General features: G+C 41.2%; 1 protein-coding gene across 1 annotated transcript; it reads left to right on the top strand.

Annotated features, from left to right (window-relative positions):
- Positions 1–29993: 29993 nt before the first annotated feature.
- On the top strand, positions 29994–136494 carry iglon5 (IgLON family member 5). The gene is made up of 8 exons (XM_085423553.1): positions 29994–30619; positions 115325–115403; positions 120398–120630; positions 122313–122432; positions 128053–128184; positions 128419–128539; positions 129937–130088; positions 133441–136494. Exons 1-8 carry the CDS (start codon positions 30559–30561, stop codon positions 133542–133544), a joined length of 1002 nt encoding a protein of 333 aa, XP_085279679.1. The 5' UTR covers positions 29994–30558; the 3' UTR covers positions 133545–136494.
- The last annotated feature ends 7685 nt before the right edge of the window (positions 136495–144179 follow it).

Genomic DNA, 144179 nt, shown 5'->3' with positions numbered 1-144179 from the left:
CACTCACCTGCAGTCTAAAAACAACTGGCCCTTATCTGCCCACTATCAAATGTCCAGCAAACACGATTAGAAACTGGCAGGTGAACATAGCGGTGCATTCAGCAGCTAAGTGGCTAGGTATTTCCCTCAGCACCTGGTGGCAACCAAAACCAGGAGTAAATGAGAACTATTACTTCATGCTCATGAGACCTCTGTATCAAATTATAAATATTGTTGTGTTCAAAGGTTGTTTTCCTGTCCCCAAATGTCCCGAGAATCAGTTCAATAAGGACAGATCATTCGAAAGAATTGGACATGATTTATAGAAGAACAGAGTTTGAGTAAAAAGTTGTTTGGTGATTACGCCAAGTTACACAGCAGAGTGGAGTCCAAAGTGGTAGAAGTAGGTCAGGACCCCCCGGAATCTCGACACTGGTTGTAGCGGAAGAAATGTGGCAGGTGGAGACTTGGATGAGGATCTCTAACTGGCCAGAATGAGCTGGAGGCAGGAAGGATGCAGGTTGCACGAATGAGACCTGACAGGTGGAATGACACTGCCTCTGAGTTGTGGAAAATGCAATTAGAAAGACAGTAACGATAGCTGGTAACTTGGTGGGAATTGCATTACCAAGCTTAGAAAACATTTATAGGGACCAGGCAAATAACATTGTGAGTGATTTGAGACACCCACTTGCCTCCTCCTTTGAATTTCTACCATCTGCACAGTGCTGTTGCTCACCCATTGTTCACCAAAAACAGGTCCAAATGGTCTTTTATTCCTCAAGCCATCAAACTTCTGAACACGAGCAACACATAGGCTGCCAAGCTGGCCAAAATCGTCCTTAAAATACAAGGAGAGTGAAAGCCTCATCATGTGCTTTATGTTTTTTGTTGATTCATTTTTTTCCTTTTCTTTTTTGTCCTGTCCTGTCCATGTAGCAACCAGAATTCTAGCATGAAGGCCAAAAAAATTCCCAACAGATTAACTTTTCCAAGTGGACCATTATGGCATTTGCTATAATGGTCCTCTTAATAGTTATTAGATCTTTATTAGGAGTTTTTTTATTTTGAGTTTTTACAATTACAGCGGACAAGACTGGGAGATGGAAAAGAAAAGAATAATGAAAGAGAAGTTGGAGAGAAAGTTATCAGAAGGGGAGGGAGAGGGAAAATGGAGAAGAAGATGGATAGAGAGAGAAGACAACAACAACACAGCTGACAAACCACAGCAACAACCAACACATGCATTAATTATAGTAAATAATAAATATTAAATGTTCCTGAACAGAATACTTGTTTTACTCATTTAGTGAGTAAATGAGCCTCAGTCATTTGACATCGTAACAGATGAGGTTCCTCTTGCTAAACACCTTGGCCAGCATACACTATGAAAAAGTCGGTTTCTTCTATAGTAGATTAACAAGGAATGGCGTAACCATGATGGAGAGGAGACAGCAGCCCTGACCATATTCGGTCTAAGTTGAGCAGGTGCAGGCTCACCAGCACTTTCAGGTTAGCATTTATAAGAATGTCTGAATCTAGCAAATGTTGACAGTTAACCATGTCACCCAATGCTCAAGCCTTTTTAATTCAGTTCGTTTTTTGCTATTGTTACATTTTAATATACTTTTTAAAAATTTTTTTAAAGCACTTATAATGAGATTAATCTTAAACATATACTGAAGCAGTAATGCTAATCCATTTAACACCGATTTAAGTCTTCAGCCAGGATGGAGTGCAGAAAGGTGAAGACGTCCTGGTGGGGTACTGACAGGCAGCACAACGGAGGTCATTTCTGCTTGCCTTTGTGTAAAAGTCACTGCACGCCACTGACATGGTGTATACAAATGTGTAATGATTTCTGCTGTAATCAAATTTCTTGACGGGAACAAATAAATTGATCTAGCTATCATTAGAAACACATGAAACAGAGACTGACTGGTTCACAGAATGCGGGCCAGAAAATGATTGGGCCAGAGTGATGACGACAGAATTACGTTGTTATTATTAATGTAGATAAGGGTAAAGAGTTAGACTTCTGCTAATTAAATCAAAATGTATTTCAACATTTGGTAGATTAAAAATATTCCACAGATTACAGAGCAAGCTTAGCTTCAACTTTACAGATGCAATAAGTAAACTTTTTTTGTCTGTTTTCCCATCCTTTGGGGGCCTATGCAACGTTCTTCAGTGGCTTACAAAAGTCATTTTCACTAAATCTAAAATATTCTGTCATCACCAAAGACTTCCCTTGCAGAGCCTGAAATAAAGCTGGATGAGAAAAAGTTCATTCAGCAGAGCCAAACTTCAAGAATTCACACACACTTGAGCATATAGGCACTATACTTTATCATTCAAGTAATGCAAGCAATTTCTCATTTTATTTGTACTCCCCCCCAACCCCCTTTTGATGACAAGTTGCAAAGCCAGGCCCTTACATGACACACTTTCTTTTTGAGCCTATAACACCTTATAACCCCTCTTGAGTTCCAATTTATTATCAGGCAGCTGAATGAATAGTAGTTGAGGGACTTACAACCTATGATGTTCCCTTTCTTCCTTTTGTAGTCAAGGTAAAAAGGACACAGCTCAGCAATAAAGCCGTAAAGCTAATTTACTGACTAGAATTTCCAATTAACTTCACCCACATCAAAACAAAACGTTTAATCGTTTGTGAATTAAATAACATATTTGGTCCTCTTTTCTTTTATACCACAATATGTATCTGTTTGGAGAGTTTGGCCTGTCAAAAATGCTACTTAATCCGCCTCCCTCTCGATTTAGTAAAGACCTCGCTTCACCTCCATCACTGCACTGTGAAACATTTTGTTCTGAATACAGAGCCTTCTGCTTCTGCCCAGTGTCTGCCTATTTTTCTTTTTTCATTTACTTCTTTTCTTCTCTTTTGCCGCAGGGCACAGCATGTCATTGTGCATAGCCGGTATTGCTGACAGAGTGTGACGTTTAGGTGAGAATGCACAATGGCCTTGCAGGTCACTTTTATTCATTATCAAACTTAGATCACAGTGAAATATTCAGCACAGCTCTTAATACGCGTCACCTGCATTGTCACTGTCGAGGTTGAGTCAAATCTCCCGAGTGTAATATCTGCCAATAGCCAGATGAGCTGATCACTTATTCTGAAATTACTTTCCACCTTCCCCAGAGCTCTCCTGTTGTGCTTTGAAATTATCTCTCTGGGTTCTGATATGCTGCTTTCAGAGGTAATCTAACAACATTACAATGTTAAATTGCTTTTGCTTAAGACTTGTGGAAGTGGTCACTATAATAAATCATTTTCTTTATGCAATGAAGTCAAATGGATGCTTTTGTTGTTAGCGCAGTTACTTTACAATCACTGCTGAGGAGGTGCAGGTGTTTGCTTTGACTTATTTATTCCTTATGAATATATGAAATGTAATCACTCAAAATAAATATTCTGTTTGTTGACAGCCACTGCGTCTCCTACATTAATATTCTTAAATGTGACCAAATGTAGATCCAAATAGTGTGTGTGTGTGTGTGTGTGTGTGTGTGTGTGTGTGTGTGTGTGTGTGTGTGTGTGTGTGTATATATATATATATATATATATATATATATATATATATTGTTTTCATTTACAGAATTTGATCCATTCAGTTCATTAGGACTAGAAGACTGTTTTCTCCCATTGATGTGTGTGCAGTGCAGCAAATGAAGGATACTAATGCGTATGCTCTACAGGCCTTAAATTGAAGAGTCCAGCATCCGGTATTCATTTCTGCATAATACATTAATAATGAGTCCTTGCAGGCAGTGAGCGTGATGGTGTTAGCTTTTGGTTAGACCAATCTGTAATGTAGGTACGCCTTTTATTATTCTGATTTGATCTGAATCACTAGGTGTGTGAGCGTTGAGAATGACTCAGTAGGTTTTGAAATAACAAAAATGAATAGGCCTAATAATGTTATACATGAGATGATTAAGTTTAGATGTTATTAAATACAAACTGTAATTTAGGCTGATGATAAGCATTTGAGTTTATTTTAAATCCATGTTTTTAAGAATCTATTCTGTACACATGTACTTTTGAATATAAGAATATGAAGGATGGATGTGACCACCATGACATTTGTGATCTTTAAAACTTTTCAGTTGAGCCTTATGGCATTGACAGACCATATTTAAATGAGAGGGTGGAATGCTAAGTTATCAACTATTACTATCAAGTTAGCAAGCTGCAGCTATTAAGTGTATTATGAGTACAACGCAGACTATTAAAATTTCATTTTCACACACCAAAACATGACTACAGACTTCTTTGTGAGAGTATACTTCACAGCAAGTTGCATTACTTCCATTAAAAAGCCATCAGCGCCACAAACACAGTGGAGAGGTCCAGCTCAATTACTTAAATTAGAGGACTTAGAGCTCAGCAGACAGCTGTTGGCTACATTTACTCGTGTCGGCACACCTGACATTTTAACACACCTAACTATAAACCTTGAAAAATTCCAAATATAGGGATTTACACAAAAAAAATAACTCACCCACTGTACATTTGTTGTGAAGGGCCAAACCAGCTATAGATGAAGTTCTTCCCTGGAGTTGGACTTTTTAGAGGCAGTATCAAATCATCATTTCATGTTGAATTGCTGCTTTTGGGACTTCTGCACTGGCTTCGTATTCATTCATCCAGCCACCCATTACTGTCTGCCACTGGTCTATCTGTGTTTTGATCTTTTGTCTTGGAAGTGCAGAAGCTCTCCACCCCTTTAGGGTGGAATTGGAGCCTTTTCCACTCCCTGGCTGGACCACCTGTGCCTCATCAGTTTAATCAGCTGCAGTGCAAAGGGACCAGCTCAGCCACTCAGACCTTGTCAGATTATCACTTAACTCAGTGTGCTAAACAGGCCAGTCTCTTTGCTGATCCTTTTGTAATAATTTCCTTTGAGAACAAACAATGTGTTCATTATCTCTAGTGTCTGCCTCTGCCGGTGGTTTAGCCATCATACTCACCTTTCTCCACAGAACGTTGGTTATCTCTCTTTCCTTAACCAATCGGACACTCAACTGCTTCCTTCACTGATCGTCCTCCTCAAACTAACACCTGCCTGCTCACTCTCTGATGGCTCCTTCTTTCTCACCGATGACAGTACTCCTCGCTGGTGCACTGGCGATGCACTTTGCCCGGTGCAGTGGAAACCGTTATTGCGTGCCGCAAGCAATCGACCCTTATCCCCTCTCCACCATAAGACTCATGTTTGTGTGTTTGTGTGTGTGAACCACAAGGACCACACTGCTGTCCTTGTGCAGTTCTTGCGCTTGAGTCCATTAGCCTCCGGTTTAGCCGGTCATGACACCATCCATCCATCTTCCGCTTATCTATGACCTACCCCAGCTGTCATAGAGCGTGAGATAAGGTAGACTCTGGACAGGTCGACAGTCTATTGCAGGGCTAACACAGGGAGATAGACAACCACTCATACTCATAGCCAACTAAATGCCTTCTTACTGTACCAGAGAGAAGCCACACAGACACAAGGACAACATTGACCCCTTATTGCTAATATGAGGAATTTGGAGATACAGTGGGGCAAAAAAGTATTTAGTCAGCCACCGATTGTGCAAGTTCCCCCACTTAAAATGATGACAGAGGTCAGTAATTTGCACCAGAGGTACACTTCAACTGTGAGAGACAGAATGTGAAAAAAAAAAATCCATGAATCCACATGGTAGGATTTATAAAGAATTTATTCGTAAATCAGGGTGGAGAATAAGTATTTGGTCAATAACAAAAATACAACTCAATACTTTGTAACATAACCTTTGTTGGCAATAACAGAGGTCAAACGTTTACTATATGTTAGGATGCCTGGGTCGTTGACCCAGGGTATTTGAGTTTATTATATTATTTAGACTTTTTAGTCTTTGGTTTCTTTGAGTTCTGTCTTATGGTTTATGTCTCTGTCTTCTTTAGTTGCTCTGTCTCCCCTATCACCTGTATCCCCTTGTCTAGTTCGCGTCTCTGTGTATCCTTAGTTCCTATATCCCCGTGTTCAGTCAGTGTTTGTGTCTGCCCTGGTCCCACGTCTCTGTTCCCTCTGTAGTGCCTGCATGTGAGTCTGTGTTATGTGTTTCCTGTTTTACTTTGAAGGTCTCTGTCTTATCTCAGTGTGTTCAGTTTACGCTTCCTTTTGTCTCGTCAGTTCTGATTTGCCCCAGCTGTTTTTCCCTCCTGTTACTCATTCCCTGATTGCTCCCTCTGTGTATTTAAGCCCTGTGTTTCTCTGTGTCCATGTCGCGATCTACCGTTTATTTGCTGTGTGTTTTTGCCAGTCCACCGGTGTTAGTTTATTTGAGTTTTTTGCAGTTATGTTATGTTTGCGTTCAGCATTAAAGCTGTTTTGGTTTAAGTTTGGCTTTGGAGTCTGCATCTTGGGTCCTATCCCTGTCCGCACACAGCCGTCACCTAACACTATAGGTCTTTACCAGGTTTGCACACACAGTAGCTGGTATTTTGGCCCATTCCTCCATGCAGATCTTCCCGAGAGCAGTGATGTTTTGGGGCTGTCGCCGAGCAACACCGACTTTCAGCTCCCGCCACAGATTTTCTATGGGGTTGAGGTCTGGAGACTGGCTAGGCCACTCCAGGACTTTCAAATGCTTCTTACGGAGCCACTCCTTTGTTGCCCGGGCGGTGTGTTTTGGATCATTGTCGTGTTGGAAGACCCAGCCTCGTTTCATCTTCAAAGTTCTCACTGATGGAAGGAGGTTTTGGCTCAAAATCTCACGATACATGGCCCCATTCATTCTGTCCTTAACACGGATCAGTCGTCCTGTCCCCTTGGCAGAAAAACAGCCCCATAGCATGATGTTTCCACCCCCATGCTTCACAGTAGGTATGGTGTTCTTGGGATGCAACTCAGTATTCTTCTTCCTCCAAACATGACGAGTTGAGTTTATACCAAAAAGTTCTACTTTGGTTTCATCTGACCACATGACATTCTCCCAATCCTCTGCTGTATCATCCATGTGCTCTCTGGCAAACTTCAGACGGGCCTGGACATGCACTGGCTTCAGCAGCGGAACACGTCTGGCACTGCGGGATTTGATTCCCTGCCGTTGTAGTGTGTTACTGATGGTGACCTTTGTTACTTTGGTCCCAGCTCTCTGCAGGTCATTCACCAGGTCCCCCCGTGTGGTTCTGGGATCTTTGCTCACCGTTCTCATGATCATTTTGACCCCACGGGATGAGATCTTGCGTGGAGCCCCAGATCGAGGGAGATTATCAGTGGTCTTGTATGTCTTCCATTTTCTGATGATTGCTCCCACAGTTGATTTTTTCACATCAAGCTGCTTGCCTATTGTAGATTCACTCTTCCCAGTCTGGTGCAGGTCTACAATACTTTTCCTGGTGTCCTTCGAAAGCTCTTTGGTCTTGGCCATGGCGGAGTTTGGAGTCTGACTGTTTGAGACTGTGGACAGGTGTCTTTTATACAGATGATGAGTTCAAACAGGTGCCATTCATACAGGTAACGAGTGGGGGACAGAAAAGCTTCTTACAGAAGACGTTACAGGTCTGTGAGAGCCAGAGATTTTCCTTGTTTGAGGTGACCAAATACTTATTTTCCACCCTGATTTACGAATAAATTCTTTACAAATCCTACCATGTGGATTCATGGATTTTTTTTCACATTCTGTCTCTCACAGTTGAAGTGTACCTCTGGTGCAAATTACTGACCTCTGTCATCATTTTAAGTGGGGGAACTTGCACAATCGGTGGCTGACTAAATACTTTTTTGCCCCACTGTATAATAACTACATTTGTTTAATTCAGTTTGATTTATTTTACAGTTGCATTAAGACAACTGAAAAGAGCCACATTTTGTGAACAGCCTTTGACCTCTGATGGGTGAGTATGTCTGATGAATGAATAATAAGCACACCCTAACTGGTCAGATGTCTTTTTGAGTTTGCCTTTGAACACATTTGTGTAACAATAGCTAGAATATATGTTCCTGCTTCATGACTTCTGTATTTCAAACCTATAATTACTTGATATCTTTTTCTCTTGTGTATGAAAACGTTGCCTGTGATTCTATAGTTTGTGGTTCAAGTCAGACCTTAACTTGTATCAGATCTCTTGTGACCTCATATTAATTTGAACTCCTTCCTAAAGTTACTTACAGCTAGTTAAAAATACTTATTATAAAAAAAGAAACTAAAATATTTATTCAGCTGACAGTTAGACTGTGTAACTGGACACCATAGTCAAGCTAATTTTGCCATATGGATGTTAATGAGTTAAACATATTTTTCTCTGGCAGTAAATTATAAGGGTTCAAGATTGTGTGACTCACAAACCATTTGGAGCAAACTGAAGCCACACTCTTAGTCAAAAATATGAGGGAACTGAGTTCAACAGGGAAATGCATCCTACTTGGATGGAAGACCAGCAGTGCATCTTGAAGCTAAGCTTTTGGAAGCAGCCACCCAGAAGTGGTGCCTGAAGCTAGAATTATACTGCTCCACTCTCAGAGTCAATCTTTGCTGTGGGGAAATTGGCACTTTTGGCCTCCTTAAGCAGGCTCAGCATCCAACACCTGCTGCAGTCTTGGGTTACAGGTGCATTTCTGTCCCTTTAGGGCACTAGTTAGCAGCTCAGCCCATCATCCCAAGACAGGAATGATGCAAACTCATGTCAAATGTTATCTGAAAGACAACAGAATCCATAGCATGAGATTAGTGATTATTTGAAAATGCATTTGACATGTACAAGCATGCAAGCTCTTGGGAATATTTTGCATATAAAATACTTTTTGTCACCCACATTTTTCATTTAGTGTATCCTGGGAGTATATCCCCATTTGAATTTTGTGATTTTTATCACAACACAATCAGCAGAGCAATGTGCTTATGCAACTGCCTTAAAAAAAAAACATGTCTTTCTGGAAAACCTTGAGAGAAATGTTTTTCTCAAGGCAGCTTTTTCATTGCCTTCACAGTGAGAAACCTTTCACAGCAAGCCTTAAATGCTTGGGCCTGAACATGAGGGCCATCACTCACTGACGCCTTCTGCCAAAGCCACTTTCTACCAATGAAGCTTGGCACATCTTCTTTTTAAAAAAAGTCAAATTCTAAGCAGTGTTTTTAGAGTGTCAAGACCTTGTGTCATGTCGGTTCAAAGACAAAGGACCAGAGGAGTCCCAGAGAATCAGATTCTCCACTTTTATTCTGTCAATCACAGCGTCGCAAGCATTTCTGCTGTGGAAGGATTTTTTGAAGGCACTGGAGGGAAAAAAAGGGGACACAGAACGAGATCAGTGAACACTTCTCCACTTTCCCAGGGAGGACTTCTCCAAAGGTCACAGTGCCCATTCACACACCAATTTACATTGAGTAGCACTCTCCACAGTTCTTCTGCGCCAAGAGTTTTGCCCAGAAAGCCCGCCATAAATCAGTCATGGACTGAATCCAGCATCAAGTAAAATCTAAAATCTCTTCTTCCATATAGACAGTAGCTGCAAAGGAAGCTTTTTTTTCTTGAGATATTTCTTTGTGATGTTAGATATCGCTTGGTTTTGCTTCTCTAAGTTTAGTTTGCAATTGATGTAGATCAAAGCACAGAACATTTCACAAAGAATCAGACTGTGAATCCCAGCGGTCACTTGAAAGCACTGACAAAATCAGTAAATAAAGAGTGATGATAAATTCTCCTGACATTTATTCAGTTAATCTGTGTTTGAACATTGTTGAGCTGTTTGTATGATTAATATATCACTGCACGCTTGTCTTAATTGAGGTAAAGTGAACAATTATTATGATGATCAAGTCAGAGTTAACCCTCTATTTTGCTGTGTCTTCTTTTTGTTGCTCTGCACCTTCAGTTGTTTTCCCAGGACACCAGATATTAGACTTGCATGTGCATCTCAGCCAGCTGAATATATGCATACTACAACACATGCAAGATCATGAATATGAAAACTGAGCACACCAGGTGGTGAGAACCTAACGATGTATGATTTTTCTTAGTATATATGTAACAAATGTGTAGTCATGTGGAACTCGGCACCAGAGCAACTGCTTCAGCATCACCACATAGACAAGCAGCATACAGAAAAGCCATTATCGTCTGTCATCACTCTCATAGTTATTGTTTAGACATTTTTGTTGCCAATACAGAAGGTGTGTTATCTTGCTGTGATAAACAGAAAACAACAAGTATGTGGTACACTTCAACCTTTTCAAGTGAATAAGTCAGTGAAGAGTTTCTGTGAAGTTATTAAATGCTATCCTTGAAAATGTTTGTAGAATGAAGTTGATATTGTGAAAAGTTGATGTTTTTCCAACTCCAATCAAGTCATTGTTAGTACTTATTAATTACCTTAGTACTTATTTAGTGCCTTATTAAGTAGTTTTGTTCTCCAAACCTAACCAAAAGACTGACATTGTGAAACATTAATTTTAAAATCAGGTGTCAAAGTCATGTCACTGTCATTATACTGATTAGTTGTGGTAGAGGTTTTCGTCTAACTAGAGCTATAGAAGTAATATCAACTGATAATAGCTATTAATTTCAGGTATTATTCAAAATATGACACAAAAAGCTATAGGCGGATACAGTTAGCAATTTATGAGATTATTTAATAGGAAAAGAACAAATACATGTGTTATCACAAGTTCAAATACTTTCATGTATGTAGATAGAGAGTAGCAACATACTTACCTTATGTCACTTCTAATGTAAAAATCACAGACAAGCTATAAATGCCCATATAACATGTCTTTCTTGTCCTGCTCTCTCCCTCTTCCCTTTCCACCTCATCCTCTTCCTCCTCTTCTCAAGCCTCACTTCCTGAGCTGAAGTCGGGGCTCTGACACATGAAAACGTGTATAAACATTTTTATTTATTCTTGATATTATTGCAGTTACTTACAGGGCTTTGGAGCGTGATGTCACGGGGGTGGGCGTGGAAAGGATTTTGGCCTGATGCGCCATTTTCGGGGTCAAAACATCTTATAGCCAACAATATGGCTGTATCTTGGTCATATTACCCAGCAAAACCCAGTATGCAGGTTCATCTGTAACAGTCCTTGTGCCACGATCAACACTGTTGCTTCTACATTAAACAGAAGAGCAGCGACATGGGTGCAGGTCTCCACGACTCCGGCCATACAGGTGCAGTGGGCGGCTTCAACCTTTCCTGTGATGCTCACAATGACCCATGGCTGCAATGCTGGTTCATTCAGTCTTTGAGAGTGCAGTACCTGAAACACACACAGACAAAGTTCATTTAAAGACAAGAACTATGAGCCAAGGCCAACACAAATGTGTTTCATCTACTTTATCATAAATGTAACAAAGTGTAATTTTTCATTTTTTTATGTATTCATCTATAGAACGCTGCATGTTATATTCTAACATGCGGCGGGTTCTCTGTCAGAAACCCACCTGCAGAAAATGAACCTAAAGTATCTAATGCAAGGATGTAATCACTTTAGAGATGGAGAAAGCATAAAGTGACAATTATGAATCCCTTAATATGATAAGGAGATTCTGCAGGTCATTAATCAATGTATAAAATTAAAATAAAATGTATTTTTTAGTGACACAGGATACAAACATGGAAGCAATATGTATTATTAGAATTATTTATAATAAATATAAATAAATCATTGGAATTTCTTTAACCATAAAGAATAACTAAATCCTTCAGGACAATGTCACATCAATGCACTGAACTCACTATGTTATCCCTCTAACAGAGCCTCCACATGTTCTCACTGTAATTTCCCCCTTATGAATGAATTTATGCTGCACTAATCTGAATGTTTGGAGGGAAATCAAACGCATTTCACACGTAGTACCTGAGCTGACTTACCTTTGTTTGAATGACGACTTGTAAGCGCTGACTCCACAGACAAGGTACGAAAATATGTCAGGCTACATCAATAGCGGTTGGTCTTCAGGGTTTCTACTCCACGGCCGTATTTCATACGGGTCCACATTTCCAATGCACGCTATTTTCTGCGAGTACCGCCACTTCGCCTCTGAACGCAATCGGTCTCCATACAGTCCATTCTCTTTTGAGCTGCTTTTAAGCATCTTTCTTGTAGTCGTCGTTCCAACACAATGTGTTTGTTTTGATTTGTAGACCCCGAAAATGGCGCCACGCTCCCACAATGCATTGCGGCGTGACGTCAACTCCAAAGCCCTACTGTCAGCAGATTAGACACACGACTCTCCCACCTCCATTCAGCAAGCTAGCTACAGAACAACAGTTGATTATAAGCTAAGTCATGCCGAGCAATGTAAGGCTTGAGTATCCTATAAAATCACATTTTTCCTCTAATAAACAGTTCAATTACATTCTCACATCATATGAGTTTATTTGCTAACCATCCAAGTCCAGCAATTTTAGATCTACAATGAAGAAACTTTGACTAATGCTGACTAACAGCAGCTAACAGCGGCAAAAACAACAGCACTTACTGACAGACAGCCGCCTCCAGAGTTAATGGACATCGACACCAGACATATTGCTAAGGTAAATGGCAGGCTGACAGTCTACACTCACTACAGATGAATGGTCTCCATAACTAGGATAATACACTTGATTTAGGAAGGGTAAAGTCGGCTGGTTTCGGTCATTATGCAAATGTACTGTTTATAAGATTGGGGAAACCTGCAGTCAGCTGAGACTGAAGAAGTCACTTGGATGAGTGACGAAACGTTTCTCCCACTGAAAACGCTACGTCCAGATTAGCACAATCAACTTTTGGAGATTTACTTACCTGCATGATTGAGCATGCATCAAGACATAATCCAGTAGATTGAAGTATGCAATGTATTGATATCTAGTATTGACATTTTACACACCATACCTTTCATAAATCATCTGATACATCCTAATTCTGATTAATATGATGAACTGACAAAAAATACATAACTAAACTAAACTAAAGACAAACTGTGAGAGCAGGAACACAAAGCAGAGAACCAGGAGAACATAGGAGGTAGACTCAGGAAGGCGAGCAGACAATCTGACAAAGACAGAGTGAAAGACAAAACTAAAGGCTTTTCTCATATCTCTAATTTGTGCCTTATTGTCTCCTCTGTCCTCTGTCCTGTGATCCAGAAATCAATCTCAGTGTGCCATGCTGAAGAGTGTCTCAGTGATATTGCAATTCCTAAAATGCATCTGGAGGACAGACGAGATTTGAGACAGCAGGCTTGCTAGTTGTAATCGAGGATGCACAGGTGTGTCCTTTGCAGAAATGTTCTTACCTTTGATGACAGCATGACACACAGCTGCAATAAACACAACACAGTGGGAGGAGGAGTCTTCTGAAAATCAGTCCTTTGTATTTATAGCTCGTTTCAGTTAGTTGATCAACTGCATGACTGAAATGACTGAACTGCATTTCACTGTACGTCTGTGTGGGTGATTAAAATTGGCCTCATATCGTATCATATTATACCGCATTGGGAACTTAATCAGAAGTAGTCCCATATATAAAAAATGTCATGAATGCTCTGAGATCATAAAATACAGCAATAGTTTATTGATTTGTTGAGCTAGAACAATTTATGATGCAGCTGAGCCTACGGTCATATTTAATTGACATGGCTTTAAAATGACAGCTCAGAAGCAAAGATGTCTCATTCAGTTAAACAACGCTGTTGCCACAGCTTCTCTCTCCTCGTGTATATTCCTCATCTCCCCCTCTTGCATCTTTGGTGAGAGACACTAAGGATGTGCTCACAAATTTCCCTCAGAAAGTTCTTAACTGAGTGAAGTAACCCAGAAGTTTCTGCTTAGCCGACTATTTGGAAAGGTGCTTCAGTGCTTTCTTATTTTAGCACAGGATATACTGGCACATCCTTTATGAAAGGAAAAGCGATAAGGCCATCCCATAATTCATAGCAACACATCATCAAAGAAACCAACTTGTGGCAGTAATGGCATGTGAGTATTCATTTTTATTTGATGCCATAAGCTGCTGATGTGTTTTTGCCTTGTGGTGTTTTCAGTCGAGGTCAAGGAAAAGCAATTAGGAAATGGAGGCAGGGAGTGAATTTTATTTTATTTTTTTGAAAGAAACAAGGAGATAAATCTAGGATGTATAACTGAGAAAGAGGTTAAATATCCACAGAGGGTTGATTGAGATAGAGGTGGGAACAAATCACATGTGAAAGCACTTAAGGTGGGGCAGATGGTCAGTAAACGAGGGAAAGGAACAACGGCACAAAGTAAACACCACAACAAGAAACAAGGAAACCTTGTAGCACAAAAACAAGCAAAAGTATTAAAGGGACATGTCAAAACCATCATATAATAACATTTGAAGCAGGTGAATAAGACCTTGATTTCCCCCACTTATTCTATAGTTCATTATAGTCATGAAAATAACAAAACTGATGTCTTAGAGCCAAAGCCTTTAGCATCTTTATCTGCCATTGTCCTGCATTTCCAAAGCGCTATGAACACATGTAAGTAAGCCACACCTTGGGCTGCGATTCTTAAATTGTCATAAGTAAAAGTATCAAGGTGGTATATCTGATATGTTAACATGTAACACGATTATATGTTACTTGTCTAGGTATGCTCTGCTTTTATGTGTATATATATATATATATATATATATATATATATATATATATATATATATATATATATATATTAGGGGTGCAACGATACACAAAATTCACGGTTCGGTTCGGTTCGATACTTTGGTGTCACGGTTCGATATTTTTTCGATACAAAAAAATGTTCATGCATTTTTAATTTGTCATTTATTAAAATTATAAATATATATTTTAACTCAAAAGTACAGTTTTTAAATTTAACCCTAACCCTTGTGCGTGTTTTTTTTTCTGACAGTGAATGCACACCTGCGGACCACTTATGTGCAGCCCTGGTTATTTAGCTCGTCATATCGCAGCCACAGAAATTCTTTTGTCCATGAAACCATAAAGCTGCACTTTCTTTTTGCCTTATAGTCTGATTTGTCATAACTTCTCCGTTTTGTGGTAAGCTTTTCTTTGGCTGTCACTTCTTCACCCTGACCTGTCTTATTTGGCTCAGCAGAACTAAAATATATATCTGTCTGTGAAGGTTCTCAGTCATCCAGGTCATCGTAGTCAAATATATATCCTGCTGCTTTTACACACGCACTCACATAAGCTCAGCGATTCTCTGCGCGATCAACCTCTCACATGTTTAAGCTGCGGGAGATTTCACTTGTCATGTTTGCATAGTAAGCTAACAATTAATAAGACGATGTCAGAGGAATTGGTGCACAAATTATCATCACTCACAGATCAGTGCTGTCGCTCTCTATACACAGTTCGCACGATTGCAAAGTGAAAGCAAAAAAACAAGCGCAAATTCAAACGCAATTTCAATACGTCACATATTCACAGTGGCTTACCGATGCCAATGACATAATTACCCAGCTACATTTCTGAAAGAATGCAAAAGCATTGACATATGTTTTTCCTACAATAGCCCGACGGGCAGGGAAGAGCTAGATTTTGGTAGCCCGACTGAAAAAAATCGCTAGCTCCGGGACGTCGGGCTAGCGATATTGCAAGCCCTGTATCTGATTGAGGAATCACTCATCTTTGGAAAAGAGAGTTTATTACAGAGAAATGTCTCTTTCCAAAATAAAAGCTATACTATCCGCTTCTTCTGGGCTATATTCTCAGCAGCATAAGGAGAATCATGTGCTAACAGCTGTCTAAATGACTCGGCTAAAGTTAGTAGCATGCTTGCTTTTTTTTGTCTGCTTCCACTTGTCTTTGCACTGGGATGATGTCGGCGTAAATGTGCAGTCATATTCGTTGTGTTGCCACTAGTGCTTTCAGGTTAATCTCGTTGAAATGACCTTAACGCCACAACACGGCAAATCTCCGTTAACGAGCTACCGCCGATCGCTCCGTGCATGGGGCTAGACGGCCAACACGTTAACGAGCTAACTGCGCTAACACACTAGTTCACACCAATGTAATTGAGCATTGCATGGCACATCCAACATACTGTTTTACTTTAGTCCATGACTCGCTTACCTTCAGGGTCATACGTCACATGAAAACCAAAATAATTCCAAACGCCAGATCTGAATGAGGGTGGGGGAGGTGCCCTGCGCTCTTCCTTCTGTCTATGCTGTCTGTGTGGAGCGCTCAGTGGATCTGCGCTCGACAGTACAGCCTAGGCGGAGTAGTCGAACACAGATTCACTGAGCGCTCCACACAGACAGCATCGTCAGAAGGAAAATTGATAAAATAAATTACAAATGTTGTATTGTTCGATACATATGCGTACCGAACCGAAAGCACTGTATCGAACGGTTCAATATCGATACGAATATCGTTGCACCCCTAATATACAGTGGGGCAAAAAAGTATTTAGTCAGCCACCGATTGTGCAAGTTCCCCCACCTAAAATGATGACAGAGGTCAGTAATTTGCACCAGAGGTACACTTCAACTGTGAGAGACAGAATGTGAAAAAAAAATCCATGAATCCACATGGTAGGATTTGTAAAGAATTTATTCGTAAATCAGGGTGGAAAATAAGTATTTGGTCAATAACAAAAATACAACTCAATACTTTGTAACATAACCTTTGTTGGCAATAACAGAGGTCAAACGTTTACTATAGGTCTTTACCAGGTTTGCACACACAGTAGCTGGTATTTTGGCCCATTCCTCCATGCAGATCTTCTCGAGAGCAGTGATGTTTTGGGGCTGTCGCCGAGCAACACGGACTTTCAACTCCCGCCACAGATTTTCTATGGGGTTGAGGTCTGGAGACTGGCTAGGCCACTCCAGGACTTTCAAATGCTTCTTACGGAGCCACTCCTTTGTTGCCCGGGCGGTGTGTTTTGGATCACTGTCATGTTGGAAGACCCAGCCTCGTTTCATCTTCAAAGTTCTCACTGATGGAAGGAGGTCTTGGCTCAAAATCTCACGATACATGGCCCCATTCATTCTGTCCTTAACACGGATCAGTCGTCCTGTCCCCTTGGCAGAAAAACAGCCCCATAGCATGATGTTTCCACCCCCATGCTTCACAGTAGGTATGGTGTTCTTGGGATGCAACTCAGTATTCTTCTTCCTCCAAACACGACGAGTGGAGTTTATACCAAAAAGTTCTACTTTGGTTTCATCTGACCACATGACATTCTCCCAATCCTCTGCTGTATCATCCATGTGCTCTCTGGCAAACTTCAGACGGGCCTGGACATGCACTGGCTTCAGCAGCGGAACACGTCTGGCACTGCAGGATTTGATTCCCTGCCGTTATAGTGTGTTACTGATGGTGACCTTTGTCAGCTCTCTGCAGGTCATTCACCAGGTCCCCCCGTGTGGTTCTGGGATCTTTGCTCACCGTTCTCATGATCATTTTGACCCCACGGGATGAGATCTTGCGTGGAGCCCCAGATCGAGGGAGATTATCAGTGGTCTTGTATGTCTTCCATTTTCTGATGATTGCTCCCACAGTTGATTTTTTCACACCAAGCTGCTTGCCTATTGTAGATTCACTCTTCCCAGTCTGGTGCAGGTCTACAATACTTTTCCTGGTGTCCTTCGAAAGCTCTTTGGTCTTGGCCATGGCGGAGTTTGGAGTCTGACTGTTTGAGGCTGTGGACAGGTGTCTTTTATACAAATGATGAGTTCAAACAGGTGCCATTCATACAGGTAACAGAAAAGCTTCTTACAGAAGACGTTACAGGTCTGTGAGAGCCAGAGATTTTCCTTGTTTGAGGTGACCAAATACTTATTTTCCACCCTGATTTACGAATAAATTCTTTACAAATCCTACCATGTGGATTCATGGATTTTTTTTTTCACATTCTGTCTCTCACAGTTGAAGTGTACCTCTGGTGCAAATTACTGACCTCTGTCATCATTTTAAGTGGGGGAACTTGCACAAGCGGTGGCTGACTAAATACTTTTTTGCCCCACTGTATATATATATGTGTGTGTGTGTGTGTGTGTGTGTGTGTGTGTGTGTGTGTGTGTGTGTGTGTGTATTGCAGGCCTTTTATGACTACTGCACTAAACACTCTGTCTCCCTCCTATAGCCCTATAGCACAAATGCATTCTTTTTAATGTGCAATTCAAAATTGGCTGTAGGTGTTAATGCGTGGGTTGATAATTGTCTATTTTCAGTGTTATCCCAGCTCTCACCTTATAGCTCCATCTGCTACACAAACCTAAGCTGGATAAATGGTTCAATAGGTGGATGGATGCATGGATGGATGGAATACTTTGATTGTGGCTGCTGTTTGTAAATTGTTCCTTAGAAGTCCCATTCTAACTATTTGTCTAACTTTCCTAGAGTGTGCGACTAGTATGGGTGCTGTGTTGGTGTGGCTTAAAAAAAACACTTCAGTATACTGTAATGAGCCGTACACCGGCATTTTACGCTACACATCATATTTGCACCAAAATGTCTCCTTCAGATGCCTCAGGACATTTCAGTAGAACCTGAGGAATTCTACTTGAACTGGCTATTAGTGCGCAAAAAAAGATGACCAAGCAAATGTTTGTGCTCCTGCTGCCTGATGCCTCACCTCGTAGTTATATTCTGCAGCGTCATCCAATGAAAACTGCTGTTTGGTCTCTGGGAAACAGCCTGAAGCCCCCTGGTGATGATCCTTGACAAGAACACTCAGACAGTTTTACACAGAAGTTGATGTTTGCTTTCTCTGCAAGTCTGAGGTCCATTGTGAAATGTCATACATGGAGGTGACCAAAATAGGACATCAAGGGGTCTAAAAATAGTAACTGGTCTGGGAAGAGGTCAACATGACATGACCTGAAGAAGATCAAGAAGAAATCTGTTTGTTATAAATCAGGTATGTTTATGATTTTTCATGACCTGCCTTGTAACATCTTTACAGTATATAGCACACTTATGTTTACGCATTAACACAAAGCGTGGACATGTAATTATTCTGGTATTTGGCCATAAACAAGTGTGGACTATGGAAAAACAAGATAACGTTATAATTTAATGTAACAGTTCAGTTTCAGTTTCTCAGTTTCAGTCTGAGTCAATGTGGTTGACAAACCAGCCAATATTCCCATCCTAAGAATCACACAAGTCATTAGCATGGCTGCAGAGCAAAGTGCCCATCTATTTTAGAAAATTGAATTATATATTTGGATGCATTTTTAAAGATTTGTACTTGGAGTTGAGTGGCAGACACAATATTGCTTTTGGACTTAATAAGACAAATGTAATGGTAACACCTCCATTATCCTTTTATTCAATAATTTTGTCTCATAAAAAATGATTTTCAGAGTTGGTGGCCTCCTAACAGGTGGCATGCTGCCACGGTCTCAATGCCAAAATAGATTATCCTAAAGGTGATGCTATTTTGCAAATGCATGATAATGAGATTCTCACTGAGTTGCAAATCTGTTAGCGTCAGAAATTTCACTGAACGGCATTATAGCAACATCTGCCGTCCTGTCATGACAACTCTATCAAACAAGACAAAGCATTCGGTCTCAGTGTTCATTTCCACCCCAAATTGTCCTGTATCATTTCGCTAAGAACATTACAGTTCAAAAATAACACCCAAAACTTGGACACGACATCTGGTTAAACTTGATCAATGTGAATCCAGAAAAGAGATTTTGAGGGAGGTCAAAAGCGATGGAAGAAAAAGCTGCAGGGGCTGAGAGATAGATGGATATCAGCTGGGTGATTGAAATGCAGAGCAACACGGACGGACAAGTTGAGAAGCCGGTGATGCATCATTGATTGGCACCGTCTCAGAGTCAGGACAGATACTGCATCACCGCTGAGGTGTTCGATTCAAATTGACAAATGTTCAATCATGTTTTGGAAGGGTAGAATGTGTTTAATTATTGGGTGAAATGAGGGGTATATGTGACCAGTAAGCAGGGCAGAGGGGAAGGGCAAAACTGTAACTCCTATACACAAATTGCAGAGAAGCTTGGCGCTGTCAACAATCAATACATTAATTACGGTAGTGTGTGATAATCAAGGAGCGATGCTGATGACAGTCCTACTTTGATTAATGATTTCACTGGGAATCGGTCCAAGCTCAAAGCAAATGTGCCAGAACCGTGACATTAACAGTATAGCATATCTGGTATACGACTGTTTAAATGTCTCTTGATAGACCACGGTAAATGGGTTAAGGCACAGCCAAGAAATGAATGGCAGCACCATAAACAATCAAACATTTAATGGCACATTCCATTCCACTTAGTGTATTCAGTTCTGTGCAGTAATTGATTTTAAAAGCCAACTAGTTTGGTATCAAGAGTGCTGAATCTGTGTCTGGATAGAATTGAATGCACTGTAAGCATATTAAAGTCATGTTGAAACCTTTAATACTTCAGCTCACACAGTGCTTTATCTTCCTTCATCTCACAATTCGAGCCCTTGTGTTTTTTTTCCTCTCTTCCTCTAAATCTTTTTTCTTTGCAAGCATTACAAACACAGCAGAAACCTTCTGAGAAAATACAGTGTGGCACAGATTGATTATAGGTCTCTGTTAATACATTGGAGACCATCACAGTGTTGGGATGCTGCCGAGTTTTGAGGGGAAATGAATAAATCTAGCAGTAAATGCTTGTCTGATTGAACTGCACAAACAGCTGACTTTAGCTTCTTTTAGAATTTCGGTAAGTCTACAAACTGATGAGAAGTTTATAGCGATGATGAGTGTAAATACTTTTGTATACATTTCTGTTTGTCAGTGGAAACCTGCTCTTTCATTTCCCCCCATCAATCACACGTCCCACACTGCGGTACTTCTCGAGGCGAAAAAAAAATTAAAAAATGTTTCCAAGCAACTGCTTAACAGCTGAGACACAACTATCAAAGACAAGAATAAAAACACAGCACAGTTGTGTGCAAGGCCATTTAGCTGCTTCTTCAAAATAGTTTGGGGGTTAAGCTGAAAGAATCGATAACTGCCCTTTCTGGTTCTTGTAAAAACATTTGTTATACTATGAGGCAGCACTGAAGTTATTACTACAAAACAACTTGCATGTTTAGCATGATTTTGTAGGTTTAAGGGTCTCATTCATCATTCAGTGGATTTTTTTTTATCTGACTTCCACGGTTGCATTTATTTTTCAGTGTCAGAAATCATCTCTTTAGTTTGTTTAAACACAGGCAGGAGGCATTTTTAAAATCCAGGCACTCATTATTTTGAAAGGCAACGAGACATAGCTGTATATTGCTTCTGAGAGGAATGTACTGGATTTTTCATTAAGCCATGAACAGAAGTCAATATGGTACTTACATGTTTGGCAATTTTTCCTTCTGCTTTGAAAACTTGCTCCATGTGTTGCTGCTAAAGGCTTGGCAAATGATGGATTCACTCTGTCACTTCACTCAAGCATCTCTTATTATCAGTATACTGACTTTGAAACAAACATTCTCACTTGGTAATCTTTCTTGCAAAACTGTACAGCAGCCACATCAGCACTCTGCTGATAATGAACTAATGGCTGCCAACATATTGCATGCGCAGCACCAGTTCTGCAGCACAGAATGCTTAGCAATGCCAGCCACATCCAATCAAGACATTGCTCCAGAACTCTGTGGAGGTTACCAAGTAAGAGGACAGAGCAAAGGAAGCACATATGTAATGAGTTGCAGTGGAAACTAGAGCGGGGTAGATAGAGAATGCGATAGAGGAGTAGAAAAAGAGTGAAACATATAAGGCGAATGGACTGGATGAGCTGGCGAGAGCGGATTGCAGAATTGCGTCAATGATAAGAAATGGTGAAATCAATTCTGCACAAATTGAGGCAGATTGATTTGTGAGTGAAAAAAAGGAAATAGTGATGAGAGTAGTTACGGGAGAAAGGAGGGAGCGATGGAAGGGTGGTAGAGAAATGGATGTCACCTATAGGTGACTAGACGCCAGTGGAGAAGTTTATTTTTAGGTTAGTTTAATGTTCTTACTTTGGACTAATTTGTACTTTGATAAACGCATCATCAATAACTATCGTCATTTATTAACTCTTTTGTTTATTTATTCTCTTTTATTCACAATTCATTTCCTCTCTTCGTTAAAGCCATGGTAATATTAGTCCCTAGTGATCTTTAAGATAAATGAGAATATCTACAGTACCATTATTCTTTCACCTCCTCTTGGCAGAGTTGCTGGACTGTGTGGGTTGCCTTGTGTGTCTGACAGTGTGTATCATCATTCGATTTTTACTTTTCTTAACTAGGGGAACCTTGGAGAAGCAATTAACAGATAATAATAAATCTGATGATTCCCAGTGGCGTAATTGTTTATTGTACTCAAATTATAGATGCTGTGATAATAATCACAGATGATTTATGGATCATTACAACTCTAAAAGAGCTGCACATGCTCACATGGTCCTAAAAAGCAACTATTAATTTAAACATATAGCTCTCATTTTGCACACAGCCCACTGCCAGTCTTGCTGGACTACAGTCACACTGAGAGGCAGGAGTGCATTTGTGCATCTGCTAAATTCATTACTGCAAATATAAAAACTACCTGTCTGTTTGTCTGTGTCCCTGGCCTTGCTCTCTCTCTTTTTCACTCATCCACTTATTCCCTTTTTACACCTCGGGCAAAAAGCGAGGTTCCTCTCCTCATTAACCTCCCTGCCTCTCTCTAGCTCACCTCAGGCCAGCCCCACCTTAAGCTGCACTCATTACTGCTGAATGGGCTCAAGCTGGGTAGACGGAAACTGAACTGAAGTTGGGAAGCAGAGAGAAGGTAAAACGGGGCAAGACAAATAGTCGGTTGAAGAGGGAAGACAGTCATAATGGGTGAGAGACGGGATAAAAAAAGAAAGAAAGTGAGACAACAACTGGGGGGGGAAGAAAGGTGCTTTAGTGTGGTTAAAGGAGAAAAGAATAAAAGAGACCGAGCGACCAAGACTACCAGGGCAGAGAATCCATTAGAGAACTCATGAGTGGCTAAGATGATATAAGCAGACATGCTCAAAGCTTAAAACTGTGCCACTTGGCGTGGTTATGCTTGATAGATACCTACCTTCAGAAACCTGTTATTCATCAATGCCACATTTCTGTTGGAACGAGACCAACAATTCATGCTCTGAACAAAGTGTTTCACAGTGTGGACCTATCTTTTCTAACATTTTCACCAGACTGAAGTGCTTTTATAGACCTGTCTGCAGCGCCTTTATTGCTGAGTCAGAGTTCAGTAATCCCAACAGATTTATCATTGATTAATGAGTTGCTGCTTTAAGTACAACAATTATGGATAGAAATGGATACAAAAGTACTCTTGATGATAATGAAGCAAACTGTTTTGTTTTTGCCACTGCTAAATGTTCTGCTTTTTGCTACCCAGATCTATAGGATATGTAGGTGATTAATGGCTTAAGGAATGCTCTTTAAGAGCTATCATTAAGATTTTCATCTTCTGTTTTTTTAATTAGAAGGGGATCGTTTGCGGAGTGAGGGGCAGAACTTGTTCTCAGAGAGAGGAAAATTAACAGTGCTCAGCATCAAAAGCCTCCTCAAGGCCACAAGGCAAACAGCGGACGCTAACTAAGGCAATGATGTGACATGAAACATGACTGGCCGTTCTGACATCAGTCTTCTCTAATAAAGTAATTATGCTGATGTTTTTTTGTCATTATACTTCAATAACACCAGTGACTTGGATCTAGAAAGTAAGAATGCTGCGATGATGGAAAAATTTGATAGAGTGGAGAATTAAGCACTGAGCAGCTCCTTCAGTGGGAGACTGCGGCACCCACGGTGTGGGACGGAGAGATTTCGCAGGTCTTTCCTCCCCACTGCTGTCAGACTCCACAACAAAGACTTTAACTGAACAAACACACACATCCACACATGTGCAATAACACTAAGTGCAATAATCTTTTCTGGCATCGTTGTATTTTTACTCAGTTGTATATAGCATTCGTATTCTATTTTTATCTTATTGTATATTTTTATTCTATTTTATTCTACTGTATATAGTATATTATTTTATTCTATTCTGTACAGCTGTGTACTGTATTTATTCTTATTGTATTCTAATTTTTGCGTCATAACTTTTGCACTGTCCACTTCCTGCTGTGACAAAACAAATTTCCCACGTGTGGGACTAATAAAGGTTATCTTATCTTATCTTATCTTATCTTATCTTATCTTATCTTAAAACGAATGAAAAATAGCAGTTGCATTTTAAAAGCCATGAAACAGAGTGAGCGCAAAAGAAGGAGAGAGTGTTAAGCAGCAGACATGATTAAATTCCATCATCTATTACGGCTCGGCTCGACGCTTTCATCTGGTTTCAAGGCCGAACTCTCTGACGCGCTCGGGCTCCGTTCTCAAAAGGTGACTCTTCCTGTGCCTTGTTTTTTTCCATTTATTATTACTATTACTCCATGCCTATGAGGAAACACATCCATGTATATATGCCCATGTATGCCCACACACACTTGCCCAGACACTCATCATTAGCAGGGGTAAGATCCTTTCAATTTGACTTTCAAAGGGAGAAACTTTTAGTCTCCCTCTATTCACTTCTTATTTTTTTCCTTCCGTTAAACATTTTTTGTTCCTCTTTTCTCTTGTCGAGCTTTTCTTTGTCATCTTCTCTTCAGATTCTAATGCACTTTCTCTATTTCAAGGTACTTTGCAAGCATGGAACGTTGTGGCAGCAGCAATCGGCAATAAAAACAATTGCGTGCTTAAAAAGGATGTTATAACGTTAACTAGTGAGGCTCTAGCAGCAAAGGTTGTGTCAGCGGTGGAAATGAACTAAATTAGCAGGTTCTGGTTAAAGAATCCCTTTTTTAAAATTAAAATCTAAAGCTGTTCTATCCCAACATTTTTTCTCAATTTTAAAAGTTTGCACAGGATGAAAACCAATTAAATGACAGGCGAAGTGTTAACGTCACTCGACCTCTCTCGTCTTCTTCTGACCTACCACTCCCAGCTTTTTCCATCTCATCTTTTTCACATCAATCAAATATCCTAACACCCCCTCCACACACACACACACTTCCCACCACACCTAGTCCCACAGATCCAGCTATCAATCTTCGTCCGTAATCCCCCATATGAATCTCCTACTTCTTCCCCATTCTTGCCTTCTTCCATCTGCAGTCCTCCATTTTCCTGGCAACAGGGAGCTCATATCATAATTCCTCTTCAGCTTCTTTCTTTCTTATCCCTCCATGTTCCATATCATCCTTTCTTGCTTTTCCCCTCCCTGTCTGTATGCTTCCTTGTACCTCTTGGGATGACATAATTCAGGGGACAAGCCTTTCAAGACCAAAGACTCTCACTCGCTCTGCCTGTGTCCCGCTTCCCTTCAATCCTTCTCTGTGGGGTTCTCAGAGGGACAGTGATTACAACCAAGTGACTGATGCCTCTGCCATGCCAATTAATGTGGGGGGCTTAAAGATGGAGCAAAGAGAAAGAAGGAAAATGTGCCTGTGCCCGCATCTCCACACATTACCATATTAAACAGGCTGGTGGGGCATCTCAGCCCAACTGGTAGCTTTAAAACAGACACTTCAGGGACAGGTTTCCCCAGCCAGACATACTCCAAGTCAGACATGTTTGCATAAACTGCCCCACTCTCTCCAGACAAGCTTGGCGACGTGTCCTTCTGTGTTTGTCCTTACAGTCAAGGTGCTAACATTTGACATTATAGTATGGGTCTGCTTTGTAATTGGGTGTGAAATTACTGTCATTCCAGCCTAGGCACTAACATTGTCTGAGTGACTCTGCCTGTGGGTGATAGGTGCATAGAGTCAGGCATACACTGCACATTTGAGCACAGACAAACCTGGCCATGCTACAATGCATCATACACCAACGTGTTTTAAAGTTATAATCCATCAAACTAACTTCAATGTTCCTCCTCCTGTTGAGTAATGATGCACTCAATCCCACTGTGGCCATTCATACTCAGCCATGCATCATGACCCGCTTCGTACATCAGTTATACTGAGCAAAAAACCCAAAAAACAAAACACAGTGACTCTAACAGTTTGCCACAAGAAAGCCAGGAAAGAATCAAAGAAGCATGCTAGCTCTGTTTAATTGCACCGCGACAGCACCGTGACGCTTGTTAGCCAAGTACAAGAAGAACTACAAGATAATGGTCACTCACTGAAGTCACAAAACATGGGAATGGTGATAGTGTAACATTTTTGCAGTGAGAATTGGATTATTAAGACAAAAGTTAGTTGCAGTAATTGGTTACTGTGGCTAAAAGAACCTTCACTTACAGAGAAATTAAAGACTGAAGCTAAAAACAGAAAATCTACTAAAGGTCAGAGCTCTGATATGACTACTCTAATTAGTGTTACTTTGGAACAAGATGAGGTCTTTCTCCTCGGCAGTGTCTCCTGCTGCACTGTCAGTAAGAAGGTCTTTTCATTCTGCTAGTATATTACAAATTTCTTTTTCTAACAAAGGTGCCCAGTTCCTCTTTAAGCAGCCCCGCGCAGCCACTTCGCCTCAACCAGTCTTTTGCATTACTTTGCCTTCAGCCAATATTTATAATTACTGCTGAAGTGCACGCTCATGCTCATTCCTGACCTTAAACATGTACTTTGCAAGTTGTATTATGTACTTATCTTTTCGTGCTATTATGTTGATTTTGTTTCCTATTCCATTTTCTACTCGTTCATCACAAACATGTGCCCTCCATCAACACAGTTTGAGATGAAAAGGGGTCTTATTGAGCCCTTGTTTAGTGCAGCCTCTCCAAGTCTGCAGGAGCCCTCAATCCCAGCTCACTTCTCAACGCTGCACACTGATGCAGAATTAATATGATTGCTTGTGTTCTTCTCTGCAGTTTCGCCCTCCGTGGGACTAAAACCAGACACTGGACCATTAATGCCTTCAGATAAAAAATAATAATAATAATATTTAATAAAATAGAAAACATCAAACCAGGCTTAACAGCCATAATGACTCTAAAGTGAATAATCAGAACCTATGACGAGATAATAACGCTCTTTAATTCATTCCTGTATATTTCACCCTCAAATGATAAGAGAACCCCTATTCAATAAATGATTATTTATCTTTGTAGCTCCAACATGAAATATCTGCCGTGTGCTCAAATTGGCACCTCTCAAAAGATGAAGCACACAATAGGAGAAAATGATGGTCGGGCTCATGCTGCTTTATCATCACATGCCATAAACACTAGGTGATTGTGTATAGTTTTTCAGTTGTTTATATGTAGCAAGTACACTAAAAACATAGATTTATATTTCACCGAACATCCATCCTCTACTGTTGTTTTCTTTTCATCGTGATTTTTTTATACTTGTGTATTAATTTATGTTTTTGTATTTATATTTTTGAGAGCTTTGATTTTCTTTGACTTCCCATCGATGTCACTTGAGGTCCTGCTGGGTAGAGGTGGGTTTATGCTATATTGCTTGTGCTGTTTCATTGTAAGACTGCAGCCTTGCCAATTTTTTTAAAAAGCCTACTGATAAATTTATATGTGCAGTGTAACACTTGTTAACCCACTTCCTGTGTGTCCTTCTGACTCATGTTTTTATTTCACTTACAGCCCACAATTTGCAAAGCTAACTTGTGTAATTTTGAGGAAAAAAATAAAGAAACCTAAAAACAAAATGGGACAAATGATGTTTCCACTGATTCACAGGCTTCTAGTGCTCAGCAAGAATATCTAGTAACTTGCCATACTTTGGCCTCACTTTTTCATCGTGGGAGGAAGCAGAAATTTCCATATGATGATGCATGTCACTCTTTGTAAAAATTAAGAAATATTCCTCTGGCTCAGCTCCGCTTTCCTGCTTACACTGTGCTCAAGGTGTCATGCAGTTTGATGGGAGCTGACGAGGTCTGAGGGTAATTGGCTGTGTAAAGTCTGCGTCAAAATGCAAATTTATGTCAACATTTTCTCAGGTGTTTCTACTTTTATCGCAAAACTTGGAACAACAGAGTACAAACAAACTGCAATTTGTGACAGGTCTATAAACAATATTTGTGAGTACACAGGAACTCAGTTGAATTACTGATTGCAATCATGAATACCATTAATGAAGCTTCCCAAGTGCAAATACTGTATCTCTTGTTTGGATCAGAGTTTTTAGCGTCACACAGAGCCAATCCTTCTATGCTAATGTGGACGCCGTAAAATGGCTGTCCTGCTGTCTGTCCATTTACTGAACGTCCAAGTGAAGAGCAGGAGGAGGATATGCTGATTAGAGGAACAGTATACCATGCTGTGCTTGGCTGAGTTGTTTTGTGCAAACAATAGCAATATAAGCCCTTTTTAAAAATAAAAAAATAACATAATTCAGGCCAAAGACCAGACCTAGACGGCATTTATCAAGCTCTTTTGTAGCGTTACTGACCACTCAAAGCACTTCACGCTATAAGCAATCTACACAGTGCTTCGCTCTATACACTTAAGTGCTTTGTTTCACATCTAAACCTATGGGCAATTTAGAAACACCAATTAACCCCGCATGAAGGTCTCTTTAATGTAGAAGGAAACCCAGGCAGGCACAGGCAGAACATTTAACTCACACAGAAAGACTTCTGGAAAGACCTGTTGTCTTTATGCTGGTGCTCCTGTGATCTTTATACCTTTGGCAAAATAAAAAGAGGACTTGTATTGATTGTATGTCTCTGTCGGATCGTTTTCTTCATCACAAATAATGAAATCAGACAGTAGGATTTTAAAACAGTAGCCAATGGTTAATATTATAAACATTATTGGCTCCTGATTCACTCTACTTTATAAGATCTAATTAATATAGAATACTATTTATAATCAATTCACCCTCTATACATAACTAATGCTGAGCTTTGATTAGCTGATTCATTAATCAGAGTTTTCTTAGTGCTTGTCCGTTCACCTTCCTCCATCTTTCATCTGAGGGAGATATGTAGTCCATTTATCCCCAGCTGTATTTATTCTAACTCTCGATTATAAATCACCAAGCAAAGCTTTATTACTTATGCACTTAGGGGTAATAAAGCATTAATTGGTTATCCTGGGAATAAAGAAACAAATGGAACAGTTAATCAGCTAATATGAAAATAATAGTCTCAAGGATGTGATCAATTCTGCAAAAAAAGAATGTACTCCAGGGCACTGAATAAGCTGTATGTTACTACCGGTAACTGAAAAGGCCAGCCGATGTGATGCAATATGACTGTAATGAATTGCCAAATGTTGGGAAAGTATGCAAAAAAAAAAATGTTATCAAAGTTTTCTGAGATTCATAGCTGCCTATCTGTGTCTCCTTTTTAGCTTTAAAGCAAGATGATTAACTCACAGTGTGAATGGCCCTTTAGATCTTTACAATAGGCAACTGCTTTTTCCGCTTTTAGTACCAGATGCAGCACAGACACTAACATGTTTACAAATGGCTCATTAGGACTCCTGCATAAATATAAAGTGTCTCTCTAAATGGGTTTATGTTGCCTACCATTAAGTCAGGAGCGTAATCAGATGGGGAATTTTCTGCAGCGCCACAGACATCAATCAGTCCAGCGCAAAACTTTAAAGTGTGCGGTTTTCTCGTGCTCTTCACAAACTTCACCATTTTCTGTATCCCCTGACATATATTTACATCAACTGGGCAATATATTCCCACGACAAGATAGCCTGTCATTCTCCCTCATTTCGTTTTCATACATCATGTACAAAGCCTACCAGCAGAGCCGATGTGGCTTCACCTGTCCCTTAGCCTTCACCTGTGTTCCCCTGTAGTTAAAACGCCTGCGTGTCCGCCCTCTGGACTGTTTTCTCTGAGTACTGCAGCATCACCAAACCGGCTATAAATCACATTGCAATATCACCGCGCCGTGCTTTGCCTCTCGCTGTGCCCGCCCACCGCACGGCTTCGATTGGCCTGTGCAGGTCCTTGGTCGGCCTCTCTGAGCGGGACATCGGCGCAATCGTAAATCCCGCCTCCTGCTTCGGGATCGGTGATTGGAAGAAGGGGTTTTCTGCTAACTGTCAGTCAGGCTCTTTTCTTTTCGTGAGTCTCGCATTCAGTGCTGCTGCCTGCGACGCGCTGAGTGCGGAGCGAGGAGACGCGCTGCATACCAACAGAGACATACGGAGAAGGCTAATTTTTGGCCAGGACGCACACAGACCCCATCCCGCTCTGTGCCAAAAACAAATTTATATCTGGTCATTGGACAGTTTACATTTTAACCTTTCTTCTCATGCATTTTCTGAAATATTTTTTCTGTCCTTCAGTGAACTAAAAAGCCAATCAAGTGTCTGGGATATTTGTTCTTTCTGCTGTATTTTTTTTTCTGGTTGAGGGATTCTGCTCCGAAGAAGATAAACAGCCCTACCCACCCCTCTCTCTCCAACGGGAGTCACCAAAAGGAAAAGTCAAGACTGATGTTTTCATCCACTCACATGTAGAAGCGTTTGGACTATTACTGTTGACACTCGTTCACTGGGTCTTTGTTTTAATATATATATATTTATATATATTTAATCAGATTTCCCGCAACTGCACCCTAAGGGAGGAATACCGAGACATTTGGCTGCAAAAAAGGGAAAAAAAAAAAAACAAGCATAAAATCAATCAGAACTCCATCATGGGCTGCCCCCTCTTGCGGAACGTGTTTGCTGCTCTGATTCTGGTTCTGCTGTCTAAAGGTAAGTTCCTTATGAGCTACTTTATTGATGTGCTGACGGTTCTGTGCTGCTGCGCCTCTACGCATGCATCTTTCATTTTCTGAAAAGCGGTTGTGGAGGTGAATACTAATGACGATGATGAGGAGGGGGGTGTTCTACCTGCTTGTGAATCACGCGTGTCTGCCGTGTACTATGCTCCAGCCTTCTATTTGCTTACACACGGAGATGTAGAGAAATGCTGTGTGTGTTTTTGTGCGGGCGCACACCAGTATGCGCGTACACGTGAGCGCAGCGCCAGGTTCATCTCTAAGCCAACCTCGTGGTTGAGTGTATAAGCACGAGTGATGCATATTAAGATGTTTACTACGGAAAGAATTGACTCGCATCCGCGGTCTTCTGTTAACATTCCTTTACGTGGCATGGACTGCCCGGTACCCCCGCGCGCACGACGCAGCATCAGTGCGGGTGGGGGTTGTGAAGTTAACGTGAGTAAGGGTAGTAGCAATGCAGAGACTCGGGAGATAGCCTGTGTTTTGTTCTCTCACTTCAAAACCAAGGCCGAGAGACACAGAGGGCTACATGTTGAAGGATGGACAGTTGGGAAGGCTTAGGGTTTCCAATATGCGCTCGCTGGGTAGTCAAGCTTTAATTCCCTGTTTTATTACTGCTATAAAACATCCTCCCAACAGCTCTACAAAAGAGACAAACACACTTCATTCATCTCCTCTGAAATTCCTCCACTTAAAACTGTTTAGTCCTCAGATAACTTTCACAGCCCACATGATGTGGAGGGTATTTAGGCTTCTTTATTATGAGGAACACAGACTTGAGTGCTGATTTTCAAAAGTCTTCTAATATCTTCCTCTAATAATCTCTCCATGCTATGGGATGTCCCACCATATATTAACCTGTGCAGCGGATTCTCACCATGCACTGTAATTTCCCCCTGCCCATCCATCATGGAAAAAACACACACAAACACGCACATACACATGAGCACACAAATATACACACCTGGCTCAATTAGTCCTGCCTTAGTCCTGTGGGAAATCAGTATATAAATAAATTACTCTGGCCCTTAATAACAATAATTGATGTGTCAGTGCAATAAGATGTGAGGTTAACAACCTGCAGATGCAGACGGGCCCAAGCCCCCTTCGCCTGGGCTCCTTGTGGGCAGGAGAGCCCAACTGGTCATGGTTGGCTTGACACAGCAAGCCCCTTCTCCACACCAGGCAGCGAGCAGACGGACTGCCCTGCAGGATGTACACAGCACACAAACACAATAGGCTCAGCACCTCACAAAACGAGCCCTGCAATCCCATTGAGTCTCGTTTCAGTTTTAAGCCGTTTGCGTTTGGACCCATGGGTTTTGTGATGTGAAGGTGTGACCGATAATTTAAGCCACAGTTGCGGAATGATTGAGTATTGATGGGAATTGTGCACACCAGATTCGTCTTGGAGAGAGTTCCTGCCTGCTCCTATGAGTTTCTGTAGGTCCACAGTGTGTCCATCTTTTGAGGTAAAGAGCATGCATTATAAAGGAAGAACAAGACTGTTAAAAGGGCACCGTTCCCTGGTTGATAAATCATGCAGCAGTGGAATAATCTTTTGAATCTGTGCCCCTGACATTCAAGCAAGTGTCGTGTGCGTGGTTTAAATGGTTAACCAAAACTGTTTAGTAGATTTGTTATTTCCTGTGAGTTTTTATTTCCTGTTTAATGATGTACAAGATGAAAATCTCTAAATGGTTGTACGGCTTTTACGGTATGTTATTCATTTGAAGACATTTCTTCCTCTGGAGATATTTCATCCCCTTATTAATACTCATTTAGTCATTCATATCATGAATGACCAACATTTTTAAGAGAGCGGCATTGTACTTCACAGTGCCATACCAACCAGGTCAACAAAGGTCTTTTCTGTGCTGCATAACACCATTAGGCTATTCAATGGTTTCCTACTGGCTTGGCGTGTGAATGCACAAACCTCTCCATGGGTGTTGCAGCCAGACCCTGGCTTGACATCATATCTTTCTCTTCCTCATTAATTTTCTCTTTTTTCTTAAAATGCATGAGTACCATTAGGCTAGAATGGTGGATGGCCACTCATATGTGCAGTAAAATACCTGCATATTTCTTGCACAAAAGCTGCCTGCAATTACTCCAAAACTGTTTCATCAGTGAACCAGGCCAGTGATGAAAGATTAAGGCTGGAGTCGATCTCCACACACCTCCACACAAAATTAAACAATTTACCCTCTGTTCAGATGATTTCTGTTATGACAGAAACCTGAAATATCTAATAATGAGAATAACAACCTCGCTGATTCAGTGAAAAGTGAAGATGACAAGAGAAATTGCTCCAGCTTAAAGGTCACAGCAGAGGACATTTAAGGTTATTTCAAAGGATATTATGTTAATGCTGTATTTGGATGTTAAAAGAGTTCTACCTTACAGACATGGATCGGCTCCATTGCAAGAAATTCAACTTTGACAATATACTGAATACAAAACATAGTAAGTTACTAACGTTTAAATAGCCCAACAGATGGATTTTCCCACCAACATGATAGAGGTCGTTGTAAGAGGAAGTGTGCAGGGCAGGAACACAGGTGAAAACAAGTGGGGTCGCTTTGTAGCCCGCCATCCTTATTGTTTCAGCAACATATGGGGGCCAAGTGGGGTCAATGCACATTGCACATGTTAGCACGTAAGCACCTCCTTCTTCCCTGTCTCCTCTCCCTCTCTCTCTCTCACTCTCTCTCTCTCTCTCTCTCTCACACACACACACACACACACACACACACACACACACACACACACACACACACACACACACACACACACACACACACACACACACACACACACATTCAACTGGATCACCAGTCTTGGCTTGGAGATGAAGAGAAGGGAGATGCCAGCATCAACAGATGCCTAGTGCTCCTATTCTGGAGGGGTCTCTGCTTTTTCTCCCTCCCTTTGAAATCCACGGTCTCTCTGTGCTGTTGTTCTCCATGTTTGGCTTACAAATGGTTTGCCATTTTGGCAGGTTTTATGTATCTGCAAATGTTGGAGTAAGAGGGCCTGGATTTGGGCTGAAGAGCTTTGGGGACTAAGGTTGGAGGTATAACCAGCCTTGAGAGGGCCTGTGGTCTGAATATTTTCCCTGAAGGTTTTGCTTTTTTATTTTGCTCGATGTTGTGTGGTCGACTTTAGTGCAGAGCATTGAGCGTCATAAACGGAATAATTTCCTCACATGTAGTGAAGCAGATCAGACCTAAAGAACACTCAGCTGTGACTGGGGCGGCTGTGGCTCAGGAGGTAGAGTGGGGCGTCTACCATTTGGAGGGTCAGATGTTTGCTCCCTGGCTCCTTCAGTCTGCACATTAAAGTATCCCTGGGCAAGATACCGAATCAGGAGTTGCCCCTGTTTGTTGCTTTGCTTTTTTTCAAACCTCATATTAAAAAAGTGGAATAGAGGGGAGAATAAAGTTGAGATTTTTCCAGTCTTAAAGTACAAGAAGAATTTTGCAAATGTACCAAATGTTATTACTTCTGACTTAAGACAGTGTGAAATCACTTGAATTGTCTAAATTAAATACTACCACCAGAAATGAAATGGCTATTGTAACTTTACTTGAATTGTGAATGCAGCACAATGAATTATGATTCATGGCAACCACTAGCAGTATTTGTATTGAATCAAGGTTTTAAGGATGCATCTCAGGGACTGTAAAATGCAACCAGTTCATTTTAATCTTTATTGTCTGCAGTAGGGAGCCTCTGCTTCCGGCATACAAGAACAGAACACTCCAAAGTTGATTGTTGGGTGCATAAAACAGATTAAAAGTGCAGTTGCGGTAGCAATAGTATTAAATGACCAAAAGACCAAAACAGAAAATGACTTCTGCTGTGTTGGTTCTTGTTGCCTTACTGTGTGAGGTTTTCCAGCCGTTTTCCAGCATATCCAATTAGTTTATCAGGGATGAATAACCCCTCAAGCAATGACCGTTTGATCTGTCGTGCTGAAGCTGAAATCTGCGTCTCATAGAGTTTGAAGCTATCTGAGGTCATGGGTTCAAGTCCTTTGAGGATGGTTACCTAGAGTACTGGTGTGGTTGGTAGTTGGGTTCAGCATCACCTTACTGCCCTTGAGATTGTTCCTGTCGGTCATGATTAACACTTTCATGGGCCTCACATATTGGTTTGGCAGGATTGGCAATTACATGTGATGTCAGTGTTATAAATAATAATTACTGCGAGGTTTGTTTACACTTATATTTATAGTTAAAATATAGGATATGGAGTTCAGCGTAATGGAAAGTAACCAGACTGCTTTCAACCTGGGACACGTGGTTATACAGACTAAAATTACCACTGTAATTCATTTTGTTACAACCTCCCCTCATCTTCCTCTTCTCCCACTCCCAGCCTGAATATGAACTTTATTGTTGGTTTCTCAGTGTTATGAATCCTTATGTTTTATTTATTCCAAGTGAAGGATCATTCAAAAGGTAGCTGAGTGGGTGTATAAGCAGTAGTAAGCAGTGGCTTGCGTATTCATGTGGACTTGTGCCCACAGAGGGACATATGGACTATTGAACATATGTGTGCACACACCGTGGAATAGTCCCTTTACTCGGGCCATTGGGAAGATGAATTTCAGCAATTTTCCCACTAAAGGTGTTAGCAGTAAAATCAATGGAAAGCCAGTGAAAACGTGACATCTTTTCATATACATCAGTGTGTCTATTAATAACTCTCAATGTTCTTCTCAATAGCATTCACATAGAGAAATCAAATAAGTCTCTGAACAGTGCAAATTTCTTCCATTTGGGCCACGAGACTTCAGTCCACAGTGCAGATTTAGCTATCTGCAGGGAAAAGGAGAAACACGAAACAGATGTTTTCTTGTTTGGTTATGTGGAGATGTTATACATTTAGGAGGAATGAATACTGTTGGAAACAGAGAAAGAGAATAGCTTGTGATTTTCTTGCCTCTATTCCGCTTCCTTCTAGTCTTTTTTTGTGCCACAGAGTTAGTGTCACTGGAAACACAATTCAGATTAGTGCAGGCGGCTTGTCCTCAGGGAGCCGGGAGGGACGAGGGTCCCGCTTTTCTCCCTGTCCTCATTACCAAAAGACAAGGAGCTCGCCGGCAAATCAATGGAAAAGGCTTAGGCACTAATGCAGGCCATGTCTGGCGATGGGACTTAGCTTTGTGTGCGTTTTTGTGCCTCGGTGTGTTCATGTCCCATTTTGTGTGTGTGTGAAAGTTTAATCATTTGTGCTACAACAGAAGGCTGGAGAAAAACATTAGTTTCAAACGACTGCTGAATTGCTCGCTGTTGGAATAACCTCAAAAGTCCTGGTTAACTGCGCTGATATTTACCATGGGGGCGTATGATAGCACAGAAGCCCTTTAATTATGCGGAGATAACGTAAGATTCATCTGTGAATCCATTTAGTCCAGTATTAACGCCGTTCCCATTGCAATTATAATGGCTCCGGGCATTGTTGCCATGGCTACTACTACTACTTCAATAGCCAGCAGTTGTGTACAACTTCCTTTACACAGTCAAAAAAAAAAAGTGGAAAAAAAGAGCAGCACCTTGGTCTTTCCCATCAACAGCCCCCTGCAGTGTATGTTGGTATAAAAATATGTGGAACGATCCACGTGTCTCACCGCTCAATCTGTTCTTGCTCTGCTTGATGCGGCTGTCTGTCTGTTGTTCTTGCATTTGCCTTCATCCCTCGCGTGTCCTATTTTGTTTACACAGGTAAAACTACTGGGTGCAACAAATGCTAAATAATGGTTTTATGTTGTGGATTTTCAGCCGCGCTGCTGCCTCTGACATCTCGTGGTGCTGGAGGTGTTCCCGGGTCTGCGCGAAGGGGAAGGGAGAGCAAGAAGGAAGGGGGAGAAATAAATAAAACTGAGGAAAACAGATCAATAAATATTTCAGCAGCTGCTCCCTTCACAGACTTCTCCTGAAGCCATAAGAGATGGAAAGAGAGACAGGGAATGGGGAGGGATGGATAAAGTGGAAGAAAGACAGGGGGAGAACAGGGGTAATTGTGTTCCAGACACTCATTCGCAGTGAACGAGAAAGATGGAGAGTGAACGAGAGCAACAAAAAATGGGGATAATTGTGTCCCAGACTTTTATAGACAGAGAGAAGAGGCATGAGTGAGGGGTGGAGAAGCGACACAGGGCGTGCTAACGAGCACCACATACCAACATTGTCTTCCATGGGAACAAAAAAAGCCATCTGAGAGCAAGAGAGAGAGAGAGCTCCCAGACTTTGGCACTCTATAATAGTGACTATAATAGTAAGAGTCTCTCTCTTCCTGACTTTCACGTAATTTTAATTCCTGTCAGGAGTTAGCAGCAAACCGTGTGGGTGTTTGCAGTTTGTGCAGCGAGTATCTCTAAATGATAATGAGCCAGTCAACAGCTGAGACGGCCAACATGTTGCTCCGAATCAGGCGTGGCCACTGTCATTGTCACTGTGCACCCACTCATCATGAAGTCCTGGTGCCCAGGATGCATATTACATGCAGCTTTCGGCGCACGTAATGTATGTTTAATGCCGAGAGCAGAAAAGGAGAGGAAAAAGACAGAGGGAGCTTATGAGGATGGACAGGCCAGAGAGATAGAGGAGTTATGAAAAAAATGATTGAAGGAGGGCTGTTGGGAGGGAGCAGAGAGACAGATGGTGTGAGGGAGGAAGGGGAGGAGGAATTCAAAGACCCGCAACAGGCAGTGATCGAGATGGATTGATTCTGCAGCCAGATGATTAGGTGGAATAAAAAACATGGCAGGTTTATCCTGCCAATGAAAACTGTGTTTGGGTGATATTGCTGTGAGTGGGAGTAGTAAAATTGTTTCAGGGTCACTCGTTGTGTGATATTGCAGCATTAAGGAGCTGGTGCTAATGCGATATGCCACTGATTAGGGAGTCATTCCAGTGAGGCAGCACACCTCTAATAAGACGCTCATGCAGTGTGCCCACATAATAACAAGTGGATTGGTGCTTGTCAAGAATCCAGACTACATAAAATATCATATTTAGATAGCCTTTTAAGTTGCCAACATAGCAATCAAATGTCAGCGCTACATGTTTCGTTGTTGCTGTTTGGAAAGCTACATAATTAGGAAAACAAATCATGTTGATGCCCAGTTGCAGACAGTACTTGGTGCCATCCACCCAAGCTTGCGCTGCTATTTAGAGACATGCCACAATTCTCTTGTAGTTTGCGGCTGGCATGTGGCTCTGGCTCCAGCTGTGAAGGTGCCGGTGGGATTTCTTGTATTAAAGTGTCTATGTTAGCATGACATACTGACAGTAAAGACTCAGTTAGCCAGAATTTCACTAAGGATTTGTCTGTGACAGCCCATAAATTGTCTTGCAGGAAATGTTCCACAGCGTCTGATTCCTTTCTCCAAGCACAGTGTGTTTGATGCTTAAAAATTGCTGCAAAATCATTTTCAATCAGAAGATTAAAGAAAATACCGTATTCGTGATATCGTGGTCCTATTGTGTTAATTGGGATGTTAGGTGAGATTTCATTAAACATTCGTGCACTATAGAATCTTAATTGGGTTTGGGAGAAGAGGCTTCCTGTATTATTGTGTTATGATATTTCACTAATTAAACGTGGAGTTGGATAACACTAAAAGCCCTTGCAGCTTTTCCCAGTTTTTGTAATGCACTGAGCGAAATTCCATTAGTGTTTGGACCAGCATCGGAACAAATAGGGGCACATTTTCCGACTCTGATTATTTAAGTCATTTCAAGGATATAGCATGCTTTTAAATTGCGCTTCAATCACATTTTTCTTCCTGTATTTACTGAGGGATGCGGATGAATAGGGCTTACCTAATTTGTTGTGTAATATCATTCCTGGGGTGCCACTGTGAAGAATCAGCTTCTTTTTAACATTTCAAGGCTGTGCTACAACCCTTGTCAATTACTTTATTTCTTGTCTTCTGTGCTTTAAGAATGAATATTAAATATATAAAGGGTTTTGCCCAAATTATGCTCAGTGCAATATATAATATGATTCTGGGGACGCAAATAAAATTCTCCTATCTTCCCGTCCTCATTTGGTTGCTGTTCACTCCTAGTTGCAGCAGTTATTGCAAAAGTAGAGCACACGGAGATGTATCAATAAAAATGATTGCCAGAGCCTGTCATCCAAAGTCTACTGGGTTAATATAATGTTTGATATGCAGATTAAATATAGTGCTTGAAGCCACACATAGCTTTAAAATTCAAGTTTTTTAGCAACTCTCCCTTTAGAAATGACTTTGTGAAATCGTTTTGTCACAGCACCAAAACATCTCACTCTCTTCCCATCAAGGGGGCACAGGCTGTATCGATGTGACCTTTATCCGGCCAGCAGACCTTCAGTTCCATTAAGAAATAATGAAGGTGTCAGAAAAGGGCAATTAGCTGCTTAATGTTGGGCAACAGTACTCTAATACAACATAGTGTTTTTGCTGACAAGTCAATATCTATCTGACAACAAGCACTGTATTTTAGGACAGACTAAAATCTTATTGGAATAGCTGGCATTTGAGAAATGACTTGGATGAAATGGGCTTCTATGCCTCTTTAAGAAGAAGGCTATTTCTGCTGCGGTAGGTTGGAAAAACAACTATTATAGACTTTGTGATAATGTGATGATGAGATGCAAACAAAAGAAAATGTGGGAAGCATCAAGACAAACGCACGCAGACGCGCGTACACTTTTGCAAAACAACAAAACAAATTTAGTATCAGGGTGATATCAAAGCGAGACCCATAGTATTGAAGAATAAGATATTCGGATATCTGAATGGCTGGAAATAAAAAGAAACCCTTATTATGCCTCATGCTGGCCTGTTTACTGTAAATATCTGCTTGATCAAACCTTCAGTTAGCTTTGTTTGTTATTTTGAGTTTGACATCTGTAATCAGAATTGATCCGTATGCTACAGGGAGGCAGCTAAATCAGACATGACAAATGCAGGGCAGACAGTGCAGGTGCTTTCTCAATCAGGCCGACGTGATTGATCCTCTCTTGAATCCATCATGATCAAGCTTTATTGACATCGGGCTTCTATTAAGATTTCTTTTGACAGTAGAGAGAAAAGAAAGATGGCAGCTTATCACAAATGAAAAAAAAAGTTTGAGTAAAAGATTGTATTTCACTTCAGCTCTACAGAGCATTTATAAAGCCCCAAAAAATGTTGAAGGACTTGTTCTAGTGCTATTGATTTTCCTTTAATTAGATTTTTTTTTCTTTTTTTACGATCAGAGCAGTTTTGTGTGCTGAATTAATGTGAGTTATGATGGTGAGACCACACTTGTGTTAAGGCGCTGACTTCATACATGCAGAATTCTGGATGTAACTGAAACATAAACATTTGGTATAGAGCTGAGAACATGATTCACTTGAGAAAATCAGATTGATATCATGTACTCAATAAGAAGCACTTTTGCCAATGTCCATCATTTAATGCCTCATTTCTGCTCCATTTCTGCTCCCTGAATCACAGCAAAGCTTTTATTCTAAAAATGTCTGTTGTCAGCGTTTTGACAATAGAGTTTGATGTAGCGCGATGATTTTTTTTCTTCCCCCCCTCCTTAAAGATGGGACTTCTAAATGAGCAAAGATTCCCTTTCATATGAGTGTGCTGCACGGGCTGAAAGCAGAGATGGCACAACAGAAGCTGTCAAGCCATATAGACTAAATGGCTTTGAAATGCTGCCTCTTTGAAACTGCAACATTTCAATTCAGAGGACAGCAATTATGCAGTCAAACGTGGAAGTGGATAGAATTGCATTACAGTAGCGCCACATTTAATATAATGTAAAACCCAGCCAGTTTGTGCTTCACAAGTTATGCTTTAGTGCTTAGCCTGGGGGACCCCGCAGCCCTTCTAACTCTGCCCGCACTGCCAGAGCCCGCTCTCATCTCGTACTTAAAGACACGAGTGCATAACCTAAGGACATCTGCTTGCCTTTTCTCAGGTTCCTTTGTTTCTGCAGGGATGCGGACATATGTGATAAAAGTACCATCAGCGTTGTTAAGCTGTCTGCTCTTATTACCTGGGGAACACCACATCTTCACAACCGCTAATAAAAGCTGTCCCACCCTTGCTGTGGGGCCCCGGTAACATACTCCCTTTGCAGCAAGCTTAATGAGATATTAATTACTTTATTCATGCCATGTTCGGTCCAACAAAGAGAGATATATCCATTGGTGAATATACTCCCCTGGCGGGCTGTTCACCTTAAATGGTAATATGGCTTTTTTCAATATCACAGTAGTACAAATAGTTTTAGAAAAGCTATACACAGATGGGCGACAAGTCAATGGAAAACCAAGCAGCAATGTCTTACTAGGTCTCGGGCCTCCATGTACCTCTATAACGGCTTTCAGCTTTTCTTTTAGTGTGTGATCTCTGAATCCTTTGATGATTATGGAAATTATGTGATTCATATGCTGTGACCTTTGCAGTCACAACATCTCAACACAATTGAAAACCTGTGGGAGATTTTGGACTGACATATCAGATCGCACTCTTCAACCATCATCCTAGATGAGAACACTCCCGTCTGGATAGAAATGTTTCATCATGTAATAAAGGTGATCCCTCAGAACAACCTGGTATTGATTTGCAGTGAATCTTCCCTCTAGCTGGACACGAGGACCTCAGACCTGCCAGAAAGTACCCCCCCCCCCCCTCCCCACCCCACAGAATAATAATGCCACTTTCATGGCAGAAGACAAGAGTTTAGGTTTTTCCTTAACTTTGTTAGTCGTCTTCTTCATTATTGTGGCACATTTATGTAAAATTGGCAGTTCCCAACTATGCTATTAAAATTATAATCAGGATGTTTTGTTAAGTAGTTTAGTTTCTTTACACAAATTTTTTTTGTAAACAATAGCACAGCACCAACATACAGGTTTGACCAAATTGTACAAATAGGACATCTATGCTATGATCTCAGTCTCTAGTTTCTTTATGAAGCACTTTTCACAGGCATGTAGTCACAAAGCGATGTGCGACAAAATAGAATAAAATAAATAAAAGAAGCAGGAAGAGACACAATAAAAAAGTAGGCCTATAACAGACGAGTACAGTTAGTAGCAATTCAAAACCAAGACATGGAATAAAACAGAATAAAAGGAAATTGATCATTTAAAAAGCAGTCAACAGAAAGCTCGGTTGAACAAAAAAGTTTTTTATCTGTTTCTTAAAGGAGTCCTTAGAGTTAGCTAAATGTAGCTGTATTGGGAGACTATTCGAAAATGCTGGTGCCAGTGTGTGAAAGACTCTGCCTTTCCCCCAAGTCTTCAATCTAGTATAAAGAACAACTAACAAATTCTGAGCCTGCAATTGAAGAGTACAAGCAGCAGTGTGTTTAAGGAGAAGATGGGCTAGACAGACTGGAGCTTGTCCATTTAGTGCTCTATATGTAAGTTTAAGCATCTTAAAACCATTTGTAAAATCCACCAGGGGACAATTTAGAGAATATAAAATAGGAATAATATGAGGCCACTTACTAGAATGCAACCGTAGTCTGGTTTCAGAATTTTATATTGCTTGTAGGCGTGAAAGAGAACTTTTTATCTATGCATTTAAAAAGTGCTATGCAAAATATTAACAATTGGTACCATGTTTATTTCCTGTTTTTTACACATTATTTGTATTTTTTTTTTCTTATTATTATTATATACTAAAAATATGGTGCTTAGCAGTTTGGATAAAGCTAATCTAAAAACCGATCTATTAATAAAATAGATGCTAACATACACATATATGGAAATTTTAATGCATATATGGTCTCGATGAATGCTCAATCATCCAGGTAAGTAAATCCTCCAAAGTTGATTGTGTTCATCTGGATGTAGCGTTTTCAGTAAACTGAAATGCGTAACTGAAAATGCTACGTCCACGTGAACAGAATCAACTTTTGGGGAAATGCATATATGATTACATTTTAGTTCAAAGAAGTGTGAGCCACAGCTAAATTTAAAGGATAAATCCCCTGAATACACTAACACCGGTATAAAAGGCTAGAAAAACTACAACCTATTAAACTGTGTTTTCAGCTCACATTTAAAACAACAAACCAATGATTGAACCTACCCGACTGAGGATGGCTTTTCCAAATGATGTCAAAACAAGATTGGCATGGCAAAGAATAAAAGCAGCTGCCCATCATTTCAAAAGCAAAGTTTAGCGTTAGATGTTGGGAAGTTTGCAAGACAAAGGGTACTGGTGTGACGTTTGAATTACATGGAAAAAATATTACTTGGGAACAATCGATCGTGACAGTGTAACACTAAGGCACTTACATTTCAGGGATACCAGGCTGTCCAGTTCAGAAGCACAAACTATTATGAATCTGTTTCACCTGCTTTGATACAAATGAAAGTGACAAGAGGAGCACTGGAGAGGCAAAAGCTGAGTGTTTTTGCAGGTGGTGGTCACAGACCATTGCTCTCTCCTTATCCTTGCAAAACCATTATATTTTGGGGGGGGGGGGGGGGTTGTCATGTTGTTCGCTCTCCCGTGCACCTGTTGTCACTTTCATTTGCACCAAAGTAGGTTAAATGGATTCACAATGGTTCATGCCGGATGGTTAACTGAATTTGTGTTGTACTGTGATTGAGCGTTCCCTTATTTATTTATTTAGTTATTTATTTATTTTACCAGTGTATGGAAACTGTGTCCGAAAAAGTAATGTTTCACATTCAAAGACGGGGTTGGCAGTGACCTTTATAACAATCCCAGAGACAAAAAAAAAAAACTGCATAAATGATCATTTTTCATTTGACTGACATTTTTTTGGTAAATAGATTCATGCACAACACACAGAGGCCTGTAAAATAACTGACTTTAGGGTGACACTGAATCGAGCCCCAGTGTAATCCTTTTTGCATTCAGGTCAGCAGAAAGCATCACCTGTAATGGTTCCTGCATGTAAAAAAGTGGAAGGTGAGGACAAAACTAGAAGGTTAGTGGTTTCACTGTAAGGCCACTTCTGAGATGGACTGTGCTTTGTCCAAAGAATAATTGAGGCAGATAGAGTTAGCTGAGATCGAAACACAGCAGATGGAGGGTTGTGTTTGGCTGCGGTTGGTTGTTTTATTTATTAGCTCTGCCAGGTTGGTTGCTGCATTCATTTCATGCCTGTGTTACCCCACCTGCATCTTCAGTTGACTTCAAGTAGCTCAATAACAAGGGAATACAAGGTTTTCCTCAAAAATAATAATTAAGCAGTGCCAAACTGTGCATTTATTGTAATTATAAATGATTAATGTGTTTAATTTGTATGTATTAGCTTTAAGCCTTTGATTGCGTGCACACACTGGCCTTTTGATCTCTTATATTCCCTTTTCAGTTATAGGTTGCATTATTGAATGCTGATTGCCTTTGATATAAATGCAAAGTCCTGATTTGAGCAGCAGCTTAACTGTGGGTGAAAAATCAACTCAGCTGTCGTGCATTGACTAATATTTACTCTTATCATGTTCCCTGGCATGTTAGCTTTACTTTCGTTTAATTTCACAGTTGTTCATCATAAGGTTAATTATGAATGATTTGAGGAGATTTTTTTGCCGGGTTCAAATGAAATGAAATATTTAGAGATTAAACAGTCCTCAATAGCCCCCGTTTCCAAAATGAGATGGTAAATCTGTGTTAAATTTGAGTTGCTTAAAAATCAGACTCACACATCTGCTGTGTCACGGATTGGGTCTGTGTATTTAGATTTAGCCCTGGCCAGAAAGACAGGTTGCTTGTGAACTGGTAAATTGGCAGTGGCAGACCAAACTGAAAGGTGGTCGAGTCTGACCTCGTGGTCAATTAATCATGATTAGTTTTCAGAGTAGAGGCTGTCAGTGGCATACTTTTTCTATCACACTGAAATTAATTCCTGGAAGAAAAAAAGCAAGCACAGCCTCAAGAATCCATAAAATACTTTCTGACATGCATAATATTTATTTATTTCATATCGTCTGTTGATCTCCTCTGCAGGTTTCCCATAACTAGTATAATAGGGAACAAGTGTGTCTGAGAACTGTACCCTACTTGGCTTCTTTTGTGTCTGTAACAGGATGACCTCCCTGTCTAAAAGATTGTCTGAGACTGCGATTGAGGAAACCAACCCGAGAGTTGTCTCATGATTCATCAAAACCTAAAGGGAAACCATTCTCTCTTTCCTTTTTTCTCATATTCCCTCCACATATCAAACAGGCAGCCACTGCTAAAAGATTCATGCATATGGACTTTAGGGTCATTAAAGAATGATCCACAGCAAAGCTGTTTTTTTCACCCTCATAATGAAATCCAATATTCATGAAATAGATTTTCCTCTCTGCTTGCCCACTCACTCCAGTCACAGATGTGCGTTTACTGTGTATTTAGTCCATGTGTGCACAGGCTTGTTAGGCTAGCATGGGTTAATGGTATCCTAAAGGCGCATTTTCAGGCTACCCAGTTAATTACACAGGGTTGACGGATGACCTTGCCACACGTTACTTGTGTAAAGCAATGTAGAGTTGGGTCGTATCTAAGCTCTTCGAAGATTGGGGTCAGAGTAGAAAAATACATGCCAAGTGCTTCTAGTCGGAGACGGCAAGATAATCAGATAAGCAAATATTTATCTAAAAAATATGGTATGCAAATTTAAAAATTAATATTATTATTCCATCTCATCCTGACCCAAGTGTCCTGCCACAGAGAAGATTCATGCATGTAATGAGGGAGGAGATGCAGAGTGCTGGTGTGACAGAGGAGGATGCTACGGTTAGGGTGAGGTGGAGGCAGATGATTCGCTGAGATCATATCCATCAGCCTATTTTTAATAATGTAAAATTCAACATATGTTGAGCTGTATACCCTTTGCTGTGCATTTATCAATCATGTGGGCGTAGTACTTAAAGCTCTTTACCTGTAGCATCATTTTGCTCAAGGAATTTGATTTGCTGCATGTATGATTATCCATTAATCATACAGCATGACTCGGATGTTAAGGCCTAATTCTTTTATGACGTGATACTCTCAACAGTGACAACGCAATGTAATAACTCCTGAAACATAAAGGGAACCACGTCACAACCCTATCTCTAATCAGTCTGTAAAAGAGGATCTGATTTTTCAGGATCTGACCACCAGGTGGCATTTTCATATTGTTTGGTTTAACCATACCTTGGTGGAACTCCTTAAAAATATGCAATTTATCAAATTTAAATTCTTTAATTTCTTCCAGACATATACTGGGCCTGAATGCCGCAGGTTATTTATTGGACAGTTCATCAGTATGGGTGACAGGAGTTAGGGTTGGACCTTCACTGTCTGAGGGGAAAGGGGTGGAAAAGCTTAAAAGCTTAAAGTAATAACTCACTTCTGTATAAAATGGCCATGTAGGCTTAATTTAATTTTAGGGTTAGCAGTCGGATTAGATTTTAAATAAAGGAAAGCCAGTGACACCAGTGTTGATACCCCAGGGCAGTAATTGTGGTTGAATATTCATGAAGTCATATGGAGGATTGTGTTTTACAATGAGGAGCGAAGGAAAAAAAACAAAGAACATGTAAAATCTGGAATCTCTGTGATTAAAATTGTGCCAGTAAAATACCACTATCATCACTTGCATCAGTAGCAATTTTAATCAAGTCATCTTTTTTGTCATATCATCAAGACATTATGCCACGTTTGATCCTCACCACCTTCATTATGATAACCACCAACACTGTTATCATCAACACTGATAATCAGCTGAATCTTTTCTCGCCATCTTCTTACTGTTATCTCCATCTTTATCACCATCTTTATAATTCCAAGCATCACACTGAAAGCTCTGTGTTTTGTTGTCGCAGCAAGTCACGGTGTTTTTTACTACAATTACATACTCCACTGAAGCAAAGGAGGTAATCCTTTCTCTCACTTTGATTATATTTTATTACACCCGTTCTTCAATCCACCATCACTCTGGTCATCACCCCTCCTCAATTCCATGCACTCTCTCCTGGAATTTCCTGGAATATGACCCCTTTTTGCTCCTCTGATTTTTGACTCGTTTCGCTTTCATTACCACTTTTTCTGTCCGTATGGGTCTTCTTTAAAACTCATTTCCTTGTTTTACTTGAAATGTCTCTTTCTGTGCCTTTGGGTGTTCCTCTCTCAACCCATCTGCTCATCATTTCTGTTTCATTTAACCCACCCTCCTGTTTCCTCACTGTTATGTGATGGACCTCTGTTTCCCTTGCACTCATTCTGCGAGATTGCTGTGTAGCACCAGGCATTCTGCTCTGTGTGGAGATGTTTGGGCTGCAGATGGTATGCAACAGGGGTGCAGGCTCTTCAATTGGAAGGGCAGAGTGTGTTTGTGCACATTTGTATGTGTGCATGGCCAGCATGCACGCATGTACATGAGCGCATTTGTTAACCAGGCCTGTTCACAGTGTGAATCTAAGTGAATCCAGAATCCTGGAAGAAGTACTCATATCAGGAGATCTGTGCCTGTGTGCACACATCAGAATGTTCACGTATGTGTGCAGCTTGCGTGCATGGCTCCATCTTTGCGTGCATGTGTGTGACGACAGAGCGATGGGTCACGTCAGTGACGACTGAGGCTTTGAACACACAAGGAGGCTGTGAAAAGGTCAACACAGGGTAATCCCTCCTCCTCCTCTGAATGAGTCATCACAGAAAGTGAAGGACAGCGGAGGGTCCAGTGCAATGCGTACCACACGACCCCCTGAGAGCATGGCCACCCATGGGGACAAATGTCATGTTATCTCAGCGACTGTGTCGTTCAAACCTCCATTGCCCCTCACCAATACACACACACAGCGGCTGGAAGAAGAGCATTTGCTCCATTAGCAGGTGTTTTCAAATTGGCTCTGAGCATTGACAGACAGCCATGCAATGAACAAGAGCTTTCTATAAATACAATCTAACAGGCCCGCTTCATCCCATCGTGAGGCGCAGTAAAAGGAACGCTCGCATGCACACTGAATCATGCACACACACCTGGCTTCACACAGGCACACGTGTACACGCGTACGACGCACAAGTTCGACAAACAAGTGAATAAATCAAGGCTTGAATAAATCAGGAGATCTGGAGGGGTTTTTTTTTCGTTCTTTCCTGTTGCCTCATCCATCCCTACCTACTGCTTCATCTTTCAGCCCCAACAGGAAAAGAGAAATTGAATTAAAAAGTGCTTTTGATATCTCTTCCTTGCTGCAGATAAATAAAATGATCAGACCCTGTCAACGGGATGACTTCCGCTCCTGTTTCACCCTCCTCCTAGTCTTTTCAGCACACCCTCATCCTTCCATCTCTGTACCCCCTGCCTCACATCCCACTCCTTTTCTCTGATTGGAATCTGGAAACCCATTTGCTGTCTTGCTCTCAGACCCAACTCAGGCCGTGTCAGGTAGTCTGCACACGTCCCCTTCAGTGCTTGTTCCCTCATTCCCCTCCCTCTCTCCTCCCTTTCCCTTTTTTCTCTCTTTTGCTTTCCGCTTTCGTCTTTATCCCCTCGCCGTCTGCTGCAGACTCTGTGGAGAATTTGCCCAAATTACCTGTCATACTGGCAGCTACGTGTAAATAAGCCCGGAAAGTATGTCGCTTTTTCTGTGTCCCACTCCCTCCCTCCTTCTCTCTTCCCTTCCCTCTCCCCACCTCTACGCTATCTTGTCTCACTTCAAACCAGTCCTCCCCTTCGTTTCAATCCATCACATCTTTCCCCGATTTCTTTTTTTTTCCTGTGGCCTCAACCTCAATCTCCCCTTCTTTCTTTTTTTGCATCTCCGCTCCCTCAGTTCTCCAACAGAACTATGGGGAGGCCGGGGAAGTCTTTGTGGTTCTTTCTAGTGGTGAAAATTAGTTTGTTGCTGGCTCTGTGGGAGGAATTGCATGCAGAGAAGCAGGCCATTGACTACCTGTCATTTAGCCTCTGGGCTTAGAGAATGAGAAATTTCAGCTTTTGGTCTGCTGTCCTGCTCCAAGCTGCTTTGGATGGTGGGGAACTGGGGAGCAGAGTGTCTTGTCTGTACTCACTAAAGAAAAACCAGAGTTTTGTGTTATTTCACTTTCATGTGCTGAATTTATATGTACTTCATCCAATAAATCTTCATGCTCGTTACTTTCCTTTTTAACTATACCCATATACTTCAATATGTAATAGTGCTTTCAGCAAATCCCCATAATAGTCAAGATGGATGGAGGTGGAGGTGTGCCAGTGAGGCCAGGGCCAACCTCTAAGTTCAATTTCTGCGTTGGAAGGTGTAATCATCTTTCACCCAGGGGTTACAGGTGCAAAGACTGTGATTTGGAGTGAGGGAAGTGGAGGATGTTCCAGAGAAGTGGAAAGAGCGATAAGGGAGAAGACATGAAGAGAAGGGGTCCTTAAACCTTGTCCTGGTAACAGTGGCAGGCTATAGCAAGCCATTTTTTAAAAGTTTATGGAGACCCTCCCCCACCACATACTGTACATACACACATACAAATGCAGGCACACGTGCACACACTAACTATAAGCATGTATAGATGTTTGTAGAGTTTTAAAACCTGGGCTACTTCTTTCATCACAGTGTACTGTGGGTTTAACATCTTTAGATTGATTTAATACTGGCCGGCAGAGCTGGAACTCACTGGGGGTTTGCCTACACAAATCCAGGAAACCACCTCTGTTGCAGAAATTGAACACCTTTTTTTTTTTAGCTCTTATCCTGAAGTCCAAAAGCCCATTTTCAGTGTTCATTCAGTCTGGGATTTCATGCTGTGCCTCTCTTTGTCATCAGATAATTTATACATTTGTTCATCTTTTACACCTTTTGTGGAGGGCTATGAGTGTGAGGTGCTGGCAAAGGTTTGCAGAGATGATAGCACCTGTTAGCTAAAGGGGGCTCAATCATGAGCAGTCACGCACCACCTCACTATGATCCTGCCATGTGGGAAAGAGGGCAAGATATGCACACTGAGCCCAAGCTGTAATGGGGATGGAGTATAAGTCCCCTAATTGGGGACGGCCTGCAGGAGGAGGTGATAAAACATGGGCATTTTTGTTTGTTTTTTTGCCTGTACATGAATCTCAAAGGATATAAAACACCTTCTGAAGAAGCATACCAATACAAAATAACATATAATTTTCCATAACATCTTGCTAATCAATCTACAGTAGTATAATATGTTTATGGCTCACATTTATTATGGAAGAAAACTAATGCTTCCTTTGAGTAAACTATTAACATGCCTGGTGTTATATGGACCTCAGGCTGTTTTTTCCACATGCGGAGAAAAAACAGAACATGTAAGAGATAAAGGTGGATGAGCAAGTGTGGGGGGACATTCAAAGAAAACAACAGGTGCTATTTCCCTGGTGCATCACCTTTTATCTCTGCAGCTTTTTCTCAAAACCTTAAAAGATGACAGCGAATCTTAAAGGCAACACAAGGTATCAGGTGTTGTGAATTCCAACCTTCTGCACCTCCAGACTCACACACGCTGATAAAATCAGTGTGTTCCAGGCAGTGTCTTCAGATTTTTCTTTTGAGGCTAGCCTCTACCCATATTAGTCCAATCCCTCTACTAGTTAGTGAGTCAGGAAGCCAGAGCCAGAGAAGCAACAGAGAAGACGTTAAAAACTGACAGCAAACTGAGAGAGACCCCTTTGATCAGGGCAGCTCTGTGACTCCACACAGCCCTATTTACTCTGGTCTCCCTGACACACAGGACCCTCTTCCTCACTTCCTCTATGGCCCACTGTTAGTCTGACAAGCTGACGCCAGGTTTGATTTCTCCCACGGTTACTATGCCAAAAAATATCCTTAGAACAAAAACCCAAACAAACATTCTCAAATTAAAAAAGAATACATGAAAAATGTGGGAACCCGTGAGGAAAAAAAAAATCTATCGGCATATTGTGCACCATTACGAGCGAAGAAGGAAACATGCTTTTCCTAATGAGCTCAGGATAAAATTCCCCTCCATGCCATGTTGGCTTTTCATGGCTTGATTTCACATCCATTTATCCGCCCCCTCACAGCAAATGGGCTTGAGAATTTATGCTTTTCTACGACAGTGGTGCTATCAAAGCGAAAGGCTGCCTTTGGATGGAAGAAGAGATAATAAAAGGGGGTATACGACTGGATCAATACCACAGCATTCGTTTGTGTTCAGGCAGCAGCATAAAGGTGTAACAGAGATTGAGCCAGATGGTGAAAAGACATGCTCTAGTAAAGAAGTTTTGTAGGTTTAATTTTGTTTCCATTTCCTGAAAGAGTAATTCATGTCCGAACTGCCAGGACATCCTTGGCTTCTTTGAAAAAGCGCCGCATTACGTTTTACGCTCTGCTGGTGTTTGGTTCAGTGTCTCCCTTTTTTCCCCCTCTCTGTTTGATCTTTTTTGTTTGTTTGTTTGTTTGTTTTCTTTTCATTCTTGCACGCAGGACACAAACAGTAAGGCGGAGCTGGATCACATACAGTTTTGGCTCTCCAAAGATGATTGAATTCCTAAGCCCATTTCCCTTCAGAAAGCGAACGAGGGACGGCAAAAAATTATGCATCTCCCAGGCGCTGCAACAGTATCTTCTGCCTTTTCATTCTCTTTCCAATTTAACTGCGTAACAAAATCCCAAGTTCAGATTGAATGATATGACCTGCTTATTCACTCTTCTGTTGTACTTAATACAAGCAGAAGCATTTTTTTTCCAAGCAGTGACACTAAAAACAAAACTTTTATTGGATTTTCTCCATAAATTAAATTTAAACTTTTTAAAAGGAAAGGGCTAAGAGACACAGGGGTTTTGAGACATTGATTTCTGCACATTTCCTTGATGGGAATGCTTTGCAGCTGTACAAATGAGAACATAATGGTATCCCCATGATGCAGTCTTATTGGATTACTCCAGTTTACAGGAACGTGTCTGGTCTATATGTTGGCAGTGCAGTGAGTACCTGAACGTTCTCAGATTTTGATTGATTCAGCACCTTGCATTACTACAACGCTTGTTACTCATCAGCATTTCCCCAACCACTAAATTATCTGGAAAACCCAGAGCAAATTAGCCCTAATATCCAATTTACGAGCTAGCCTGAGTGTTCGTTCAACAATGTCCAAGAAACGTGTCTTCCATGGTGACTCAAGGTTGAATTCTCAGAATTGTTGCAGCTGGCTACACCATTTAATGACAGTGAGTCTCCTAAGGAAAGTACATCTGCAAGGACTATTACTCATACTCTTTTTTTGTTTTGTTTTTTACAAATGACATATTAGAGCAATGTGAGTTGATGTGATTCCTGAAGTTTGTGGATTTGTGCTGTAGCTCACTTGGAGACAGACCATAGCTTTCCTTTACTATTAAGAGGAACTCTGAATGTGCCACAGAGAATATCTGGGATCCTGTCAGCTTCTCTACATTTTATTGGAAACAGAACTGAGTGCAAGTAAGAAGGGAGAAAGAGTGAAGGCATAAAGTCGGGTAAGATAGATGGGGGAAAATATGTGTATTTGTTGTAATGGAGACAAGAAGTCATGGCAGTGTCGAGAGAAAACACTTTGCTGATGACAGCAACGCTGAAGAGTATCGTTAGCCGTGGTGGGAAGTCGTGCAAATGAAAGTGAAAGGTGAAAAATGATTGGTGAAGGTAGATGGTCAGAGCAGCTGCACATTTTACAGTGACGATGAGAAAAAAGAGACTGGGAGAAGGTGACATACAGACACAGAGACATAAACCCGGCTCATGTATTATTGCTGAACATATTGACTAAGCTGGGAAGACAGAAAAAAAAGAGAATGACTGACTGCTGTGAAACCAGGTACTGATGGATGGGAGCAATGGATGGCAGAATGACAATAGTGTTATTTAGATGAATGAGGCATTCAATCTTCTTCGTGAACAACATTGTTGAGACTAGTGAGCATTGAGTGCATTGCATATAGTTCATCCTAACTCTGTAAACAACGCCCTTTCAGAAATTTATAAGGGAGGATTTGTTACCCTTCTAGGTTAGAGGCAGATGATCTGTCGACAGAATGATTGCCGCCAACACTCCCAGGGAGGGCAAAACGCATGTTTACCATTGCTGATTGTTTTTTGAATGACTAATACAGGCAAATACAAAATGGTTGTTGTCTGTACCACTTTCTCCCCACAGGCCACAACCTCTTACAGAGGCAATTAGAAACTGAGCAAAGACATAGACGTGCGAACGGTGGGAGCGCTACGTCTGGCTCCTTCTCCCCTTGGGGGAAAACCAGTGTCTGTGACCTTGAGCAAGGTATGCAATTTTCAGTGAGTGAGCATGTGACAAGTGCAGCAGTTGCACTGAACAGAGTCTTATCAATGTGGGAGTCATCTCATCAAGCTGACATGCAGATAATAATATCACTGAAAGAGGAGAAAGACAAAATGTTTAGGGGGAACCGCTCTCGGCTCGGCACGTCTTTCTCCGAACAAGCTCTCGTCCTTGGCCTCAGTCCGGGTTTACTTGTTCTCTGGGACTGTGTGTGTGTGCGTGCAACATACCCAGCAATGTGTTTTCATTCTGTTTGCGTGCATCCCCGTGTGAGTCTGTGCGTGAGTGATCTGTGGTTAGTGCCATCCCTCAGGTGTCTGATATCTGATCGTCTGGATTGATCGGCCCAAGGAGAGCGTGACATTCAGCTCGTACTATCATGCCACACACTCACCCGCAAGAAGTCTGTGGAACGACAGTGGTGGTACAGCCCTTTGTTAAAGGGAGTTAATTAAGTCTTTTCGAATCACATGTGAAAAAAGGGGAAAAGGACAGAGTAACTACTAGGAGTTATGTTAATTTTCCGGAAGAGTAGACCCTGTGGTGGGGCTTTCCACAGCTATGATGCAGTGTTGGGGGGGTTCCCCCATACTGCTGTAAGTTGAGTCCCCGGGGATGTCAGCTTCATCTTTAGATGAGACATAGAGGCTTTTAGTGCGGCTCCAGGCAGGAGAGATAGTACCCTGCATGCACTGATCTCTCATCTCTTTATAAGGAATTGTCATCCATGACAATAAAGTGCACCCAGGCATGTCTATAAGACATGGTGCCCTAAAGCGTAAACGTCAGAATGTCTATATGTCAAATGAAAGTTTCAGCATGTGTGGATTGTTGCTAATGGACTAATGGAGTTTAATGGCCATGGTAAAGAGTGCATAGTACCTTTTAAATTCAGTGAATGTGTAACAGCTCTGACATCTCTGTATTTGCTTCCAGTATGTTGAGAGCTTACAATGCATATGCATTTCTATAGTTTTGGGATAAGAACCTTCTTTTGATGTTTGAGTCAAGAATTCAATCTGTGTTGCATCCTGCTTTCCAAGTCTTATAATATTTTTATTTTTTGTTTTATATGCTGTCTCTCTTTTGTTTTGTTTGTTTTATTTGTTTGCTTTTTGCTTTCTCATCTATGTAAAAAAACTTTAAAGGAAATCTTCTTTACTTATTTTATTTATTTTAAAAAAGATCCCCTCAAGCTACCAGAGGCCTGGTAGCTTTTGGGACCTGTGCAATAACGTAGCTGTTTCTAGTACAGGAACAAGGATCTTGACAGGGATGCCAGTCCTGGGATCTGCTTGTGCCACTCACCCAGTTTGGAGGTCACTGCCCCAAATGTTCCAGTTTCCACTGGAAGGACGGTTACCTTCACCCTCCACATCTTCTACCAACCCTCCCCTGGCCTTTGGTATTTCTCAGGCTTTTTCCTTCTTTCTGATGTTGCTGTTATTCGGTATAGCTGCATCTATCATTACAGCCTTCTTCTGCTTGTCCGCCACTACTATGTCCAGTTGGTTAACCATCATTAGTTTGTCTGTATCACAGGATCTTAACTTGGTCATTCTCAACTATCCTAGGAGGGATGTCCTATTTTGACCTTGGGACGTCCAGGCCATACTTGGCACAGATATTCCTGTATACTATGCCAACCACTTGGCGTTCCATGTATTTCCTGCCTGCTAGCATCTTGCACCCTGCTGTTACAGTATATGCTGGGTTGTCTCAGGGGCATCTTTACACAGCGTACACCCGGGGTTTTGCCTGGTGTGTTAGATCCCAGCCACTATCAATCTTGTGCTCAGGGCTTGTTCCTGTGCTGCCATGATTGTTGCCTCCAGGCTGTCTTTCAGTCCAGCTTTGTCCGAACTGATGTTTTGTCCACTCCTGGCATGCTTGATGTCATCTGTGTAGAGGAAGTAGCTCCTGATTCTTCCTTTCCGTACTCGGTATCTGTAGCCAGTCTTGTTAATGATCTGGCTTAGGGGTTCAGAGCATCTGCTTGGTAAGTCCCACGCTTCGTGGTGACTTGTGCAATTGGCTAGAAATTGGCCTCTAATGTTGTCTTGTACATTCCTACCTCAATTCATGATGAAGGCTCTTAGGGTCCTGTTGATCTTGTATAGTTCTAAGCATTCCAGGATGTTTGAGGTTTGTAGTCAACTTGTAGTCAATCCAGTCAGTGTACAGGTTGGTAAGTTTGGTCTTGGAATCTCAAGTTTGTTTATCTCTGTTTACTAATAGCTGTGGGGCTTTTTTATCTCTGGTATTTCTGCCAAATCCTTTCAATGCCCTTGTATTGGGCCATGTGCCTATTCATTTTAGCATCTAAGATCTCTGACAGGACCTTCCATGCTGTGCTGATGTAGGTTTTTGGTCAGTAGTTGGACGGACCTGGGCCTTCTGAGGTCCTTGGGAATCAGAATTGTGCGGCCTTTGTTGTGGCCATTATGGGTGTGTTTCATCCATTAGTAGATGGTTCATTTGTGCTGCCAGACGGTCATGGAGTGCAGTTAGCTTCTTTACCCAGTAGGTGTGAATCAGGTACTGGGTAAGGAAGGTGATGGTTACTGGATCCTGATCAGGGGCTAGATTTCCCATTCAATAAAAGGTGTTGTGGGCAATAATTTAAACAAAATCTTGTGGTAAAACCTCAACACAAAACATATGATACCATTAGTGATCAAATATATAGGATATCATTTTAAGACTCAGAGTGCATTAATACTGAATGATATATCAGAGATTGAAGCAACGCACGGTGCCAACGTCTTTTTTCAGCGACACGGTGTCAAACTATATTCTGCACCCTAGTAAAGAATCCACTTGCTTTCACACACTGGGGAAACTTATTTCAAACTGAAAATTATGACAACTACAGGGGCAATGAAATTCTATATTAAGCCAAAAAGGGAAACCGTTTCACTTTCAGGACTAGAATAGTGAAACTCCTTTCTTCATCAAGGTCTGTTGTCAAAAGAAAAGGTGGTGCAGCACAGTGCCAAATCTGCCCATGTCATGAAATGTGCCGCTGGCATCAAATCAATCAGAGTAAATAAATACATAAAACAACTGAAATGTGATCTCCAGGATTTTTGGATAGTTGTCCTTTAAGTCTTGGTCATACATTATTTGCAAATAATTACCTGTATTTTAAATGTACATTTTTATGGAGCATACTCTTTTGAAAATAAGGATGTGCGCTTAATCATACAAGACATTCCTGGACTTCTCATAGTGCAGCGGAGGCCAAAAAAACATAAATATTGTTTACCTGTCTCTACAATTTATAACAAGGCTTTAAATACTCCAGGAGCTTGCTTATTGGGAAGGAGCTAATTAGAAAGACATGACATTTTAATGGAAAACAGTTACTGTCAAATAAAGATCTGAGGATTTGTTTGTTTGATGGATCAATTCATCAGTTTTGTTGCTGGATTAAGCTTGGCTCAAAGTAATTCTGCAGATGATTTCCTTACATTCAGTTGTTCGTCCACAATTAATGTTATATTACCTTTAAATTTCCTCAAATTTGATCAGAATGTTTAGGAGAGAATTAAAGAGAGGTGAAAACGAAGAAAAATTGAGACCAAAAATAAATAAATAAAAAGAAAAGAAAACCGATTCAAGATTTGAAGGACAGGTTAATTCAGAAAAGAGAAAACTGATTAAAAATCAGTCTCTGGCCTCACTGACAGGTAGAAAAGCAGGCGGGAAATAATGAGAAGGTAGAAAAACTTTTATGGTCTAACCTAATGATTTTTTTTAAGACCTAATCTAAATCTAATCAAGTTCTAGACACAGCATTGAAACACCATAAAATACTTAACAAATGTGTTGGCAAAGGGCGCAGCTCTATGTAACAACTGCTATTTATTTATTGCTGAGGTTAGAGGGTATTTACATTAAAAGCTGATTAGTTACAGGAATAAAAGTAACCAGTCCTAATAGTTTAGTTTAGTTCACAAATCGGTTTGTGTATTTTAATTAAAAACACTGAAAATGACTATTGACAGTTAACTGTGTTTGAATTAAGTATGTTATTTTTTTCACCACAGCTCTGATTATGGGCTGAAGTGATATAATGTTCCTTTATGTACAGTCTTTTCTGACGACAGATCTAACCCAGGCCATCAATTCAGTGAATAGTCTTTTCTTATGTGAGCCACAGGGCCACTTTCTCAAAGCAGAGCAGTGGGACAAGCACGACAGCTCTCCCCATTCAGTCTTTTTTTCTTCTTCTGTAAGTTCCCTCTTACAAAGCTTTCTCAGTAGTTGCCAATGGGGGAAAAGTTCTGCATCTGCATACACACGAAGACCTGTGCTCACATAGCATGACACTATAGATAATCGTCTTATGAAGATTTTTTTTTTAATGAAGAGTCTAATTCTGTAAAAAAAAAGAATTATTAGTTGTTATCAGAGAGCTCCAGGGGTGCTAGAAGTCATAGTGGATCCCTTTGGATCTAGATCAAGAGTCCTTCTAGTTGATGATCCCACAAGACATCATTAACATTAGCTTGGATATCTGGCTGCAGGGACAAATACTGTCTCTAATTCCATTTCCTGAGTAATTCCAAGTCATGAAACCCTCTTTAAAATGTGCAACCTAAGCTTGGTCATTATGGACTAAATTAGGTAATTCAAGATTAGTAAAAGCAGACAAAGGATTTCATGGACAACTAATGAGACATTATTCAGTTTTTGTGTTCAGTTTTCCGTGTGCTTGTGCTGTTGTTGCTGCAGTGCCAATAGTATTTTTCTAGCTGGCATTGTATTGATAGAGCTGACATCGTAGTCTGCATTCATCTGGCCAGCAGCCATGGTCATCAGTAGCAGTTATGCCCGTCTTTGATCATCAGCTGGGAGGGCAGTGCATCACACTTCACAGCACCTGGTTGCCTCACGCCCCCAGATACGATACACCTACCACTCTTCCCTGCAGTCTGTTGTGTCCTTCCAAACTCCTTTAGCTAGTCCTGCACTCCAGATGTCCGCCACAGCAAACAGGATGGAAGCAGGGGTGGGGGTATGGAAAAGCAATATTTTATAAACTGGAATTTGCTGAAAGAACCGATCAAAGACTCTCTTGCCTTTCTATTTAAATAATTCCCACTGTTTTTATTACTAAAAGCAGCTATGTTGCAAGGATGCACACTATGTATTTGTTGCAATTCTAATTAGGGACTTGAAGAAGAAGCCGAAGAAGCAGCAGGTTCAGAATAAGGTGAATAATTTTTGTGGTGAGGCAAACAGTTTGTCACACTATTAGACATGTGGCCTTTAGATGTACCCTTGCTGATGTAATTGCATATGTTTAAGTCACTACTTGTTTTGCTCCCAGAGATCAAATGGCTTGACCAACAGTTTCTTAATGCGTGTATTTTCTGAGGTCAATGCCCCCTTTCTTCACCAGTCATTATATGCACAGCATCTTCTAAACCTTTCATAATTTGCTAATGTAGCATTTCAGCTCTGAGGTCTGCTGTAATAACACATTTCTCTGAACATTTAGCCTTATCCGGCGTTTTGCTCAGAAAGCACTATTAATGTTCCATTCCAATTTGTTATTGGTAAACACTGTGAAATTGCATGAGTCAACAGCTTCACTGAAGACCTGATTTGCATGAGTTTGCCTTTTGAAACAACATCCTCCCTCTTAAAGTATGTTTTAGTCAGTACCATCTGGTCCTTAGTTCAGTGCTGTATCAAGCACTGAATAGTCAATCTTGCACCAAGAACGGAAGGTTTCAATTTTCTTCTCAATATATCCATTTGTAGCATTGAGTGTCAAAAAAACAGAGTAAATTATATGATCTAGGACGTGTCATGTCATTTGCCGTGCTGAGTAAACCCTAATGACTATTTTGTGGATGGACTAACATTCGTCTTCCCTGTAGATCTCTGATTCCCGTCTTTAAGTTTTTCCTGTGAAGAGTGTTTATTTTTCTCATCTTGAAATGCCAGACAGTACAGACCATAAAAATCTCTTCTGTGTAGCAGTTGCAGTGAATGTACCTAATGTGTATTTTTATCACGCCTTTGAAAATGGGTGACTGCCAAGTGGAAGGATAATAAGATGTGGAACGTGCGGGTGAATTTTAAAACAATTCCAATTTTGCCCTCCGTTTCCATTATCATAATCTTCAAAGATGCTTGTCTTGTTCATTTTGCTCATGACCCCGGCAAGTAAGTCATTGAATTTCCTGAAATAACTGCAAATAAGAGAGCCATCATTAAGATCCCCAGTGTGTAGGAGTGATAGGACAGCAGAGACTTCATATGAAAGGACATCCAGTTGATGGCTTTGCAAATGATCTGAACTCCACTCATGACATGAATGCAAATCTGTCAAGTTTTCCACTTCCTTCTGCAGTGCTGGCTGACCCCCATAATTAGATGAGTGCTGAGAGATGTGTTCGGCTTGTGGCAGAGCTGATGTGAACGAGAATGTTTTTTACATAGTTTAAAGGTTGTAATACACAGGGCGACTCTGATAGTAACACTGTACCTTGAATAGACTGTACCTTGAATAGTCTCATAAGACTGCTTTACTGGGCTCTTTCTTTCCTTTTTGTTGCCAGCGCACTGCTGCCAAAAAATGGCTCCAGTATGTATAGAGGATTTTTCCATATCAGTGGTAACAACATAACAGAGAGCCCTTTTTGATCATTAGATAAATATATCAGCCTTTTCAAAGCATCTGTCTTTAATGTCATCTTTACGCAGGCAGCCATACAAAAGCTTTACATAAGCTAACGCTATCCAAAGATCCAAAGACTGCTTGCATCATACCTGCTAATTAGTGCTACACAACATAATAAGAAAAATAAGCTCCTAGAAATTCACTCTCCAAAAACGGGAAAATAGGAGCACAAATTTCTTAGAAATCCTGTTAGTGCAGTAAAGCACACAGTAAACAATTTTATTTGCCAGGTAATTCGATTAAAAATGCTCCAAAAAGCACCAACACCTCAAACACAGTTTGAGCGGTCCAGTTCAGTGACTTGAATTGATACGGGTGAAGCCAGGCAGACAGCTGCTGGCTACAGCTGCATCCTATTCACACTGCCCATAACTTTAAAATCACACCCTATACAGCTGAAGGAGTAAATTAGCAATAAAGCCTAAATCATTTTGGTACCGTGCTGTAAACATATTTATATCTGCTGTAAAGTTGGGCGACATGGAAATCTATTCCAAGATTTACTCACTTTTGGAGCCAACATCAGGAGGCCACTCGAGGAACTGCGATTTCTGGGATATCTGCAAAGAAGTGGAAGGCTGGACTGCAGTGAGCACAAAGAAAACCTAGGAGAGGTTAAGGAAAACAGAAAAGTGCATCTATACACAGAGTTTACTGTGCGTGAAAGCCAGGGGCAGGGGCATGAGGCATGACTATGGGAAGGTGAACAGATGACACCAAAACAAAGGATGCAAGACAAATAGAAATTGGCACAGACAAGGTACAGAATTCACAAAATCATAAAAAGAACCTCAAGCCATTACAATTTTCAAACTTCTGGATATAAATCGGAAAATATATGCGATTACAGCATAATTAGATTAGATTTAAAAAGGATTGTGATTCTGACATTCAGCATTCACACTGTACCGATTCTGAAGCACCTCGAAGCAAACTTGTGATACGTGATGTACGCTTATATAAATAAAACTGATGTGAGCTGACTTCTTACCCACAGCTGTAGTGACCCAAAGCAAGAGCAATTATGAGACAGCCACAGAGGCCAAACAACACCAAAAAAAAAAAGGGAAGCATGCAAACAGGAAAATCACAGAAGAGACAGAGATCATGAACAGACAGACAACACTGAAAAGGACAACTGCTGGCCAGAATTGTAGCATAAAAGGCAGCCAGGCCTGCAGTAGACATGGGCAGAGGAGGGCTCAGCCTATCCAAATCAGACAGAGCTCTGAGGAGCTTTCTCACAGGCAGCCACGTAACTTTGGAACAAATCACACCTGCTCCAAAATGTGTGTAAAAACGGTTTAGTCTTCCTCATATTTAAAGATAGTTGGATTTTGTTTTGTCTATTAAAGTTTTATGGTATAAAAAAGTTTAAGAACAGGAAGAAATTTTAGCACAGTTCTCCCTCTTTGCCTTTTTTGGCTCCTATGACAGTCACTTTTTCGTTTTCTTTTCCTATTTAGAGTTTCCAATATTACTCCATTTTTTTCCCCCATCTGACATTTCTAATGCCTAGGGAAAACACAAGCGCCATCCTCTTGCTGTCTTTTTTGCGTAATTGAGCCTTCATTTCCCCTTTGAGATCTTGCTCCCAGTAGTAATAAAGTGTTGCATAATCAAAGCAGTGTATCATTCCCTAAAAGCAAGCCTTATGCCTATTCAGTAGCCTACACATCCTTCATAATAATCCCAGCATTACCAGTTTAAATTTTGGAAAACACTTTCTCCATCTAGAGGAGACAGTCTGTGATTGCTTTTGTCTTTCAGAACATTATGAGGAGATCATTAGGAAAGGATCATTTCAGACATCAAGTGGAACTGGCCAATGAACCAAACTAAAGCCATTCCACTTGGAGATGGATTAATGATAATAACCAATTCTAATTTTATATTTTTCGGTCTAATTAGCTGATTGTGTTGTTGTAGTCTATACACATGGCTTAAAACTCTTTTAGATGAACTAGACTGATTGAAAATCTATTTGATCAATCCCATTTTTTTATATTGACTCATTAGAATGACTTATTTTCCTTGTGTAATGACATCTTTAGAGAATATAATCAGAAAAGTCAATATTGAGATAAAACAGGATAGTAAAAACCTCTACAGATGCATTCCAGTGGGAGTATGTTAATGATAATTGCAATGTTCAATTGCATTTGAACTAGTTTTTTCCACCACGTCTTTTTTCTCATGCTTAATAGCGGCGTGGTATCTGTCATTATTCATTTACATCATGACTTGTACATGTTACATATGAATTAGGACTACAGAGTTTTGTTTCTGTGGATAGGGAATTTTTGGTTGGCCCGGGACTTCCATTGCACCGTTTTATGAGCTTCCATTGAAGTACACAAAGCCCCAAGGTGAGCTGGAGCATCCAATACTTGCCCTACTTTACTGAAGCACCCTTATTCTCCATTCCTCTACCAAACATTTCTCTTCTCTTAATACAATATTATCAAAAATGTATTAAAATATACTCCTTATAGCTTTGTGTTTGATTAATTCTTGTGTTTTACCATTCGGTGAAAATTATCCTTGAGCTAACTTTTAAAAAAGTGTCTGTACCACTTTGATTTGCTGTTTAATGAGAAAAAACCCTCTGAAATTTATATTTAAATAAGTTTTTTTTTTCCTAAAATGAGCCACTGACCATACTAATCATTTTCTGAAGTTTTCCATGAATATGGGAGCTGCTCTACAAAAGTTTGCTGCACTATGATGGTTTAAAAAGAGAAGAAACAGCAAATTGTGATAAGCTGCGCAATAAATTATGCTTCTGGGTCTTTACTCTAATTAGCTACCATACTAGTTTCTGTTTTGAGAGTTGACTTTATTAGTCTTGTGAGTTATGGGTTGCTATTTTTTCGCCATTTTAGTCTCAGTTAGAGATCATTCCAAATGATGCGAGTGACAAATGTGTGCACACACCGTGCCACTGTGTAATACAGTATTCTCTCAATGTGTACGTTTGATCTTTTTAAGAAACTATTTAATTGTGAAATGCAGCGATGAATGTCTAATTGTGTACATTACAGAACCGTATGGTGCTGCTCTAGGTCAGATGTGAGGTGCGCAGGGTTGAGGACACACATAATGGGAAATACGACTGTGCTGAGAAGCAGTTGCTGCACTACACACAAAGTTCTGCTATAAGGCGTGCTGAATGGTAGTTTGGGATCAAGGGACACAGCAGGGGTACTGGAAAAAAGAAAAAAAAAACAAAGCTGAAAGTGGTGGAAAGAGAAATGCAGTGCAGCACTTTGATCCATTTTCAGGTTTGTCGCGGCCACATGGCGCTACGGTAATACAAATTGCCATAGCGTTACAGTAAGTAAATAAAATAAATAAAAAAAACAAAGTCGCAAGACCACATTTGAGGTTATAGGATTGTAATTTAACTCAGGGACAAGGTAACAAGCATAAAATCCCCTACACCTGGCTGTGGCGCGTGTCCAACTGGCTGTCGGCAGTGTGGAGCCAGCAGCAGGCCTAAGGACTAAAGTGACATGCTACATGCTTTTTTTCCTCCGCTGGTGCTTCTCCCTTTGAGACTTATTGTTTTATTCTGTCACTTATTCGCCTCATGACCACCCTAATCTAATGCAATTTAAGCCACTTACATTTTTCATACAGTGCGTATTAGCGACTTAGTACTGCCTCAATGGACCAGGTTAAGGACCTTCCTGAAGGGCAATGTCATTGTTAAATGCTCCCTCATCTTGGGTTTTATCTGTTGTCTTGTACATTTTTTCTTTACTGTTCTTTCTCCACCCTAGTGTGGAGTGGATGCAAGGGCTCCTTCATGCTGGGGTTCCTCAATGGGTGGCTTAAAACCCATTTGCAGGCTTGAATGGCCTGGTTCTGCTCCAAAACACAACCTTTTGTTTTCATGACATTTTTTTCCCCTTGTTTTGACTGGACAGTATATAACACTGCATGAGAGGAAAGGCCCAGACTGTGGTGGTATGGGAAAATAAAAAAGAAACATAAATCTCTCAGTGGCTCCCCTAAGCCAGAGCATAGTGAGTAAATGACAGAGTTGTGGCTTAACGTTAACATGACATGCACGGATAGAACAGAGACATTAAATTTTACGCGTGTTAGCCTTTATTTGTGTGTTTTTATGAACGTCTTCAGCCCTGATGTGCATATTCAACCTTGTAAGGAGACCCTCCCTTTGCTCACCTAATACAGCTTGTTAACTTATGCTGTGGCAGTCCAAGGGCAGAGCTTATTTTGCATTCAATATTCTCGATTACATAATAGTTATGTTTTACTTATGAAGCTGTGTACAGCCCAGGTGAAATAAATCCATCAGGGACAAGACATGGAGCAGAAAACAGATGTTATCCGGGGCTTTAAATATTAATAAATAAAAGAGTGCACTTGTTAATGTTGGTTGCAAAGATGTTAATGGCCTTGCACTCCACCACTCTTTTGCCCTCTTGCTTTGGTGCATTTCTGCTTTGCTTCCTTCATCTTCCATCCCATTGGTCTATCACGCCATCGTGGAGGTTGTCAGAGATGGAGGAGAGTAGTCTGGCTATAGAAACTCACATCGATCTGCTTGCCTGCAGTCCACACCCAAACCTGCTGACTCCCAGCAGAAAATAAAGGGAGACAAAAAAAAAGTCAACCTTCAGCTCTTTTTATCCTTCTCCACCCTTCCATTATCACAACCATCGACAATACAGGTCACTCTCACACTTTTTTGGTGCTTCTTCCTTCCCTGTGATCATACCATGCCATTTTCTGTCACAACAACATCATCCTTACATCAGATGTGATTTTCCCTTCTGTTTGTTCTCCTGTTAAGCATTTTTTTCTCATTCTAAGATCCAATTTTGCAATTCTCCTAACCGTCTCTCATATTTCTACCTCTCATCCATCTATCTTTCACCCTCTCTTTGCATCCTCTCTGTTCTGCTTCCCCCTGCACATCTATTGCTCTGAGTACACAAACACAGATGATGAAACACACACATATGCTTGCATGTACACACACACACACTTCCATTTTGCTCCGCTCCTGCCCCCCCCTCCCTCCACACCCCTGCTGTTTGCAGCCCATATTGGAGGCTCAGTCATAGGGGATTAGCCACAGACTTGATCAGAGTCTCAGTGGTTGCCAAGGTTGAATCTGTGTGGCATGAAGATTTACACCAGACACTTAATAACACACATGTTAAGGCCTTGATCTTGATGTCTGTTTCTTAGCTTTACAGGGCAGGCCGGACTGCTCATTGTGTGCTTTGAAATTAGCTTTCTGAAGACATGAAAGGTCCATGTTGTACAAATTATCTCTACACCACCAAATACAGCATTTCAACCTGAATATGTTTTGGCGTGCATCATCTATCTGATCCCCTCAGCTTTACCTTCTGCCCTCTAGGTGTCACATTATCCCGAAGAGAAGATGGACGTTCCAAAAATATTCACTACAAACGAAATTCCTGTAATAAAAAAAAAGAGACGTATATCTAACAGATTTATTAATGGATTAAAATGAAACAAATGAAGGTGTTATTTGAAGATCATAACACTTTGTACCCTTGGATTTTTGGACATATTAAATGACGAGTTTTGAATAATTATTTTTTTTCATTCAAAATGGATAACACTTTGGAAAAGAACTCTTCAAATATTAACCGATCGAGGATTTCAAAGAGAAAGCGCAAAATTTCTTTGTCATGAGCCCACTGCTGTGCGGTCGCGTGCACATGTGCCCTAGAAGATCTCTCATTCTTTTTCTCTCTCAGAAAAAAAGGTATGATATGAAATTCTTTGAAAATAACTTTTACTGAAATTTTCTTGATTGGTGGGATGAAATGCTTTTTTTTTTTTTTAATCAATCACCATTTAGAGCTATTAAAAGACTGTCAAAATACCTTGATGACGGCTGCTCTGTCCAGAGCTTGAGCATTAATTCAGAGCCACTGTGATTTAACACATTGCATATTCACTATCCAATAAGCATGGCAGGAGTACATTATATATTCAGTTTTCCATCATACGGCTCTAATTTATAGAACATTTTCATCAAAGCCTGAGCCAAGCTGCTGGATCAATGGGCGTCATGTCTCCTGATTTAGATTGATACTGAACGACAGGAGAATCAGTAACAATTCAGCTCGCGTCTGTTTACAGTTTGGTATGCAGCCATGCTATTACGATACAGCGGCTGCCAATGAGTTGACAGTCAGGAGGCTAAGAGCTTCCCCTCTCTCTACTGTGATAAGACAGATCTGATCCGCTCCTTCGCTTGGCTGATGTCAGCAGTATCATTAGAATAAATGAATCACCATATTGCACTGTCTCCGCTTCTTCACTTCATGCATACAAGAGGAGGAGACTATTGGCAGAAACCTGTGTACACGCTCTGCTATTTTGCTTTTCATTTATTGACCTCTGTGCAAGAACACATGCGTTTGAGCTGTCCAAATCCAGTCAAAAAAACCCTGTTTATTTACACAAATGAGTGTCCATGTTCCTCGTTAGTTCTCCAAACGAGGACTTAATTAGTAAATTGGCTTGTTACGCCGATTGCTCCCAGGGCAGCCGGTGTGGGTTGGCTGTCATTCATAGGAGTCTTCAACATGCAGTAATAGAGGAGGAGCTCTCCAGACCAATGTGAGACAAGGAGGCAAGCAACAGGGGGAAGCACCGTGAGAAAAATGTGGTAGTTGCTGGCTGATTTAATAACGTGTGGCAGTTCAGTGGCTCGACATTCCAGAGTGGGATCCTTGCAATCTCTCAGTCTGCTCTCAATTTCACAGTAGAACAGTGGGTGAGGGGTGACTTTCAATTAGCAGAATGAGCTTAATTAATCAGTGAGGAGGTGATCTGTAATGGGGACCAGCGGCACGGCGTGCTCATCACCGTGACAGGGTGAGAGGGTCTGTCGACATGTTGTGGTGACCTTTACTGCTGCAGATGGGGACCCGCAAAGTGCACACATGACAGCCCAGAATCACTCTCATCCTCATTACTGAGCAATATGGTTGAAGTTTTGTTCATTGTCATACATATTGCAAGTAACCTATGCATGACGCCATTGTCAGCTACAAGGTTTGGCACGTGACAGCAATACACAGATTTTGACTCATCATCATGTACTTGCTGTATACCTCATATATCGGAGGAGAGAGCTGTAAACATTTCTGATTAAATGAAGAGTGGTCATTTCAAGGGACCAGAGAACCAGTTTTATTATAAAAGCAGTTATTTAACTTAAATGTGTGAAATTATGTTCAGTCACAATAAAGGAAATGGTAAATGGCCTGTATTTGTGTAGCGCTTTACTTAGTCCCTAAGGACCCCAAAGCGCTTTACACATCCAGTCATCCACCCATTGGTGATGGCAAGCTACATTGTAGCCACAGCTACCCTGGGGCGCACTGACAGAGGCGAGGCTGCCGGACACTGGCGCCACCGGGCCCTCTGACCACCACCAGTAGGCAACGGGTGAAGTGTCTTGCCCAAGGACACAAAGACCAAGACTGTCCAAGCCGGGGCTCGAACCGGCAACCTTCCAATTACAAGGCAAACTCCCAACTCTTGAGCCACGATCGCCCGAAGGATCGAAGGAAGCATAATATTAGCATAATGGTGATATTTTACCACAAGAAGTGGGTGCAGGTACTCTTCTCCTATGTCACACCAAGTTGACTTAGAATTACATAAACATAATTCACGAATATGGCTGACATAGAAGAAAATGATAATGGTTTGTGAAAAGTTTGTAGATTTTTGTGATGCCCTAAATTATTTTGGCTGTGAGTAGGTCAAAAATAAAGGCAAGCAAAGTTCACTGTGTTACGACTGCTGTCGTAATGTTATCTCATTTGCAAATCTCAGTGTGCAGGTGCCTCTCCATGACTGGTGGATCCAGAGGACGGATCATACAGATTGGAGATGACTTATATGATGACACCGCCATGGACGGGCAGTCATTCATCCTCGGCTCATCCCAACCAGCAGACCTTTTGCAACGCTGTTCGCCTTAATCAGGAGTTTGTAGGGGTGGACTGCCTTTTGTTTGATTATAGTTTTCTCCTGTTTTTCTTAGTTAGGGAGGCAAGTTCTGTCATTTGGTTCGATTCTTTTGGTTCGGTAAGTCTGGTAAATCCTTGGGCTCCTTTTGTTTGTTGTTTTGGCGTTGGCCCGAAGTTATAACCAGCTCCTTCTTTTGTGTCAAATAACCTAACAAAGTAATATATTGTAAATAAATCACTGTTAAACTTTACCAATTGTGTGATGTGGCTGCTTGGGGTCTGATGAGGATGGATCACCCTTATGTTGTGGACTGGCCACCACTAGACGGGCCATAACAGCTGATTTTGATAACAGCCCATGCAAGTCAAAGACTAGACCTCATTTTAATTTCTCCAATTTCACATTCAAACCATCTTCTCATGTATCTCCAGACCACTGACAGCACAGCTGCTGTTTTATATCACTCTTTAGAAATCTCATCACGGCCACTTTTACTGTGCTCTCGGCAACTTCACTATGAACATCAAAACTGAGGAAACAGAGCAAGCAACAACTTTTCAAAGTGACCTGAAGTAGGCATGATCAGTGGGAACAAGAGCCTGCTCATTAAAGCGCTGTGAATTCATCCCCCAGGACTTGCCGATGCAAGTTTTACTGTTGTGTCCTGAGGTTTCTAGAGGAGAACAGTGCCTTTATTCTGTGGCTCACAGCACACTGAAGATGTAGGAGGATACAGCCGCACCAACACAAGCGCCACCTGGCTTACCCGCAAGTCTTGCCTCCTGTGATTTTGTCCATTTCCTCATGGCTAAAACCAAGTTGTAGGGTTGCTGTTTTGACTCACTGGTGTTGATCTGGAAGCATAAGTGCAAGGGGAGCAAACAAGACTTCCAGGGAGCAATCTGAAAAGTAAGAGGGAAAAAGGGGAAGTTGGCCAAAATCGCATATGGCCTTTGATTTTTATGGGCCAATTAATTCCTGTAATTTTTTCGCCTCTCAAGTTAAGCAGTCTAATGCAGTAAAGGAGGCTTTTTTTTGGCTTTTGATGATGCAGTGGGCCTCAGCTGTGAAAATTTCAACTCAGATGAGCTTCATAATACCTTCTGTGCTCCTCACTGTGCTGTGACGCAACAGACTAATTGGCCTGATGTGTGAATTTGCAAGGTCACATTAATACAATGTAGAAGTATGCTGGAGCATGAACCTATTTACGCATGAGTAAATATATGTGGAGAGCTCGTTTGCTGCGTGAGTTTGCTTGCTTCATATGTATGAGGTGTGTACATGAGTTACGGGGAATGGCGTGGGTGTTGATGGTGCATTCGCATTGGCAGTGGACTCGACAGATCTTCCTCTTAAGGCTAAAATGTTTGCACTTGACTAAAAGCAGAACACCCACATGCAACCAGGCTTTTCATAACTAGCTGGCTGTTACAAGTTGAATGCTGATGCTACAGCTCCATGGGATCTCTCCTTTTTTTTCTTTTTTCTGCCTTTTCTCTGTCATGATAACTGCATCATAGATCGCTTCAGAAGCAAAGTTTCACAAATGATGTTACAAGGGTGCAAATTATTGTCAAATCCATTTGCTTTCTATTCATCACCGTAGCATTGTGTTTTGTTTAATTGACTGTGAACCTGCTGGTGTGCATCCAGCTCGTGTTCAACAGACGCCAGGCCTTGCAAATGAGTCTGGGGGGAAATAAGAGGAGGCAGCAAATTAGCCAATTCGCATGCATGTCAGAGTGTTGAATTTAGGGTGACGGTGGTGTGATGGACTTGATAGACAGCAGAAACAATGTGAAAACACCAACAACTGTGAGAAGGTCTACTGCTGCATATTTTCTTCGTCACTGGCACAGAAGAGCATTGCACAGAGGTTTGTGCTCCTCTTCTCTATGTTCTGCACAGTCGCTCTCATGCTGAATAGACTACTAATTAGTGAGGTACATCCACATAAAAACATTATTTTCTCCTCATTCCTGTTGCATTTAAATTTATGCCTTTGTACCAGATCCATTCACTGGAGGTGAAAATTTGTGACACTGAAATTAATTTGCAAGACTACTGCATGGTGAGTAAATGCTGAGCCAGAAACAAGCAAATGAAAACATACCATATGAGCCAGTTTGGATGTATATGATTTCCTTGATTTGCCAGGCGAAGCCTCTGTATGACTTTGAAAACTCAACCAGTGACATGGAGTGGCAAAGAGATCACAGATCACAGGATTTAATTGCCACTGAAGGGTCAATATGAGCTTGTGGAGTGTGTCTGTGTGGGTGTGTGTGTGAAAGAGAAGGACAGTAAGATGGAGACTAACGGAAAGTGAGTGGCATCTTCCTCCTACTTGCTTTCTGTTTTAGCTCTTATCACATCAAATGTCCCATCACTTTAACATCAATTTGTCACTCTCTCCACAGCACAACTCCAGGGCCTCTTTCATTAGCTGCTATTTTCAGTTGCAGGCCTTGTTTTTTTCTTTTTTTTAAATTATACTTATTTATGCATTATGAAGCTGTCAACTTTAAGAATGCTGTCAGGATCTCAGCTACATTTGACCCTTTCTCCAGAAGGTCTTTAGTGGTGTGCAATCATGCGTCGGCTTGGTCTTACCGGCTATCGCTCATATTGACTTCCTTTTTTTAATATCCTCACTCTAACCATTGGGCCACCAGGCATTTTTAAGCCTCCATCAAATGAAAGTGAGAGTTGATATTAGGGCTGTTCGATATAACGATATATATCGGATGACGATATAAAAACCTCTATCGTTTCATTTTACGCTATTGTTTGTTTCGTGTTGTCGCAAAATAAACTGTTTACGGCAATATTTTTTCATCGTTTTGATCAATGACTGTTTTCTACAGTCATTGGTTTTGATGGTCACTGTAGTGGCTATATTAATTTCCTAAAGTTCTCTCTTTCTCTTATATTTAATATATCCACACTATGGACGGACAAGCGCCTGTTTCTATGCGTTGACATTAGCAACAACGACGGTAAAACTGTCGCGTTTCCGCTTGTTTATTTTCCACATAAACCTTTCACAATAAAGCTCAAGATCCTGTTGAGACTTTTCAAAATACACTGAATCACGTGAAATAGTATGCAGAGTTTTGACGGATGAGAAGCAAAAAAGAGCCGCCAGGTGCTAAAAAATAAACCTTAGACTCAAACATTAGAACAGGCTTTTCCCCGCAGCACGCCGTGTAATAAATACTCACAAAGAAAACGGCGGCCGTTACAACTTATGTCTAAAAATATATCGTTTTACGCATCAGTTAAAACACTTGACTCCAGCTACACGATGCCCAGCTAGAAACACTCCACGCAAGTCGAGCTGCCCGAGATCAGACGATAGATGTCTTATATCGGGATATGAGATTTTGGTCATATCGCACAGCCCTAGTTGATATTCCTGTCTGAGTGACATTTAAACTTGTGCAACTTGATATGCTAGCATTGGACTTCTTGTTACAGTGAGGGCTGCAGCCTACCACTTCAGGACTCATGTTTTCTGGAAGTCATATAAGTAGCCTAGGCTGTTCGGATAATTAGCAAATTGAGTGGTTTCTTTATATAAGTCAGTAAGCCCATCATGTTTGCCTCCTAGCAGGCTGACACTGACAGGCATGCATTTAATAACTATAATTAGTGATATCCCCTATTCCCTCATTCTGACAAGAGTTCATCTGTATGCAGAAAGGATTGTTGTGTCAAGATTTATGTCCAAGCTAATGTATTTCTTTGCTCTATAGGAAATCCCCATTATCCATATAACTATGGTGATTCTTATCATAGCAACACTGCTTCCATTCAGTTTTGTCACAGATTAGCTAATAATTACACAGCAGGGGTAATTATCTACTGTAATTGTTATGAATATTGTAGTATCAATAACTTTTAACTCCCGACTTTTGACTTTCAGAAACCCATGTGTACACCGCAGCTGTTACTGCAACAAATCAATACAATGAAAAAATTTTTTTAGACCTGCTGTAAGAACATGTGAAGCTGACCTTGATTTTTATCATAAAATTTTAAACCATTCACTAGGCCAGTATGGGAAATCCACCTCATAAACCTTACGTCTAGTGAATGTTGAGTGGTGATTCCCCTCCTAAGTAGAAAGTTAATGTAGGAAAATGTTAAAATTTAGTCCACAAAAGTCAATTTTCAGCATTTTAGGGGCTCATTTTAATTATACAGCTAAAATGCACGGTATATTAATAGGTTACATTTGTTGATACAGCTGGATAGGTTTCTTCTGAGGACAATTACTGGATATTACTGGTATTTTTTTTCTACAGAGCAATTCACCACCTGGCATCAAAGCCTATTCCAATATCAGCACCTCCTGCATCCACCCAAGCTGTGCCAAGAACTCATTAGAACTTCCACTGAGTAAAAATGAGCATCTTGGGACAAAGGGAATGGAGAGTAAGCAATACCACTGACTTTCAAAAATTTCAGCAAGTGCATCCCACAAATCCATACTTAATAAAGATTTTCAGCACAGGTGGAACTGGATCACTCACTTTGGATTGGAAGAACAATTCACATGGGAAAATGTGCTGACCTGTATGGTGGTATAGGCTTAATGCATTGATTAGCACAGGGGTCGGCAACCTGCGGCTCCGGAGCCGCATGCGGCTCTTTAGTCCTTATAGTGCGGCTCTGCGTGGTTTGGGAAAATAAATTAGATTTAGCTGAAGTGTATTTTATTTATGTTAGTTCTTTTTTAACTTGTAGTTCTAAATTGGAAGATTATTGTGATATTGAAATATAAAAATAAAATTATATTTTATTAATTTTTCATCACGCAAAATAAGCGTCACACTCGCGGAAGCCGGTGTACTGGGCGAAACGGAATGCATTTATCGACACTTTCAACCCCAGGTAGGCCAGTTATGGATCTTCGGATCCACATTATGTCAGCAGCTATTCTCCACCATGAACTATGTTAAAAACAAACACCGCTCACGCCTCACAGATGACAGCTTCCAGTCCTGCGTAAAGATGAAAGTGACTTCGTACAACCCCGATTTGCAGACGCTGTGCGCAGAGGTTCAGGAGCAGAAGTCCCATTGTAAACATATCACGGCAGACGCGACGCTGTTTCCATGAACATGCTTTTCAGCATCTCTTTATTGACCGCTTTTCACACACGGTTGCTGTACGCACACAGCCGGCTGTAGCTTTTCAGCTCGCAGCCCGACATATACCAACAACAGCATAGATAGCACAGACGTTAAGGCGGCGAGGCGTGATTGCGGGTGCCGCTCAGGTGCGTCCGCCTCCCCTGCAGCGGCGCTGCAGACGATGCCCCGCCATACACATTAACCAGGTAAATTAGCAGAAATGAAAAGGGAGCATCAAAGACAGGGACAGCATCATGCACCAGTCTTGATGTGTGAGCTTTAGACCTCATAGCCTTATAGTAATAAAAAAAAAATTTGGACAGAATCAAAATTAAGCTCACCAACCATGTTTTTGTAGCTGGTAAATGGTCTGTATTTGTATAGCACTTTACTTGGTCCTGAGGACCCCAAAGTGCTTTACACTATACACAGCCATCCACACACTGGTGATGGCAAGCTACAGTGTAGCCACAGCCGCCCTGGGGCGCACTGGCAGAGGCAAGGCTGCCGGACACTGGCGCCACCGGGCCCTCTGACCACCACCAGTAGGCAACGGGTGAAGTGTCTTGCCCAAGGACACAACGACCGAGAGTGTCGGAGCCGGGGCTCGAACCGGCAACCTTCCGATTACGAGACGAACGCCCAACTCTTGAGCCACGATCACTATCTTGCAAATCAGTTATTCAAATAATTTTTCTTCTATATATCCTATGTATATCTATGTATATTTACTGTTTCCAATGTGTGATGCTCAACACGGCCAGAGTTTTAAATAATGAGATCAGTGGATGTATAAATAACCTCTTTGAGCCAAAGGTTCAGGCTTCACATTGCTCCAAAAGTTCAGTTTCCAGCTTGCTTTTGAATCTATATAATATCAAAAAGAGGGTATCACAATATCAATAACCGGACCTCATTATGACCGTATCATGATTATCTCAGGCTGTGAGCTGAGATTGGAGCTCCACCCACCAACTCTGGCTGACTCAGAAAGTTTTTCCACCACTCTGCAGCGGATTACTCGATAACTCTTGGTTGGCCAAAAATGCTTTTTCGATGGTGTAGAAAAGTTCAATTTGATTGCGTCACTTAAAAATGAATGTTCAGGACAACACTAGATACACTTTCTTTTTTCATTCCACCAACAGCCTTTTTCTTACCCAGCCCAGTGTGAAGCTAATCCAGGCTAATGATAGAATACAAGGCTCTTCCATCTGTAGCTGAAGGGCAATGTTGAAGAAACAGAACTCAAATGACACTAACATTATTCACTGTGTGACTTAATATTTGGTCAAAATGGCTTCTGACCACATCTTCTGTGAAGGCAGTGGTTGTATTTGCAATTTAGCTAACATAATTTCTTTTTAATTATGTTGGGGTTTTTGCACATTGAAGTCTACAGCAAAGTTTGAACATGAATATGTAAAAACTATTAAACATAAAAGCCTAAAATTTTCACTGGTCTTTCTTGCTATCAAAGTAAATGAGAATATGTAATATAGGACATATACATGAAAAAACTGATGAGTATTGGCTAGTTCAACTATAGAAAAAAAAAAGTCCAGCATCCCGCAAAGTCAAATATTTGAGCACACACTAATACAAACAAGATTTACATACCAATTATTTTTCATGATATATATTTAAAAAATAATAATAGTGGGTTAGGGTTAATTAAACAAAAGGTCAATCTGGACAGTCCAGAATTTTGTTCTATCGGGGTTAAATTATCTACTGATATTTTTGCTCTTATGGTACAGCTTGTGATATTTGTTCAATCCAACCTGGAAGTTAAATGAAAATTTCATTTTCTTCATTTTTATGACTACGAATTTACTGCTAAATAGTATTCAGTGTTTTAGTTTAGCAATATTGTGAAATATCAGTATATATTATTCAGAAATGGCCACTATTTGCTTGTCGCAATGTAACTTTTTTTTTTTATTCGTGTGTGCTCAAATATGTGACTTTACAGGCCTGCCTGAATGTTTTTTCACATCTTAACTACCTAATGCGCAGACATCTATTGATGGATCTGTCCCAAATTATTAATCCCCGTTCTATATGATGGTAATAATGGACAGAGAAAATGTCAGGCTTTTATCTTTAATAGTCTTTGAGATAGTAGTGTTCAAACATTGCCATAGATTTCAATGTGCAAAAAAAAGAGGCATGAAAGTAGGTTGATGGACCATTTTTCCCCAAAAAAATATGTTCTGAAAAGTAGTTGATATGCAATGCTAAAATTTCACAGCGATCATTATAAATGTTCAGATTTTCTACCACAAATTTCTTAGGCAACTCAGACACGGCTCTGTTGATTTGAGAAGGAATGAGTCATGTGTAAAAGTTGTTGTTCATGGACTTAATACACAGACATTCAAAAACAGCAGAATAATACTTTCCTGGCTATGTTATCTTTGTTTTTTCTTGACAGAAGATGACTTCAGTCATCATTTCTTTGCATTTCCCTCATAGACACCTTTTAACAATAAAAAGAGCTAAAAACATGTCTGTACAGTCTTAGGTTTGTTTTCAGAAACTCCACAAAAACAAATGTTGGCTTAAAGGGAGGGTGGACTTCAGGGAAAAGCAGCTAAACAGCTTGGTTCAGACACTGGATAAACTAAGTGGCTGTGTGAAGACCAAAATAAGTTAAATACGGATTTTGTTTTTTGACTGTGAATCATGCAAAGGTACTCTAAATGAGGATAGATGGTGCTATGATAGTCCGTCCACTTTAATTAATGCACTAATACCAAAATATGAAAACAAGCAATATGTAGTTAAAGTATAAAAACCCCTTGACTTCTCAGAGGTGCATCATATTCTATAAAATCATGTTTGTAGCATAGCTGTCCTGTGAGAACCACATATCTCTAAAGAGTCAGCTTTTCATGAGCTCAGACAGCTCAGCCCTTTTTTAATCTTTGTGACAATGCATTTTCCAGCTAATCCAAGAGGGTTATTAAATAGTTTATTTAGCTTAAGAAGTGGGGCAATTTTCTCAGCCCATAAAGCAACATTTAATCCTTCAGTTTATCACAAACATTCAGCATCACCACATTTGGATATACAAGGTTTTCACCTGACAGGAAAGGTATGAAAAGGAAAGGCAGTTGTATACATGTGGGTTTTTTTTATTCATATTATATAGCCAACATTTATTTCAGAGGAGAATCGGTCAAGAAGACACCTTTACAAGGTTAGAAAAATTATCAAATTAACTTAACAAAGTCGAGTAAGACATATAGCATTTGCCTTTGGAATTTTGTGGCATACAGCCATCAGGTAGCACAAGTGCCTCGACTTTGGGCTAAAGTTCAGTACTTGAGTGCTTACATTCCACCACAGAGTGCAGTTAATCAGTGTTGCCTGTCCAGTGCATGTGTAATAAGGCAGCTCCGGTCTGCAAAGCAGGAGTATTAACACGCTTGAACGGACTAATTAAAGGGATCACTGTAAATCATTTCTGTGGCTGCTTAGCGGTCAAAGCGTGTCCTACGCTCTGACCTTTAGCCTTTGCCAGCCAACTCTGCTCACTACACCCGCCTGCTGGACCTGTCCGCTGGATTCAGGCTAACAAGCTATTAGACCATCCAGATGGTAACAGTGGCTGGGGAAACAGGCTTAAACAAGGCTGATCCATTGTCTGCTGCAACTCTGTGTGCGGCTGAAGCCATTTTGTCTCCCTGGAATCCGTCTCAAGCTCATGGTTGCAGGCTGATATGAAGGGGAAAAAAATAATTCTATGCGTTTTTCATTGAAGTCATTTCACAAGCACTTATAATCTCTTTAGAGGGAAGAAGAAGAAAGCTACTGCTGCGGTTCCTTTTGTTTCCCCTCTTTCCCATCAGAAGCACTCTGGAAAGGAAGCAAACTGGAACAAAGACACAACAGGGACCAACCACAGAAAAAAATATAAATCTGCTGATTTAATCAGGTTACCATGCCTGTCTCTCACCAAGTGGGTTTACTCCCTGCCTCCAGAACAGGAGGGGGCTCCGGCAGGCATCTCACTGATCTAGTGTAACCATGAGAAGAGATAGTGTCAGTCTTCTGGGGGGCATGCAAGTTCAGGTACTGTTTAATTATCATCTCATTAATGCATGTCTTCTAGACTTAAAAACTAAATGAAACAGCCAGTGTGAATTATTAACCAAATGACCAGTTGAATTTGGTAATTAAGGCTAGGAGTGAAAAGGAAATGAGCAAGCCAGTTGGACTCTCAGAGGGAAATCAGACCACACCTGGTGCTGGCTAACCTTCTCCTGCGTGATGCTCCAGCCCACGGAGCCTCAACATGCTCCCACAGCTGCAGGCCCACTAGGAGATCCCAGCACTGGAAGACCAATTTAGAGCCAAGTTGGACGATGAAATCATGGAAATAAGACTGGCTGTGCATATGAAACACATAATTTCTTGCCAGTCCTACTCACTGAGCTAATCATGAAATCCTGCAGGAGTGAAACTGGGTCTCGATGTGCTATGCAAGCATTCCAGCAGCACCTCGATGTAAATATGTGTTAGGTAATAAGGAGGAGGAATACAATGGAGGCAAAGTACGAGTCAGGTTTTGCAGCCTCCGGGGAAATCACAGTTCCAAACAGCGCCGTCACATGACAGACTGAGGTCCTCATATTAAGAACCAAAGCTAAGGTTCTTAGGTGTCAAAAGAAAGCAGGGGGCTTTGATTTAATGTGCGTCAATGTCAGGCACCTTGTGACAGCTGATGGGGAGATATACAGTGGACTGTGTACCATTTAACCCACATGACACACTCCCTGATTCACTCTGGCTGCCTGACAGATCCGCAGCCTCAACTGGGTGAGCTGACTGACATAGTAACTCACAGAAACATGAAGTCTCATTACAGGTAGAGGGGGGAAACGGAGACCCACGAGGCTGTTCCAAGAGCATCTCACCCTCCCCGTGCTTCTGGAGGTGATGGGCAGGATGCTAAAAGGGCAGAGGTTGTGTTTAAAGATTGCTCTTCTTAGATCACACGGTGAAAAAATTATAATGAAAGAGTGAGTGGATGTTAACATCATCAATGGAGGCAACAAGCGGCCGTCTAGCCAGATCTGAGGGGGTGTGTTTGTCTTTTTCAGATCAATAACTCCTAAAATGATGCCCCGAAAGACAATTTATGAGGCATAAAGGACAGACACATTGGGCCATTTCCAAGTACCCAACCTTGGATTCTGAGATATCTTTGTCTGATTTTCTCATTTATTTTTTACCCCTTTACACACTTTCACATCTGATTATCCATTATTGTCATTTCATTTGTGCTCTCTTTGCCAATCTCTAGATTTGGCAGCCAAATAATCCAACCACTCTTTCATCTTTTAGTGTTTTTTGTCACCCTTCTTCATCTTTCTCTGGCTCCCCTTTATCTTGCCACAGCTACATCTCTTTCACTATCCTTCCCTCTTTCATTAACTCCTCCTCTCTTTCGTCTCTGCCCCCCATTCCTCCCTCCCACCCCGCTATGCCGCTGTGCCAGCTGTGTGATGAGCCAGGGGCTGATAAGCGGTGGTCAGCCTCTCTCCAGATGGCAGCCTGAACAGCAGCTGCCTGGGGGGTGGGCCCGTGGGTGGTGATGGTGAGGGGGGTGATTACAGTGTTGTTGCATTTCCAGGTGAAAATGGGCACGCACAAAAGAAAATCAATTGTCGGCAGCATGCTACGTTTTGCCTGTTTGAGCCACAGTTTGACACACACAGGCAGCCTCTCTGCTGTGCGGTTTCTCCTCTGTTGCCGTGGGTGCTGTGTGTGTGATGGTTCAGATTTGTGGAATCTCCACTCGAGAACACCACTGCCTCTGGTTCCGGAAATGACATCCTTGCCTTCCCATCTGACATACTTCTACCACGGCAGCCTGGAGGAAACAGTCTCAGCGGGGATTGCCGCCATATGTGGAAGAGACAGCAATCTAAGTGTGTGCAGTGTCGGGTTAAGCGGACCTGTTATGCAACCACATGAGCGATGTCTGGAAAAGGAAACACAACCTCCCACAATATTTGCTTTTGAAACAAGTCACTGACTTGTCATAATCCTAATTTACTTTGTCTGCATAGCTGGATATGAAGCAGGGCCCTTCTATTCACATCCTGGTTTTTCTCTGTGTGCATTCACAGTGTGGCTCTGAGTGAGAGGCCATCGCAAGGAAAGAACTCTTAAAACAGAAACTAGTTTTAGACAAAGTGAAATTTCTCACAAAACCAACTTTTACAACTATCATACGATAGTCAAATCTTTAAAATCAAAGTGACATCTGGTACAAAACACACACACAAACAAACACGTACTGTAGCCCTGGCATGTACCACTGAGCACACACTTATATTTATGTTCACCTGACTTGCTCCGTCGATTTCCCCAGAATGTTTCTGCAATTTCCTCCAGTTTCTCCCCTCTCTTAAGCCCCCCTTGTCTTAAATTTGGATCCTAACAAGGGCTAAACTCTCTCAGCATCTCATACATCCACTTCAAACAAGGCCTGTTTTCTTAGAGCTGTCGGTGGGAAAAGCCAGCGCCAGCAATAGAGGGTCTCCAAGGGACTTGTATGAGAGGCATACAAGAGAAAAGGGAGTGGGAGAGTCAGAGTGGAAAGAGAAGGATTGGGAGAGAAAGGGAGTGAGGAGAGATACCCCATGTGCATGACAATGAGGAGACCATTCAATTAGCATCGCTTTATGGCCCCTGATGTTGATTACCTCAGACAGGCCAGCAAGTACCATCCTTTTACTGATTAAAACCAAGAGGAGCACAGCAATGAGACTCTTGGAGGGATTGGTCAGACAGTGGAGGCTTTCTAATTTCTGTTTCATAAGTAAGGAGAAACAAGGTCAATATATTCTTGGAAACAGAGCCCACTTGTGTTTGTCACTCCTACCTCCAGGTAATTGGACGTAAATGAAACACAAGCTGGGAAAAGCAGTCAGTAGTTGTCTTTTTTGAAATGGCCTTAGTATGTATGCCTTGCATGATTCTCATCCACCAAGGTAAGTGGTGCTCCACATGTGATTAATTACACTCAGAAATGTCATTACCCCTCACTGAGTAATCAGGATGGCTTCCAGAGGTGTTCTGCACTGATTGCCAAAATGTGTCAACAGTGTCAGGCTTTAAAGATTGTCCAGTTCCGCGTGAGTTAAGGTGGATGATTTTCAGTTTCTAGAGTGGACACAGCTTGATGCTCTCCGACTTCTTTTTATTAAAACAGTCATCTAATCACGGAAAGTTTGTGCAATCACTAGTGTATACAGTCATTCAGACATCCCTCATGTGAATGCACGGCGAGCTGATAATTGACTCTGCCATATTATATTCAGCAGGAAAAACTCTGTCAGAGGAGCAAAAGCTTAAGATTTGGTGTTTGAAAAGCAAGACCCCCCACCGTCTTGTGTCAGTTTTGCACCATCAGTTAAGAGCCATCCTGTGCCATCAGGCAAAATCAGGAAGACATGCCGTTCACCCGAATGGCTTGCGAGTTCCTAAAAATATTCGCCGTGTGTTTGAGTTCTCACCTGCTTTCATGTTTGTCCTCCTCTGTTTTCATGGCTTCAGTCAAGGTGACACTGTCGTCAAATGTCAAGCGGCATAATTGTGGGCACTGGAAAATAAACACTGACATCAGAGCCTCAAAGGCCACTTGCAGCAAAAATCTGTGTCTTATCTGCCTTCTAAAAAGGACTGTGACAGACAGCTTTGACATCCAGTATGGGGGCTGATGTAAGAAGAAGAGCAGAAACAGGAGGGATGGATGCGAGCGGGCAGCTCGAGCGTGTATGGGTTTTTGTGTGTGCGCGTTGTTTTGTTTTTTTTTAAATTCTCACTGCCACTGCCTGCCTGCATGTCACTGATGGTTGTTGCTTATTTAATAATTGATCCCAAAGCCACTGACCCACTCAATTAAATCCTCCGCAATTCCATCTTACATTTTCCCTTTTCGCAGAGAATATAGAGAAGACAAATAAATAAAGCAATTTCAATGTTCAAACAGTTGCGGGGAGGGATAAACAAGCGGAGGGAATTGGTAAATATGATTGCCTCGGTAATTAAAGAAAGAAGGCGAAAAAGGAGTGGAATAAAAGGAAAGGGGAACGGACGGGAGGATGTGTTAGTCATATCTGAGACGCGTTTGTGAGGAGATTACATGAAGAAAAATAGAAGCGGATTACAATGGGGCAAGAGGGGAGGAGACATGAGAGAGGGAGTGCACTGAGGCAAGAATTGGATGAGGTCTCGGAGGCCCCGAGGTGTAGACTTAGACCTACACTGTGAAAGGCCAGTGGATGCGATGTGTGTGTGTTTATGTGTAACCATACAACAAAAGCATATGGGACAAAGAGAGATAAGGAGAAATAAGGGTCTGATATAAATTAAATATACAGAAATGTTTATAGTAAAACTACATAACTGCTGTTTGTGCACGTGAGTTTGTCACTCCACTTTTTTTTTTCCTTTTCCTTTTTTAGGGACAAGGATACCCATCAAGTTCCCCATTGAGTTCCTTATGGCCTTTGCTGCCACAGCTTTGATGAGGGGGGCACATGCCAGTGCACTCGTGTGTGTATTTCTGTCTTTCTGCATACAGTGTGTGGTTGCGCGAACATTTTGTGTGGCTTTGTGAGTGCACTATGGTTCACCGCTCCTCTGAACCTCATTCACTCAAAAGTGCAGGCAGCAATGGAAAGTGAACAGCGGGTGGACGTGCAGTGGGGTGGAGAGAGGTGTGAGTCGCAGCAGTGTTGGCGGGCTGGGAGTGGTGTTTTTTTTACGTGGGGTTAGCGGCTGGCAACCGGAGGTGATGCTGGAAACAGTGCTATGATGGCAGAACTTGGAGGAGGGGATATGGCCAGTGAGTAAGCGGCAGACTAGATCAATGACACTGCGGGTGCGGCTAGAACAAAGTGCCCCAGCCCTGTGTGTTGACGTGGTGGAAATTGCATCTTCAAGGAAACATGCTTGATGAGATTGTGGGATCAATAGAGGACGAGGGCTGCCAGGCTGCTGAGCGGCTAGAGAGGCAAGGGAGCCGAGTCTGGGGCTGAATGAGAATGGGGAGCACAGACCAGGGCTCCATAACCTTCCTCTGATGGTCTAATACAATATGTCATCTCACCCACCAGAGGGGTTCAGCCAGAGAAGTGGGAGGAACGGGCCTGCCAACAGTAACGGCTGTTAAGGTCTTCGGAATCCAGGAGTAAATTGAACAGATTAAATTCCACCACAGCAATCTGGGGATTGGCGGAGAGGTTTTAAGCAGGCTGTGGTGCTTAATGGGCCCGTTATGCATGCAGCAAATGTTAGCGATGTCAACAATCTACCATCCTATCTCGTTTACAATGATGATATGGATTAATGAGCACAAAATTTAATCAGTATCTTCACATGTCAGTGGATGGCCATGGCCACACACAGCAGGATGATGGACGGTTTATGTTTGCATTTACTTTCTGGAAGACATTCAAAAATAATTAACAAGTACACAGCTTCTTTTTTTTGTCTTTGTGTCCTTCTCTCTCTCTTTCAAAATGAACATAAAGACACACAAAAAATTTTTCCTCAACAAGTACTTGATCACAAACTCATTCATGAGGTCTCTATGAGACAAGCGCACACATGCACACACTCACACATACAAAACACTCGTCTAAGTCGAGCAATGCGGCAGAGATTTTTCCCCCTCCCCTACTATACAAGGCTGTTTCTATGGCAACAAGATCCAGTTTCTGGCACTGAAGAGGGGAAAGTTACAGGAAGTATGAGCGGCCTCCAAGAGGCGGGCATGGGTATTGTTGGAGGACTGAGTTGGAGAGTTTGGGGTTCAAGAGGAAGGCTGCTGTGTGGGGACAGATTTCCGCTGAATGCTCAATTCAATGCATGGTCTTAATCAATAGCAGCTAATTATTCAGTCTACCCATTTCTTTCAAGCTTTGTATTTAATCTCTTATGATCTCTTTATCTGTCTTCGTGGTCTGTCCTTTAGTTTATTTAGATTCATCAATGGCTCCAGATTGACATCAAGGAATCTGCAGCCAAAATTTAAATGCAAATGGAGGGCCTTTGTGGTTCCACCTCAAGGCCTGACATGTAGGTCAAGGGTGCCTGGAGACAGACAGCTTGTTACTCATTTCTTTCAGTATGTCAGTTTTCCGTCTTTCTCTTCCCCATTAAGATTCTCCCGCCAGTACTTTTCTCTCCTCCTTCTGGGCTTATTGAATTATTCCGTTCACTTTTGAGCTGGTTTCGTGGAAGATTTATCAATGCCTCACCTATAATCTCGGCAGCGGAGTGACCAAGGCTTTGTGATTGCTTGAGAATCCTTCAGTCCTGAATTATAACACTAAGCATGGGTAAACATATTACAAATGCAGCACCATGCAAGTGTAGCTTCATTATCTGCCTTGAGAATTTTCTTTTTCTTCCCGTGAATATGAGCGCCTGTTTGTGCTATGGAATATTTGCCTGAAGGGGACAAGCTGATAGCTTGGCAGTTGTACTGGTGAACAAACTGGAGGCCATTTTCACAGCTAAGTCTTGCTTGACTTAGTGCAATATTAATATCTCTCTTCATCACCAGCCTCACCTCTCCCATCACCTCACTTCCTCTCCAGAGAGATTTCCAATGTGACTGCGACAAACATCTAAGATTTACTTTTCTATCTTTTTGTTGCTCTTGGTTGCTTCGGCTTACATTCACGGTGTCTTTTTCTCTCACCTTCCTTTTTGTTCCTTTTCTTTCAACTCATTGTCATTTCATTTCCTTTCTCTTTTTTTTTGATTGTGGTGTCTTTCTTCCTTCAGCTCTTTTTCAGCATATGCTTCAAAATGACTGTGATTGACATACCTAAAGAGAATCCCATAGCTTTCATGACTTTTTAAAAATGATTATATATATATATATATATATTAAGGCAAGACATACACACGTATTTTAATACATTTCGTTCACAGCATTCCCCTCTACTTGATCCCAGTGGATTTAAAGGTTTGCACACTTAACAGCTGGTTTACAAGGTGAAATGTAGAGTGCAGTTGCAAAATGACAGTATTTATGAAGGTTGAACTCAAACCTTGTACTTGCATCAAAGACAGACATATGGGGTACTTGATCGTACTGTTCACTGACAAGACTTATGCCCAGGGTTAAGTGGAAGAGTATTTTATAAATCATGGACTTTCACCTCGATCTTCATCACATAGTAAGTTCTATTGCTGCTCTTCAATTCATCTGCCCCTCCAGGGGAAAGCCCAAGAAAAAGAACTTGACAAGTTTCCTGCCTTCTCTGTTAAACATGTCAAAGTAGTGCTGAACTATTCAGAGTTATAATTTAAACAGGAAAGATTGGGGTGAGCTGGGCTAGGACATATAGTGTTTGCAAGTACATAAACTGCCTCCACTGCCTTTGCCGTCTGAATAGAGATGTCGTGCTCTCTTGGTGAACCAGTATTCAGAGTGATTTAGCTGGAATCTATCTGCCCAACTTAAAATTCTGTGATCAACTCCAAAACTTTGAAGATGCCTCTGACTGGCTTCTGTAAATGAGTTTTTCTTATTTTTTTTCTCCTCTGCTTTTGGTTCATAATCCTCCCATGAGTCAGTGTTTCTTTTTCTCTCTATGTTCTCTTGGCTTCTTTCCCTCCTTGCGTTTCATCTCCACACTCCCTCTACCACTTTTTCTGCCTCTCTTGCTCCAAGTCTCCCTTGTTTACCTTTGTTCTCCCTTGAACGGACTTAGAAAAGCCCAATTCTTCTGACCCTTGGTACCCTGTCCTGCCTCCAGCCTTTCCACGGGAATGAACAAATCTGATGATCAATCCTGTCTCCCTTATTGCACACACAATCTGACAAACACACACACACACCAAACTGTCTAGCTGCCTGCCAGCCAATTACCACACCACATCTCCAACACCGCTACCTGTCCCTACTCCCCACCTGTGTGACTCCATGCTTTAATCTGTTCTCAGCCACTTCCTTCTTCCGTTACAATCCACACTTAGATTAGTCTACTTTTATCACATTTAATTACTCACTGTGCCAAAGTTCGGCCTCCTACAGGGCACGGACCTCCGATTGTCTTGCACCTTCACCTCCTCCATGAATCCTCTGACAGCTCTTGCCCTGTCTTCAACTTGTTCACAATTATCACCTTAGTTTCTTTCTCTTTTTTTTTCAGCTGTTTGTTTGCTGCTATCTTTCCAGAGCCCTGCTGAGCAAGCACCCCGGTCTTCTAGATGTTTTTTTTTCTGCTCAGCGCTAATTGAAGGCTCTTTGACACGAGCACCCATTTTGTACAACTCCTCCTTGAGTGTGTAACAGACATGTAGTGCGATCTCATTAAATACGCATCTGTTACATAATGAATGCCTAACACTTGCTAATGGGTATCTCTGTCATTTAGCCTCATGTCATCTTGTGTTGTAGGAGAGTGAAGGCAGTGAATGTTTCCTAGATCAGCTCAAAGACTTGAATTGTAGTTTTGCCATCAACTGTTTGCACATGATGTCAAATTTATTTATTTTTTTGTATGTATGGGTTAAAGCTTGGCAGTTTAGTGAACTGTGGGTTGTTTGATTTGCAGGCTCATGAGCTTATTGTTCTGTAAGCTTGACTAGACAGACACAGTGAGTCTTAGATTTTCTAAAAATGGTCTTCCATCACACTTCAGCGCTTCATTATACTAGATATATTTTAGTATGAGGCCCCAGCTGCTTCTCTAGCATCTCCACTGCAGTGTGGGTGTGATGGCAATGAAAAATTGAATGTCCGACAAAAGCTATTGTGGCTTCGGCTTGCAGCCCTCTGAGTTCTTTGCCCTTTTATTACCTAATTTGTTTGGCCAAGTGTAGTTGGATTAGACATGTCATCCTACTAACTGGCACTGGTAGCCACAAGGTCAGTGGTTAACAGCTCACTTGAACTATCCTGCTACCTCCTGAAAAGCACATTTTTTCAGTTGGAAGGTACTTTAAAAGTGAGAGCAAGGAGACACAAGGGCTGGGAGGTTAGAGGCCGTGTCATCCAGTTAAAGCTGTTTACATTTAAGCAAGCCTTAAGGAGGGAAGGCAGGTCTATTGCTGCTGTAAAACAAGATTGTCACGATTGCTGTTATATTTCCAAGAAGAGAGATGCTTGTTTTTGCCTTATTGTATTCATTATAAGTCAAAACTGCTAGTCTAGAGCCCTCAAACCTCTTTGATAGCCCTTTTCCAGCAAATAGAAACAACCACATTGAACAAGGATTAGCCTTTCTGTACAGGTGTCAGGTTGTGTTAACAGCAGAGCACTTATTTGTCCCATTCATCTGTAGTGTTTTTGACCTCTTATCCTCCATCTGAGCAGCCGGCATCCTCCTTCTGACTCTTCACCTCAATTTGCTGCTTCACATCCACAAGGCCCAGGCTTCAAAGTTCTTGTGACTGATGTGCCTGTCTCTCCTCGTGTTTCAGAAGTTCCTTTTGAAGTAAAAGTTCAGTCTGGAACATTTCACGACCAACTTATTTTCTAGCTGTTTCCTTGATTTTCTATTGATTCCCATCTGCCTTGGTCGGGTGGAAAAGGAGATGAAAAAGAGAAAAAGGAGAAAAAAAAAGGCAACACCCCCGAGGATGGTGGTGGATCGATGCTAGCTTGACCTCCCATGGGGGGTAAGGTTGGGTGTATTTCTGGTGAAAGTAATTAACCATTTCTGGCTTGACAGTCTGACGTAAAGCAACAAACTATAATAATTAGGATGTTATTCAAATTTCCAAAGCTACCTCAACATTCAAGATATCCATGCAGCCCCCTCTGCCATCTGCCTTCATATTGAACTCACAAATTGTGTGACTGCGAGACGTTGGTTGTTATTGAAAATCATTAAAGAACATCAAATTGTGTGCTCAAGGCCAACTTTGAGAATGATTAAGGCAAATATCTGTATCCAAAGTAAGCACAGACAATGTAATGCACTGCATTACTAAATCTTGCCTTGCAGCAGTTTCTCTACTTTTATTGCATCTCTGAGTCTGCTGTCACCAGCCTGACACACTGATCGGGAACTCGGAGCACTTTGTGCTACAGCCGTGAACTACAGCGCAGGGGGGAGAGTTGCGTGGAGAAACAGAATGATACTAATCACAATCCCAGATGCTTTCCCTTAAAAATACAAATTAAATTGACATGTTTTTGGCAAGCCACTTATTAATTATGGTAATGTGGTAGACCTCAAAACCTCAATTCACAAACTCTGTATCCCTTCTCTGTGTACTCTGTATCCCAGCGCTGTATTCCTAGAGACTCCTTACAGCGCTCCCTCACCAGTCGTCCTCCATGGCTTTGGCCAAGCGTGCAAATGGCAAATGGACAGTGGGCGCCCCAGTGGCCCTTTCAGTCCATGTCTTATTCATGAGCATGGGTCAGCGCGATGCCCCTCGTCACACACCATGTCAGCAACACACTCTGTCCTGTGCACTGAAGCCTCTTACCACACTCCCCCTCAAAACCTCTTTCTACCCACTAAAACTCCCGTGACATTTTGACTTTATATGCTGCTCTGCCGCTATCCTGCCTAGCAAAGTAGGTGATAATAGTAATAGCGAGTCGTAACAGCATGAAACACTCAGATGAAAAGTAATCCAATGCAGCATTCAACTCGCAGCTAGTCACTCCTCCACTCTAAGTCACACAGATGCTGCATAAATATGATAATGTGATTACTGGTGGGGTTTTCTTATATCGCAGCACATCAGTGAGGAAAATGTAATGTTGTGGTCAGGCTTCAGGCAAGAATGCAGCCTGCCCATCTCATCAAGCATCTCATAAAGAGCAGAGAGGGGTTAGATGATTACATGGCTCTGTGGTTTCATGAAGATGGGTCCAGTTTCCCGGGAACCATGACATCAGTAGTCTGACATTCAGGATAAAATGTCTACTGTGCAGCACTGGCACTGCTAAGCCAGTGAAGTCAATAAAGTAATAAAGTTGTATTGAGTACCGGGCTTTGTTTAAAGGTCGGGTCTCTTTTGGTGGCCAAGTGAAGGTGCTGGCTGTAGAGGAGGCAGTCGCATTGTCAACAATAATATGTGAGCTTCGGAGAACTGCAGCATTAATTGTGTTCAATCTAAGAGCAAAAAAATTGAAAAAAAGTCCTTTGTCATTTTGACCCGATGTTGCAACAGTGTTTCTCAAAGTTATTCTGCTGTGCTCCTTTTCCAAGGCAAAAACAGTTACAGCCTACACCCCACAATTTCTGTCAGTCACTAACAATAAAGCATCCATTATGAATCTTTGTGCAATAAACATCAAAATGATAGCCTCGATTAGGCTTTGTTTTCATTTGTGTGCTTCATGTTCTGTATAGATATATAATTTAAAAAAAAAACCATTAAGTGCTGGTGCCATGCCCCATCAGTGGGACACACCCTGCATTTTGAGAAACACTGTGTAAAAGCAACAATACTGACAAGAAGTTTCCCCCTAGAGACTTTCTTTTAGAGGGTGTGCATAGGTGAGTAGAATGAAGCCAAATTAAGGAACTTCACCTTTATAGTAGCTTCATCTTTTTTTTCTTCCTTCCCCTAAGTTCTGGCAGCTTCATTGAGAATCAATTGATCGATTAAATTTTAATAAGACACCAGTGATGGGCTCTCTGCAGGGTTTAAACATCCAATCTATCATGGCCATGGCACTCCTTCTTTCGCCTTGTACTCAGCTCTATCCGTCTCTTTCTTCTAAATGGTTTGGGGAAGGGAAAATTATCTCTTGATTAAAATTTAATTAAAAGCCATTTAAAATGTTCCCTCCTCCTTCAATGCCCTTAACAGAAACAACTTTCCCCTCTAGGTGGGGAGCATCCCACTTTGGTGACCACTCAACTATCCCTGGGACAATGATTATTTCGCAGCTTCTTTTATTGCACCTATAGATCAGTGCAATTAAGGTCCAAAAAGAAGGTTAATGAAAATGCCTTTTTCCTCTTGCTATAGTAAATAAGCACTCTCTTGGGGGTCTGCATGGAGATCCCACTAACTGTTCACGACTATTAATCCTGTTTCTTCCCCAAGTCTAGTTTAAATTTTAGTTGAAGAAAGCAGAAATCAACTCGAATCCACTCTCGTTTTATTGATTATAGTGGCTCTGACCTCTCTTGCTCTAACTCGACTTTGGCTGGAGATCGTATCGTGGGCTCTGTCCCCATGCTGTCTCGCTTGGGTCGAGTGAGATGCAGTGGCAAGGGTCAGGATGCACAGCCACACAGAGGTTGCAACGAGGATCCCATCTTCTCAATTAGCCTCCTCCTGAGTCTTCTGGGCCTTTGGGGGCTCAGGATTTAATTAAGCAATTGAATCGATGATTCCCATTTGGCTGGCTCAGGCTACACTGGCTCCCCCTGTGGAAAGTAGCAGAAAGTAATGTGCATTTATGTGGACAGCGTGCCATATCTCTCTCTCTGTGTCCCCTTTAACCACCCTGGTAGCAACGAAGCAGTACTGCTTCTTTCTAGTAAGTCACATTTGAGTGTCTGTGAGCTTATGGATCAGTGTGCCTTTGTCTGTTCATGTGTGTGTGGTCATCCTCCGGCTGTGCTGCTGTGCCTTAATGACCCGTGCAGTGCCTGGGAACTGGGGGTGTCACGGCATCGTGACTAACAGCCTGGGCAGATTGGCTGTTGCCAAAGCCACATCGCACTCCTGGCACACACACACAGGCACACCCACGCAAACACACATTTCTACAGTGTGTATCCTGCTGCTTAGATTCCTCTAAATGTGCTTATGTTGCTGTGGATGGCTGCCTTAAGACCTTATTATGAATTTATGTGTCTCCAGGCTAAAGATGTGTGCGCGAGGGCAGAAACGTGTATGCGTTGAGTGCATCAGTATGGAAGGATGAGATTGATTGTGCAGTTGTGACAGACCGCAGCAGGAGGGAACATGTATGTGTATAGCTTAACAAAACATCAAACCAGAGCTGAATTAACCTGCTAGGGGTTCCTGGGGGAAAATAGTGTCCCCTTTATAACTTCCTGTTTTTTCTTTCACCAGGTAAAATGTGCATGTTGAAGCAGAGATTTGAATTATTCTTGCTGATTTATATTTATATAAATGTAGACAATTACAATCGTATTCAGTGATACTGCCCTAACTTTAAGGCATCAGTCACCGGGTCATTTTAATAATCAGAAACTTTTATGTTGGAATGGACTTGAATGATTAGGATTTGTTATTAAGATTCACTGTGCATTCCGGCGCTACACTTGTGAGAGTACAGACGGCTCCCAAGGCATTATTTGTTTTTCTACTTTAGTTGTTTATTTAAAAAACAGCCTCAGCACATCTCTGAAGCATAAACATTTTCAAAAAACAAAAAGAATTTTACCCTAAAACGAGGTCTTGAACTAACAGATGTTATTGTTATTTGAAAAAGTTTGATCAGATATTGCACTTCTGAACTATTATTATTCAGTCTTTGTCATTAAGTTTTCCAGATGACACTAAGAGAATATTAAAGTCAAATTATCTACCAATAAGCTGTTTTTGGACATGCTTAGGAGCCCTGAACTTTCTAGATGTGATAATAATAATAATGATAATTGGTCCATCCATTTTCTTATCCAGTTATCCTGCTTACGGTCACACATTAGTTGCAGCTGACATTGGGTGAAAGGCAGGGTACTCACTAGACAAGCTGCCATTCCTTCTAGGTCTTACACAGACAACCACATGCATCACATCTTTACCGATTTAGAGTCATAAGTTAAGCTAACCAGTTTGTCTTTGGCCTGTGAGAAGAAAATGGGACTAGATGAAGGAAATCTATGCAAGCACAGACAGAACAAAGTAACTCCATTGTGCTGCCCCAAATGATATGTTGTTATAATAATAATAGCTTCAAAAACATTAGTAGACCTCTCTCAACAAACTTTGTTTTGACAGTTAAAAGTCATGATCATCTACACAAGGAGAAGTCACATGGTGGTGATATAAGTGTGCCCAAGGATAAGCAGACTAACAGCTGGCAGGGTAAATAAGGTTTTTAATGCAAAACGTAAACAGTGTTTAGCGCGCCACCTTGAAATACTCTAGCAGGAAGAACTCCAAGGCTCAGTTTTCCCCCACAGACGCTCACATGGACGAACCATCGCCCTGAGGCACTTTTTCAAAAATCCCTAACAGGATATCTTTTTGCGACAAAGCTTGACTCCACGGGTGAAGGCATAAACCTTTGCTGATTTAGTCCTCTGGCACTTTTGTGGCATCAGGTAATTTCTTCATAGACGATCACAGGCATCTCACTAATCGACAAGGTGGAAGTCTATGGCTTGGTGTTGAGTTTTGGCTCCTTAACTCCTCTTTGTTGTCAGTGTGTTCAGTTTTCCTGAACACACAGAAGTGAATCAGTTTAACATACAGATTTCAAAACAGGTTAGCATACCAGTGAGCTTGACAGTTGAGCTAGACAGAAGGCTTTTAAATGCAGTTGCCGATCGAAAACCCTTACCAGCAGTAGTCCTTGAGTAGCGGATGATGATGTTTTAGTACACGAAGCTAATGTTTGCTAGCATACCACTGTTGTCAGATATTTATGTCTCCCAACCATTTTCTTTTCCAGAATCATTCAGCCTGTAGTGTTTGGTTTTTTCCCTGTAAAATATTGCTTTCACTTTAAATCAGTTGAGGTCCCTCTCGCACATTAATTTTAATAATATCCTGCAGTGTGTGTTGAGCTATTATCTCCAAATCTTGTAGCATGTACATGATTTAGATCTGAGAAAGAAATTCTCTGAATTTTCCCCTTTTGTGTGCATGATGCAACCTGATTTCTTAACTGAATGGGATTTTAAAACTCCTGTCGTTTGAGCCCAGCATTAGTTCTATTCTAGGTAACATTTAAGAGACCAGAGATAGAGGATCTTAGGGATCTGAAAGGAGCATACTTAACAATCAGATAATTAATCACGAGTTAGTCCATTTAAGTACTAAAAGAAAAATCTTAACATAAATTCTAAAATACTGAAGAGCCTTTGAAATGTGTTTAGTTTTGGTGCATCATGAATCACATGTTTGCATTAGGAACTCTTAGGTAGGACTATCCAAGTGGATCCATGTAATGATGAAATACAAGTTCTGGGAGCTTCACAGACAAGAAAGGTTGAGGCAAGGATTCAAATTTTATTTTCAATTACAAGGTTGGCTTCCACATATGTGCTGCATTGTGTTTCACAGTGATTCTCAATGCAAGCTTTGCGTTTCCCTGAAAGTATGCAAGAACTCCAGGCTGTTGTGGGTTTTCCTTATTGTGAGGCAAGATAAAAGGACCTTTGGTCAACAACAATAGAAAAATCAATTAAGCTATTTGGAAAAACATTACTTTCAAGGAGTTATTAAAGTTCAACAAATATAAGATGACAAAAATAACCCTGTTTCTGATTTTGCCATAATCAAGGAAACTTCTAAGGAAACTCTTGTGACGTATGCTGCCACCACCTCATAATAGAGATTGTTAAAGTTGCTTTGTCTACAAAGGATAAAAAAGCTGACAGTCATACATACACTAATAGAGAAGAAAGTATGTGACATAATTGGCTCCTGATATCACAGTCCCTCAAGACTAAGTAAAAAGTAAAGGAGGTCCATTTGTTGATGTTACACTTGTGCACATTTTATGTGTATTGTTTAGTTATTTAATTTAAGATAAATAATAAATATCCTTAATAATCACCTCTGTTCAAGAAAGAGGTAAGCCACGGAACCACAAGTCAGTATGTGTGTGTTTGCCTGAAGTTATTCCTTTACCTTTTAAATCTGTTGGAACAGGAGCATTATAAAAGCATCTTGGTTATTCTAAGGCTTAAAAAGAAAAATTAATACTCAGACACTAATCGATTATATTAGATACTCATTTGCAACCGTATTGATCCCAGCAGTGCCATCTTCACCTCCTGACTCAGTCCATGAACAGAGATCGTTCACCTTCAGCCCAAAGATTGTACCTTACAGCTAAAGCCAGCATGATTCAGAAGGCGCAACTTCTACTTTAAAGACGAACACTCTTCAGTTTCAGGTCGCACTCTTCACAGTCTCACAACTGCTAAGCGAGTGGTTGGTTAGTGTTTGCAGGCAAGCTGGTATTTACCATATAATCTGTGCGTGACTGTGGCAATGGCAAGGAGGTTTTCAGTGTAGCATTGTATATGTTGCTAACAACTTCAAGCAAACCCTCGGCAACCAGTCAGGCAATAAACATTTTTCCCTAGTGACTGGTGGTTACCATGGGGTCAGTGACCAATCTTTAGGCCTGCATGACCGGAACTTAGCAATCAATTTCACAGTGACCACCAGCAACCACTCACCTGTTGGGGAATGCTCATTTTTCCCTAGCGACTGGTGGTTGCCAGGCAGTCGCCTGTGTGAGTGAGGCCTTTGACAAATAATACTTGAGCTTAGGAATATAATACGATGTCACTAAAATAAAGTAGAGGGCATATTATTAGATCTTTTGGTTAGTCTTTGTTTCTGCTATTAAAATAATCATAAAAAAATGGTAACTTTGGGGGTTTTTTTTCATGTTCAAATAAAGTGCAAGAAGGTGGTGGAATCATTTATTTACTATATCATGCATGCACTTGTAAAATTCACTTATGTTCAGTGTTATTTAGTCTACATGGCAGTTCACATTAACAATCTTTTTATAGTAAGGTGGAGCCCCTGAAAAAGACAGAGTGAATGATAATCCAGCAATCCTACAACAGCAGGCAGGAAAAATTCTTTTTAACACGAAGAGAGCCATAACCAGGCTCAGGCAGTGTCGGGAGTGAGGGGAGAAAATACAGATAACAAACAACAAACATTTCAAACGAGACATCAATCTTTTACTTGTTATCTTCATATATATATATATATACGATGCACAGAAACACCCTGGTGTGCATGCTTTCATTGGCTTGTGCTGGCCTGCATGTGTGTTCACATGTACAGTATGCTGAGCAGCTGAGTGATGACCACTGCAGTGTTTTGGTCAAAGAGCTTTTGGTTAGAAATCACAAGGGACTGAAGGGACTTGATTCACCCTTTGCTTGGTATAGATACAACCCCTACTCACAACATACACATGCTCGCTCGCACACACAAACACGCGCACACCCACAACTCTTGGAGATATGAAGAGAGCGAGGAACAGAGACCGAGAGGTGAGGGGAAGACGGAACCCACATCCTTTTAACTGGGTCTCATAAATCACAGACAGCAGCATGGCAGGATTACGTTGTCAAGTAAAAAAAATGTGATTTTGTGTGTGTGTGTGTGTGTGTGTGTGTGTGTGTTTGTGCTCTATAGGTACTTTTTTGCGATTCTGCCTGGTAGGACAGGTGGCATTGGTGCAGCATTGTTCTGTTGTTGTTTGTTGGGGAAAGAGTACATAAAGCCACCTCACAAGGTAGAGACAGCTGAACAATTTGAAAAGACTCAAATGAAAAGCTGAACAGGTGGAGAAGAAGCTGAGAAGGAGTTGTAAAGGTTTCACGGTGAGGCAGAGGGGGGCACCCAGTGTGTTTGTATATGTATGAGAGAAACTGAGAGTGTGAGAAAAGAATTAGGATGGTTCAGTTGATTCATCACGAGAGAGAGAATGAAGAAAAATGCTTGAAAATGCATTTTGATAGCATGGGGGAAGTGAAGTGGGAGTATATTTAGAGGCGGAGGAGAAAAGATGGAACGAATGAGAGTGAGAGAGATGGCGGGGGAGAGAGTCCATCATAGATCTGTGGTTGCAGCCTTCAATCAATTATTAACGCCATGCAGATTAGCAGCCGAGCCGACAAACGATGCAATGATGGCTGTCAGTTTCCCCCGCACCGCCGCCTACCTCAGGGAATGATGGAGAATGAGAAAACGACAGAGGGAAAAAGGCAGAGGGGGTGAGCAATGATGAGAGATGAGATGGGAAAAAAAAGTTGGAGCAGACTTGTTCTGTGGTGTCCTTATTCCTCTCAGAGAAAGACTGAAGGAGTTACAACGTGTCTGCATGTGAGGAGTGTGATATGTTAATAAGGCAAGCTGAGCAATGAAGTACAATCATCTGCTCTCAGCGCTGGATACGGTACAGTTTAGTTCATAGAGATCCCGAGGCCATAGTCTAGGAAGTCGTTTGGGAACATGCTGTAAAAGCTTTCTAAGGTACTTATTGTGTTAAAAACTCTGCTCTTCATTTTGGGGCAATATTGTAAATCAGTAAGTTTCATAGCTTTTTGTGCTTTGGCAAATTTGATAATCAGTGAATAATTTAAGCCATCTTTCAAAAAAAAGTGCAAAAAATTATCTTTTGGCTTTTTAAAAATGTAAAAATATGCATGTTTTATGTCAAGGCAGAGTGACTATTGATGGCTTAATAGAGCAAGGACTTCAAATGTGCTGTTCAATCAATTTTTTTAAACAGAATAAATCACTGTCAACTGATAAAAAAAAGAACATTGGTTGTTAATAAAGTAATCGCTGGTTTTATCTCTAGACTGCTCCATGTTGTAGAGATTATACATTTAAAGCATGTAGATCTAATGCATTGATTTTAATTATTTAATGCACTCAAATAAGCAAAAAAAAAGCATTGCCACTGTGCTATTTTTGCTACTTAGATTCACAAGCCAAATCAGTTCACATCTTTATGAAACCTCTAAAAGCTCATTTTAGTTTCTGTTGGTTCATTTTGTGGCTGATAGTCTCCCTGTATTATGTTCTTCATGTCTTTTATCTTTTCTAAACAATGTTACTGCCATTTGCTTTAAAATGATGTAAAGCACTTTACAGACTTTTTGAAAATGATCTTTTCCTCCTGTTTTTAGAGTCACACTAATAAATTTCCTTTGCTTATTTATTGTTTTAAGCTGTTTCTAAATTGTATTTCCAGACTTAGAGATTTGGGAATTCACAAATCTCTAAGTCTGTGATAGAAGATTACATCTGTGCCTATCTACTGTTTTAGTTTAAGAAATAGTCATTGCAAGGGGGGGTTTGTAATAAATAAATAAATAAATAAATAAATAATAGTAATAAATAGAAAACATAGTGACAAATTATAAAGGAAATTTGGTTACATACAATGTTACATAATATGATCTACTAATAACTGAGGATGTAGCACGGTATAGGTGTGAAATTTTAAATAGAGTGCAGAAGCCACAAAGAAAATCATGTAACACCAAGGAGAACAAATATAACTTCAAGTCTGCATCAGTAGACTTGAAGAGACTGTTTTCCTGCTGAAGACCCCAGTGTCTGGGATTTTCTTCCCATTTTTCTTCCCCCCATGGGTACTTTGTCTATAAATGTCAGTAGTAGTATAAAAACGCAGCAAGGTGATGTTGCCCACTTTTCTAGAAAGTTGGGAAATATATAAAAAGACTTGAACTTCAGACCTCTGCTTGGGAGAACGGTTTTCAAGTGCTGCATTGCAAGCAACCAGCATTGTCAAGGGAAATGATGATGATGACGATGCAATCTGCAAAGGTAAGAGAGAGAGACAGGAGAAAACGGGGGATAAGAGGAGGAAAGTAGGTGAAAAGAGGGAGAGCAAATCTTTAGACTGTAGGTTTGTTTGGCCCTAAAATATATAACATAAGGTCTATCAAGGTCACCACAGCTTGGATGCCCTTCATTTGGCGCAATTAACCCATATGCCCATTAGTGCTATATATAGCTATGTATAGAGCATAGAATAGTGTTGAACGATGCCCTTTCAGCAGGTTAAATATCTCAAAATTTAAAAGTCACTTTGTATTACCCCAGAATGTACTGACCATATAGTACATAATGTTCCGTCCTATATTTACATTATTATCTTTATTCACACAATTATGTTACACTTGGCTAGAGGAAATAAAACACGCTTACCTGGTGATTACACAAAGGCTCAGTATAACTGGTAGACATTTTACATGTCACCAAATCTGAGCTCTATCTGGAAATGAAAAGCTCACACGAAATGTACATTTTGTCCTGCTCATTTTCTGTTTTTAATGTTAATGTTTAAAGTTTTACATCAGTGGTTCCTAACTTTTGCACATTATAATCTCTCAATATGAAGTAAAGTTCACTGGTAATTACTGCTTTCAGTGTTGTAAATGGCATCAAGCTGTAAGCAGATCTTACACTGAGGCATTTTCAGCCTTCTTTTTTCATTTTTTTCTTCTAATGTTGTTTCAGTTGAGTCGTTTTTGGAGGCCTGAGGCAAGAAGAACAAGTAAAAGTTTCCAGTTTTTGGAGGAAAATGCAAAAGTCAAGAAAAACACAAAACAATTTAAGTGGCTAAATAATTTTTTGTAGTCTTCTCTGTAATATAGTGTTATCATCTGAGGTTTGTCACAAACCACTGATAGAGACGATCTGGAAGACCTAAACACTGATTTTCTGCCACACCTAATTAAGTTATAACCAGGGATTAAGGTATGATGTGGCAGGTGAGGGTACCCCAGGATCCGATTTAGTAGTGCAACACAGAAAAATGTCTTGCCTCAGTGCTTGGATTGTAGTTGGTTAGCACCGTTACCTGACAGTAAGAAGGTTCCCAGATCAAACCTTCTTGCTGGCTGCTGGCTCTGTGCTAGCTGGATTTTTCTGGGGGTTTTCTGGTTTATTCCACCACCCAACTTTTTTCCTTTTTCCTCAAAAATCTGTTGTACAGAAGCAGACACATACATGCTGCTGTGAGATATAAACTGCTCAAAAATGCCTGAAATGATATAAATTAATAGTCAGATTTGCAAATGAATGTTCATTTCATTTTTTCCCAGTTTCCAAAACATTTAGAATTGTATTTCAGTTATTTCATTGTACAGGACTAGGTTTGAATAAGGCAATACATGCACCTGTACTCCACAATATATAACCAGCTACCACTATCTTGCTTCCTTTCCTACAGCTTGTCATAGTGAAAAACTTGAGAGTTTTACTAATGAGCCCTATCAGCTTGAATTCAAATTGATGACGCCACCCTTGACCTAATCCAACAGTGAGCATAGAAGCATCAGTCTGACCTGCACCAGGCAAATTTTACCAGGCAATAGTGGTTCAATGTGTTCTGAATGAATGATTTTTACCCACTTTTAATTTCATCTGGTTTATCAAAATGTCAGTTGCTGGCCATTCTGAATTTTTTCCATCTTACCCTTTGTCCTCTCATTCTTACATCTCCAACGCTGCCATCTGATAAGTACCAAGGCAGCGAGCCAAGTTTTACATTAAACAGATTGCATGTTTGGTGCCATTTGTTTTTTTTCTTTTAAAAACAGTCAAAATTATCAGTTTTAGCCTGTTTCCCTTCTGTGGCTCTAGTTAGATGTATATGATATGATCTGCAGCATGTGTCTGCATGGGATATAATCTGCAATAAACAGGAAATGGGCTTATGAAGGTATTGTAATAAGGCTTCGAAGCATTTTGTAGATCAAATAGTTGTTACAAATCTGTCTTCGTCCAACACTTCACGCATGCTTTCATTACTGATGCCTTTACCCATTCCTTAATGCGTTTGTAGGCTCTCAGAGACCAAGGGCAAAATAAATTATGCATGGATCAAGCAAGGTGTGTAAGCTGAATTCTGAAAAAATATAGATAAGGGTGTGGTGCTGGTTGAAAAGTTAGAGTGTGAAACACAAGTTAAGGTTTGCTTTCCTTGCCCGAAGGCTCCCTTGCAGGAAAAGAGGTTTCAGGCTTCCCAGAAAGGAACAAGGCTTTGCAATTAACCAGAGTGCCACTGATGGAAAAAAAAAGATGATGAGAGAGTGCTGGTGAAAAAGAGCGAAATGAGAAACTCCTCAGGAAGAAAGTATGGGGTATTTGTGGTCACACTGACCATCTGACTGAAGTGTGTATATATCAGTATCTCCACGGACTGGATGAAGTGAGGTTTAAGTAAGGTCACATTCTCCAATGTGTTGGTTTCTATCAACTTTTGAAAGGAGGTGATGGCAGGCTGTCTAGTGCTGTACCGCTCTGTCTGTCTTTCTTTCTCTCTGCCTTTCCCTCTTGTCAAGCTAGGGCCCTGACGCCAGTGGCTGCCTGCTGCACCATCTGTAGCTGAAAAGTGCCCAAAATTCATTAGTGAAGAGAGGCAAGGGAGACGAAAAGCAAAAATCCACCAGGAGAGTGACACAGAGGGAGAGAAAAAAGCAAGCAGGGAAAAGAGGGCAGGGGCAGGCAGGGTAACAGAAACTGAGTTATGAAGCTTTTTAATGAAACATCTCTTTCAAAGGAATGCAGAAGAGTTATAACAAGGAAAAGGAAGAGCAGAAGGGAAGGGACAAACTTAGAGAAAACAGAGTCAAGTAGGCGCTCTGAGAAAATGAGAGGAGAGAGAGATGAGGCAGAGTAAAAAAAGAAAAATGAGAGGAATGGAGTGAAGCAAATGGAGAAATGAGGCGGAGACGAAGTGACAACAGAGAGAAAAGCTTGAGGATAGGGGAGCCAAAGAGGGGAGAAGATGAGGAGGACCCACGGTGGTGGTGGTGGTGGTGGGGGGGGGGGCTCTGCATGGCAGCAAGATGTTCCTTGAGCCTGTCAGAGTCTGACTAAAGATCAGGATTTGTGTGACACATCTGTACTAAATCTCCAACAACGACATTCTGCCTGCCTCTGTCTTTATCTGGGGAGCTGCGTCTCTCACTCATTTTTATCTCATTTCTCTGTGTTTTTGGAGGCATTTAGTTGTTTTTGATCTGTTATCCCTGCTCTGTTTCTGTCCTGCTTTCGTTTAAAATTACGTCATGGTATTTCTGCTTTGTTTGACATAATCTGCAGCGGTAGGTGACACAGAGCATAAGAGAGCAGATTAAATGCCGTAAAGATTCTGAACCTGAAGACTCACGGGTAGCTGGATTTATTCTGCCCATCCAAAAGCAAGTCTCTTTCATTTCCCTTGTACATTATTTATTTTTTGACTCCTCAGATTTCTATTATCTTTGCCCTCTTTTCTGCACTTCATTGCATTTTATTTTTTTCCGTCGCCCCATTCTCTGACTACCCCAGCATTCCCAGGCAGTGCTTCCTCGCCCTCCACCTCACTTTCTGTCACCTCCCTGAACCTCCCGCACCCCCGCCTCCCCAGCCCTTCCCCTCCCCCAGGCAGCTCTTACGCCGTCATCTATCTGCAGCACTGACTCATGATTCCCACGAGGGCTGCGAGGTGACAGGGATCATAGAGCTTTGTGGAACTTGTATGCTCAGATAAGCAGCTGAATTAGACGTAGGAGAAGACCAGCTGTGGCATTGCAGGGGAGAAGAGATGAGCAAGGGGTTGAGAAGATAAGAAAGTAGTGAGGGAGAAAAAGGAGGTTGAAGAGACATGGCAAAAGGAGGAAAAAGGGACATTATGGCTGGATATAGCAAAGTATTTGCTAAGATGTTTTACAAAGATTTTACATCATTGCAAATGCAAACACAGACAGATGCAGACATCACAAATGTGGAGTTGTTCTAGGCAAGCGGAATTGCTGCACAGACACTTATGCAGCAAACGCACAGAGCCTTTGGCACAACTGTGATAAATGAACACTCGGGGTTAGTTGGGAGTTTGTAAATAGAAAAAGTAACTGGTGAGGAGAGTTTCAGCGGTTAAACCTGCTGAGGTCTACACTACTTTTGGCAGAGTCATTCCGACTCTCTATTTGAAGTTGCTGGTTATCCTTGTTTCAACATTTTCCAGTGGCCACATGAGGCACATTGTTATTCATTGTTACTGGTAATGTATAGCGTACTTCTTTCTTTGTTTTTTTAGGTCAGTACCAGGACAGGTCTGTCTATATTAGCATAAATTCTGTTCATATCCAGGACCAGCTCCTCACACAGGAAAAACACCATGTCATGACGGTTCTTGTTTGGTAGGTTTATTTATTAGTTTTGCTTCTTCTGAAATCAGAAGTGACCATATTTTAATCAAACAGTGGAGTTAATGTAATAATAATAATTATTAATAATAATTATTGCAAAGTAGAAATATTTGAATTCCTCCCATCAAAACTGGAGCACGGACTTCTTGGACTTTGGACATTTTGGAGGGAGTCAGGTTGGGATATTTTTCCACATTTAACCTGTGATGTGTCATAAAGCAAGAAATTGTCTGCTTTAGACACATTTACACTGCTGGAAATGCTTTTGGTTCTTTTGGGAGTGACCTGGTTAGTGTGAGCAGAATGCAGCACACAAGATGACCACTTGTTAACGGCAAATGCACCGATCTATTTGCTACACCGTTCGTTCACATGTCAGCACAATCCCACATTACCCAGAGTTTGCTCTAGGAAGCTGGCAGGTTAAAGAAATGTCTATTCCAGTTGCATTCTTACATGCAACTCTGCCAGGTGATGTCCAGAAAGGTTCAGGACTGCAGCCTATGTGTGAAAACTGCTTTTTCAACATCACAAGCTATATTATTTGCAAGGAAATTGTATTAAAAATTCTCCAAAAAGAAATGCTGTCAAATTCAGTTACTCTAAGTAGCTGAGATAATGACCAGTAGATGCAGACTGTCGGCATCCAGCTGTCAATTCAAATGGCTACGCAATAATGCAAATAATAGTGCAAGCTTTCAGCCATGATATCATTTAAGCTAGTGTGTTGTAAAAAAAAGAAAATGTCGGGTTTCAAGGACATAAGTAATGTTTCCTGGATCTGACTTTCTGCTCTCTTGCTCTAAGAATGCAATTTTAGGGAACTACATGAAATGACTAGCTTTGAAATAAAGTCCAACAGCCATATCGCTACAAGGTAGATACACTAAGGAAGTAAATAACCTTGCTTTAAAAAAAACCCCAAAAAACCCCTACAAGACCTGAAAACTACAGACTTGTTGATGAAATTGCACAACAGCATAGAAGAATTATTGAGTTTTCTTGAAAAATATTAATCTGATCTTGTTTCTCGTTATTGTTTTTGTTGAAAAATGTCTTTTTATTTAGGCCTAAATGTACTGATTCAAGCACAATCACGTCGTGCAGGTGGTTAACTTATCTCAGGGGTTCGATTTTAATCCTTTGCTCTACACTCATGTGCAAATTTGGGAAGAAAAACATCTGGCTAATGTGTTGTCGGGTTCATTTTCGAATCAAGTTTGTGCCGATTCAATAATGAGTGAGTAAATAAATGAGACACCTTGGAAAAAAGGTTTGAACCGCAATAACACTATAGCCCCTTAGTCACTAGCTTAATAGCTGTAATAAATGCAATTTAGAGTTAGTCTCGAGTCTTGATTTTTATGTTAAGCTAAACCTATAAAAACATTTTGATTAGCAGCACTCAACTTTAAAACTTTTAATCTGTTTTTTGTAAACATTCCTTATAGTAAAGAATATGCTTTCAGCAGTCGTTGCCATACACACCAATTTTAACACAGTTTTTTGACATTTGCAATACACCCTGGTGGCTGTGCGTGTTTTATTATTAATATTTCAATTTATGTCTCAGGAAGATGGTTACGTCTTGATGTCCCATTGTTCCCTGGCGCATTTTACGCAGGAAATTGTAACGCACTTGAAAAAAACTAATTATTCTTCAGTTCCTTTTGCTGTGGTTGTCAACAACTGTCAAGGCGATAGAACAAATAAATTGTATGCGTGTATCTAAATTTAATACCTGCTATTATATTGTCATATCGTTATATGCATTTGAATAAGGGATGTCTGCAGCCTTCACATGCTTGTGCATGCTTTTGGGCACGCAGTAGTAAAATTGTTTTGCAGCTCATTCACACATGAGGGAGAAGGAGCCAGAGATCATTTTCAGTGCTCCACATGAAGGAGCATTAATCCAATTCAAACAGCTCCAAGGAGACGGCCCTCTAATAACTTATGGTGACTTAGGAATTTGTTTATATTTGTAACAGTGCACTGAAAGATTAATAACGTCCACAATAGGAGTTGTACGGCAATATCTGCAAGAAAACACAAAAACAAAATGCAGAAACCCATGTGTAGAGATAATTGAAAGGCAAATTAGCCAGTGGCGTTGTATTTAATTACACATTACTTCTGTCACAGCTCTAGTTATGCTACTGACTCCCTCCTATTCCTCGGTAGCCTCGGGCTTTGGTAAAACAGCTTCATCAGGAGCATGAGCCAGCAGATTCATAAGTGGCTCAGTCCACCAGGGTTGACATAAACGCACAGCTTAGTTTCACCCCAAGTAACTGGCTGCATGCTTGTTTCCCCCTCAAACAGACTATGACACATTAATTCACCTTTACCTCTCTTTTCATCTTTTAGTTTTTCAGTATTTTCTGGATGCCAAACACAAACCCCTCTCAGTTTTGCTCAGCTGCAAAGATTAAATGGACTCTCTATTGATTGCTCTTTTCAAATGCACTGGCCTTTCTAAAGGAATATCAAAAGCATACCATCACCTAGTGAAAGAAGGGGCTGGAGGGTGAAATAGGTGGAGGTGTGGGGGGCCAGACTTTTCTACAAAGTCTGAATTTATTTTTTAACTCAGTGGGCCTCTTTGCTCAGCAAAATGAAGAGGCCAACCAGTTATCATGTGAGCGAGACTATCATGCTGTCGAGAGAATGGATAAGGGCTTTTCTGCAATTGAGCAGTGGCAGTACGCTGGTGATGCCAAAAGCTAGCCGGGGTGTCATCCTGCTCCCATCTGGTGTGCAACAATAATGCTGAGAGTCAGACAAGGGAGCCCCCGTGATTTGGTTAAGGAGAATACATTCTAGCCAAGAAAGCCAGGTAGCTCATAGAAGAAAATGACGTCAAGCAAGCTCCCTCCAACTTACAGGCCTGAGCTTGTGCTGGTGGCTTGAATGTCTGCCACGTGCTCTCCAACACAGCTGTAGCCAGACAAAACTGGCACAGCGGCTATGTGTGCAGGATCTAGTGGTTACAACTCACAGCACTGGAGCAACAATGGTGAAAGCTGCTGCGATTCCGAATGCAAATGAACCCCATCCACAGCTGTAAGGATAGCTGTGGGCACAGCCAGGCGGGATCTAACTGCACACAAACAGGGAGAAGTGTGCAAACACTTGCACAAAAACACACACTTAAAATACACACACACAAATATTCACAAACATGCGCGTAGCAAACAGATTTATACAATTTTGCAAATGCACAAATTCACATTCATTATCTCTTTGCCCCTCTCCCACTCACACACACACACACACACACACACACTGATGCTTACTTCATCTTTACTTGCCAGCATCTTAGTGCACTGCAGCATGCCTACCTTCCTTTTCTCTACCTCTCCCATTCGGTCCCTCTGGAGCTCCCTGCTAAGCAGGTGTTAGCTGATTTCTGTTCCCTCAGGTAATTCTGTTTTGTTCTTCGCAGCAAGTACTACTGCTGTGAATTATTCTGACAGCACCTTACTCTTGGGCTCTGGCCCTCACCTTCTCCGCCCTCCTGCCCCAGACTATTTTCCTTTTCTTTCCCCGAACTCTGCGCCTCCATCCATTCTTCCATGCTTGGATCTCCTCCCTTACCATCCCCTGTGGTGTGGATAGCAAAACCTATGGACAAGCAGCCCAGCGGTCCAGAACACATTAGCCTGCACACACAAACACCCGTGGCTGCCACAGTGAGTATACACACCCTCAAAAATGTTAACTCAAACACACATGTCGAGAAATGTACACACATACATCAATTCACGAACACACACGTCCTTAAATGCAATTCAGGGGCACTTGAAACCATCACATTCCAGCAGCACACGCAGTTATTTTTGCATTCATTGAGCTTAAAGTGTGTTGATGGAAAAATGTTGCCGGTTTTCGGTTGCCAAACTTTGGTTCCCTCCTGTTTTGCTGTTTGCAAAAGGCAGAGACAAAGAATGACTTATTTTAGATTGCTCATTTGTTTATATTTGTAACAGTGCACTGAAAGATTAATAACGTCCACAATAGGAGTTGTACGGCAATATCTGCAAGAAAACACAAAAACAAAATGCAGAAACCCATGTGTAGAGCTGGCAGTTTCAGACACCAGCTAATTGCCCTCCATTCAGTCATTACAATTAACTGGTCTTTTTGCTCTGTTTGAGTATATTACATATTTTGCATATTTCAACAAAAATATGTCATTATCAGAATGAAATGAATGGAAGTGGAAAAATTAATAAGCTAAGTCAGTAGTTGTGCTGTAAAGGCTTATGCATGCTAAAAAAAAGCTAAATTAAATCTTTTATTCTGCTCCACAATGACTCCAGACTTTGTTCGAAATTCACTGAATGTATTTGCAGCGTATCTTTTGTCTTTCGTGGAAATTGTATGATTTCACTGTAAGTTAATGTCCAGATTAACAGAAGTGGCAGTAATTTTCAGGCTTTTGTCAGACTCTGTTTTTCTCATTATTCCTACTTTTCAAGTCTATCATAAATGACCATTGGCAGCTTATATTGCTGTGGTCATCCATTTCACACGCATACGGCCCAAACACTTGACAGACTTTTTGATGCCTCATTCCTTTTGACTCCACTTTACAGCCAATCGTCCTATCAAAAATAACTGTGTCCATGCTATTACACTTCTTTGTTTCCTGTCACAATCGGCCGGTAATTGCTGTTTTTATTGTAGCCTCTTAAAGGCTGGAGTGTAAACTATAGGGCAAGCCTCGCCACTGTGCTGGAAACTTACTCGCGTGGCTGGAAATATTTGCTCGGTCTCTCAGCGTTGCATGAGTAGATGTGCCATAAAGATGAAAAATATGGAAAATCAGAACATAGTGAGAGTTTTATTGCAGATTTTATTGTGAAATGTGGGTAACTTTTATCTTTATTTACCTTATAAAAATAACTCACTGTTTTGTTTTACATGTAAGCTTTGTGTTCGGTAATTTGTAACAGTAGAGGAAAGTTAACAGAGTTAAAAATGAACATTGTGTGACATTGAAATGTCCTAGCAAGAAAAATGACAGGATCAGCCATTTCAGCAACTGACGAAAACAAATGACAAAGCCTCCGAGCAGATGTAGAAATTATGACTGTTGCCCATCGGGAAATCGACTCCTGTTCATTTCCAACTTCCCTGCCAAGACTCAATGCTACTTGAAGGATAACTTTGCTTTATACGTTTTTCTTATTGTCGACAGACATCAAGAAAAGATAAAAACTAGTATTGTCTTTTTACTCCAAAAGCCTGATTTAGCTATTTTCTTGGTGCTATAGAACCTTGCTATTATCCCCAAATTAATCAAAACACATAACTCACTCACACTACTATACAGCATGCTGTATTTGTGCAGTATAAAAAAATGTCAGTACTATTTGGAAAATGCTTCACAGTCTAATAACAGTAATCATTTTCGCAGTTGGAGAGCCTGTAAAGTGTATAGTCAGATGCATGTCTCTTTTCTTAGCCTACTGTGTCCATATGTTTACTTTGGGCTACATTTCCTTTAAAGGTGTACATGTGTTCAGTCCAACAAGCATGAATATATTGTACTATGTGCACTCATCAGCCACTAATTTAGTTATAGCTTGCTAGTACTTGATTGGACCCTCTTTTGCTTTCAGAACCACTTCGGTTCTTCGTGACACAAATTCAATAAGGAAACGTTACTCAGAGATTTTGGTCCATATTGACATGATACGCCTTGGTATTCCCCCGGATAAGCTGGAGGAGGTGGCTGGGGAGAGGGAGGTCTGGGCCTCTTTGCTTAGGCTGCTGCCCCCGCGACCCGGCCCCGGACAAAGCGGATGAAGATGGATGGATGGATGGATTGACATGATAGCATCAAACAGTTGCTGCAGATTTGTCAGCTGCTGACTAACCAATGATGTGAATCTCCTGTTCCACCACATCCCAGTGGTGCCCTATTAGATTCAGATCTGGTAACTGTGAAGGTCATTTGAGGCCTCCAGTGTACTTACTCCCATGTTCAAGAAGCCAGTTTGAGATGATTTGAGCTTTTGACATGGGGCATTAACCTACTGGAAGCAGCCATTGGAAGATGGGTACACTGTGGTCATAGAGGAATGGACGTGGTCAGCAGGCTGTGATATTTAAAGGATACTCAGCTTGTACTAAGTGGTCCAGAGTCTTCTAAGAAATGTCCCCTACACCATTACACCACCATCACTAGTCTGAACCAGTGATAGAAGGCAGGATGGATCTAGCTTTTCATATTGATTGTGCTAAATTCTGACTCTACCAGGCAACATTTTTCCAGTTGTCTATTTTGGAAATTCAAATTGTAGCCTCAGTTTCCTGTTCTTAGATGACAGGAGTACGGACTTCTGCTTCAGGGTTTAACATGTTTTGTGTTCTACTGCATACCTTGGTTGTAAAAAGTGGTTATTTAAGTTATTGTTGCCTTCCTGTCACCTCAAAGCAGTCTGGCCATTCTTCCCTGACTTCTGGCATTAACAAGGCACTTTTGCTCAAAGAACTGCCACTTACTGGGTGCTTTTTCTGTTTGTTTTTTTTCTGTTCTTTTTCTGTAAATCCTAGAGATGGTGAGCAGTTTCAAAAATTGCACACCTACTGGAACCAGTTGCTTCAGTCCCCTTTCTGCCCTGCCCTTATGAGCGGTTTGAACTTCAGCAGGTTGTCTTGACCACACCTAATTGTCTAAATACAATGAGTTGCAGCAATGCAAGTCAGGCTGCTTAGATATTTGCATTGGCATTATTATTTTTATTTGCAGAACTGTTTGGTCACTTTGTTAACCACATGTTAAAAGGCAAGCATGACCCACATGCAAAAAGCTTTCCCTCTATTTTTTGTTTAGTAGGGTGACGATTCCCACACCCGGTGGCGTGATGGAAACACCGAATTCTACTTTACTTGGACTGTGATGGCTTACAAGAGCCTCACAAGAACTACACTTTGGACACTGTGTTTGTAGTAGATTCTGATGTAGTGGAGCTCAATGGAAACCATCATTAAGCTAAGAAATGTCAAAAGAAAATTTATAACGATCGGTGCTAATAGGATCAGAGTTCACTTTGTGACGTGTCAGGGATTTGTAATATCCAGCAGTCCATTTTCTTATCCATATTAGGGTCTGGAGGTTATCCAAGCTGTCATATGGTTACCAGTTAATCATAGCGTAAACACAGAGAGACAGACATTCACACCTAATAATTGCCACTGTTGCTTATGTAAACTGCAGCAAGCGCCAAAAGAAACATCACAACCGCTGGCACGCGCTGTGCTTTGATGTCGTTTTGGCTTGTTGTGCATCTCTCGATTTTCGTTACTTTGGTACGCTCAGCCAGGTTGGAGACATGAGTGTACGAGTGGGTTGGTCTTTGGTTTCATTTCAATGATCAATGTTGAAGCAAAAAAATACCCAGATTGAAGAGAGAGAGATGCAGCAACAACTTGAAAAGTGAAATATTCTGGAGAAACCTTTGAAACGCTTAAGTTAATGATATCAAGTGTATCTACAGACTATCTCTCTTAGAAGACCCACTGTAAAATAGAAAACATACACACAAAATAAACTGAATGTAACACCAAGGTGCACATCTGCAGCTTTGATTTACTTGGCGCCATAGAAGGCATCATGCTGCTGTTAGGTTGTCTTGCTGTAGGTATGATATTCCTTTTGTTGCCAATAAAGTATGTTATTGTCAGAGGAAGTTGGATGGCGAGCTAGTTGCAGTGAATCAGTATTTTAAGCTTCTCTTTTAAAGCTGTGACAGCACTTAACCACAAATCTGTCAAATTACCAGTGCACTGGGTGTATTTAGGGGGGTCTACAGGGCCTTGTGTACGGCAGGCAGGAAGGCAGGCCGGCACGCGCCTGTGTGCGCTCGCTGAAAAAGGAAGTAACAGTTTAACTGCTATATTGATCTCAAGAGTGCTAAGGGGTTTAGGCGCCAGTCCAAGGAAAATAGGGGGTAAAAGAAAGCGGTGTGGGGCTCGTCCCTGGTTTTAACACGCTCGGCTTTTCTCCCCAGCCACGCTTGATTCAATGGTAAAGATCTGTGGCTGCCCATTGAAGTTGTACAACTGGTGCATTGAGTACTGTATGGCTCTGTGCACTCTGCAGTGCTCTATTGATTGATGTGTGAAGAGGGATTAGTAGGTGGGAGGGAGCTGAGGGAAGGGAGACGCTGGGTGGGAATGAGCGATCAGAGGCGGAATTGTGGATGCAGCATGTGTACAATAAAAAGGGGCAGATGTCACATCTTTGGTGAGGCCAAGCTAGACACCCGGGGGTGATGACCTGCTTTTCTGTACATGTTGATGGTTTTCATCCTTGTGAGTTCAAGCACTGTTAGCAATTGCATATGTGTTTTTATATATCTGGTCCCTGCAACAGCAGAAAAATACACGACCTTGAGTGATGAGCAGCTAAAAGTCCATCCTGTCCTCTCAATGCCTGAGAATGAGCTTACTAGAGCACTTAATGCCAAAATAAGCTTCAGTCACGTAAACACTCATTTTAGTCATTCCACTGCGTTGCTTCAGCAGGAAAAAACATATTTGGTCTGAAAGGGAAAAATGATATTACCAGACAGATTCAAAACAATTCATTCACCGTGACTTCCCTGACATTTCTTAGATTTCCTGTCAAGTGGAATCCCGCCGACATCCATTTTGCTTCACCAGCAATTGTGAAAAGCAAGCGACCTGCATATCCATCTTGTTGTGCTGTTTGAGTGAGGGATCCAGGTGGTTTCTCACTGCTTGCCCATCACTCTCTCTTTGCTCTCCTGTTGCTCTGTCCCTGACAGGTGGTGCTGAGGGTGGAAACAGCCAGGAGGGGAGTCGGGGATTTCATTGATAGGGTGTAGACGGTTTGAATGAGCAGTGAAGTGAAGGAGAAGAGGACAAGGAGGAAGAGGGTAGGAAAGGGGTTAGTGGTTGGGGAGCTCCAAAGAGGTGGACGTGAGGTTGGATTTGGGCCGTCCAGAGTTAATGGGATCAGACGAGGTAGAGAAAGTGATATCGGTGCTGGTTAATGTTTAATCCCCCCATCCCCAACCCCTTGTCTCTTGCCTGCAGTTCCCTGCATCTGATAATCCTTGGGCTGCCTCTCTTCATCATCAAGGTGTCGAAGGGAAGTGCCTCTGTAAATATTTAATTGGCTGCAGCATGCCGGTGTTAATTATGCGGGTGTGTTTTTCCTTTGCTTTGCTCTCTGCCCCAGCATTTCTGACTATGTCCTTGCACTTTTCTCCCCTTTCATATTAATATTTCCCTATTGTTCCCGCTTTTATGGTTACTACTAAGGCCAATACTGGTATTATCACGCAAAACTACTGCTACAAAACGGCTATATCTGCTTCTCTTGATGTAGTTACTGTCAGTACATGCTGTAATTCTGTATTCCACTACAGCTTTTTCTCTTTCTCAGTAACTTTCTTTCACCTCGCCCCGGTTATTAATCTTCAGCTTTCCCCTTCCACCTTGTGCTATACCTCTCTCCTTCTCTTTTCAATTTCAAAACCACAGCAGCCCCCTTTAAAATGGATTATTGTTATGGGTTTCATTATAGCCTCTGCTGTTATCCGTCTTGACGCCAATCATGCTTTCAGAAGTAGCTTTCCCTCCTCTCTGTGTTTATTTGATCGTCAAGGGCAATGCGAAATAGATGAACAGTACAAAGACAGCCTTTCAAGGACTTTGCAGGCTAAAGTTGTACAGCTCAATAGGGCTATACTCATAAGTGTCTGCCAGTAGCAAGTGCAATTACAAACAGGCGCATGTAAAAGTCAAGAGAATACAAATCACATAATAGATGTCTCGTGGGTACTGAGCAAGCAGTCTTGCAATGCTTTTACAGACAAAAAGACACAATGTAGGGGAGCACAGAGACAAAAACACTGGACCACAAGTGGAGGGAATTATGACCAAGTCTACATTATGGGCAGCAACAGATAATGCGTTATCCACAGATGAGCAAAAGAGGTTTCTGCTTCTGCAGGGTGTATAAAAACAGAATTGAGTAGCAATGCAGTAGTATTGTGTAATCCCCTAGGCATCCCCATACAATTTTATTCTCTTAAAATGTCAAATCCAGACTTGAGGCTCAATGCTATGTGCAGACAAAGGCTTAAGGGGGTCATCTGGACAGGATTCAAGGATGCATTTGTGTCTATCCATGTGCATGTATGATTCTGGAGGAAGGAGGTTCCATTTGTGTGCTAAGCAGGTCGTAGCAAGGACGAGAGATACCAGTAGGCATGACAAGACTGTATCTGGCGTTGACAGCAGCGAGCAGGGAAATTCAATATGCCGGTGGCCACACCATCACCAGGGCTGGCTCTGTTCTTTATTATTCATTCTCATCAATGTTTTTCCCCATCCTTGTTTCAGTGTAGTAAAACAAAGTGAAGATAAAATATTTTTGTGTGCGTGTGTATGTTAGGTAAGCTAGGTAGCTGGTCGTTCAAGATTCCCCGTTGGCAAGCACATTCCTTAGCTGGGTGTCAAGATTTCTGAATCATCCAGGTGGGTGCAGTTTATCATCCTATATGCTGAGGGCCCCAGGAGGGAGAAGAGAAAATGGAGGATTTGAGTTAGGGATCAGTAAAGCTGAATGCAACAGAGAAAAGTGACATCTGAAGATTCTGTTTTGGCCATGAAACAGCACAATAGTGTTTCCACACAGGCCTCATTATTGTTTTGTTTGGCCGCGCCTGTTGTGTTTGACCAACGACATTTGAATTAATAGCCTGAAAGGAGTAAACACCATGGTGGGAGACACATGCTGTCATTCAGTAAGATGATGTTTACATTTTGTTTTACACTCAACACTCCCAGTTCACACTGCGGAGCCAGTCTTTTTGTTCCTTCGTCAGAAGCAGGTACTGACTAATTTCCATCAGAAAACATTGTTTTATCAGGTAGTTTAGACACATGTACTGCTGCGTGTAGGACACAAATTCAGATCAGGTAATGCATGTTTGTGTTCATGACTGGATGACTTGGACAGTCATTTCAAAAAAGGAGTACAGTGAACCCAAAGCACATATATTTCTATTTACAAATTAGGGCTGCCAGAAACAATTATTTTGTCAGTGTCACCGATTATTTTTGCGATAAGTCAACTAATCAGATCATGCATCCATGTGCACATGTGAAAACTATAACTTTAATCTGAAAAAAGCCAAACAATAACATTTTTAAGTTATCGAAGTGACCTATATATCATGTTTAACCTGAATAGCAAAGGACCGCGGGGGTTCTGAAAATGATTTGCTAGGAGTCCGGTGTTCTCACCGGCTCTAGTGAGCCTTAATCTTCCAGTCAGCTCGTCTCCAAAAACGTCGGTGCACTTTTGTGATGTCCTGATAAACTGAGCAGATATTTGAAGTTTACACAGCTACATTCTCGCCTGAAAATATCTTAAAAGTTTATTTTGTGACCCAGAAAGAGCAATAAGAGTAATATTAAAACTAAGTAGCTGTCGCAATTGTTGGAAATTGGAATTGGCTGGGCCGCGCTATGAATCCTGGGATAGGTTGGGCCACGAAGGATACACCCAACCCATCCTTCAAATCTGCGGAAAAGGAGGACGCATTTGTTGGAGTCTTCGAATTTGGACAGCCTTCCTCGCGTCACTGTCACGTAATCAGCCTATAAATGCGAAGGATGCAGCCCCTGAATTTGGACACAGCTACGATACCGAGCTCCTTCTTCTTCTTTGGCATTTAACAGCAGCGGGCATCCTTGTAGATGCATTGCTGCCATCTTCTGTTTCAGTCTGTTATTACGCTCTTAAATCCTACTGCTTATTCCTGTGTCCTTCAGGATCTTGTCAGCTATTAAATTAGTCATCAACGATGACATAATAGTGACTAGTCGACTAATCGTGGCAGCCCTATTACACACACACACACACACATATATGTATAGATAGATAGATAGATAGATAGATAGATAGATAGATAGATAGATAGATAGATAGATAGATAGATAGATAGATAGATAGATAGATAGATAGATAGATGCACGTTGACATCATTGTTTAAACCTCTTTTCTTCACCTTTCCTTACAAAGCACCATGTAATTTTGGGCATGTAGCCCATCCCTGTGGACGTGGTTTGTATGCTTTGCCGTCTGTATTTTTATCAACACGGAGTCGTCCACCTGTCAGGCTCATAATATTATGACTGCTTTTTACAGAATGCTTTTCAGGAAAGTGTATGGTCCCCGCACTGCTCCGAGGGCACCTTTGTCTCAGGACAGAAGTGTTTTCTCAAATACAAATGCTGGTCCCGTTGCATTGATGCATTCGAAGTGACAGGGGTCAAAAAGGGTTATACAGTGGTGAGCGTGTGCTTGAGTCAGGTAGATATTATGCTAAATGTTTGTGTAGGTGTGTTCCTCTGTGTCATTTTTTTGACTCCCGTGTGCCTACATGAAGTCACATTTGTATTTTCCTCAGGGAATGCAAAGGGAATCTTTTCTATTTTTGTTGTCACGGTGGCCTCTTTTATCTCGATGGGTTTGGTCCATAGAAGAGCGTGTGGGTGTACTCACAGACTTGCTCGTCTGTGATTTGTCCTGTGATTCACTGTGGGAGAGGAAGTGTGTGGTGAATGTGTTGACCTGGTTATCATGTTTTGCGGCGCTTAGGAGCGCAGGCAGGGTGATACAGGTTTTAGAATGCAAGGTGCCAATCGAGCTGTGAAAATGGGAATTGAGTAGGGAAATGGGAATAGCTCCCTGCTGGTTTGTAACCTTCGCAATGTTGTGTGGAGCATTCAGCGTATGCACACATCTTTTATTCAATCGATGTGGGTGTATGTGTGTGCTGCATGCGTGTCTCTGTGCTTACATTATTTGATAGAGTGCACCTTTTCTCTGCATGTGCGTCTGTAATTGTGTCTGTGGGGTAGCATATTCATGACATGTCACACAACAGAATTGAATTAACCTAAATATAGTCTAGTGGGTAGAGAGTATAGAGCACTTGAAAGGGAACAGCTGAGGGATTGAGCTGAGGACCATCTAAGTCTTAGATGGAAAGCATAAGCACTGCAACGGTGTGCAATATTACTCCAGAGTAAAAACCACAGACAGCTTTTAAACACTGGACATGATGGCTAATGCGCTACGCCCCTCCTTTAAGCTGTTCTGAGAGGAAGGGAGAGATGAAGCCAGTTCTGGGATCCTTGGCCAGCCTAGATAGCGTAGCAGCAGCACCCATTAATGCGATTACAGCTTTTAGTGGGAGATTTTCAGGGCCAGTTTTATTCTGAGACGTCATTAGTTTATCCTCCTTTCTTGTTCCCTGTCGGTGTGTCAGCAGACAAATATACACATTCACATCGAGGAGCAACCTAAACCTAGACACTCTGATTGCTTATACGCAAAATGAGCCGCATATGCACTGGTTCACATGCATGTAGCCAACGCATGACTTAATGAACACACATTCATGATTATAGCCTATATTTGCCATTGTGCAGCCACAGAAGTTATTCCACACTTATATTTACAAAAAGCCAAAGAGAACAGGCACAATTAGTCTTTATTTAAGAGATGATAAATTAGTCTGTAGTGCAGTTAGCACAACTGTCTGCGCTGCAGTTTGAAAACCTTTTGATTAGCGGTCCAAAATGTGCCTTATAATTCAGAAGCCTTTATCATTATTCTTTGTAATCAAAACATGATTTCACAAAGACCCTCCTTTAATTTAAAACTCCCATTTCCCATTTATTTAGTGGTGCACTGCCATTCATTTTGGGTCTCATCTGTTCGAAAATTCTTATACGGCATGCTTAACATGTCGTGGAATTTGTGTGGCTGCCTAACAAACCGTGAGGTTCTTCTTAGCAACTCAGTGCAGCAGGTTCATTTCATAAAGTCACCATTTATTAAACCTCAAGGCTAGACAGCAGCAAAAGCCTATATTGAGGTCATCTTTCAGGTAGTGGGAAGAAAAGATTGTCAGAGACGGAGGGAGGACACAAGCCGCGATATCTAGTGTCATGCTGTGTTTTGGCAGAGTTTAGATGGACAGAGCCAGGCGTCTTACTGGGGAGCGGCTTGCCTCAGTAGGCAATATCACTGCCAGCATATAAGGTCTTTGAGTGCGGTCCAAAAAAGTTTGCGAAATGACTTCAAACTGTTTACTTTTTTTTCTTCGTACCTGAGCGTGTCAGACACTCAGGAAAGCACTCAGGTGCTCTCAGGATTTGTGTCTGTTCTTGTGTCAGTTTGTAATATATGTTTGTGCTACTGCAAGCATGTGCCTGTTTTCTTTGTGTGTGTGTGTATGTGTGTATTGGTAGGCAGGATGAGCATCCCTTCTGTTACCATTGCTGTCCCTTCATTTCACGCTGCGGCAGCGCCGCGTGAATCCTCTTCCCTTTGCTCATTATCAGTGCTGTTCAACGAACGAGCAGCCCACCAGAATGCAGGGTAAAACCAAATCATTATTCAAGTATGGGGGTCAGTGCAGACATTGTGACTCTTTTGTTTAGTATATTTATTACTTTCCCTTCAGAGCAAGCAGGATGCAGGACACATCTCTGGCCTGAATGATTTTGTGAGGTGGTCGATCTTTAAGTATCTTACCTGAGATAGATGAACACTAGCGGAGTGTCTGGTGTTTTTATTGGATGCTGATTGCACTCTTCTCTGATTTTTCTTGGCAGGGTCCAGCGTGCACGGAGCAGAATTCGGGCACCTGCCGGACAACATTACAGTGCTGGAAGGCGAAAGCGTTACTTTGAGGTAACTCTTGATCCTACACCTGCACTGACTGATTACATGAAAAACATGTTTGCCTTCCCACCACCTGTCACACTAGTATAATTGCCAATCCTCTGTCACATAACTTCAATTAGGCATCCTATCCTGTGCCATATCTTCCATCTCTGTTTATTGTAGCTAACTGACTAATATCTGTCAAATGCCACTGGAGTCACCCAGTCCTTCTGAAGTCCAGTCCTGCTCGGTTGGTGGACCCTCACTGCATCCAACCACCACTACCTAGCTGTGAGTGATAAATCAGAAATCACAGCTTTTCTCTGCTTCCAACCAAGCAAAAAAAAAAACCCAGCCAACTTGCTTTTTTTCCTCCTTGCATAGATGTGATCTGGCTTGGCAGTACACTCAGCAGTGCTAGAAAAATAGTGCCCCCCCCCCCCCCCAAAAAAAAAAAAAAAAATTCAAGTCAACATTACTTCCATCACCTTTAAACCTACATATCTCCAACAGCTCTGAGCAAATTCTCAAGTTCCCTTTTCCTTTAAAAGAAGACTGGCCTTCCACAAAGATCAAAGCTATTATTCTGAAGCCAAGTACATTCTGTCAATTTTCATTAACATGAAAATGTCTCTCTAAAAAATTTAAATGAAAAACGCTGGAAACCCCATTCTTTTCAGGAAATTTAACTTTAATGGTTCTATTAATAAATAAAGTAATGTGTATAGGATTGTTTTGACCCCCCCCCCCCTTCCTTCCTTCATACAAGGTCTTTTAAAGTTTTTCTTTAGACACTGGCTACTTTTTTACAGTCCTTGTACTTGAACATTTTCAAAGAAAGGTTTTATTGTTTGTTTGTTTTTAATGTATTTATATATTTATCGTATATTTATTTGTTAAGTCAGTTAATGACCTATGAATCAGTTATCTGTAGAAGAAGAACCTACATCAAGGGATAAGCCAGTATTGTGTCTTTACAGAACAACGTAGAACCAATTTTGAGGCACTTTGTTACTAGCAGCCTGTTGCAAAAACACATAATTTGTTCTCATTTCTTAGTTGAAACTATGAAAAATGCCACAGAAAGCAGAGTTTGACAGGCGTAAAATAGTTTTTTTGCACCAACAAAGTGATTCTCACAGAGCTATTAGCCAAACAATATGACATATCTCAGCCTAGTGTGCAGTGTGTCTTTAAAAAATTAAGGAAACTGGACGAGTAGAGGACAAAAGTGGCAGGCCTAAAATACTATGTGCAGCAGATAACCAGTATCTGAAAGTCATGTCCTTAAGAAATTAGAACAAATTCAGCAAAGACCTGACACAGGACCTGAGAGATGCATTTGGCAAGTGGTTGATCCATCTACTGTTCACTGAAGCCTCATCAAAAATGGTCTCGGTGGAAAGGTGGCTGCCAAAAAGCCATTCTTAAGGAATGGAAACAAGAGGAAAAGGCTGAGAGAGAAACATCTGAGGTGTGCCAAATTACTCAAGAACTGGACTGAAAATAAGTGGCAACAGGTTTGACGCAGTGATAAATCCAGATTGGAAATTTTTGGGTTCAAGTTACTGTTAATATGTACAGAGGAGGTCAGGAGAGAGATACAGCGATGAATGTTGAAAGCCATCACAGTGGATGCTCAGTCATAGTGTGGGGCTACATTTCAGTCAGTGGTGTTGGGTATCATGTCAAAATGATGGAATTATAAACTCAGAAAAATGCCATCAGATTTTGATCAACCATGCAATACCATTGGAAGGCGTTTAATTGGGAGCACCTCCATTTTTGAGGATGATAATAATCATGAACACAGCCAGTGGAGTGAATACCTGGATAAAAAAAACACACACAATGGAACACTATCATTCATGGATTAGACTCCCAAGAGCCCGGACCTTAACATTATATTTCATTTCAAGCAGTATGGGATCATTTTGACACAGTGCAGAACAAAAGACAGCCAACAGCCAAAGAAGAGTTTTGGAAAGTCCTTCGAGAAGCCTGGTGAACTATTCCTGAAGACTAGTTAAAGAACTTACTTGAAAGCTTGCCTAAGATACTTCAGGATGTGTTAAAGGATAAAGGTGGTCATACCAAATATTGGCTTTCAAACTCATTAGAAGTTCATTATACAGTATACTGTATTTCCATTTATATTTTCACGTTTCCCATTGTCTTAAAAACTATAAACAAATGAGGGGTGGCTCAAGAGCTTTGGCTTATTCTAACAGATAACATGCAACACCCGGTGATTGGGTGTGGGTTGCACTGTCACTTCACAGGGTATCTTAGAGAGTTACCCCGTACATGGGGAATAACGAAGTTGAGAGATAGTCTTGACATGATAAAGAACGTTTGGTTATTTTGTAATGTTGGTTCTCGGAAGGAGAGACTGTCCAGCCTCAGGCTGCTTGGAGACACATTCCGATTATACCTGTACTGGTTTCATGTCTGCAGAGCTGTTTTATACGTAAGCTGTGGGTCGTGGCTGGCCTAGCCGGAGTGTCTTAAAGAAGTATCAACTAGCCATGGCCTGGGGGCCGAGGTAATTCCCTGTACATATGGAATATGTAAGGAAGTGGCGAAATAGCCTCTCAATCAGAGAACCAAGGTTTCAAAGTAACCGAATGGTCCCAATGTTAATTAGAGGGTTTAAAAGCTTCGACAGTGGGGCTGTGAAGGCATGTTTCTTTCTGAAATGTGTGTGCAAGTTTAGTCTGTGCCGGTCAGCAAATATCTGTCATACAAAAGACTAAAGAGCTTTATAAATAAACTACATTTTAATGTAAAATCACTTGTGCCCAAGTGGCACAAATACTTGTGTTATGCTTGAGACAATGCTGTTTTGTTGGCTTTGATGCGGGCCATTAAGATGAGGCGCATTTGATGCTATTATGGTGCTCATTTCCTCTGGGCTTGCAGTCCTCTAGCAACATCATCAGTGCAGAAGTGATTAATTTTAAAAATAGATTAATAGAGCGTTTGTACACAGATAATGAATTTTTATGATGTATTCTTTCTCAATTCAAGCACACAATGCACAAACAGAAAACTAAGCATAATTTAGTCTTAATTATTTCTCTTCCTTTATTCCTCTACCTGCTAGGAACACGAACATTCGCACATGTCTTCTAGGGCATTGGTTAATAGCTTTCAGGTTTACCTGTTTTATGGGGTTTTTTCTATTATGGTGCTACCATTGCTGGCCTGGCAAGTGATCTAAGATTTACTTTAGTTAAAATTTATCTAGATCAAGTCAGTTAAACATAAAGACAACAGTTGAAGCTGGGTAAGGACATCTAGTGGCCAAGCCAGGTCAAGCCAAGTCTCACCTTTGGCACCTTACACCTCTTCTGCACCATGCCTCAGAATTTCAGCCGCTTTTACTCAAACATGCCAACAGGCTTACATCAAGACTTAAAGAGTGTGTGTTTTAGACTGTATTTAAAGTTTTCTTCCAGAGAAAAACAATGTAACTAAACTGTAACTAATAATTTACAACCGCTTTTTGTAGTAATGTGTTGCTAACAAGCTGTTTTATTTATAATACCATTAAAAGAGTTTACAGACAAATCCAATAAAAGTACAAGTAAAAGAAGCCTATGGTATTGAATGGAGAAACATAACAAATACAGTTACATAGCCTACAGTTACTTAATGGATTGATGAGTATGATAATGAGGTGACTCATAGGCTATAGCCTTGGCAGTCACAGTCTTTCCACCTAATTGAACAATCAGCGCTCACTATCATTATGAAAACACCAGAAGAGGTACTATTTTAAGAGACTGTTGTTTCTTTTACTAAAACTCAAAGACTGAAGCACACATTCAGCTGTAATGTGCAGGCTGCTCTGGTGGCTCGTCGATGCTTAACACTGTACTAAAAGAGAGGATATGCCTAATATGGTCATCAGGGGCATAACTCTTTGAGCACATAAGTCCCACCCATCTCCTATTTGAACCGTTTGCAAAGGGCAGCCAGTCAGAAGAAATGGGTCTAAAGGGAGGAGAACATGAGCTAAAACAACTCTGTTTACAAGGATGAAGTGAAGGGCAGCAGCCAGAGCAGATAAGTAAGGATCTGTTATAGTCCAGGATTAAACATGTGGAGCTTGAAATGAGCATGTGTTTTATATAGATAGCTATAGATAGATATGTGTGTGTGTGTGTGTGTGTGTGTGTGTGTGTGTGTGTGTGTGTGTGTGTGTGTGTGTGTGTGTGTGTGTGTGTGTGTGTGTGTGTGTGTGTGTGTGTTATTTGTAAATTTACCAGCTTTCACCTACACCAATGAAATATTTCAGCAGGTTTAAATATGTGGGATCAGCCATCCAAGGCAAGTGACAGTGGACAAGAGAGGTGAAGAAGAGAGTGCAGGCAAGGTGAAGTGGGTGGAGACAAATGTCTTGGTGATTTCTGACAGAAGGATAGCGGCAAAAGCGAAAGGTGAGGTTTACAAGCTGGTAGTCAGACCTGCTATGATGTATGGTTTGGAGACGGTGCCACTTACAAAAAGACAGGAGGCCAAGCTGGAGGTGGCAGAGCTGAAGATGTTAAAATTTTTTGTTAAGCGTGACCAGGATGGACAGGGTTAGAAATGGGTACATCAAATGGACAGCTTAGGTTGAGCAGTTTGGAAACAAAGCATCGCAGAAGCAAGGCTGAGATGGTTTGGACATGTGCAGGGAAGAGATAGTGGATGGGACAAACAATCCTGAATATAGAGCTGCCAGACAGGAAAAAAGAGCACGACCACAGAGAAAGTTCGTGGATGTTTTGAAGGAGGACGTGTGGACGGCTGGTGTGATGGAAGAGGATGCTAGGGGTAGGGTGAGATGGATATGATTCGCTGCGGTGACCCCTAAAGAGAGCAGCCGAGAGAAGCAGAAGATATACTGTTTATATTACACTTGTAATATAAACTGGATATGTAAAGCGCTTTGGGGTCCTTAGGGACTAGTAAAGCGCTATATAAATACAGGCCATTTACCATTTACCATTTACTTCCTGTTTTCCCCGCAGATGCCGTATTGACGAGGAGGTGACCCACAAGGCCTGGCTGAACCGCTCTAATATCCTTTTCACGGGGACAGATAAGTGGTCTCTGGATAGGCGTGTGACGCTGGTCAATAGCAACAACAGCGACTTCTCCATTCATATTGACAAGGTGCAAGTAACCGACGAGGGGCCCTACACCTGCACCTTCCAGGCCAATAACAAGCCGCGCATCGTTCATGTCTACCTCATTGTTCAAGGTCAGCAGCTGGGTTCAGTCAGAACAGGAATCTATTATAAGTGGCTGTTTATTGCATCTGGTACTCTTGGATAATTTCTCTAATATATCCAGAGTGCAGATTTGATTGCCAGTGATGCCGCAAAAAAGTATATATTACACCCATGGTACTGTAAACTGCCCTGGATCTGATTAAAAAGTTTAATTAGGCTTTTTGCTATTCATCCAAACATAGTGCTGTCAGGAGGGTGTGATTGAAGTCTGACTTCCATGGAAGCAATTAAGATGGTTTCTATGGCAGTGTGTGTCAGCATTAGTTTTCTGTAAAATCATGATTGAATGTATACCTAAAATCTATGATAGACAACTTAGTCATTAATGTTTATGATGTCTTGGTGTTTAAGGTATTTATATTTATATGAATGTGAAATTACTCGTGTCTTCAAAGCTCAGCTGGCCTGTGTATGTGTGTGTGGCTACAGTGACAGAAGACTAGTGCAGTGACAGATGAGCCCATTTGTTATTTTCATATGGGCTGTTAAGATTACTTGTCTTTATAAACAGAAAGTTAGGCAGATCAGATGGATGAGCCTGTATGTTGAGTAGATGAGGTACACAGGAGGCTGTCCAAGTGCCTGACTAAATAACTGACAGTACTGGACCTCGACTGGAGCTCAGTCATCAAGTCAGCAGCTAAGTGAGTGAGTGTGTGACTGATCCTTAGTGACATGATGTATCGATGCAGGACTGCCTGGAGGATGGATCTAAGGCCTTTTCCCCCTGCATGTGTCAGATTGTATGCATATTTTGGGGCTACGGAGTGCAAAATGTAGCCATACATCACCGGCAGATTGAGACCAAAAACTTTTAATAGGATATATTAGGTTAAAAATTACAGGGATAAAAACACGAGGTCTGGCTCAAAGCTCACAGGTGGCAGAGACAATGTCATCTGCTTTGCTGGAGATTTCACATCACACTGCAGCCAAGTAACACTCTTGTCTGCAGGGTCCAAAGCTTGGCACAGATGACCATATATACCCAATTAAATGCTCAATTCCAAGTCGCCCACATTTCCCACCCTTGCTTGATAACACACAAAATAATTACACCCTCAAGTCAGTGTATCAAGCAGGAGCAGCTTTACCACCACTCCAATCTGTACTTTATTGCTGCAAGTATTCAGCTCCAGCAAGATAGAGAAAAGTATCTTCGGTAGATGTCTCACAAAAAAGCAATCTCAGAGCCAGGCTCATTAAAAACAATGATAATGGGCTATTTAAATTCAAGGGCCACCTCGTTATCAAACTAACTACATGCACAGCATCCCCAACACTTTGAGTTAGGGCCAAAATGGTTTTCAGGGGTGGTCATACTCACTGAAACAGTAGAAGTAAAAATTCCTCCAATACCACTTTTGCAAGTGCCCTTTCTTTTTCAAGACAAAACTAGAGTCAGTGTCAAGAGAGGGAAATGGTAATATCCATTTGCAGGAATTTAGGATTGCTGCAATGGAATGAAGGAAGAATATTGTTGCACAGTTCAGTAAACACTCAAGCATAGATCATTAATCAGCGGATTGTGTGTCTGTCTAAGCTGCAGAGATTTGCATCATATGTTAAACACCTTAATAGGATGTAAAGCTGTACCTTATCAATAATGTATTTCGAGGTCATATTTTAATGGTGCGATCCTGTTTTTCAGTGCCAGCCAGAATCGTCAACATCTCAAAAAATGTGTCAGTGAACGAGGGAGAGAATGTAAACCTCTATTGTCTGGCAGTCGGCCGGCCTGAGCCCACTGTCACCTGGAAAGAACAGAAATGTAAGCTACCCCTTCGTGCTTGCTTGCCTTAACATACAGAGATCTAATGTTCACAGCTTCACCTTTATCTCCCTGCCTTTACATTCATCCCTGACACTCATTCGCCTGTTAAAGCCTTTTTTTTCTCCCAGCCTATAAGCTTATCAGCATTCAGCTCATGTTCACGTCTTTATCCCTGGCTTCTGTGTCATCATTCTTAAACCCAGCTGTTTAGTTTGTCCCCATCTTAAATTCATACTCCCGCATTTCCCCATGTCCCAATGTTTTGTCCCAAATAACCACACATTATACGTAATTATCCCCACCGCGCCGCCCGTAATCATCAGCATCTGTCTTCATCCACCTTGTCAACCAGCATCGTGATGCCAACAGCCACTTTTGGCACCAAATCAGCTATTTTAAACCTCTTCTGGTGTGAGGAACTGGAGCTTGTTCAGGGTGGTCAGGAAGCGCATCTTGATAGATGAAGTCAGTCAGTCCATTTGATCTAATCAGCGCAGCATTATTCCATGTTAGCTCTCGTTTTCGTCATCGCCGATGTCCAAAGTCAAGCAAATAACCTTTATCTGGTCTCTAGAGATTGAAGAGTTCACTTTTTGGTCTTTTACTTTTTTGCCAAAATTGCAATTTGTAGTTTCTGTCTCATCTGTTTGACACATAAAGAAAATTGCTATGTACTGAATATATCACTGTGCTATGACTCAGAGTTTCAGCTGTTTGTTTTCAGAGAAAAGGTTGAGATGTTAATTTATTTTCTTGCTGTTTCTGTGTTGTGGGATAAACTGGAAGCTTAAGAGCTCTGTGACAATGGGTGAATTATCAGAATTGAACTTTCTTGTTTATAATATCAGCATGTGTGCTAGAAAGTTTCATAATATCCTTTGCAACTGACAGATGAATATAATAGGAAGCTGCGAAGCAATAAGGATCATTATTTTACAGTTTTTCATTTTTTATTGTTGGTTTCAGCACTTTTTTGCAGACTTTTTTTTCACACAACAGAATTGGCTAACTTGTAGCCTGACTACAGCTGTAGCAACACAGATCAAATGCAGTAGCAAGCAGCAGTAATAAATAGGTCAGTGTGAACAACTACTGAACACGATGTAATTATACTGCCGATAAATGCACAACCTACTGTAGTGCTGCACTTACAGACAGCTTTGGGCTTACTCAGAGGCCTGTTCCTTCTCTCTTTCTGTTTGTGACTGGGTTATCATGCTGTGAACAGTATGTCCTTCACTGTACAGTTAGTGCTTATGAACCTACACAGTACACTACAGTACCTCAGGGAGGGACAAACCCAGGAGTGATCACACACACCCACAGACACACAAAATATAGAGGAGAAAAGGAAAGCATGCATGAATGCACACCTGCAGCAAACACGCACACAACCTCACATCACAAACTCTGTGCAGTTGTCCTCTCTTGAAAGTCCACAGCATTTCTCCTCTCTCAGCAATAATCCTCCCTCTCTAACCACCTCACCAACTCAAACTGCTTCCCCACCCCCCTATAACCCCTCTGCTTGCAGAGAAAGAGATAGGGCCCACATTGCTATTCCGTAGGAGTCTCTGCAACCAAGCCATCAGTTGCAGAGGACCAGGGGTGGTAGAGAAAGGAGGGGGGTCGAGCCCAAAGAAACAGCAAGAAGCTGCCGGCCATCTGTCCCCATTACTCAGAGACTGCATAGAGAAACTGCAGGGAGGGGCAGTGAGAAGAGGAGTTGAAAGTTGAGCAGAAAATGCGTATGCAGTACACCAAGACGTGGTAGAATAGGAGGAGGAGAACCACCTGAAAGGTGAGGGGGATGAGGGGGATATGCTAAAAGTCTTTGACCCCTTTGCGTCCCGTCTGCAGCTACCAGACTCCTTATTCACATACAGATAGTAATACCGCTCGGCGCTGTTATTTGCAGCCGCCGTCTCCTTCATCTTCACCAGAAGCACAGATACAATCTTTTGCACCCATTCACTCTCTCTGGCATCCATCAGTTGACCCACACAGAGGCATACAGGCATTTTGTCTTATCCAGTTAAATACACCAGCACAGCCCAGGCTTATCATTTGACGTACCATCCATTAAATCCTGCAGTAACACAGTCTTAGAATAGATGCTTATGGCTGTGGAAGGAAGGTGATATTCTTTTGGTGCCAACTAAAACTCTCGGACAGGATGATAAGTATAATTGTTGCGTATGCTTATAGAATATATAAATAGGTTAGTTACAGTTGATGGCAGTAGATTGGGCTTTGATATTTCTGGTAGGTGTTCTATGGGCTGGGATGCTAAACTCAACAGCAGTGCCGTCATAATTAAAATATGGTTTGTTTGGCTCCAATTCAGTTCGAAGGCTGGCAACAGGAAGGCGGTAAGCAGAGGGAAACAAATCCAAATGGGCGACAGGCTTAAACACTATATGGGTACAATAAAGGATAGATGACTAGATGATAGATGACTGTCAGATGACCTGTGTATGTTGGCAAGAACACTGAATACTGAGTACAATTTATCATGCACATGTAATTTGGGAATAAGGAGCATGTGTGCAGGTGGGTGGGGAAATTAGGTAACTGGAAAGGAGGAAAGAAGTCTGATGGCTTCCAGTCAACAGGTGGTCAAACAGTGTTCCCAGAAGCACCTTTATTTTTTCAACTGTGAAGTGTTTCCACTAAGCATATATGTCGGACACTGTGCTTTCATAAACAAATGTTTATGGATTTGTGTTAACGTGCAAGACTTGGACTGCGTTATATCTTGATTTAACAATCTCTTAATCTATTTCCTCAAATCATAATACTTTCCCAGCTATGAGCACATTTGTTCATTCTAAACACAGTAAAACTTTAAAAAATTGCTTCCAAATATTTAATGAGTCCCCCAAAAGACCTGGGAACTGTGAAATGTAGCAAATGTTAATAGGTTGTCCTTTGTTTTTACATCCCACGATCAAAAAGGAGCTTGAAATTTAAGTCCATTGCTGATCAAGCAACATTTTGCAGATCCAAAGTGCAGGAAAAAACATGGGAAAAACAATTTGAAGTGTTCTTGAGGAATTTTAGTCATACACGTGTAAAGCACTGGGGAGCACTGGCCTTGAAATTCTACTGTATCATTTAGATCAATTGACACACATTACAGCTGCTATATGCTACCAGAATGACTGGTTTTATCATTTGTTAGACTGCCCACCCATCTCTGTTTTAACCTCACATCAGACCACTCTGCCTTGACTGTAGTTTTTGTAATGGAAATGGATAAGAGGAGCCGAGAAATCAAGTGCCCTGGTAGTCTAGTCAAGCTCAAAGTGCTGCCGGGGAAATAGAGCACGGTTTCACTGTTGCGGGCCAGAACTCTTGATCCTTTTCCCCCCTCTTATTCACAAACCCTGTCTCTTCCAAGGTGCAATCCAACTATCTCTGGTGGTCAGGAGTCAGGCTCCTTCAAAAGCCATAAGTGGTTCATGGAGCTGTATTTTACAGACCATTGTGGGAGTGCCAAGGGCCGGCTCCGCTCAGATATGATCTCCCACCAAAGTGGAGAGAGGTGTGCAATGCAGGTCCAGAGATCTCAGGGGATGGAGAGGGAGGGGAATAAAGGGGGAGTGCAAGGACTGCTTTGCGATATTACATCATACATAGATGCTATGGATGAAAAGTCCATGAAAAAAACCTAATATCAAATAACCAACCTGACATCTGTCACTGTTTCTCTCGTTATGTTGCCATTTCTCTCCTTTTTTCTTTATCTGTACATCTGTGTATCTCTTTCAGTCTCTTACACGGTATCGCTGTCAAATTACCACACTCTGTGTCTGTAATTCTCAATTTATAACTCGATTGCTCTCGGGGTTTTTTATTCTTTGCTTTGTCCTTTTGATTTCTTTCGTCACCTGTAACAGCCTCGTGTGTAATTTCTCCAGTGTTAGTTGTCTGATTCTATCTCTTCTCCTTCTTCCCTCTACGCTGCCACGGCTCCCTCCTCCTTGCAAAGCTGGGTGCTCTGCCTGCTTGACAGAGATGTCACAAGAGAGCAATATTTATTAGACTAATCGAATGAGTGAATAACATCTCACCCACCCCACCCCATCAACCACGGCTCACCCGGGTGGCACAAGCAGCCATCACGGCGGTTGTCGCTCGCTGCTCAGCCTCTGCTGCAGCAGCTGCAAATAATCGTCTCCAGCTCAGTAGCCGCACTAATAATCCTCCAGTATAATCTTCAATTAGAACCGCCACGCTAATCTCTGACAGGAATAATCGTGGCGTTTAGCGTCTTTTTTATGTGTGCGTGTTTGCGTTGGTGTTCCTCTCAAACGTACTCAGGAGCTGTTTGTGTGTTTGTTAAGGGAAGTAAAGGTCTGCTGATTGACAATGACTTGGTTTGTGTGTTTTGGGAACTGGGTGGGGGCTTTGAAAGGGGAAAGTGTGCAGCAATTTAAGAGCTGGATTTCCTTGTTAGTGGTGAGATTATATATTATGTTGTGTTCCACAGTCTGACTTCTTTAATGGGGTAAAGGCAAAAAAAAAAAGGCCTAATGGTTTCGGAGGCTGCGAGACAGCTGGCTGCTGTGCTTACAGGAGGAGGGGGTGCACGCTCGCTATCATTCTTCTTCTCCTTGCACTCTTTCTCCCTCGCTCTCTTTTCCACTGTCGAACCAATAACACCCACAGCATCCATTCCCTCACATGAAGGAGCAATAACTTGTAGCCTGTCCCCTCGACTCTCCTCTCTGAAGAGATTCTGTGGCTGTTTTGTCGCCCAAGGAAAAAGACTGAAAGTGTGAGACTGACTAATTTGTTTTTTTGTTCACCTGGGAGTTTGTCAACATCAAATAACCGCCAAATATTCTTGCTCGCCGCGTAATGTGGTGAATGAGCAGTCCCCCCCCCCCCCCTCCCAGTGTGTCCAACGCTTAGAAAGCAAAGCTTACAATTTCCCCCGACAGTATAAAAGTAGTAAAAGAGTCACTGCTGTCACATTGTGTTTACTTACTTTGCATGTGCGAAAACATCAACTGAAGAAATGAGCATTTGGGCCAGGAGATAAAAATTGAATTATAATATTTTTTTCGTAATTATACACACCTTAATGCTCATAATAAGTATCATCATGCACTGTATTGTTGCATTGTTAACTATTTGAGGTTTTTCTATAATCCAAATTAATATTTCTAAATTGCGATAAACAATAAATACATGAGGAAGTTGCCATTTGAGTATTGATAATAAAAGAATGGACATTCAGCTGTTCCTTTATTTGCCATGGGGTCAGATTTCACACCAGGTGCCCTTCCTGATACAGACCTCCCATTTATCCAAGCTCGGGCCGAGCGCTTGGTTTTGACCCCCTGAGGCTGTTTTTGTGTCTCATCTTGGTCTCAAACTGTGAGTCTTTCACATGTAGGGCGAATGTGTTAACCACAACTTAAGTAGTAACCAAGGTCAGCCCAACGTCACTTCTTGTAAATGTTCTTGAATAATGCATTATATGTTGTCATCTAATATGTGCATCTTGGCCTCTCAAATGACATTAGCCTCAGCTAAAAAAGCTTAAATCAGTTGCCTGCATCACCTTGCATATGATTTTTAGTGACCTTTGACTTCTACCTAATAGATGGGACATTGCGTGAGGGGGAGTTCCTGGAGATCACAGAGATCACAAGGCAGCAGGCGCAGGACTACGAATGTATCACCAACAATGGTGTGGCCCCTCCAGACCAGCGTAAGGTCATAGTCACAGTCAACTGTAAGTATCCCACCTGTGCGCTGCACAAAATGAACTCCATGTCCACAGTGATGTATTAATAATATATGTTAATGATTTAGATGCTTTATTATGTATACATTTTAAATTTGTTCTCTGCAGGTGCTTTTTAACCTTGTGGCTAGACCTGCCTTTTTGGTTGAAGTGAAGCTAAATGTATACACATTACTCATTCCAGTCTCTCTGTTTGTGTTTTCTCCTATCCTTCTCTACCAGACCCTCCCATGATCACAGACATGAAAAACATGCCAGCCCATTTGGGGAAGACAGCCATCTTGCGCTGTGAAGCCATGGCAGTCCCGCCGGCCTCCTTTGAGTGGTACAGGGATGATCATAGGTGAGAACACTGTCAATTTAGGTGCCAATTTGTCTGCTATGAAGCCTCCTGAATCTTTCAGTTATAACATTTGGTACTGTTCTACTTACACGGAATAGGCAGACTGGGCGAAGATCACGTATACGCTGGTTGAGGCAGGTGTACCTGTTTGAAGCCTGATATTTGCTCGCCAAATCAGCATTCCATTTAATATCACAGTGAATTACAGGTGCGCCCTGCTTATCAAGCTAGAAAGACATCGCTAGCGTTGGCTGCAAATGCCTGAGGGGAACTTCAGCTCTCATGCAGATTTAGTCATGTCCTGTTTCACAACCTAAACCCACACACGAGTGGGTAAACTCATGGTTGCTCATCTCCATCTTTTACATACGATCTATGATCCACATTTAAAATATCCTTTTTTATATATATATACATGAGTTGAAGCTTTATAGAAAATGCTTTTCCTCAAGGGGTTATGTTAAGCAAACAACTTGCAGGTGTCATTAACTCGTGTTTTTGTTTTGTGGCATTGATTTGATTGGTTGACAACTCAGTGCAGCGCCACAAAAGTAACAGTTTGTCTGGTTAGAGGGAGTAATTATAAGCCACAGCCAAACCACTGTTTTTTTTTAACCATCTGTCGATAAACAGTAACAAAAAAAAAAAATGCAATAATTAAAATGTGACTTGAGGATTATTAAAATCCATCCAGTGCGCAGCAGGTTAGAGAAGAGGGGGGAGAAAGAAAACAGATTTAGCCATTTAAAACTCAATAATGTATTCATCTTCTTTTGCATTTTTGTTTTAAAACCCCCAGAATAAGGAAACATTATTCATAAAATTTGGGTAATTTTGTGTCTTCATTCTCATAAGAGAATGGTTCAAATTGAACATTTTCAGACAGAGAATTCATTTTTCAGCCATGTACTGTAGATGTGGTTTTGGCTGCTGCTGATGTACCTAACCTCTGGCATTAGTATATATCTGAGATAATCATGTATATATTGCCATCTCCGGAGAAATATTAGCTTGTTGGCAACATATTTCCTCTATATTACAGACACATAAACTGCCCCTCCAAGTTTGTAAAAGGTCCCAGAGAGCGTAGAGGAGTCAGGGTGATTTGGCATCAGGCGAAGCACGACACAGAAGTACTTAGACAAGGCTTTGCTAGCCAGAGAGAGTTGTTAATAGAGTATAATAGGCCCCAATAGGAGGTATCAGTTATTTATGGGCTGAGACTACAAGGTGAGACAGAACATAGAGATGAGGGCTATTTTGCACGTTCGTCTCTCTGAGCAAAAAGTTTCTTGTTCACACTGACTCGAGTGTGATGTTATTTTCTGTCACCAATTTTCTTGTCTTTCCTTTCTACTTTCTCCCTTTGCTTTTGTTACTGCACGATGGCTACCCAGGCCGGTAGAGAGTGACAACACCCTAAGGATCAAAAATGAGAAGACACGCTCGCTGTTGCTATTCACCAATGTGACAGAGAAACATTTTGGCAACTACACCTGCTTTGCCTCAAACCGTCTGGGGGCTTCCAACGCCAGTATGCTGCTGTTTAGTAAGTTATCACACACGACTAACTAAACGCAGGGGCTTCAGCACACAGCAGGGTATATGTATGCAAAGAGATTTCAAAAATACACTTACGTTTGACATCAATCATCGTGCAAGACTTGAAACACGCATGACCCACTACCACAAAATTATATGCAATGACATACTGTTCTTCCCTCTTCGCCCACTCTGTTTATGCTCTGCACACAGCACAGCATTTTCACAGCCTCTTCCTGCCTCCTTCTTCCCATTTTCGTTATTCTCCGCCCCATTAAAGCTTTGCTTGCGTATATTACCATCTCTCTTCCCCGAGTTCCTTCAAACTCTCCGTCTCTCGTCCATACACATTCCCGTCTGCACGCACACACACAGACTGTCGCTCGACTCTGTCCCGTTACCCAAGAAGTTGTCATTTCTCTCGGAGCCCAATTCACATTAACCGTCCCCAATGAGCGATTTCCTACCCCTCCATTTCCCGACACCCCCCACCCCCCCCCTTTGGTGCATTCAGCATTACCATCTTAAGTGAGTCCTTCATCTATCCCCTTTCTTCTTTCATTCCCGTGCCCATTATCTCGGCCAGTCTCCCTTCAATGACTCACTCCTCCGTCAGACCCATATATCTTCCTGCTCTCTTTTTCCACCACCGCTGCCACTTCTGTCAGCCTATCTCTCCATCATCTGTCCTTCTGCCTCCTTTTTCCTTCCTAATCTCCTCCTGCCATCATTAGAACACAACAAACTCCTTTCTGTTCTGGACCGGGCACAGAAAATCGCAGCATAATCGGATACCTTTGTGGCATTTCTATTCATACCCTGTCCCTCACTGTCATTGCCTTCCCTGACTTTCTTTCCCTGCTTTCATACAGATTGTTTCAGCATTTAAAGGTGCCACATGCAGCATTTTAACATCAACAACCACTATCACATCAAAATTGGCATATTATCATAATTACCCCCTACCAATGAGTCCATTACTGAGACCATTGGCAGTCTGTACTAGGTTTCACTTCACACTGATACTTTATAAGCCACCAGGTTAGATTTTTGAAACCTAGTAGACTACATAAAAGCACAAGAGTGGGTTAATTAAGGGTTCTTACAGTTGCCCATTCAAGCATTATGCAATGCCTTACTGCAAGTACCATATTCTTGATGGTATGCTGAGTTACATTGAATAAGCTGCTGTATTAACTTTTATTCATGACTGTTCCTCTTTAATAAGGTTATGCTGTATCTATAGTGGTTCAGCGTGTAAGCTCCATAGATCCATCTCTAAAATAGGACTACACATCCCATCTCAGGCCCACCTTATCATAAACAACACATGTGCCTAGCAGCACTGAGGTGATACCTGTGGATGGAATCTGACTAAATTATAAATCAAAACACACCCTGGAGGACCAACAACAGAATTCCTGCTTAGCCTGTCCCTGTACTATTAATCCAGTTTTAGGTTATCACTCCAGCATTTAATGGCTTTGCAACTTCAGATGAACCACTTTAACTTTCTTAAGTTTCACAATAGCCTTTTTTCCCCTTGCTTTTAACACACAGGTGTAAAAATGAATAATTTATCTGGGTCACACGTTGTGTGGGTTTCCAGCGCCAGCAGTGTTGCACTGTTTCGCTGTTTGACAGGCTAAATGGAGTGAAGCGTGATGAATGTTATTTACATTTAATATGTCAACCCTGAACATGTTTCATGCAAGCTTTTCATGGGTTGTAACTTGACACTGAGTATATTTGTGTCGCTAAATTAAGAAATGTAATGATTTAGACCTCATGGTGAATCTTTGGATATGTCAAACTGGTAATATTAATAATTGCTAAATTTCATTTCAAATGCCCCTTTCATTATGAATGTTATGACATGTCAGAATCAGACGAAACATGCATCCATTTCTGGCTTTTCAGTGTCATTTGAATATATTAAATGTTGGTTTAATAGCGTTACTTTCTTTTAAAATTAACCCACCCCTTATCTTTTGATAAGGTGCAGTGATTTACTGAAACATGCAAATATAAATGTGAATACAGTATATAAGGCACGAACTACATTGTTAGAGTAAAATTGTAACAACCTTGAAAGTCAGTATTTGGTAAAACCACCTTTACTTTTAAACACAGCCTGAATTCTCTTAAGCAAGTTTTTTTTTGTCATTTCTTTGAGTAGTCTTAAAGAACAGTTCTCCAGGGTTCTTGAAGGACATTCAAAGCTCTTCTTTGGATGTTGGCCGCTTTTTATTCCGTTCTCTGTGAAAATGACCCTTCAGGAACGTCAAGGTCCACAACTGATAGTACTCGATTGTGTGTTTTCTATCCAGGTATTCTTTTACTCTTTTGCCAGTGTGTTTGGTATCATTGCCACGCTGAAAATCAGACACTTTCAAGATGGATTGCATGTTTGCTCAAAATCTGATGGTACTTTTCAGTGTTCGTAATTCCATCAGCATTCACAAGCTCTCCAACACCACTGGCTAACAGTGTGTTTTGAACTCACTTCCTGTGTAGATATTTCAACCAAACATTCTCTCAGTTTCTATGTCGAGTCTTTGATGGATTTTTCCTATTTCTTGAGGACGTGGCTCTCAGTTACTGTTCAGTCACTTGCCCTTTTGTCCTCTACTTTTCCAGTTTCCTCAGATTTTTTAAGAACACACTGCACACTATATCAAGATTTTACTTAATAGCTCTTTGTTAATCACCTTATTAGTGCAAAAATACTATTTTATGTCTTTCGATCTATGTTGTCTAAAACGTTGAACTACATAAAGAGGAACACATTATGCTTTATCAACAGGCTGCTACTAAAAAAGTGCCTAAAGACACAGTTAGGCAGCTTTAGTTGTGCTTGAATGGTTCAGAGGTCAGTGCTCACAGTTGGCTTAACAAAAAAACAACAACAACAAAAAAACCATTCTCCTGAAAATAGCCAGGTAGGGGTCAGAGGGGTGGATCAAAACTTTTGCACAGTACTACGTGCTGATTACCATTTCCCTACTAAGTACACAGTGATATCAAATGAGACCAAAAGCTCGGCTGTTTCATCGCAAAAACAAATACACCCCCCCCCCCTGCCTTTTCCTAGCACTTAGAAAATAGGAACTGTAGTTCATATTTCAAGAAACACCATTTCCCTAATGTAAAACACATTGTTTACAGTAATTATGCCAGAGTATCAGAATTAATTCTGTTAATTAACTGTAATATGTTTAAAAATTTTTACAGGCTGTCACAGAAATAGACTCCTCATTTATACCGGTGGTTGTAGCGTTCTTTGTGTTTTTAACAATGCGTTTCCCCGCTGCCCCCCTGTGCTCCCCTCTCCTCTTCTTTCCATTCTCTCTGTCCAGGACCGGGGGCCCTACAGGGGCGAGGGACCGGTTTACACGCAGGGATAAGTGTCATCGTGTGCGTTTGGGTTTCCCTCTCTGCTGCTCTTCTGCTGAAGGTGTAATGATCAAACTCCACCTGGAAACGTCCCTGAGCACCCCACCTCTCCCTCCCCGCCCTCTCTCCCACTCAACGGAAGGAAAACGGAAATGAAATTCTTTAATTGCGAACCCATCACTGTGAACAAAAAGAATATGCATTATTCCAGGAGCCATTGAATCATTGCATCAAACACAAAACTCCCCCCATCACCTCACCCCACCCGCCCAATCCCCCACCCCCACCCAGCGCCCTCAATTTTAAGGTCAGCTCACACTCATTATCTCTTTCTCTCACTCTTTCCCTCACACACGTACAGTCTTTCCTTTTGTTTCCCAGAATGCCTTGCAGATTTCTCTGACTTGGTACTTAGCCTCTTTGTTTTTCCCATTATTACCACTGGGCTGATGTTAATAGAGAGTGTATATTAAAGATAATTGTGTTAGTGATCAACAACAAAATAGATTATCTAACAAGCGGAAGATCATTTATGTAATATATTACATAGACTATTGACTGACCTACAATGTTTGCCTTATGGAAATTATACGTGAAATCACAATGTTACGGTGGATATTTAATGAAATTATATGATGATAATGATGCATTATGATATGGCACTGGCGGTCATGTGCCCTTTTTAAAAATTGTCCAGTTGGTGGCTGTGTGAATTGTCACCCTTTGATCTCACACCTTACATACTCACACACACATACGTATGTTTTTTTGATTTTTAACTGTGTAGCAGAAAAACTGCTATGAATGATGTCAAAATGTATTTTAAAAAAACGGCTGGGTGGTGATGGCGTCAGTCTTAACTACCCCTCTATGTAATTTGGGGAGTTTATATTAAGGTTTCGCATGTAGACTCGCTCACTACCCAAACCTTTTTAGCTACCTGACTACCCCTCTGTTCAGCGTGCTCTGTCTAGTCCCCCCTCGCATCGCTGTAGTGTTCTCTGCTCTATGTCTCCTCCTCCCTCCCTCCCTCCCTACGCTTCCCACCCAGTGTAAATATATGCAGTACAGAGGCCATGCTGGCGACTTCAAGTTGCCTCGGGAAGAACAACATCTCCCAGAAGCCTCGACTACGCTCCAGTGTTCTGAAGCAGCAAGAGACTGTCCACTGACAACAATATCTTCTGTTTCAAAAGCTGAGGCTCCATCCTCTTTGTCGCTTGTTGATAGCATGTACCGGTTAGAGATGTTCCTGTTGTGAGTCCATACTCCCTCTACACTCCCTTCCTTCCCTCCCTCCTCCCCTTCCTCTCCCTCCTTCCCTGCACTGTGTCTGTTTTTCTCTGCAAGGTTACCTGCTTTTACTTTTTTGGTGTTAATAATACTACAGATGATGACGATGATGATGTTAATAAGTATTTGAATAACTATGAATAGTAATTCCATGTGAGAAAAAAAAACGAACAAAATCTGATGGTAAAGAGTCGTGCGTGGGGAAAAAAAGAGTTCTTTTGTACTTTACTCACACACATTGAACAAGTACAACGAAAAAACAAAACTACAAAAAAAAGGTGTAAAGTTTTCAAAGTGACGTGCTCTATTTTACCATGACAAGCTTTTTAAAGACACATTTGAAACACTCTGAGGGATCATTTCAACCAGCTCCAGAAGCTATGAATGATAATGTAATTTATAATTTGTAACAGTTTATGTATTTGACTCTTTTTGTCATGCTGTTAGCTGCACCTCACACACACATTTACTGCACATCCCTCCACTTGTCATAGTGTGTCTTTCTCTGTTTTGACCAGCTAGATAAATGTCATCCTCTGGTCATGGCTGTAAGTCATTCCTAGTTCTGCCAGACCGCACTGAGATAAAGATGTAATTAGCCATTACCTGTGGCTGGCTAAGTGAAGGAGTCCGGGCTCCACCTGTCCTTCCTGCCACCCAGTTATGGCCCCTATAAATCAAGCTCAGCCCTGCAACTGACAGGAATCCTCTTCAAGGACAACCTCACCTTGGTGCACCAGTACTCCATCCACTGTGTACCTGTGACATGCAGGCACGGGCACTACCAAACCCCCATGGCACAATTATCCAGCCACTTCCCCCACATGGCACAAACAGTGGGAGGAAGGCATATATTTCAATATGGCAGAGCCCTTTTCTCTCCTAAAGCACTGTTCCACTCACATGCAGAGACTATATGCAAATTTGCCATAACGAGCCTGAACATCTCCCTGGCTGAGCCCTGACTACACCGACATGAAAGAGGAATTACTCGATATTGAATCAAATGTCTGAATGTGTGTGTGTTTTTTTCTTTTATTTATTTGTTATTTTACTCAAATTTTTGGTTCAAGCCAGCAATAACCCCTAATTCTACTGTGCAAGAGATGTCAGTCATGGTTAAAGCTGTGGTGTAATATCTGAAAATCTGCCATTAACAAGGTAAATCAAATAAGTCTGTTGTTGTACTTTTATTGTGTACAGTACTCTGAAATGATTGTGAAGCTCTGTTTAAATGGCCCTTATTCTAAAACATTACAATACATGTTGTTCTCAAAAGTCTTGCCCGCTGCAATGTATTTGGGTCATCTGCGTGACAAAACGCCCGTTGTGCATGCATCTTGTTGCTTCATAAACAACGACGGGTTCCATTTCAAGCACAAGAGCAGGTCATTTGGTCAGTGTTTCTTATTTTTTCCTGTCTCCTGTCACTATCTACATGCCTCTTATGCTTTTGTTTTTAGTTTTATCACTTACCGTTTTTTTTGTTCCATGTAAGCGTTCCGCTGGATTTTTCAGTGGCGTATAACATCTCTATGTACATAATCTGTCCTTGATGAAGAAAAAAGAAAAACATAAAAAAAAAAAAGAAACAGAAGAAAAAAAAAAGTGGATAAAAAATAACATACTGTCATGTTTCTCAGTGTGGGTTTGAAAAAGCACGTCAATATTTGTGTGTGGATGGATTTTGAAAAAAAAAAGAAAGAAAAAGAAAAACAAGCAAATAGTCTGTTTTGTTGAGGTCTGTGGGTAAAGGGTAAACGCGGGGGAAAACGGGGAATATCACCTGCCGTGGAGTGGGTTAAACTGAATGTGAGAATGTGTATAAAAACAATCTGCAAAAGCACACAATTCCATGCGTCATGATGTATGCGCGGTGCTGTGCAAAGGTTTTAAGTGTTCTATTGATCATACAAATTTTAGTTACTAGAAATTACTAAAAAAAACTGAATATTTCACGAGACCACTGTGTGCTTTTAAGACCCATCAGTTCCTCTACCAGTTCACGCTTTTTGCAGTGTTCTAAACATCAAATGAACTGTGGCCTGTGTGCCTGCTGTCGTTTTGTGTAACCTCATTGAAATGTGCAATCGGCGGGAGTCACAGCTTTTCTTACGGGATTTTCTCCGACTCTGGCTGCATCTGAAGCCATCCTGATTGGTATGTGATGGATAACAATCAGAACATCTAAAGCACATCTGTTAAAACCTTTGCACAGTACTGTAAACAAGTCCCACTTGTAGTGTCGCAGAAGGAGAGGGTGTTAGTAAGAACACAGCAGATCCCCTGGGTGCAACAATCTGAGGGTGGATGAGGAGGCTGTTGGGAGAGCACCCGGTCTCATGGACCAGTGGGAGGATAGCCTGACAATGTAAATCCAAAAGCTGAGAGCCAGAGGGAGATGGGATGACACTAACCAGACAGTGAGCTCTCCATCTAGGGAAAGAAGACAGACAGGCACTCATATTGCATTTCCAAATATGAGAGCTGTGGTCTTTCCCAGGGGAAGGTGTACCACACTATTTATGGTTGCACTATGTAATATGAATAGAATTAACATAGCCTTCATCACAAACACAGCCTGGCCTACTTCAAGTGGATAAATAACACCCAACTGGGGTTCAATGAGTTTACAGTGATATAAACAAGACGTTTCCTGAGCCCCTAATTACATTCACTGCACCCTGATGAGAAAGTGTTGATTGGCTCCTGTAGCTGAAGGTTGTGATGATCTGTTTACAGAATCTTTTTTTTATTTAATGTGGCGCCATCAAACTGTTCTCACAAACCTCATCTCACAGAACTAGCAATTACTGCCATTTTACAGTATATTATATAGTAGTATCTTATCTGATGGATTTTATGTTTGTAGTTGTGTTGTTTTTTTCATCAGTTTTTTTTACAGAGTTATAAATTTGTTTTAAGAGCAGGGGATTTAAAAATGACTTTGAAGTACATTTCAAAGCACTGTGCTGTTTGCTAAAAGGATTCAGGTAATTAAGCACCAAGCTGGGGTGTAAGGACAGATACTGCACATCACTCCTGAAATGTTGCAGTGAAATATTAAAATCATAATTGTACTTCAAGACTGAATAGTGAAATAAATGTTAGCCTAAATAACGTGTGCAGGTACCTCTTTCTTTGTTTCAGCTGCAGCCTTTCTGCAAACACCCTCGCTACATAGCACAGATCCCGGACAGACTTTCAATTCAGAACGCAATGGTTAATCAATACATTCGACTGAATGGCTTTGGAATAGAGCAATTTCTCCCTGGCTTGCCTTACCAGGTCCCCAGAAGCTGGATTGATCAAGTGTCTATAGACCAGCCTTAGAACAGAGAGCATAATTTATCATGCCTGATACAAGACACCCCTAATTGCACATTGATTTTAAGCCCGTCTCTGAAACTATTTGCGCAAGTTGTAATGTCAGCTCAGTAAACTATGTGTTCAGGGCTGCGGTTCAGATCTGGGGAATGAAGAATTAATCATTTGTTTTTCTTTTCATGTCTATCCAAGATGGTATTTGTTGTTTCTTTTTTTTCACCTAAAATACTGTAAACTGTAAAAAATGAGCCTTCCTACGCTGTACGTGTAATTTATTGGGTGCAGTAGTGCTGCTGTATTTTATTAGTAATGATGAGATATGACATGGAGATTTTGCAGTTGCAGTGTTAGCAGCCACATCTAGAGGCATATGTAATAATAATACACACTTATAAGGTGTCGTTGTGTGCAATACAATAATAAGACATTATGTGTGCTGTAATTTGATAATGTGACAAACTGACAGCATGACAACACTAGAGTCAGTGCACCAGAGGGATACGCTATACAGACTAACAATTATATATGAATGATTTTCATTGTGCTAAATCCCCTGCTCATGTCCTTTACTCCAAAGCACGCCGAATTCCAGTATATTATCCTAATTATCCATTGTTTACCAAATATCTACAGGCTCATTCAGTTCTCATGGGCAAAGTCAATGTTGCAAGTCTATTAGGGCCTAGTACTTTTCCATTAGCACAGCCAATAAATGCATTGGTGTACAGCTTGGTACACAGGATTGGTAAGTGATAGATAGATAGATAGATAGATAGATAGATAGATAGATAGATAGATAGATAGATAGATAGATAGATAGATAGAGTGTTAGGTGTTTTGTTTATATTTAAACCTCAGCTTGTGGCGAAGATGTTGGGCCACAGAGTGATCAGTTTGCCCTCTTCCTCTCTGTGGCCACAGATGGAGCCTTGTCAATCACTTACCTCTAAGAACTGGAGCGTCTGGCTAATTAACAGCATGCTGCACTCCGCCAGCTGAGCAAAAGCAACATTCGCATGGACTGTGCAACACAATTGAGGCATCTCACCCACCATGTCTCCCCTAGTCATTAAGTCGCCCACCTCCCATCTCCAGCATAGAAAGAGTCCCATTACTTGGCCTCTCTGAATTACCATCCCACGCCTGGCATTTTCCTTGTCAGTCAACCGAGGGGTAAATATTGGTTGTGGTGCTGAGAACTGACAGGGGAAACTTGGATTTCTTTCACAAGTGACAGCACCAACTGGTGTTTTTGTACTGATTTATACTGCAGTTATGAAACAGGGGGAACACCAGACTGTGGTGAAGTTACAGATGCACCATACACGAGCGTTTTGTGTAAGATGAGCTACAGGCTGGCATACGCGGCATGATATATTGTTGGCACTGGTCAAGTGCTATGTGCATCAAGAGGGAAATAACAGCGTTCAGACTGCAGGAGCCTTCCCTGCAATGTAATGGAAAAGTGTCTCATTTAGAAAGTAATCACAACTTTTACCTGGAGAGTCCACCGTGTATAATTGCAGGAATGAGCACACTTGGGTTAGTGTCAAATGTGGAACCCATCTCGCCTTCTTTTTCTCTCTGCAGACTCTCAGTTTCTTTTAATCTTGCTTTCCTCATTTCTTTTTGTGTGGCGATAACCTCTAGAAATGCTCTCCCACCCCTCAGTGCTCCAGGTTTGCCCACTCTGCTGTTGTTGAAATAAATGGTGTGTGTGTGTGTGTGTATGTAAGTGTCCCAAGTGTCAGTGTTCAAGTGTGCATTGTACTCCACGGTGAGCATGAGTAATTTAAGAGCCTTCGCGAGTAGTATGCAGCATGTCTGCATCTGTGTGTGTATACGTGCGTTCTCTTAGCTCCACAGGGCAGGTTGTTTGGTTCGTTCCGATTACACACCTGAATTACAAGTGTGTCTTACATTTTTCATGATCTTATCAATGTAAGGACATGAGACAGAATGAAAAGAACAAAACATTTGTCTTCCACCCTGACAGATGTTCAGTGCTGTGAAGCGATGATTATACTTCTTTTTGATTCGTTTACTTGCTGAAGTTGTCTTTTTTCTTTTCCCTTTCTTCTGCTTTTATTTATTTTTGTATTTCTTTCCTTCTATTTTTTTTTTCAAAATCCATGAAGTGGAGTTAAAAATGATATCAAGTGGAGGGAGATAAAAAAATAAATAAATAAAAATCATTTTTGTTTTTAACAGAACTTTTTGTGTGTGGTTTGTCGCCGGAAGCGGGGCTCTCTGTCGGCCCCTGTGGTTAGAAAGGAGGTGAGGTCAGACAAGTTTTGCTTCAGCTTGCTTTTTTTCTTCCTGCTGAGTACGAAGCATCTGTTTTTGTTGCGTTTGCAGGTTTGTCTCAGAGGCCTTTTTATTTGTTTGTTTGTTTATTTTTAGTAAGCTATCTGAATATCTGGTTAGATGGGACACATTTTCCTGCAAATTATACAAATGTTATTAGTGAGTAATAACTTAATGGTCTGTAGCAATTACCAGCCATTAATATGGAAATTATGGCTGTCGCAGTGTGGTTGGAGGGAATTTCTATTTTGCAGCTACAAATTAGAGACTTATGCACAGGTGGAAACTCTTCACTTGTCCTCCCTTTGTCAATGACAATCATCTGAGGCTCTTATCTTCAATGTCAACGCAGCTTAACATATTCAGTAATGAATTATCAAAAAAAAAATGATAATAGCGTTGGGGCTCTAATCTGTTCTAATTACTTTTCAAAAAGCAATATAAGCACCATTCCCTTTGATCTTTTCAGCGAGGAAAACCATCAAGTTGTATTCAACATGTATCCAGTATGTTTTCATGTAACTCTATGCTTAAAAATGCATATATAGTTTCTGCTTAGTTTTTGTCAGTTTTTCTTTTTAAAGAAAGAGTTGGTGAAGCCAGTATTAGAATTTAGAATTGGCAATCTAATACATTAAATAAGTCACTAACTAAGTATAAAGTGCATAATTATAGAAGTGAGCTCATTCATCAACTGTAGGAGCTCAAAGGTGACACTTTGACTAATATGTTCAAGTTTTTACAATGTGCAGCGTTGAGCATCACTGAGTAATAAGCAGTTTCTCACCAACTTTCTGCCTTTCGAAGTCGCTGTCTGAGCTGGGCTGTCTAATTTGAAAGTCAAATCATATGCATTGCAATTTCTGATGTTCCTTTACTTACGAAAAGCAAAGCAATGCTCCTTTAAGTTGCTGTAATGATGGTGTTTTTAGAGTTGACCCTCTAACATTTCGATTAGGTTAATTAAGTTTTAAGCAGGCCCTTTCCCCTCTGCTTGAACTTATATTTTGAACTCTCCCTTTTCCAGCTTTAATGATGATTATTTCACCTAGCATTACATGTTTCCTTCCCTCAGAGGACACAGATATGAATTCATTACACTGCTGCTCATTAGAGCACTGAGGAAATTCATTTTTATCAGCTGCCGCATGAGGAAAAAGTCAAAAAACAAAATCAAAACAAGAGTAATAACACACATATTAGTGCGCTTCAAGCCTTCGACAAGAGGGGAAAATTTGTTGCATGACTGAAATCTCATGCTCGTTACCTTCACATGCAGGTTACAACGTGCTGTTGGATTTCTTTTCTTTTTTATCCTTCAATACTGACACACATATTTTAGAGAGCTGTAGAAATACTGTGTGAGAAACCTGTAGACTAACGATAGATTGCTTAGCGTTGCACTTTCCTGTCAACGTGCAGACAAAGTGCCTGTTTGTTTGCCAAGACACTGACATATGTAGTTTTTCACCCCAGCAGTGTCTGAGATCAGGTTTGTATTGAAGCATGACCTATTAATGAACTATCACCTCTAACCATAGAGTGCAAAACAAAACAAAAAAAAGAAAGCTGACACCATCAAATTTTAATGCTCACCGAGCCTTCAGACTTTAAGAGTACCTGAGAAATAATTTCACCACTCAAGTTTAACAGGGAACAACAGCAGCATGGCAAAATGGCCTCAGCTGTGCTTTTTTCTTTTGCTGGCACACCAAGTACCAGGTCAGTCTGAACATGTGTCTGTTGTGTTAGAAAATGTGTTATTGTTATATCTTTTTATAGCTCCTTTAGCCTGTTACGCATGCACATTCGGTTTTGTTTAACCAGGAATATATTATAATCATTTACTTTTTAGACATTTTAACACCCGTGACAGTGTTCATTAGTAATCGTCAATATTTCTGATGAGACATTATAATAATTGATTATAAAAGCTGCTACAAGTGTGAGAAATCCTTCCATCCTATGCATAAACCAAGGCCCTGGATCCAGAAGAGCATTTAGAACTGAATTAGTTTGCAATATTTTGTCAAGGACATCAAGTGGACGTCTCACAATTTCTAATATTTCAAGTTGATGTGAGTTTATGAAGGTGTAGCTTGAAATGCCCAACCTTGCCCTGTCTTGCTTAGCTACTACTAGACTCCACTTCTAACTCTCTAAATAACAAACAGACACAAGCAGCCAATCACAAAACCTTCCTGCTAAAAGTAATTAATATAAATAATGTGATAAAATTTTGTAGAGTAGGATTTTTGTGGTTGCTGATTTTTTTTACAGCTCTACTGTTGAGTGTTTTACCGCTTATCTTATCGCTTGTATTTCATCATTAAACTTAATGATCGCTGCTCACACTTGGCTATATAAGCAGCTGCTACAAATAAATCTCTTCAAAGCTGGTGAGACCCTTTGTGTTTGAGTGTTTCTGCAGAAGTGTTTTTTTCTATTATCTTTTGTTTTTCTCAGTGGAAGCCATTTAATAAGTTGCGTGTTATAAAAACTTCACTAAACTAAGTAAAGTCACTGTTTGTTTGAGCTTTATGTCTGATCTTCTCTGTCTGGCATATCTCACTCCCAGCTGTCACCCAGGCATACTAAACACACATTTTAAAGTATTTGTAGTTGACCCAGAGGTCTGATCTGCACTTTTTAAAAAGTTGCTTGTATGACACATTGTATTAATGGCTCTGTCTTTAGCGCTGACAGCAACCCCGGAGGGACTGAGGGTTAGGCAGCATCCTCCATCCCTCAGTGTGATGCGGGGTGAGACGGCAACTCTGTCCTGTCATTTCAAAGTTGAATCCCTAAAGTATGGAGTTCAGTGGTTCAAGTCAGAACAGCAGCTCATCTCAAACTCATCCAGGCAAATCGTTGTGGCGAAGAATCAAACTTCCTCCCTGGTGATCACTAACACTACAATTCAGGATTCTGGGTGGTATTACTGCGAGGTGAACGTCCTGAAGAAGGACCCAGAATGGGGCAACGGCACCAAGCTGGTCGTCTTGGGTAAGAAACAAATCGCTGGTTTCAGAAATGAACATGCCCACAATTTATTAGGACCGCTCCGCCCGGGTGATGTTGCCATGCTGGTAATTATGTCTCATTTGTATCTTTTGTACACCGGAGCCACGACGTTCAGTACGAGGCAGCTCGATACAAGCACCGGCAAAAAACATGTATCACCATAAAACGAACGTAAGGGCTCAATCTATAAAAATTCAAGTCATGTGAAATTCCCTCAGAGTTCATCTTTTTGCCTGAGCAGTTTCATGACAGATCTAGAAATAATCACCCCGGCACCATACGCAGTGCCTTGTATCGATCTTGCCCAGGGAATTGAAACTCCCCAGAAAACAAGGCAGGGAGGGATGGCCAAATTATTATGTGGAAATCCTTCATGCGGAAGAAAGCTTCCTTTTGATATTCCCTGATTGCAATGCTGGCTCCACCGAATAAAAATGGATACTGCATGTTTTTTCATTTTCATTTAATTTCTTATTCAAGATTTATTCTGGCGATTTGAAAAAAAATTTTTAATCAGAATGTTATTGATATAAGTCTACTTGTTGTTAGTAATCTACACAACATTGCTTTCAAATTATATGCAGTTCAAACTGCAATACTGGACATCAGTAGTAGTAATTGATTCAGTGTAGCACTATAGAAGACCCTTTGCAGCATTTATTAATACACGATTTCTTTTACTACTAGCACCACCTTCTGCTCCAAAAATATACCTCCAGATTCCCCCAGAACCACACACCGATCAGTGGGC

Source organism: Rhamphochromis longiceps, linkage group LG11, assembly GCF_057381845.1.
Source record: "Rhamphochromis longiceps isolate RC_006_pf linkage group LG11, R_longiceps_female_GT1.1, whole genome shotgun sequence".
Taxonomy (NCBI): Eukaryota; Metazoa; Chordata; class Actinopteri; order Cichliformes; family Cichlidae; genus Rhamphochromis; species Rhamphochromis longiceps.
This window is presented reverse-complemented; position numbering and strand designations above follow the sequence as displayed.

What these genes read in the sequence shown, in the direction of transcription:
- iglon5 (XM_085423553.1), top strand. Translation starts at nt 30,559, where the DNA reads ATGGGCTGCCCCCTCTTGCGGAACGTGTTTGCTGCTCTGATTCTGGTT. An exon ending in TGTCTACCTCATTGTTCAAG is followed by an intron (nt 120,631 to 122,312) that starts GTCAGCAGCTGG and finishes CCTGTTTTTCAG; the next exon opens with TGCCAGCCAGAATCGTCAAC. An exon ending in CACCTGGAAAGAACAGAAAT is followed by an intron (nt 122,433 to 128,052) that starts GTAAGCTACCCC and finishes TCTACCTAATAG; the next exon opens with ATGGGACATTGCGTGAGGGG.